The 117,075-nt window shown below is 42.8% G+C and overlaps 1 protein-coding gene across 1 annotated transcript; it reads right to left on the bottom strand.

The window, feature by feature from the left end:
• Positions 1-33,640: 33,640 nt before the first annotated feature.
• Positions 33,641-96,677, bottom strand: NATD1 (N-acetyltransferase domain containing 1). The gene is made up of 3 exons (XM_021008454.2): positions 96,285-96,677; positions 56,334-56,452; positions 33,641-40,492 (listed from the first exon to the last, which is right to left on the bottom strand). The coding sequence occupies exons 1-3, from the start codon at positions 96,379-96,381 to the stop codon at positions 40,376-40,378; spliced, it is 333 nt and encodes a 110-aa protein (XP_020864113.1). The 5' UTR covers positions 96,382-96,677; the 3' UTR covers positions 33,641-40,375.
• Between the last annotated feature and the right edge of the window lie 20,398 nt (positions 96,678-117,075).

The following is a 117,075-nucleotide window of genomic DNA, read 5'->3' as shown; positions in this document are numbered from 1 at the left end:
GGTCCAAAAAGCCAATGAGGAGAAGAATGCCCTAAAAAGCAAAATTGGCCAAATGGAAAAGAAGTCCAAAAGATTACTGAAGAAAATACTTCCTTAAAAATTAGAATAGAGCAATTGGAAGCTAGTGACTTTATGAGAAATCAAGACACTGTAAAACAAATCCAAAAGAATGGAAAAAATAGAAGACAATGTGAAATATCTCATTGGAAAAACAACTGACCTGGAAAATTATTGGACTATCTGAAAGCCATGATCAAAAAAAGAACCTAGACATCATCTTTCAAGAAATTATCAAGGAAAACTGCCCTGATATTTTAGAACCAGAGGGCAAAATAGAAATTGAAAGAATCCACGATCTCCTCCTGAAAGAGATCCCCAAAGGAAAACTCCTAGGAATATTGTAGCCAAATTCCAGAGTTCCCAGGTCAAGGAGAAAATATTACAAGCTGCCAGAAAGAAACAATTCAAGTACTGTGGAAACACAATCAGGATAACACAAGATTTAGCAGCTTCTACATTAAAGGACCGCAGGGCATGGAATATAATATTCTGGAGGGCAAAGGAGATAGGATTACAACCAAGAATCACCTACCCTGCAAAACTGAGTATAATCCTTGAGGGGAAAAAATGGTCATTCAGTGAAATAGAGGACTTTCAAGCATTTTTGATGAAAAGACCAAAGCTGAATAGAAAATTTGACTTTCAAAATACAAGACTCAAGTGGAACATGAAGAGGTAAACAGGAAAGAGAAATCATAAGAGACTTATTAAGTTGAACTGTTTACATTCCTGCATGGAAAGATGATATTTATAACTCATGAGACCTTTGTCAATGTTAGGGTAGTTGGAGGAAAAAAATTATATGTATGTATGTATGTATATATAGGTAGATAGATAGATAGAGGGCACAGGGTGAGTTGAAGATTAAGGGGTCATGTCTGGAGAATAAAATTAAGGGATGAGAGAGGATTATACTTAGAGAGAAAGGGAGAGGTAGAATGGGGTAAATTATCTCAAAAAAAAAACAGAAAAGAAAAGCTCTTACAGTGGAGGGGAAACGGGGAAGGTGAGAGGGAATGAGTGAATCTTATTCTCATAGGATTTGGCTTAAGGAGGGAATAATATACACATTCAATTGGGTATGGAAATCTGTCTTACCCTACAGGAAAATAGGGGGAGAAGGGGACAAGAGAGCGGGGGATGATAGAGAAAAGGGCAGATTGAGAAAGAGGGTAGTCAGAAGCAAATACTTCTGAGGAGGAACAGGGTCAAAAGAAAGATTAGAATAAATGGGAGGGCAGGATAGGATTAAGGGAAATAGAGTTAGTTTTTCACAACATGTCTACTATGGAAGTGTTTTGCATAACTGCACATGTATAACCTATATTGAGTTGCTTGCCTTTTCAATGAGGGTGGGTGGGGAGGGAGGAAGGGAGAAAATTTGAAACCTAGTTTTAAAAACATATGTTTAAAAAAATGTTTTCACATGCAACTGGGAAATAAGAAATACAGGAAATGGGGTACAGAAGTCTATCCTGCCCTACAGGAAAATAGAAGGGGAAGGGGATAAGAGAAGAGGGGGAGAGATAGAAGAGAGGACAGACTAGGGGAAGGGATATTCAGAATGCATGCCATCTTGGGGTGGGGGGAGGGGTGAGATGGTGAAAATTTGGAAATCAAAATCTTGTGGAAATCAAAATCTTGTAAAAAAAGCTAAAAATAAATTTATATTTAAAAAAATAAAAAATAAAATACTCGTAAAAAAAAATAAAAGGAGAAGACAGTATACAAAAGGAAGCCAAATGTGGGGGATGGGGGGTGTTGGGGATTATGACACCAGCTGGAAAATCAAGTAGAGTCATTGATGGAAAATGGAGAGTTTCCTGGAGAGTTCTAAATCTTCTATAAAGGACAGCTTTGGGAAGAGTTTATTGCTCTATTTTCTAGCCCTTCAATCAAAGGGGAGAGGCAACTGAGGGAGTTGAGGTGTTATATATTAAAAGTCGGAAAAAAATTTAAAAAACACTTTTAAAAAATCCTCTTAAAAATGTAAGTCTTACATTTCCTCACCATGCTCAAAAAATATTCAGTGGCTTAGGTAATGTATGCACTTTGTCATAAAGGAAACTATTCTTCCAGTCTCCCTTCTTAAATTGTCATGTATCGATTTGTATTTTATGTGTTATATCCACTAAAAGAATGTAAGCTCTTAGAGACTGGAGTATGGGAACTGTTTTTCACTTTTGTCTTTTTTATCTCTAGCCTCTAGCACAGGATCTTGCATATAGTATGTATTTAATAAATGCTTATTGAATTAAATTTAATAAACATTTTTGAGCTATCACAAAAAAAACCATTTAACAGGTATAAAACTGTACTATCATTTTTATTAGGTTCCTACCTCTTTAAGGTATCACAAAGTTTTTAGGTGCTGTCCCCCAACCCTAAGGCAGCTGGTGGTTCAGTGGATAAAGCACTCAGCCTGAAGTCAGGAAAACCTGAATTTAAATCCAGCTTCAGACACTTTCTAGCTGTGTGACCCTGGGTGAGTCACTTAACCTCTGATTGCCTGACAAATAAGATCCACCAGAAAAGGAAATGGAAAACCACTCTAGTATCTTTGCCAGGAAAACCCCATGGACTGTTGGTCCACAGGGTCACCAAGAGTCGGACATGACTGAAGGAGTGAACAACAAAGCCCTCCCACCCCATTTTTGACATAAGCCCTGTGAGATTGTAAACTCTTTGAGGGCTGAGACTATCTTCGGCCTCTTTTGTATCCTGGGTGCTTAGCACAGTGTCGGGCAGATAGTAGGCATTTAATAAATGTTTATTAATTGATTCGTTTTTATTGCATCTGTAATCCTTGGCTCACAGGACCTTTGCATAAGACTGCCCTCATTGGTGGAGACTGATTACTCAGCATTCCAGACTGTGTGAAAGGTGGAGTTGGTGAGAGCCCAGAAGAGGCCAGATCCTGGTCTCCTGGCTTCCAGCTTTGAGAAAGATGACATGCAATTCTAGATTTTGCCCAGATTCCCTAAAGAAAGACTTGTGATAAAAATCTGCAATAAAGAGAAACTGAGTCACAAATTTCCGAGCATGATCAATCAATTAGCAAGGCTAGCAATTGCCAATAAAAGGCTCCTCAGTAGCTAAAGATCCATCTGATAATCAAGACAGTTATTTTATGGTCATACAGAGGAAAATACAGTGACATCAGTCTGGTGCAACAGAGGCAGATCTCACTTCTGACTGGCTAGTGCTAAAGTCACTAAACCACAGTTTATGTCAGTTTTTCACCAGGTAGACTAACATCGCCTGGGATCTCTGTGGTTGGCAATTTCTGAGGTAGAACAGGACACTTGTGGTTTATGTTCTAGCAGATTCTAACAGATTAGGAAAAAACTGAGGATATTGTGGCTGGAAACTCATGAGAAAGGAAGCTTAGTGGGTGGAGAGTGATGGGGTACAGGCCCAAGGTGGGGGCCAAAAAACCCTTCTTTGAACTTTCCTTGAACTCTCTGGCATTGCCTTATCTCCTAAACCCAATCTCCCAATTCTTTGTTACCCTAATTGAGCCTAATCTCCTATTGTCTTACCTCTGGATGCCCCCCCCATCCTATCCTTGATCTTATCTAGACCCCATTCAACCTCCTAGTCACTCCCATCAAGATCCTCCCCAGACCCTCCTCCAGTCACCCCAGCTTACTTATCAAGATACCATCAAGATACCCCTTCTCCTAGATCCCTCGTCTAGTCACCCCACACTACTTGGCCACTCCTAGATCCTTCCTGTAGTCTTTCTGTATAATCCATCCTGGCCTCTAGTTATTCCTCCTCATACCTGCTTCTCTTTATGAGCATCACAGATGTTCAGATGCCTTAAGAGTCTGGCCAATATGGATGATCTTTAATAAACCTTATCTTTGTTTTTTTTTTTGTATTAATTTATTTTGATTTATCAACAATCACTTCCATAAGCTTTTGAGTTTTAAATTTTTCTCCCCCTTCCTCCCCAAGATGGCATGCAATCTGATATAGGCTATACATATACATTCCTATTAAACATGTTTTCACATTAGTCATGTTGTAAGGAAGAATTAGGACCAATAAAAGGAACCACAAGAAAGAGGAAACAAAACAAAACAGAGGGAAAAAAAAGAGCAAATAGTATGCCAATGATGAGGATAGGATCTAGATCCCAAAAAGGAAAAACCCTGGACTTTTCCACATGGCCAAATCTCTGGAGTTCGCCTGAGGCTATAATCCCATCAACTGGCCTATCTTCCTGGCTACACCCAATCTCCCAATTCTCTATTATGCTTAACCTAGCCTAGACCTCCCTATGTACACCCCCCCCACACACACACACACTTCCCACCCTTAATCCTATCTAGGCTCCATTCTACCTTGGCCACAAGGTCCAGGTCCCTGGCTTTCTATTACCTCATAGTCCCCCGCCTCCCCCACTACTTGGCCACTGCTAGATCCCTCCCACAGTCTTTCTGTATATATAAGGTCCATCTTGTCTTCGTTAAGAGGCTCTGATTCTTATAATCTAGCCACTGCTGAGGTTTTTACAGTCTGGCCACTAGCTCACAAGTGCTCAGATTCCTTAAGAGTCTGGCTAATATGGTGGATCTTTAATAAAACTTGTCTTTGGCCAAAAGAAGGCTTGGGTCTAATTCTTTGAGGCAGGACCTGCGTGTAGTGATGTTGGGATTCCAGCACCCCTAAACCTCTAGACCTTATCTGCATTCAAACTCCATAGTTCTTTCTCCGGATGTGGATAGCATTTTCTATCATGAGACTTTTGGAGATGTCTTAGATCCTTGTATTGCTGGGAAAGGTTAAGTCTATCAATATTAGTCATTGTACAATGTGGCTGTTGTGTACAACGTTCTCCTGGTTCTGCTCACTTCACTTAGCATCAGTCCATACAAGTCCCGCTAGGATAAACCTTGTCTTTGGCTGAAAGAAGGCTCGGGTTGAATTCATTTAGGCAAGGCCTATGTGTTGTGATTTTGGGGTCCCAGCACCCCTAAACCTCTAAATCTCAACAGAGAGTAGCTTGTGTTGCGAAATAGGTGATTAATTGCATTGGCTTATGGAATTCAGAGGGAGTTCAAGTTAACATATTGAGAGAATTACTAATACATAGCAACTTGATTACTAATGCAGAACAAATCGACTAAACTTAATAAAATAATACCAAATAAATGGGATATCAATTTTCATTTCTACCTACTGGGAAGAATGTAGAGAAGCCAGTACTTCAACCAAGTCCATTTTCCAGCTTAGTACACTGGACTTCAGGGAATGTCCCCTTGGTGATGCAGTACAGGCCCAAGCTGGGACCTTTGCCCCTTACCCCAAAAAGAATTTGGGTCCCATTTGTCTATAGGATTCTCCTTAAATTCTCCCATTTGATCAAGGAAGTCTCTGACATTCCCTTGAGGCTATAACCCTATGACTGGTCTTTCATTATCACCTAAACTCAATTCTCTGTTCCCCTTAACCTAGTCCCGCCCTCCATTGTCTATTATCTCCTGAAGGCCCCTGGCTACTTTCCACCCTTGATCCTATCTAGACCCCATTCTCTGACCTCCTAGTCACTCCTGTCAAGATCCTTCCTAGATCCCGCCCACAGTCTTTCTGTATATAAGGTCCATCTTGTCTCCATTAAGGTGCTCAGATTATATGGTGGATCTTTAATAAATTTTGTCTTTGGCTAATCTTTTAGCCTTTTAGCCTTCTTAGGCTTGGGTCGAATTCATTTGGAGAGGACTCACGTATTGTGATTTTGGGGTCCCAGCACCCCTAAAACTCTAGACCTCAACATTGTGTCAGATCTGAGACTCTTGATTGAGCAATTCTCTTGCTCCCAGTGGGAGACCTCATTTCCTCTGTGTATTACTTGGCATGTATTCTCATATGTTTTTGCTATTCACTAGGTATAGTCATTGAAGTTCTGGCATTTGGTGGGAAGGGGGGGATATATAGCTTAGGCGCTCCTTTCCCATTAAGGGATAGCAATCAGGAGCATGGTTTGAACCTAAAAATTATTTCCTCTAGACCAACAATATTTAAAGGAGTAGTTTGCTATAATTCTAGTCTTTCTTTGAAGAGAGCAGAGAGGCCAGCCATTGTCCCCAACTTCCTGCTTCCCCTCCTGGCAGGAATTAAAATCTCCCCTGAAAGGCGAGGAAAGGAGATTCTAGATGTATCTATTGCCTGCGGGTGAGCTCCATCTAGGCAGACCCATGTAGACATAATGGGCAAAACACAGCAATACTCACACATCCCTGCACACAATTTTACATAACATAGCATGAATGCATATGTCATCTTATAACAGAACTGACTGTCATTCCAAATATTTGGACCAGTTCCCAGCTCCACCAATGTTTTAATGTATCTCAACACATTTATTTATTAAGTGCTGTTTATTAAATGTGCTAGGGACAAAAAAGACAAAGAAATTAAGCAGTCTCTGTCTACACAGACAAATGTTTTAGAACAAGGTAGTTTGAGGAAGGCGAGGGTGCTAATGCCTGGAGGAACCAGGAAAGGACTCTGCAGAGGAGGTAGAACCTCAGCTGAGTCTTGAAAGAAGTTGAGAATTCCAAAAGATAGAAATAAGGAGGGAGAGCATTCCAAGCATGAAAGGAGAGTAATACTAAATAGCTAGAAAGCTAAATAGATGTGAATCGGATTGTGGATAACCTTAAATACCAAGCTGAGATTTGCATTTTATGTTATCCTAGAGACAGTAGGGAGGCACTGAAGATTTTTGAACGGGGAGAGATATGATCAAACTGGAATTTTAGGAATATTAATTTGGCAGCTCTGTATACAGGAAAACCAAGCAGCTGTTACAATAGTTAGGGCAGAGGTGATAAGGTCCTGACTGAGAGTGGTTGGTATTATTAGAAAAATGTGAAACAAAAAACTACTACAGGACTGAGTGAAGGAAAGCCTTTATTACTCTTCCCGCTTCTCGTGAGAGAAGCGGGCACACCTCGCTATAGTCGCACATGGGTGCTGGTTCAGCCGCAGAATCAACTTTTAAATAATAAGATCCATATTCCACTCACCTGAGCTGTGATTGGACCAGCTCACCTGCTTTACACTTCCTAAAATGCCCATCCCATGTTTAAAAATGGTGGCTATCTCCACCCTCAGGGTGTGTCAGTCAGTGTTCAATAAGCTTATTAAGCAAGCACAATGGAGAAAAGCCTTTGCCCTGTCAAGGCCCTGTTCTGCAACCAGTAGGGGTTCTTTCCTAAGGAACTAGTTGTTTGCAGAATGTTTGGGGCACTTTCTGATTGGTTGATTGACTATCCTCAAGACCTTGGAAGTCCTCAGAATCCCTTTGATCTGTTGTGGAAGCCTAACTCCTAATCCTTTCTCACAGTCTCACCAGTGGAGAGAAGGGAGAAGAATCATAGCATCTCAGAGCTGAAAGGGTCCTCAGAATCTAAGGGGTGTGTTTGAGGGTGGCATTCCTCACATCTGGTTATCTAGGTTCAGCTGGTAGCCCACCCATAATAGATAAATCCACCAGCTTTTGGGGTAGCCTATTCCATATTTGATTGTTCTAATCATTAGGATATTTTCTCTTATAATGAGTAGAAACTTTTGTAAATGGTATTTTATTTTTTTCTGATTACATGTAAAGATAGTTTTCAACATTCATTTTTTTATAAAATTTCAAGTTCCAAATTTTTCTCCCTCCCTCCCTTCTCTCCTCCCCAAGAAGGCAAGCAATCTGATATAGGTTATATGTGTGCCATCATGTTATTTCCACATTAGTCATGTTGTGAAAGAAGAAATAGAACAAAAGGGGAAAACCACAAAAACAAAAAACAAAAAAAGTAAAAATAGTATGCTTTTGATGAGGTCTAGACTCTTGGAGTTCTGGGACCCTAAAAAGGTACAATGGGTCCTGCCTGAAAGAATTTGAATCTTCTTTAAGTCAGAGACAGACTTTATTAGAGATAAACCAAGGCCAGACTCTTAAGGAATTTGAACATTAGTGACGCTGTAAGGATAAGCGGCCATGAGAAAATCTCAGTGTTTAAATGGGGGCCAGGGTGGATTTATATAACCTCAGATAATTTTGGGTGTTTGGAGAAGGGGCTGAGAGAAAGATCCTGAAGCTGGGGTGAGTTCGGGGAGAAATCTGAGATCTGGGAGGTTGAAGAAACAACGGGAATAGATAATGAAGGGAACTGGAAGGAAGAGGTTTGAATGGAGTCTGGATAAGATCAAAGGTGGGAAATATACTAGGGCTTCATTAGGTTTTCAAAGGGATATAGGGAGAGTGGATACAGAAAAGCCATTGAATAGAGTATAGCCTCAGGTAACTGTTTGAGACCAGAGTGAGTTTAAGGGTTTTCTGAGGGCTAGAGACAAATGGGACCCAAATTCTTTTTGGGGCAAGGGGCAAAGGTCTTGGCTTGGGCCTATACCCCATCGCTCTGAGTATTCAAATTCCATAGTTCTTTCTCTGGATGTGGATAGTATTTTCCATCATGAGTCTTTTGGAATTGTCTTGAATCATTATATTGCTGAAAAGAGCCAAGTCTATTAAAGTTAATCTTCATTCAATGTTGCTGTTATTATGTACAGTGTTCTCCTGATTCTGCTCACTTCACTCAGCATCAATTCATGTAAATCTTTCTTTCCAGGTTTTTCTGAAATTCATCTGCTCGCCATTTCTTCTTTCTTTCTTTCTTTCTTTCTTTCTTTCTTTCTTTCTTTCTTTCTTTCTTTCTTTCTTTCTTTTTTAAAGATTAATTAATTTGTTTTTAGTTTTCAACATTCGCTTTTATCAGATTTTGAGTTCTAAATTTTTCCCCCTCTCCCCCCCCTCCCCAAAATGACATGCAATATGATATAGGCTATATATATATATAATCGTATTAAACACATTTCCACATTAATCATGTTGCAAAACAAGAATCAGAACAAAATGGAAAAACTACAAGAAAGAAAAAACAAACAAACAAAAAGAGAAAATAGTATGCTTTGATCTGCATTCATACTCCATAGTTCTTTCTCTGGATGCTGCTCACCATTTCATGGCACAATAGTATTCCATTACATTCATATACCACAACTTGCTCAGCCATTCCCCAGTTGATGGGCATCCTCTCAATTTCCAATTCTTTGCCACCACAAAAAAGAGCTGCTATGAATATTTTTGCACAGATAGGTCCTTTCCCCTTTTTTATGATCTTTTTAGGATACAGACCTAGTAGTGGTATTGCACAGTTTGATTGCCGGGCTTAGTTCCAAATTGCTCCCCAGAATGATTGGATCAGTTCACAACTCCACCAACAATAATGAGCAGAAGCTATGACAAGCTGGAATAATGGGTCAAAGTACATAAGATGTAGCTGTATGACCCTGGGCAAGTCATTTAACCCTGATTGTCTCACCAAAAAAACAAACAAAAAACAAAGTACATAAGATGAAATTTAATTGAGATCAATGTAAAGTCTTTCATTTTCATTAAAAAATCAACTTGGAGAAGGCACAGGTAGAAGATAGTCCATGTGAAAATGTTCTGTATGGTTTAGAGGGTTGACAGCTCAAGACTTTGTCAGTGTGGCAGAGTGAATCAAATGCTGGACTTGGAGTCAGGAAGCCCTGGGTTCAAAATCTACTTCTAACAATAACTAGCTATGTGACCTTGGGCAAGTCACTTAACTTTTGTTTAAGTTTCCTCATCTAGAAAATAAAGAGTTGGACTGCATGTTTCTAAGGTCCCTTCCAACCCCAAAGCTATGATTCTTTGTTCATATCTGTCCACAGTTATGACATGGCAGTCAAAAAACCTTGATGTAATCATAGGACACATTAAGAAAAGCACAAATGTAGGCAGAAGGAGATCTTATTTCAGAACAGTTCATTAGCTCATATGTGGTATTTTGGTAAATGTTTAACAACTGACTCTCAGGGACGGGGAAAGTATACATGCCACACTTTTAAGTTTAATCTGCATTATTAATCAAAAAAGGTCATCTAGTCCAATCTGCCTTTTACAGATAAGGAAACCAAGACCCAAACTGGTTAATGGACATGCCTAAGGTAGTAAGAATCAGAGATAGGATTTAACCCAGGTCCTCTGACACCAGAGGTACTGCTCTTACCAGTTAGTCAGCCAGCAAGCATTTATTAATCACTTACTGTGTACCAGGCACTGTGCTATAAGCTCTGGGGATATAAAGAAGGGCAAGAAATTGTACCATATGTACACTTCCGTGGGCAGACTGTATCTTAAATTCAGGTGAATTTCAGAAAAACCTGGAAAGAAAGACTTACATGAACTGATGCTAAGTGCAGTGAGCAGAATCAGGAGAACATTGTACACAGTTCTATATTGTGTTCTATTCTGGGTAAAGCTTATCAGGAAGGACAATCAGGATGGCAAGGAAACCAGAGAAAAGATGATATAGGGGAAGATACAATAGCTACCTTCAAGTATCTGAAAGGCAGAACTCTGAAGAATGGGGGATAGTTGCAGACAGACAGAATCCTGTTTGACATTAGGAAAACCTATGAATGAGAGCTATCCAAAAGGAGAAAGGTTTGACTACAGAGGTAGCAATCCTTTCCCCATGGAAGGAAGAAAGGAAGGAAGGAAGGAAACAACTACTTATTAAGTGCCTACGATGTGCCAGGCACTGTGCCAAGCACTTTGGATCCTCACAACAATCCTGTGAGGTAGATGCTATTATGATCCCCATTTTACAGGTTAGGAAACTGAGGGAGGCAAAGTTTAAGGGACTTACCCAGGGTTCCACCTCTAGTCAGTGTCTGAGGCTTTATCTGAACTCTGGTCCTCTTGACTGCAGGTCTGGAGATCTGGCCATGGCATCACCTAGCTGTTTGTGGAGTGGGCAACCATCTGTTACGGATATAGACAGGCTCCTGTTCAAGGACGGTATTCAAATTGTATTAGATGACCTTAAAGGTCTCTTCCAATTGTGAGGTGCTGCGAATCAGTGAAAACTGCCTCTCAGCAACTTGCATTCAGGGCTCATTTCTACTTTTGGGGGCAAAGTAGAACAAATCAAGTCCCTTTTCCATTGGATAACTCTTCAGCAGTCTAAGATGGCTTTTTTGTCTCCTAAGTCTTCTCTTCTCCAGATTACATACTTCTAGTTTATAATTGGGAAAAATAAAATATTAAATTTAAGCACAAAAAAAATGACACCCCCCCAATACTCCTAGTCCTTTCAATCCACATGGCATGGTTTACAGATTCTTCCTGTCTTCTGAATGGGCCTTGTCCTTCCTAAAACATGTGGCATCCAGCCTGAACACAATACTCCAGATAATAGTCTGGACAGGGTCATTATGGATACTCTGGTCCCATTAACCTAGCCTAAGTTCATTGTGGCCTTTTAGGCTGACATGTCACATTGTGACTCACATCAAGCTTCAGTCTTTTGAAACTCCCAGGTCTTTTTCTTATGAACTGTTTGTTGTCTAGCCCAACCAATGCTATCCTCAATCTGGACAGTTGCTTTTTTTTTTTTTAATGAATGAATGAAAAAAACATTGATTAAGTACTTACTATGTTTCAGACACTGCTAAACACTGGGGTTACAAATACAAGCAAGCAAGATAGTTCCTGCCCTCAAAGAGTTTACATTCTAGTGGGGAAGGCAGCATTTAAAGGAGAACTGGAAAGGGGAGCGGGAAGCATCACAGAGGTGGCATTGAGCTTGATTTCCTGCAATATAAGTGAAAGCTCATTTGATCAGGTTAGGGTATCCAGAGGCAGAGTCCAAGGTGTAGAGAGAGGAGAGTGATGGCTAAGTATAGTCAACATGATGAAGAGATGGTCCAGAAGAGGTGTAATCACTCAGTTGTAATGTGGAATGATGTTATGGCCCTCTTTCCTTGAGCATGCTGCTACATCTGTCTCTCAGGGTCACAGGGGGTAACCTTGAGGGGTTGAGGTGTCTCTTGAGCCCCCATGAGCTACAGCTCCCCTCCTGTTAGAGACCAGTAACTAGCACCTCAGTTCCATTTAACCTTTTAACATGCAAAGGAATGTTCTCCAAAGATATAGCAAGAACAAACTTGATATATTCCCACCCACCCCTAATACCGCAGGGGGCATACTCTCCCTAGCTGCTTCAATCTCTGGGGAAGCAGGCTCAAAACTTCTTTCAATTTGTTTGTGGCACTGGTCCCACCAACTTCATATCCAGACAGGGCATGACTGCTAGATAAATCTCCACCTTGGCTTCTGCTGGCTTGGAGCCAGAAAGGTCACTCTTTGCTCCTTAGGGCATCACTGCTGAGTTGGCTGAAACTCCTATCCTAGAACCTAGGCTCTATCATGACAGGTTGGTGCACAATGACCTTTCAACCTCATTAAGTTGTGAAACTCTACTCTTTTCATGTAGAATGGAACAGAATATATGAAAAGGTCAAGGACCAAAGCTTATTTCTCAGGGTCACATGGCCTCAGAGGAGAGAAGGCCCTAAAGCCTATTCCTTGACTACATGGTTAATTTTCTCCCACCTGGCTGTAAAGAAACAGGTACATTATAAATTATCCAGCTGGTAGAGCCATAAATTTTGTTGCAATGTTTTTTTTGGAAAACTAAGCAGCAATGGGTAAGAGGTATGAAGGCATTTGTAGCCTTCGATCCAATAAGGCTACATCTGAAGTCAGGTTTGAACTCAGGTCCTCCTGATTTCAGGGCCAGTGTTCTATCCACTGTGCCACCTAGCTGCCCCTGAAAATATTCTCAATAACATATTTGTAATAGCAAAAAATTCTGTTGGGATGACAAAACAGGAAAATGATAAATGTTGGAGATGTGGGAAAATTGGAACACTAATACATTGTTGGTGGAGTTGTGAAATGATCCAACCATTCTGGAGAACAATTTGGAACTATGCCCAAAGGGCTACAAAAATGTGCATACCTTCTAGGGCTATATCCCAAAGAGATCAAACAAATGGGAAAAGGACCCACATGTACAAAAATATTCATAGCAGCTCTTTTTGTGGTGGCAAAGAATTGGAAATTGAGAGGATGCCCATCAATTGGGGAATGGCTGAGCAAGTTGTGGTATATGAATGTAATGGAATACTATTGTGCTACAAGAAATGATGAACAGGTTGACTTCAGAAAAACCCGGAAAGACTTGTATGGTCTGATGCTGAGTGAAGTGAGCAGAACCAAGAGGATTTTGTATACAATAACAGCCACATTATGAGATGACTAATATTGTTAAACTGAACCCTTCTCAGCATTACAAGGATCTAACACATTTCCAGGGGCCTCGGGATGGAAAATGCTGTCCATATCCGAAGAAAGAACTATGGAAGTCAAATCGCTATCACTTATTATTACCTTCTGTTGAGTTTTGTTTCCTCTTTCTGATGGTTCCTCCTATTGGTTTTAATTTTTGCTTACAACTTCACTAATGTGAAAATATGTTTAATGGGAATATAAATGTAAAGCCTATATCAGATTGTGCACCATCTTGGGGAGGGTAGGGGGAAGGAAGAGGGAGAAAAACTTTCAACTCAAAAGCATATGGAAGTGATTGTTGATAAATCAAAATAAATTAATAAAATTAAAAAAAAATTCTTTTGGGGCAGCTAGGTCTGGCCCCATACCAAACACTTGACACTTACTAGCTGTGTGACCCTGGACAAGTCACTTAACCCCAATTGCCTAAGAAAAAAAATTCTGTTAAATAGGGATACTTCCTATTTGGGGATTATAATGGAATATTTGAAGAGTAGCTAAACCACCTGAGGCATATGATAATAAAGGGATGTGAGTTTGCCCTAAAAATGGAAACTGTGAAAGATACAAATACATTAACATTAAACAAATAAATGTGTTAAGACATATATAAAATGACAGAGTGAAGGAAGAAGAATCAATCTGTGTCCTGTCTGTAGACATATATTCAAAAGGATAACAGCAGAGAATATGTACCTTCCCCTCTTCTTTGAGGACTCACTGAGGAATATTGTGTTTATATCATTATGTTGGTTGGATTTGCTGAACTCTCTTTTCTTTTCTATTACAAGGGATAGCTCAATAGGTAGAGAAGGGAGGGAGGATGGATTTGGAAAGGAAGATGATGTAAAAACAAGAGATTCATAAAATGTCTAAAATAAAAGAACAATAGCAACAAAATCAGAAAAAAATACACAAAAGGAAAAAAGTCTGTTGCCTTTTTCTCTTTCTTTTTAAATCTTTGTTAGAAGGGCTAGCTCATTGGGAAGCTCAGGAACTTAATTAGAAATCAATGTGTCAACAAAAAGCATCAGTAGTAGGGGCAGCCAGGTGGTGCAGTGGATAGAGCACCGGCCCTGGATTCAGGAGGACCTGAGTTCAAATATGGCCTCAGACACATAACACTTACTAGCTGTGTGACCCTGGGCAAGTCACTTAACCCCATTGCCTAGCAAAAAACCCCCAAAAAACAAAAAGCATCAATAGAAATAAAAACAACCCAAAAAAAAACCTCCAAAAAGGAATTTTAAAAAATTAAATAGGACCTTGTTTGTTATCATCTTATTAAAGTTGTGTGTGTGTGTGTGTGTGTGTATTTGGGTGTGGTATCATGGCATAGGTTTAAATTCTGCCTTTGATACATACTGGCTTCATGGCCATGAGCATAACACTTAACCTTTCACTGAGTGTCTTAGGTGACTCTCTAAGACTAAATTACAGATGAGTTGCCACTCTGCATTGTAGAGGGACTTTCCACACAGGGAATTCCCTACCCTGATGACACAATAGGTCTAAACTGGGAAAAAAAATACTATTTTAAAATAAATAGTAAATAATGGAGGGTTTTGATTTAATTTCTGACCCTTTTTGTTTTTCTGCATTGTTGGAGTATTCAAATATTTGTTGATGTTCACAAAAAATAAAATAAAATGATACAATAATTTGATTTCCTCATGAGCAAACTGGCCTTACTCATAATTTAGGCTCCTTTGTGTGGGCAGACTATTCTTACCTAGGCTAATCCCAAGGGCTCTGGTGCCGTTTGTACGATGGTTCCATTCATTCTTATATATCCTGGTACAAACCAGAGTAGGGATAAGACACACTCAGTGGAGAGATGAATTCCAATTTGATGACATCGGTCAAATACTTCCCCTCTGGGCTTCAGTCTTAGCCCTCGGAAAATAGGGAGAAAAGAGCAGACAGCTCCTCAGGTTCCTTTCTGTCTTTGAAGATCTCTTGTCTCTACTAGGTCTTATATAAATGTTGATCAAGAAGATTGCATGCTTTGTCCATCTACTGAATCTCTCCATTTTACAGACAAGGAAACCGAGGCACTGGGAAGCTGACCCTGGGTCACACCTGTAGTAAGGCATCAGAGGTGGTATTTGAACCCAGGGCCTTTAACTCCAGAGTCAATGTGAGTCCCATTTTACCAATTACTGGAAGGTAAGGGAAGGAGGAGGGGAGAGATGAATTTCCAGTAACTACTTGGTTTTGTCCCTTAGGCTACAGGATTGTAAACACAATCCTCAGTGGGAAACTTACTGCTTTTGGGAATCATCTGGCTGTTCCAGGCCATTTACATGAAGGGGACCCCTTTGGGGCCCAGAAATGCTATGCATCCTGCTTATTTCATCCCCCCAAAGCAGGCTCTGTTTCTAAGGGAGATCTTGGGGGGTGGGGGGGCTTGGTTGGACGGACAGTTCTGCTGTTATGTTGGTTTAACTTGGTCTAGTGACTTTATTTGCTTGAGCTCCACCCCAAAAGCACACAAGACTTGGCTACCATCCTGAATGGTTCTGTATTCTCTCTGAAGCCAGACAGAAGTCTGCAACACCTGGGTTGTTTTTTTTTTTCTTTTTCTGGCAGCAGCTCATGGAGAAAGTAGTAGCTCAGGCCCAGACTGGTTTGGGATGCTGTTGACTGCCAGGAGCACAGTTGACTATTCACACCGCACTCTCGCTCCCTAGCGGCTGACTAGCACAAAGGAAACTTTGTTGCTTGAACTTGGGTGGATGGGGGGGGGGGAGAATAGCAGGTGTGGCTATTAGTGTATCCTCTTTTACCAAATGTATGATACAAATATGTGAATGGCTGATTGGGAAGGACTGCAAATATTGAAAAAAAAAAGTTTCCATGGAAACATTCTAACCTCACATTATAAACCCTAGAGACCATTGGGTCTGAGAATCCCAATATCAGTCAATTAACCATCCAGCAAGCATTTATTTAGCACCTACTATGTACCAGGCTTTGTGGTAGGTGTTAGGAATACAAATACAAGGTATGAACCAATCTTTAGTAGCAAGAAGCTCACATTCCAAGTGTAGTCAAATGTAAGTTCCTTAAGGGCAGGGTTTTTGTCAAATCCTTTCTAACTGGGCCATCTTGCTGTTGTCCTGTTTTTTTTCCACTTAGAATATCAATCTAGAGGAGACCTCCAGTCACCATGCTGAGGAAGGGGTGCAGGAGGTGGGGGTGGGGATGAATTAATTTAGTTTGGGAACTGTAGTCCTGGCATTAAGCTTTTTAAATTGGTGAATGAATAATGTGTGACCACAAATTCACTATTATATCTGGTCAGATTCAGACCAGACCATGCTTCACATGGCTCTACTGTACTGTGTAGTGTTCCGAGTTCCCCTTCACCTCTTGTTTTGGGCACAAATCAAATCAATATTACTATTGATTCTGGAAAGATTGTGTCAATCAACTGTCACATGACTTCTCATACCAAAACTCCATTCACCAGCCACTACTTCCTTCTCTCTGAATGTAAGCTCCTTCTTCCAGGTCCCAAGGCATATTCTTTGTTCCCTATACTCGCTACCTGTGTCTGGGCATTTGTATTTTTATGTGTATGCATATATGTGCATGTCTCTGTGTATATTTCAACAGAATTCAGGACCTATTCAGAAGAAAAGAGGATTTCTTTCTTTTTTTTTAAAATTTTTTTTGTTTAGGCAGTTGGGGTTAAGTGACTTGCCCAGGGTCACACAGCTAGTAAGCATCCTCCTGACTTCAGGGCCAGTGCTCTATCCACTGTGCCACTTAGTTGCCCCTGAGGATTTATTTCTGGTGCTTCAATTCAATTCAGTAAACATGTATTAAGCATCTATATGTGCTAGGCACTGGGCTGAATGCTAAAGACACAAAAAGAGGCAAAAGACAGCCCCTACCCACAAGGAGCTTGTAATCTAATCGGGGAAACAACATAACAGCAAATACATATAAAGCAAGCTATATACAGGATAAACAGGTGCTTCTTTCTCAAACAATCTCATAGACATGTACTAAATGTGAATTTTTTGTTTACTAAAACAATGTAGTCAAGCAAATGTTATGGTCTGAAAGTTGAGAAAGCAAGATCATCACCTTTGTTGCAGCTGTGTGGGACAGTGACCCTAACCCAAATTAAACTCAGAGACTTCTCAAGGTGGAAAGCAAAGGTTACCTTTATTACAATCTTGCAAGAAGGCTGTCTGCTCCTTCAATGCACATAGGACAGAGAGTCAGGCATGCAAAAGGAGATGCCTTATGAACCCTAACGCAAACAAGTCCCCACCCACCACTATCCCTTATTCCTCTTAACTGGGGGGTGGGCTTATATTCTAAGCTCGGAACTTCAAAGACAAGGAAACAGGGTATAGCCAATCCAAGCACACATATTCCCATTCAGTAAACCTGATGCTGACTTATCAAGAGGGGCAAGAGGGTTTAGAGCCGAATTCCCAAGAGCTAGGCAATCCCTAGGAAACCAAAACCCTCCCCAACCCCCCTTTCTCCCCTATCCCAGAGATGAGAAAAGAGGCGGGAAGCCAAGGGCAAACGGTTCAGGTTGGGGGGGCAGGGCTTAAAAACAGGGTGGGGGGGATTTTGAAAGTAATAATCAAGAATTATCGACCTTTTGAGGAGGCTTCACTTCTGAGAGTTCATCTCTCACACAGCTGATTAGAATCAGTGAATACTTGGAACATTTATCTCAAAATAAATGATTGACCATATTTTAAAGAGGATGTAAGCTACTTTCAGGCAGGAACTGTCTTGATTTTATATTTTTATTGCCAATGCTTAGCAGAAATGTCTGGCACAGAATAAGGGGTTTTTGTTTTGTTTTGTTTTTTCGAGGCAATTGGGGTTAAGTGACTTGCCTAGGGTCACACAGCTAGTAAGTGTCGTGTATCTGAGACTGGATTTGAACTCATGTCCTTCTGACTTCAAGCCCAGAGTTCTATCCACTGTACCACCTAGCTACGCGTCAGAATAAGTCTTAAACCGTCATTTGTTCATTTATTTACTCACTGTCTTTGTGTATTCCAGCTTCCACAGTGTTGCTAATAATAATGAATAGCTAACATTTATATAGTACCTACTGTGTACCAGGTACTGTGCTAAAGTGCTTTACAAATATTATCTCATTTTTATCCTCACAATAATCCTGAGAGGTAGGTGCTATTTTAAACATTTAATAAATGTTTGTTGAATTCATCTGCTTTTAGGGGCTGAAAACCCTAGATTCATGAAGAAATCAATTCTCCCCTGCTAGATTGAGGTTCCTAGAGAGGTCAGAGAGATAATCAAAGGAGAGAAACTACTAATATTAAGGGGTATGAGGAAAGGTTTCCTGTAGAAGATGGAATTTTAGCTGAGACTTGAAGAAAGCCAGGGAAGCCGAGAGATGGGGATGAGGAGGGAGAGCACTGTAGGCATGGGGGACGGCCAGGGAACATGCCTTGAGGACAGAAATGCAGTGGCTTGTGAGAGGAACAAGGAGACCAGTGTCACTAGATTTTAGAGGGAAGTAAGATACCACAGGAGTGGAAGACGAGGAGGAGTGAAGGACTTCAAAAGCCAATCAGAGCATTTGATACCTGATCCAATCCTAGAGGTAATAAGAGAGCCACTGGAGTTTACCAAATAGGTCTAGAAGACATGGTCAGACCTGACCCATAGGAAGATCAAATTGGTAGCAGAGTGGAAGATAGATTGGAGTGGTGAAAGACTTGAAATGAGCTGACCGACTAGCAGGCCATTGTGAGGTGATAAGGATCTTCACCATGAGGTGAGAGTGTCAGAGGAAAGAAGATGTAAATGAGAGATATTTTGAAGACTGAATGGAGAGGACTTGGCAACAGGTTGGTTATGGAGGATATGTGAGAGTTAGGAGTAGAGGATGACACCTGGGTTGTGAGCCTGAATAACTGGAAAGATGGGGGTGCCCCAAGAGTAATAGTAAAGTAATAGCGGGGAGCCTTTCAACAGAAGTAAACAACGTATCAACCAACTCTGAGAGTGTCCACAACATTCCCCACTCATTGTCCTTCCTCTTTTCCATCAAAGAAGGCACCTCTCTCTGACCCAGGACAAATCTAAGGCTATAAATTACAAAACAGCTGTCCCTCTTCATCAGTCGAGGGAGTTTCCTTTCCTCAAGTTCTCTGCATCAATGAAATCACAGGTCAAGACAAAAACCAACAAATCCAAAGGGGTTAGTTCATTGAGACTAAGAGGCTAAGGGTACTTCCCCAGGGTCACACAGTTAATAAGTGTCAGAAATGGTATTTGAACCCATGTCTTCCTGACTCCAAGTTCAATATTCTGTAGCAACTACATCCACACTACTCTTGCAACTAATAATAAATACCGGTCAGTGAGGATTATTCCTCTCTGTCCTCTTGGTTTAGCCACCTAGCACCATTCCTTCAGAAAGCTATCAAAGACGATCAAATATTTGCAGCTGGATTACGAGTGTGTCAGTTCAAACCTATGCTTGCTAACTTCAACTTTTGAAGCCCTTTTAACTTGAGTGACTAATAGGAAAGGTGTCAATGATTCCCAACTCCTCTTCTTCCCCATGTCTAGCCATAAGATTCCTATCACTATTTCTTCACTCTCCACTTCACTTCATGTGTGCAATAGTTTGGCTTCTCCTGCACATAGCATAATACTTCCTTGCAGAATTTGTCTGTGCAGTGACGTTGGTAGAGTTTGCCACTTTTAAGATGTTTTTCATATTCATCTCTTTTTATTCATTTTCACTGCCATTATTCTGGTCCAGATCTTCTTCATGTCATACCTAGATCCCTTTGATCTACTCTAGACTTTTCTTCCTGCATTCCATTATATGTGATGCAACCGAATTATTTTTCTCTTTTTTTTCTTCTTTCCGTGTGTGCAAGGCTTGGGTTAATTCCCCTGAGAAATAAAGGAGTACCATTTGTGCCTCTGGTGAAGTTTAGACTCCTTGGCTTTTGCAGAACAGCCACACATGTGGGCAGGTCTGACATTAGGTGTTTCAGTGTAGACAGTAATACTTGGCCCAAGACAGGAATGTTCTTTTTTTTTTTTAAATTTTTAAATTTATTTTTAGCTTTCAACATTTACTTCCACAAGATTTTGAGTTCCAAATTTTCACCCCATCTCACCCCTCCTCCCACCCCAAGATGGCATGCATTCTGAATACCCCTTCCCCTAGTCTGCCCTCTCTTCTATCCCCCCCCTTCTCTTATCCCCTTCCCCTTCTATTTTCCTGTAGGGCAGGATAGACTTCTGTACCCCATTTCCTGTATTTCTTATTTCCTAGTTGCATGTGAAAACTTTTTTTTAAACATGTGTTTTTAAAACTTTGGGTTCCAAATTTTCTCCCTTCCTCCCTCCCCACCCACCCTCATTGAAAAGGCAAGCAACTCAATATAGGTTATACATGTGCAGTTATGCAAAACACTTCCATAGTAGATGTTGTGAAAAACTAACTCTATTTCCCTTAATCCTATCCTGCCCTCCCATTTATTCTATTCTTTCTTTTGACCCTGTCCCTCCTCAGAAGTATTTGCTTCTGATTACCCCCTTTCCCAATCTGCCCTCCTCTCTATCATCCCCCTGCTCTCTTGTCCCCTTCCCTCCCCCCCCCATTTTCCTGTAGGGTAAGACAGATTTCCATACCCAATTGAATGTGTATGTTATTCCCTCCTTAAGCCAAATCCTATGAGAATAAGATTCATTCATTCCCTCTCACCTTCTCCCATTTCCCCTCCACTGTAAAAGCCTTTTCTTTTCTGTTTTTTTGTGAGATAATTTACCCTGTTCTACCTCTCTCTTTCTTCTTCTCCTAGTATAATCTCTCATCCCTTAATTTTATTCTTCTGATATGACCCCTTAATCTTCAATTCACCCCATGCCCTCTGCCTACCTACCTACCTATCTATCTATCTATCTATCTATCTATCTATCTATCTATCTATCCATCTATCTACATACATATAATTTCCCCCCCATCAACTACCCTAATACTGACAAAGGTCTCATGAGTTATAAATATCATCTTTCCATGCAGGAATGTGAACAGTTCAACATTAATAAGTCTCTTATGATTTCTCTTTCCTGTTTACCTCTTCATGTTCCACTTGAGTCTTGTGTTTGAAAGTCAAATTTTCTATTCAGCTCTGGTCTTTTCATCAGGAATGCTTGAAAGTCCTCTATTTCACTCCATGACCATTTTTTCCCCTGAAGGGTTATACTCAGTTTTGCTGGGTAGGTGATTCTTGGTTGTAATCCTATCTCATTTGCCCTCCGGAATATTATATTCCATGCCCTGCGGTCCTGTAATGTAGATGCTGCTAAATCTTGTGTTATCTTGATTGTGTTCAGGAATGTTCTTATTAAAGACCATTTGTCCTCCTGGGAAAGACTCAGTCAAAGTCTGACTCAAATGAACAGAACAGACCAGATCAGGTATGGCAGACACCTGAAAGGGACAAGATGAATTGTCTGATGGAAAGTGCCAGAGACCCTGCGTTTGAGTACCTGTAGGCTCTAAGGAAAAGAAACCTGGACTCAAATATAGGACTGTATAAAAGCTTGAGTGGTTCTATAGCCCTTGCCTAACAGGTGTTTACTGAGTTTGGGAGAACTAATAGGTATTGCCAAAGAGAAATTGCTTCCCAAATTCATGTTGTGGTTGGACAACCACCTATGAAGACAGTATGAGAGGAATGGTACCCCCTGAAAGAGCAGAAATGACCATGTTGATCCAAGTTGCCAAAAGACTATGGGGATAGTTTGACTTGTGGATATCCCTAAAGATCCACCTATAACAACTTGATAGACAAAGTGAAAGCGTTTGAGCAATTGGGAAGGGGCCAACAAGACAGTTTTTGCTGCTGTTGGGTCATTTCAGTCATGTCTGACTCCATGTGACCCCATTTGGGGTTTTCTTGACAAAGATATGGGAGTGGCTTGCCATTTACTTTTCTAGCTCATTTTACAGATGAGGAACTGAGGCAAATAGAGTTAAGCAACTTGCCCAGGGTCATACAATTAGTAAGTGTCTGAAGCTGGATTTGAACTCAAGTTCTCCTGATTCCATGGCTAGTGCTCTATCTACTATACCACCTCACTGCCCTAACAAGACAGCCTACATTACAAAAACTCTGTAATAACTATCTCAGGGATGTCTTCTAGTGTATAAGTCATGAAAAACAACAAGACAGATACATAGTTGAGCAAAGACACAAAGAAAATCTGATGAAAGGTAAACCCAAGGACAAAACTGTCCTTGGAAAGATGAAGAGAAATGGGAATTGTAACAATGATAGGATTGCCTTTGATGTGTCCCCAATACTGGAAGGAAGAATAGAAGAGGTTGAAGCAAAAGCTTAGCAAGAGGGCATGCTCGGGATGTGGGCAGTACCCGAGGACCAACACATTAGATTCAAATCACTGATGCCCAAGAGTTCCCACAGTGATCTAGGAAAACTCCTTTTTCTGTGATGGATGGAAACCATTTAAAGCACCTGCTGATCAATGGAGGCTTCAGCATGCAGCACTTCATATGCATCTCTCCTACTGGTGGTATAGAACAAAGGAAAGATGTACACGCACAAAAACTGTGAGCTTTGAACAAGAGGAACCAAAAGGCAGCCAATACACCATGACAAGAGTTCATGAGGCCCTGCATTGTCTGTTAAGAAGCCATTGCTTCTCAGGATTGGCCTTGGGCAATGGAGTCTACCAGGTTCCTATGGCAGAGGAAGACAAAGAGAAAACTACTTTCATTTGCCCACCTGGATTTTTACCACTCTTGAGCAGATGCTCCAAGTAATTTCAGAGTTGCTTTCCACATTCCAAAGACTGATGGAAAGGGCAGTTAGAGACATAAACTTCCTTCAAATGTTGGTGTACTTTGAGGACTTCATGGTCTTTGGCAGGACCCCTGGAGAACGTGAGGAGAAACTGATAGTGTTGGATTGGCTAGAGGAAAATGCTTTTAATCCACAAGTGACAGTTTTATAGAGCCTCTGTAAAGTATGTGGGTCACAAACAATCTCAACAAGGTTTGGGAAATGATGCGAAGGAGATTGATTTGTCCATGTCCATGGAACCTTTGTGATCTCAAAACTTTTCTAGGATTTAGTGAGTTGTTATCATGAATTTGTTAAACACTTTACTGCTTCTGGTAAAGCAATGAATGAGCTCACTTATATGTATATGGTCAAAGGGACCCAGGAAAAAAAAAAGCTAGAAATGCAAAGTTGTCTGAAATCCTCTGAAGCCCTTTAGAAACCAGATAGACAAATGTGAATAAGCTTTCAAAGACTCGGTCAACTGCCACACACATGCACGTATCTGTTGCTTATGCAGATCCAAGCAATCCTTTTGTCCCAAATATAGATCTCAGCTTGGAGGGCTTGGGATTGGCCCAGTGCTAAGAGAGTGGTGGGCCCTAGAAATAAGGTACATTTGCCAGCAGAAGCCTTAATGACAGTAAAGCTCCATAAGCCATGCACAGGCTGGAGTTCTTGGCTTTGAAGAGCATTGCCACTGAGATCTTTTTTTTTTAAATGCTAAATAAACATTTATTGAATTGAATCATCATATGTGTAATTAGAAAAATGATGGCATCTTCCACAGTGGGTATGACAATGCACGTGGCAAAATGTAGTGATTCTATTACATAAAAATTCTATGATGTCAACTAACCTGATTGACAAGAAATATATGGAGTCTTGTAAAGCCTGAGGTATTAGTGCCTAAATGAATAGGGAAAAGTAGCCCCTCCAAATCATCTAAAACATTTTGCTAATATATGCATTGCTATCTTGATCTCTGTGGTTTTTAATTTTTTTTTAAATTTGATGAATCTTTTTTATTAATTTATTTTGATTTATCAACAATCATTTCCATAAGCTTTTGAGTTTAAAATTTTTCTCTCCCTCCCTCCCTCCCCAAGATGGCAAGCAATCTAATATAGGCTATACCTATTAAACATATTTTCACATTAGTCATGTTGTAAGGAAGAATTAGAACCAATAGAAGGAACTACAAGAAAGAGGAAACAAAACAGAAGGAAAAAAAATAGCAAATAGTATGCTTCAATCTGCATTCAAACTCCATAGTTCTTTCTTTGGATGTGGATGGCATTTTCCATCATGAGACTTTTGGAGATGTCTTAGATCCTTGCATTGCTGAGAAAGGCTAAGTCTATCGATGTTAGTCATCACACTACATGGCTGTTATTGTGTACAATGTTCTCCTGGTTCTGCTCACTTCACTCAGCATCAGACCATACAAGTCTTTCCAGGTTTTTCTGAAGTCAGCCTGCTCATCATTTTTTTTTCTCATCATTTCTTATAGTACAATAGTGTTCCATTACATTCATATACCATAACTTGCTCAGCCATTCCCCAATGGATGGGCATCCTCTCAATTTCCAATTCTTTGCCACCACAAAAAGAGGTGCTATAAATATTTTTGTACATGTAGGTCCTTTTCCCGTTTGTATGATCTCTTTGGGATACAGCCCTAGAAGTGATATGACTGGGTCTCTCTTTTGTTTGATAAGTGGCTCTGTGCAGGTTGAAAACCTCTTCTCTAAACTGAATATAAATAGAATGCTACATTTAACAAGCACCAACCAGTGAAGAAAGAAGCATCAAGTCAGACTCTGCTTGTCAGGGATAGGCAGCAGCACCAGCCAGCTAAGAATGCAACATTTGCTACTGGTCAAGGAAGACTTGTGGTTGTAGATGCCCTGTCCCAGAGACAAGTGATACTGAAGCTCTCATTTACCCAAAGGAGGGAAAGTTCTATATAATCCCCAGGGAAATTGGTTACAAACAAATAGTAGAACAGATAAAGATTTGGGACTTCTATCAGATAGTGTGTAAGAAGCATATGTGGCCTTCATTTCACAGAATTAACTTTTTTACATCGAACTTCAGCCAGAAAAAACCCTGTAAGATAGAGTATAGTAACCCTGCTAGCCATCCTGGGCCCTCCACAAGTGACCGTAATTCCAGTGAGGATTTTGACCACCCCATGCTAGTAGATATGTCAGCAGGTCACAGGACAGTTAGGTGGATTCAACCAGTGATCAAATTAACTTACTATGTTTAAAGGGGAAACTGGAGAAATTCTGACACATGTAGCCAGATGACAATGCTAATGGTTACCCATGCTCTTTTGTCTTGAATGTAATTGTTATTTGTTCATTGATACATGTTAATTATTGGCTATTTTAAGTATGCCTCTGTTGTACTGTTTTCTTGTATTTTTTCTTTGCTTTTGTGTTACGATCATGAATGTATTGCAAATACATTAATGATTAGTCTGTTAACTATCTTTAACTATTGGGATGCTGGGTTAATCATTCTTATTCTGTCAGGTATTGATGTTATTTTCATGCCCTAATGTGCAATTGCATGTATCATGTGTATCACAGTTAAGGGATTATGAAATTCTTGACCCCACAGAGGAATAGAGCACCCTCTTATTGAAGAAATTGGAATATAACTGAGATGAGTGCCTGCAAGGATGGGACAGAAATCTTGATGTAGTCTAATCCCAAGGACTCAGGGCTATGACTGAGAAAATTTCATTCCGCCCTATGTGGAGGTGGGAAAGGAAAGGGACTTGGGGGAAGGTATGCAACATGACCAGGGAAAGAATGAGAATCTGGACCAGGAGGACACACAGGATCACACAGTTATCACTGGGGCTTCTATCCATCCCAACCAGCGGTGAGATATTGGGAAAGGCTGTAGCTGTTCCTGTTTGCCAAAAATAACCATATGACATTTTTTACTTCCCTGTCCTTTGTATCACTCTGACTCCTGTGCTGAGCCTATACGCCAATCTTTGTTTCTTTAAGGATCTGTTTGCTTTCTGTATTTGCCATGTATTTTCAAGAAAAATTGGTGTCTCTAAGATATTCAATATGTGTGCATGTGCATATGTATCTCTATGTGTGTCCTTAAAAGGATTAAAAGCAACAGAATGAAGGGGACTATGGGGGAGGAGGAGGCGGAGGGAGGGAGGGGGAGAGGTACAGGGAGAGAGAGAGAGAGAGAGAGAGAGAGAGAGAGAGAGAGAGAGAGAGAGAGAGAGAGAGAGAATTTTCTAATTACTGGGCTTCTTTCCCCAGATGAGCTTGGGTTGAAAAAAAGAGTTTTTATTGACACATATTATTATAGCTTCCTCAAAACAGAGAAAAGATTAAGTGATTCCAGAAATGGACAGTGAGCTGGTAGTGTGCTGGGAAGCCTGCTAAAGAGAAGTGGGAGAAAGTCCTCAGAAGCAGTGGCCTCAGGCAATTTTTCCTATATTATCTCTTGCAGGTTTAACCCCAAACGTCCCAGGGGAGAGGAGCATTTTGACTAGGGGAAAAGTCAGATCCTCCCACAGGACACCTGAAGGAAAGAGCTGGGAAAGAGTACTTCTAACAAAAGGGTGCGGGCAAGAGAAAGAGAATGGCTAGTTCTCATCCAGACACCTCCAACTCCCAACTGCTGTTAGGTATATAATATGGAATACCTAAAATATTCATGCCAGGCATGTATGTGGATAGTTTAAATATATATACATGGCTCATGGATGGTATGGGTAGATAGGATCTGAGGTCTGACCCATCTTTGCAGAGAGTAGAAGGGCCAGCATGTTAGCTGTGGAAAAGGAAGGCAACCTCTGGGGACAGCTGAGGCTGGGCAATCTCTCCTCTAATCTCAAGGTAGCTGTTGGATTAGAATTAGAGCTATCCAAATCTTCCTCAAATATCTCTGGTCTAGGGAGATAAGTCTGGGTTCAGAAGGAAAGCGACAGGGTAACCCTTAGCTAACGTTCACCAGCTTAGCCTCTCTAAAGATACAAACGACTATTACAGACAGGGAATAGCAAATAAACCCATTTATCCAAGGAAAACAACAGACAGGTATTGGAGAAATTTTACAGATTAGGTCATACTAAGAAAACATGCCCTTGACAGGCAGAGATCTATGAGGGTGTGGACATATTAATAAGGAGGTGGGATTGTCTTGATTATGAGACTTAGCCTCTAGCACTCTGGACAAAGAAATCCATCTCTACCCAGGCCACTTAAGTTGAACAATGAGGGTAGGGGGGAAGGGGAGGGTTGCTTCTAGTATAAATGTGATCTTCTGCTGGACGTATGATCTCAGCTCAGACCAGGAGCCAAAAAAATGATCTCAACCTGGGGAAGTCTTCTCTCAACAGTCTTTAGAATTGTAGGCATTAAAGGTCAGAAATATTATGGGGTCAATTTCTATACTTGCCCAAGACATTTTTCTCTTCACCACCTCCCAGGAGGCCTTTTTCCCATGTGTCTCTCCCAAGAGTGGTGGAAACTAAAGCTTCTCTTATGAGAGGTACACTGCATTGTACTCAGCATTCTCTTAGCCAACCAGGAATCAAATCTCCTTCTACAGCACCACACAAAGCCACCTCAGACTTGGGTAGAAACAAGGTTACAATCTATTTTTTCCCCAGAATGGCGAACCATTTTGGAAACTGCCTTTACCATCTAGAACCCTTCTACGTGGTCCAGGTCCCTGGCATTCGCTTGGGGCACCCAGCCCTTCCATGTCCTCTGTTACCTCCCAGTCACCCCATACTACTTGGCCACTCCTAGATTCTTCCCATAGTCTTACTATATCCATCTTGCCCACCATTAAATCACTCAAGCTCCTTAAGAGTCTGGCCCATTTGTTAATACAAGCATCACAAATTCGAGGACTCTTAAAATCTCGCCTACCCCAACCGGTGTTTTAATAAACCTTGTCTCTGACTGTAAGAAGGCTTGAGTCAAATTCATTCTAGGCAGGACCTGCATCTTCTGCCCTTGAATTTCGGGATGCCTAGCACGCCTAGACTTTAGCATATGGTTTAGCACCCCTAGACCTCAACAGGGGGAGTTTCCACACTGGAAATTCCCTATATGGATGAAATCATAGGTCTAAGGGAGGGGAGAAAAGGGTAGGTTGATGAAGTGTACTTCCCAACTCTAGATATTTGGTCTAAATAGTCAGGACTTATCTACAATCAGACCATTCTGTCTCTTAAACAGTGACTGGTAGGCAGCAAAGTAGAAACACTGAAAAAATTTTACTCCCCTAATCTCCTTTTTCTAGATTCCATGTTGACCCACATCTTCTAATTTCCATTGTTTATACCTCAATCCCTGAAATGACTGAACAACATTGGGCAGCAGCTGGTGCAATGCATAGAGTGCCAGGCCTGGAGTCAGGAAGACTCATCTTCTTGAGTTCTAATCCTCTAATGCCTCAGACACTATCTGTGTGAACCTGGGCAAGTCACTTAGCTCTGTTTGCCTCAGTTTCCTCATCTGTAAAATGAGCTGGAGAAGGAAATGGAAAATCACTGTAATGGCCTATGGACCCTGAGAAACCCCCCCCACCCCAACTCTCCTTGACTTTTCTCCCACATAGTCAAGTCTTTGGCATTTGTCTGAGGCATCATCCCAGTAATCCTCTCAACTGGCCTTTCATTATGGCTACTTTCCCAATTCTGGATCTCTAATCCAGCCCAACCTTCATTGTCTTGCAACCTCCCTGTTACCTGCCCTGGGTCACTTCCCATCCTTAATCCTATTCAGACCCCATTCTACCTCCCAGTCACCCCAAACTACTTGGCCACTCCTAGATCCCTCCCACAGTCTTTGTGTATATAAGGTCCATCTTGTCTCCCTTAAGGTGCTCAGATTCTTAAAATCTGGCCCTCTTGCATTAGTGATACAAATGCTTAGATTCCTTAAGAGTCTGACCAATATGGTGGATTCTTCAACTCTCACCTGTCCCTGACTGATGTTCTAATAAACCTTGTATTTGGCTGAAAGAAAACTTGGGTCGAATTCATTCAGGCAGGACCTGCATGTCATGATTTCAGGGTCCCAGAACCTCTAAAATCTCAACATGGTTCCCTGAACCTCAACAACTTCAGTATCTTTGCCAAGAAAACTCCAAATGGACCCATGAAGATTAAGACAAGACTGACAAACAACGAAGACCCCTCAATCAGCGCCCTTCTATCAGTCATTTGTAATTTCAATGCCTGATTTTCCAATAACAGTGGACAGTTTGTGGAACACCTTGAATCCTGTAACAGGCCCATCTCAACCATGGAGTGGATCTTTACAAACCATAAAAAATGCTGCTTCAATTCTTATCTGAGTCAACCTTTCCCTACTTTCATAGAATCTTATGACTCATAAAGGTTCTTAGAGTTCAGTCTCTGAGGCAATGACTTTCAGGGAGAGGCATTCTCTTTCAGTTGTTTTTCAGTTGTGTCTAACTCTTTGTGACCCCATTTGGGTTTTTCTTGGCTGAAAGTGCTTTGCCATTTCCTTTTCCAGTTCATTTTACAGATGAGGAAACTGAGATAAACCAGATGAAGTGACTTGCCTAGGGTCACTCAGATAATAAGTGTCTGAAATCAGATTTGAACTCTGGAAGATGAATCTTCCTGACTCCAGGCCTGGCATTCTATCTTCTGCCTCACCTAACTGCCCAAGGGACTCGCTACTTTGCAAAATAGTTTCTCCTCCCATTGTTAGATAGCTGTAATTGCTAGAAAAGTCAAATTCATACTGAGTAGAATTTTTTTTTATCATAATATGAAGCCTGAAAGTTTTCATCCCTTCACTTGAGATTTATGCATGCTTTGGACATAGCAGAGTATAGAGGATAGTTTGAGGCTGGGACCCAGGAAGACCTGGGTTTATATTCTGCTTCAGACAATAGTAGCTACCTGACCCTGGCCTGGTCACTTAGGTGCCTCAGGGAACTCCTTACCCCTTATTTGCTGATTGTGATCAGCCTTGGTGGAGGGAGATCCCCCAAGTCCCCCAAGATGTTGTCTGTCACATTTCCAAGTTCCTTAAAGGGGCAGCATTTTGCTCATTGCAGGCACAGCTTGAGGGTGCATTTTAAATTCCATGAAAAACCTTTCTTCCTTAATTATAAAAGAGAGGTGCTTCTTTCGGGTTAGAATGTACACTAGTATGGTGTCAATGCCTCTCTTTGTCTCCCATCATGTGGGTGGGGTTATGAAAATATCACTTGCTTGTTTTCTTAAGCCACTTGTCATCTAGAATGGGCAAGTGTAATCATATGTAATCATAAGCTTTGAGCTTATTAAGTTTAAACTGTACTCAACTTTTGGGACACCCTGTTTAAAGAAACAAATTAGAAATAATGGACTGTTCCACCCTCGATAAAGTTTAAAACTGTGTTAAGACTAGTGGGATACCCAGCACATGTGTATGCATGTGTAACCATTTGCATAAGAGTTTAAGAGCCAGCATCTCAATTCAGAAATCAGTCATCTTTACTCAGTTTGGAGGGATTGGTGCAAAGAACATGGGATGCTTTTGGAGAAATAGGGTTGGTAGTGAGTGTATTCTACTGATAAGGAAATGGTTGAGTCAAAACAATATGTCATACTTTTTTCAAAAGGCCCTGGTACAGTGAAGAAATCCAAATTAATATCTTATACCTACATGGACTTGTCCTATAAATTCTCTTCCTGTTAAGTAATTTTCCATAATTTCAGAATTAATGAGGTAGGGCACCGGTTCCATCTGAGAAAACTGGAAGCTGCTAAACGAGGGATTTTTGAAGATCCAATACAGAAGGCACTAGATGGCGCCATCTATCGGTGAAATGTGATAGTCTCCTATTAGGCATTTTGAAAGCTCATACACAAAAAGGGAGAAAACTATGGTCCAGAAACCAGGACTGTGAGGACCAAAAATTTTTACAGAGGAGAAATTCTCGTGGTCCGCGGGCTTCTTGTGCCCAATGGTAGAGTGGAAAGCTTAAGTTGGGAAAGGTCTACAGAGCAATCAATATACACCAAGTAAGCCATGTGGGTGGCAACCATCTAAGTCTCTTTCTTGACACTTTTGACTCTTATTTTTAGAAAAAAAATAAGGTTCCCAAAGGAACCTAGCTCTGATATTTTTAAATGGACACCAATAGGAGATAGGCATAGAGCAGATTTTGGATCCTAAATTGGCTGGCATGAAAGAGGTAGCTGGAAAGAACTAGATTCAAAAAAATTATATGTATGTATATATATATATAGATAGATAGATAGATAGATAGATAGATAGATAGATAGATAGATAGACAGACAGAGGGCACAGGGTGAGTTGAAGATTAAGGGCTCATATCTGGAGAATAAAATTAAGGGATGAGAGAGGATGATTCTCGGAGAAGAAGAAAGGGAGAGGTAGAATGGGGTAAATTATCTCACAAAAAAAACAGAAAAGTCTCTTACAGTGGAGGGGAAACAGGGAAGGTGAGAGGGAATGAGTGAATCTTATTCTCATAGGATTTGGCTTAAGGAGGGAATAACATACACATTCAATTGGGTATGGAAATCTGTCTTACCCTACAGGAAAATAGGGGGAGAAGGGGACAAGAGAGCAGAGGGATGATAGAGAGGAGGGCAGATTGGGAAAGGGGGTAATCAGAAGGAAATACTTCTGAAGAGGGACAGGGTCAAAAGAAAGAACAGAATAAATGGGAGGGCAGGATAGGACTAAAGGAAATCGAGTTAGCTTTTCACAACATGTCTACTATGGAAGTGTTTTGCACAACTGCACATATATAACCTATATTGAGTTGTTTGACTTTTCAATGAGGGTGGGTGGGGAGGGAGGAAGAAAGAAAATTTGAAACCTAAAGTTTTAAAAACATGTTTAAAAAAAATGTTTTCACATGCTACTTACTGGGAAATAAGAAATACAGGAGATAGGGTATAGAAGCCTATCCTGCCCTACAGGAAAATAGAAGGGGAAGGGGATAAGAGAAGGGGGGAGAGATAGAAGAGAGGGCAGACTAGGGGAAGGGGTATTCAGAATGCATGCCATCTTGGGGTGGGGGGAGGGGTGAGATGGGGTGAAAATTTGGAACTCAAATTTGTGGAAGTGAATATTGAAAACTAAAAATAAATAAATTTATATTTAAAAAAAAAGGAAGAACTTAGATTCAAATCTCACCTTTGACATTCACTGGCTTCACAAATGAACTAGTCATTTACACAACTTGGCAACTATTTATGCAGGGGTCTATAGCCCCTACCTCCTCAGCATCTAGCTATTAAAGTTCTGAAAAAGAAAGTCCTCACCACCAAAGTCCTTGGCACTGTCAAATGGCTTGACATCAGAAGTAATTTTATCAGTGGAAATGATTTAAAGAGGCATCAAAATCTGCATTGCTGCTGCACGTTAAGGTCCATGGGACCTTTCCATCTGACTTGCAGTTGAAAGCTCCCATGTGTGCTGTCTCCCCCCATTAGAATGTGAATTCCTTGAGAACAGGGATTGTCTTACTATTCTATTTGTAACATCTGTGCTTAGCAGACAGTCAATAAACATTTATTAAATGCCTACTATGCACCAGGCACTACTCTAAGCAAAGGAGATACAAAGAAAAGCAAAAGACAGGCACTGCCTCTGAGGAGCTCACAATCTGATGGGGAGACAATATGCAAACAACTTTGTGGAAACAAGTTATATACAGGATAAATTGGAAATACTCATCAGAGGGGAGGCCTTAGAATTAAGACGGATCAGGAAAGGCTTCCTGTAGAAGGTGGGATTTTAGCTGGGACTTGAAAAAAGCCAGGAGGCAAAGATAAGGAGGGAGAATGTTCCAAACAAGGAGAAGTGCCAATAAGAATGCTTCAGTAGACAAGGAGGCCAGTGTCACTCAATCTTGGAGGAAAGTAAGGTTAAGAAGACTAGGGGAGTAGGTTTGGGGTGGTCGGGTTATAAAGGCCTTTAAAAATCAATTTTATATTTGATCCTGGAATGACAGGAAGTCACTACTGTTTAGTGAATTGTTGTAGGGTGGGAGTAGGAGTTCCACAGGGTCAGACCTTCGCTTTAGGAAGATCGCTTTGACAGTCGGCGGAGGGGGGGGAAATAGGTTGGAGTGGAAAGAGACTTGTGGCAAACAGATTAACCAGGCTATTGCAGTAATATGGGGATGAGGTGAGACCTCCTATACCTGTGGTGTCCCTCATCAGAGGGCAGGAAAAAAGTCTCTTTTTTATTTGTGTTATGGCACTTAGCACCAGCTTTGCCTACGGTCAGCACTTAATAAATGTTTTTACATCTTATTCATCCAATTTCTCTGAGCCTCAGGCAACTCTTTAAGAATGTAAATTATAGACGGGGACATTACAGATCCCTTGATTCTCAGAGTTCACATAAAGGATAACTGGGTCTTGCGTCCCCAAGGGACCTTCTGGCATCAATAGATGAAATAGTATTTTCCTTGAAGTTATCACCAGAACTGCAGACAATTAAATCACACCTTTTTATTAAACTGTATTCCATGCAATAACGCTCATAACTTTTAATAATGACAAAAGGGGAGGGCAAAAGACCAATCGTAGCCAAAAGGTCATAGGTCACAGGTCCTGAGTAGGAAAGGCACATGATTGACCACTTAAATCAACAGAACAAAAGAAACCAGGGCACAAAGGGAAATACACCAGGTCGAGACACTGAAAAAAGAAAATTTCAAGTGAGTTTGACTTGGAAAAAGATTTAGGGGGTAATACTTGTTTCCCCCCCCTATAATTTTCCCCTTTCATCTCATTCTGAGCTGAATCAGTTTTGATCCTTGACATACAAGGGAGTCTGACCTTACCTGACCTTCCACTTAAGACCAATGAAGAATGTTTACAAGTATTTTGGGAGCTCAACTCCAAACCTCTTCCCCCACCCCCCTCACCCCAGGACTCCTTAAGTCTACCAAAGGTTCATGTACAAGACTCCTTAGGGATAAGTCAAGAAGGGTAAATGCTGGGAGTGAAAAAGGCAGAGAATAATTCAGCACCAAAGATTTGCAAGCTTTAGCCAGAGTCCCAAGGGGATGGGGTGGTGAGGATTTTCAGCATTAGTCACTAACTAGGGTTTGTGAGGTGAGGTAGGTTCACCTACATTGGGCTTCCAAGTGGACGAAGGGGAAGGAAGTGTTCTAGGGGCAGCAACCAGAAAGGCCTGAGGAGGTCCAAGTATCCCATTAACCTTGGGAACATGACATTCTTCCATGAAGTCTTTTGTGCGTATTCCTTGCCTAGAAAACATTTCTTTCCCCACTTTCACTTTCTATGTGTTGACCTAAATATAGTGTGGGGTAGGGACTCAGACAGGAAGATTCTCAGGTGTGTGTTTGGGTGCCCTTTTCATAGGAACCACCCTCTCCTTTTGGAAACTTCTGTGCTTAGGGAAGAGTTAGTGCTAGACTCTGGCCCTGAAAGGTGAGAAAGATTTCAGCAAAAAGAAATTCTATGTCAAGAAAGAGATTCGGTGCCCTGGAAGCCGTTCATACCTTTCTAGAGGCCAAGAAGACAAGGGAGCACTGGAGCTTTTGTTTAGATGGAATCATCTTTCTATTCTCACTGGTTTGGGGAGAGTGAAGTGGTCCATGGCTACTCCTAGAAGGTGAGACAAGCTGGGGGCCAGGGAGCCCTTACTAAGATCTTTAGACTATAATATTCCAGCCCTGGGCAGAGAGAGACCACTTCTCCCAGAACCAGGGAAGAGGAGCATTATGTCCTCAGACAATTCTGAGGCCTGCTGGTAACCAGTTGGGGGCGGGCTGGGTAAGTGGTCAGTTAGTGAAATACCCCAGGTCTTCATCTGCCTTCATCTACACCTAGTGCTTAGCAAATAGTTTCTGGACTTCTTCTTATTACCCATTCCAATGGAGGATGGAGAGGAGTGGGGCAGGAAAAGCACCCCTCCCTGTTGCAGACTAAACTGCATTTAGAGTTATCTCTTTAAGTGGTACTTTAAAAAAAAACTGTGCACTTCAAAGTGTATTAAAATCTGCTAGTCGGGGCAGCTAGGTGATGCAGTGGATAGAACACCGGCCCTGGAGTTAGGAGGAACCGAGTTTAAATCCAGCCTCAGACACTAACTAGCTAGCTGTGTGACCCTGGGAAAGTCACTTAACCTCCATTGCCTCCAAAATAATTTTTAAAAATATGAAAAAAAAGAACCCTGTTTGTTGTCAAATGTTAACTCTACTTATTAAAATGCATGGTGGGAAGCTGGAAGGAAGGGAGACAAACCCAGAAGATATTTAAATCATGGAAGTTTTATCACCTCAATTTGGATTTTGCCAGTAGAGTGACTGGAGGTTTGTAGCTACACATTTATTAGACATGAGTTTATTTGAGGAGAAAATAATCCTTGGGAAAATACTCTTAAAAATAAACATGATCTGGTAGCCACAGAGATGAATGTGAGCTGATGTGGGCAGCCATTCCCCTCTCCATCTTTCCACTTCAAGGCAGTCACACCATTTTGAAAGGAAAGCCACACCCCAGAAGGGAGTGAGATACCATGGAAGATCTCTCTACATGAAGAGACAAGAATTCAAACCCTAGGCTCAGGGGTGATTTGACCATTCAGTCTTCTTTGTTCCCCAGCTCTCCCTTTGGTGTTGTAGAAATCTGATCAAATTTGTGAATTCTTCGTACCTGACTGTTAAGGGGAGCTCTGAAGCAGCATAATTAACATGCAGACATTCATAAAATCAGCTGCAACTCTTAAGAGCTAAATTTGGGAAGAACCCACCGCTTGAAAGGTTGCAGCCCTCAGCTTTGGGCACCAGCCCATTTTAGACTCTCTCGGCACCAGAAGCACACCAATGCTGGGTAGCCGCTGCCACTCCAGGAATAGTCCACAGGGGCTTGAAGGTAGGGGGCCCTCCTTGAACTTGAGCAGTAGGAAAGCTGAAGGCTTCATCAGCAGGATTTCAAGGCAAAAGACAAAACCTTGGAAGTGCCTTCCAGCATCCTGCAGGGTGGGAACCAGAGTGACTCAAGAAGATTTAGCCCTTCTGGGTATGAGACAAGATGCTCCCATGTTATTCAAGTACTAAGGGTTTTTTTTTAAAGTTGTGTTTAAATTTTTAAAAAAAGCACAGAGTCACTGTTCACATGCAGGGTTGTCAGGTTAGATTCAAGTTATCAAAGAACAGGGATTAAATGCATGGATTCATGGCCTTCTACCATTTCCTCCATCATGCCATATCAACTAATCTCATCTGTCCTGGGACTCCTGACCAACTTGCAGGGGTAGTGGATGCTCAGGGCAAGGCCCTGCAAGTAGCATATGTCAATATTCTATGCTAGTCCATAGCCTCCTGACTCCCTGAGATGGGTGAATGGTCATTTCTCCCTTTGATTTGTCACAGGGAGAAAAAACGGTTCTCATGACGCTGCCCATCATCACAAGACAAAATTGGAGGGTGATGGGGTGGGGAAGAGGCTCGGGGAGCATGTTCTAGGAAGCTATGGAAGAAAGGGAAGAGAGAAGTAGCATGTATCTGCTGGACCATCCTCTCACTCTAGATCTTGCTGCCAGGGAGATTCCCAGAGCAGCTGCTTCCTACTTAACCTGGCTTAACATCTCTGAGGTGCCTGCTTGAGTGGAGGAAATGAAGAGTCCTGACCTTGCCACTCCCTCCCACCCTGAGCCTGGAAAGCACCGTTTCTTTAAACTGTACGAAGGTAATCTGTGTGTGTATGTGTGTGTTTGCATAGTGGGGGAAAAGGAAGGTATCCCAGCATACAGCTCCACTTTCAATTGGTCAGTCCTTATCCACACCACTCTTTCCTCCCTAATTAACTCAAAGCTTTTAAACCCAACTTAAAATTCCAGGGGCTTTCCTGTTTTCCCTGACTGGCTCTACCGTGTGCAGGCCTTACTTTCTGACTGGAAGGACACCCCGCTGGTGGTACCCAGTCTGTCCCACGAAAGGCAGTGCCATGTCATGACCTGCAGAGGTATGTGGAGGGCAGAACCAGGTAAGAGAGGGGTAGGGTGTCACTGTGGCCTCATCCTTTGCAACCTCCTAGCAGGCAGGGGACAAGGAGGAGAACGTGTCCTGGAAGGAGCTCTTCCACGGAAGGGCGTAGAACAAGGGGCAGCAGTTAGGAGTATGGCACCTTGCCACAAGGCCTGCAAAGGCAATCTATCACAACCAGCTGCAGCATGATAGATCTACCTTGGGGAAACCTCAATTTACATCACCAGTCCAGCAGCACTGATGAACCTCCCTTCAGGGGCCCTGGAGAATGGGGGCAGGGGCTGGTTTCTGTACGGAAGACTAGCTATGAGTGGCTTGGAGCACAGGGTTGAGAGGGAGGTGGCCCCGCTGTGCCAGGACTAGTGAAAGAAGTGTCTTGGCAAATGGAAAATACGACTCTACAGTCCTGCCTTTTATCTAAACAGAGCCCAAACAAAGGAAGCACTAATGCTGAAACCTGAAGCCCTGTCTGTGCGTTCCCTCCACCCCACCCTGGCACCAACTCTCCTGATCCGTCCTGGAACAGCAAGGGTGAGAGACTTGTTAAAACAAAAATCACCAGGCACCCTCTCCATGTCCCCTTCTTCTCCCCTCCCCCACTTCCTAGCACTCTGGATTAGGGCAACAAAGTTCCCACCAACCCCTAATATATACACACACCGAAGCCAGCCTTGGCCCACTTGGCACCAGGCTGCTTTCCTTGAACACTATCGATGCAACACCCCCGAGGAGTCTCAATTTGATAGCATTTAGTACTGGGGAGCTTCTCATCCAGTCCCACAGAGGAATTCAGGCCCTTCATCCCCGTAATCTTGGGGAGTCAAGAGTCTGATCTCAGTTATCATGAGGAAGAATAAGTCACTTAGCTAGGGCTCTTAGCCTTCAAGAGCCTTCCTCTGGGAGATGCTCACGAATAGGTCCCCAGAGGACACTGCAGGGGGAAAGGATCTCTCATAGGTAAGCACCATCCCCCCCCATTCCATCCTTATCAGTATTTCTTCTAAGGTAGTTGCCTCTTCTGCCAAAGACTAGGAGAAAGGCAAAGATATAATACTGAGCCAGTGAATGAAAGACATGTGAGAGGAGGAAGAAGAGTTTAAAGTGGGAAGATTTGATCTCTGTGAGTGCTACTGGTGACCAGGGATGGGGAACGGAACGAGTTGGCTATTCCTTTCTGATAGGAAATACTGTTAAATGAAGAACCCACCCGGGCTGTGGAGGGACAGACAGAAGCACAGCTCTATCCATTAACAGATTATTGACGTCTCATAACACAGAGGAAATGTCCTTTGGGAATAAGATTCCAGCATGGGGGTTGGGATGCCAAGACTCTGACACTGTTCCCCTCTCCCCTCAACTACTTCCAAGTCATCAGCATGATGTCCTGTCCCAAAACCCATCTTTCAAGCAGGTAAGATGTTTTGTGGAAGGCAGAGGTCACAGAGATGCTAAGCTTGGTCCCTCAGCAAGAAATGGCTGCTTAGTCCCAGGTTGGGTGATACCAACAGTCTGCTGCCAGCTAGCTTGGGTGAGGCTGTAGCAAACAGCTAGATGTCAACTGCTCAACAGCTGCACATTTAATAGGGGAATGGGTGGGGAGCATGGCATATTTTAGGACTGGATGGAAGCAAGGTGTACAAAAAGGAGCTAAAGTCTGGCACCAAGATCAACCACACTGAACAGAAATTGTCTCCATCCAGAGAATCCCACGGGAGCCATAGTAGGACCCTTGCCTATACAAGTGATGCTCCTCTGAAACATTTACCCAATCTGCTTATACAGGGTAGGTGCGTACTTATGTGCATGTGTTTGTTTGACAATTCAGGATAGAGTCTTAAACTTTAGCTGACAAATCTTTTTTTTCTTTTTTCTTTTTTTTTTAAATCAAATAGGCCCCAGGCATCATCCTGAAAAGAGAAATGGCCTCTTGTGCTTCCCCCACCTTTGGTCTCTGAGATGGCTAGAAAAGGGAAGTGCAAAGGGAGTGGTGGGGGGATGAGGGTGGCATCTGGGATTTGGCGCACCAAGGCCAATGGAGAAGAGCCCTCCAATCACCAGTGATGCTTATTGCTCCTAGATTCAAGCCACCATATGCAAAGGGAGAGGGGAAAAAAAAAGATGGGGACTCAAATGTGGAAGAGAGTGGATCAAGAATGGTCCTTCCATCTGAAGACACAGTCAAGTTAACTTCCTGCCCCAAGACTCTCTCTCCCAGGAGGAAGAAAACCCAAAAAACACTGGGAGAAGTGCATTACTCCTAGAGGGCCAGGTTGGCTCTAAAGATGGCCACAGATAAATTCCCTTCCTCTTCTCCTTGTACCCCCTCACCACCCTCCTCAATCTCATCCATGTCGGGCTTGAGCTCATCAAAACACAGCAGTATAAGGTGGAGCCCAGGGTCTTTGCTTATTGCAGGCAGGGAGGCAGGTGTGCACCTAATTCCCATGGCTCATGGTGTAAGCCAGTAAGATAGCCATGTCTCCTCCCACTTGAACAAGATGTGGGCTAGAACCTGCTCTGATGGATCCACTCCTGGTGTACCCCCTTGACAACTGGCGGTCTTTATTCCTGAGGGATGGGAAGGAAGAGCACTGTCTCTCCCCCTCTGACCCTGCCTTTCCCATCTTCTGCCCTGTTTCCCTTAGCAACAACAAAGGGAAGGTAGATCGAGGAAGGCTAAACTGTCCTCCCTTGCTCTGGTAAAAATCCAGTGGTTGACAAACATTTTGCTTGCAGACCTAAAAAGGGAGGGTCCCTTAAGTAAAGCTCAGGAGGCGATGAAGGATGGGAGGGGGAAAAACCCAAACCAAACCAAAGAACTGCCCCAAGTCCTTTCTCCAGGTACCTCCCTGGGTAGCACAAGGAGGCAATAAGATTCAAACAGGAACACTACCTCCTCTCCCTAGTTTCTGCGGCCTCTCTTGAGGACGTGGCAGAGAGACGAGAGGGGTACAAAAGAGGGACATAGGAGAGAGCCCCACGGCGGCCACAGTTGGTCCCCAGAGCACAAGGAGGGGCAGCTTCCCTATGAGGTGTTCAAGCGTCCTTAGAAAAATAATTCTGAGTCTGTTCCCTGGCAGGGAAGATGTTTCCTGAGACCATACGGAAGCAAAGGCCGCATTGAACAGTCAGGAACAGAGTGTGCTGGTGAGGCAAAGAGAGAGAGAGGGAGCTGAAGAAAAGAGCCACCCAGGCTCTGTCGGGGCTGGGATTAAGGCTGCAAACGTTCCAGGTACTGGGGCAATGGGTTTTCCTTGACATACTTCTGAATGTACCAGCAGGTCAGGTGGGCCTTCAGATCCTCCTCCACTACAAAGTCCAGGGCGGCCTTGGAATCCGAGGGGAGAGAAAAACAAAACAAAACGGAAGATACATCATCAGCATCCCAAAATATTAATAATCAAGCATTATTTTATTGAATATATTGAATATGATTAATAACGGGTAAGAATAGCACTTATAACGATTGCTGGCATTTCACATAGCACTTTAAGGACGGCAAAGTACTCTGCAAATATTCACTCCTTTTATCCAATGGTGGAGACAGTTTTGGGCAAGTGGAACTTCTTCCTACACTACCCTGTGAACTACTCAAGGTCAGTAGTTGCCTGTAGTTGTCTGTTTTTTACGCAATTGGGGCTAAGTGACTTGCCCAGAGTCACACAGTTAATTAGTAAGTGTCAAAGTGTTTGGTCAGAGGCCAGATTTGAACTTGGGTCCTCCTGACTGCAGAGCTGGTGCTCTATCCACTGTACCACCTAGCTGCCCCTATAGCTGTCTCAGAGATATTTTGAACCTATCTTTCCCCACACTTAACCCCACTTTCCCACACTGACCCCAGGTCTCCAGGCATCACACAAAGTAGGAAGGACCAAATCATTCAGGGTAGAACTACTGTCATTGAAGTAGTAGGTCAAACACAGGTTTTTAAACTTTGATTCTTATTTGCATTACACCCTGATTTCCCTTCACTGAGACCCTCTTATTCTTTGGCAGGACCCAGACTGTAGGGCAGGATCTGAGATATGCTATCTCCCAACGTCAGTAAATCCACCCCTCCTTCCAAAAGGGCTCCTCCTGTTTGGTCTGGACTCTCTCCAGAATCCTCCTCTTTTTCCTCTCCCACCTCACTGCCACCCTGAGACCCTTCTTTCCTCATTGGTGACTATCTCCTCAGCATCACCATTTTAGGAAGGACATCAGCCACACTCTACCTCACTTGTGTCTGGCTTCTTTGTCCACTGGCCTCAATGCCCCTTCACAAGTACATTCCTCATGCCCATCCTGCTGCTTTTTGTTGTTGTTGTTGTATTTTGTTTTTTACTAGGCAATAAGGTTAAGTGACTTGCCCAGGGTCACACAGCTAGTAAGTGTCAAATGTCTGAGGGCAGATCTGAACTCAGGTCATCCTGACTCCAGGGCCAGTGCTCTATCCACTGCATCACAGCCTCCTGCTTCTTCATGTGTCATCTCCCCACCCTCCCACTCCCCTGCCAATTAGAATGTAAGCTCCTTCAGAGTAGGGTTCTCATGTTCGATTGTATCTGGATCCCAAGTCCTTAGTACAGTTCTTGCAACACCATAAGCACTTAATAAATACACTAACTTTAAAAACAAAAAGAGTGGTTAAAAACAAATGGTTAAAGGGGCATCTAGGTGGCACAGAGGATAGAGCACCGGCCCTGACGTCAGGAGGACCTGAGTTCAAATCCGGCCTCAGACCAAACACTTGACACTTACTAGCTGTGTGACCCTGGGCAAGTCACTTAACCCCAATTGCCTAAAAGCAAAACAAAACAAAAAACAAATGGTTAAAAAACAAAAGAAAAAAAGGGTTAAAAACAAAAGAAGCTGGGTGTTCTGGTCCACCATCTGGAGACCCAGTTGACACTTAGGTTTGACCATCATAGACTCATCAATTTAGAGTTAGAGTATAGCACAACTCCCTCATTTTACAGTTAGGGAAACTGAGGGATGGAGAACCTGGATCATAAACAGAGCTATGACCGGGATCCCCCGTTACAGCAGAAATAACTATTATATGCTAAAAGGAAACCAAACTCTTAGCAATTGTAATGACTGGTGTCATCTGAGAAAACACATAAGGAAACACACTTTCCTCTTCTTGTCTTTTTTTTTTTTTAATTAGGCAATTGGGGTTAAGTGACTTGCCCACGGTCACACAGCTAGTAAGTGTGAAGTGTTTGGTCTGAGGCCAGATTTGAACTCAGGTCCTTCTGATTTCAGGGCTGGTGCTCTATCCACTGCGCCACCTAGCTGCCCGTCACTTTCCTCTTCTTTACTGAGAGGTGGGGGAATATGGGGACAGAATATTGTATACATTCAAACATAGTCATGGATGGTATCAGTTTTGTTTTTCGTTATAAGGAAATCTTCATTGATGGAGCTGGTAGGTCAGCTTTTTATCTGGAAATGGCTATGATATTTTAAAAAACAGTTAAGTTCTAACTTTTAAAAAATATCATAGCCATTTCCAGATAAAACTCCAGATTAAAGAGGATTAAACATTCATATAGTGCCAGACCCCATGCTAAGCACTTTTACAAACATGATCTCATTTGATCCTCACGACGGCCCGGTAAGGGAGGTGCTATTATCACCTCCATTTTACAGTTGAGGTTTTCTTGGCAAAGACACTGGAGTAGAGGCACAGTCCCTCAGCTAGTATGTATATAGATCTGCAAAGCACTTCACATATTTGACCCTCACAGCAACCTTGGGAGGGAGGTGCTACTATTATACTCTCATTTTACAGATGACGAAGCTAGCATGAGTCTGAAGACAGATTTGAACTTGGGCCTTCTCGATTCGAGGCCCAGCCCTCTAACCGCTGTGCCACCAGTGCCTCTAGGAACCTGTCACGCCTGGGCAATCTGTGGCTCCACTACAAGCCATAGCCCAGCACGGAAAACAATCGGGGCATCTCTGCATGGCACAATTTATCATCGAGTACGGGAGCAATGTTGGGAATAAGCAAATCATTATATATAGTCAAACCTCAATTAAACCTAACTAATCAGAACTTACTGGAGTGTGTGTGTGTGTGTGTGTGTGTGTGTGTGTGTGTGTAGAGAGAGAGAGAGAGAGAGAGAGAGAGAGAGAGTGTATGAGAGACACACATATACACAAAGTGGGGGAGGGAGAAAGAAGAGAGAGAATGACACAGCTTTGCAGGAAAATTACACATCATAAGAAAAATGAACTGACACCAATAATTTTCAAAAAGCAACTTCTGGTGATATCTTGGGGTCAGAATACATGCAATCCTAACTTACATCTTCAATTAAATTAAACCACCACCAGATCCAGTGCTGGGTGCAGGAGAGAAGAAATAAAAGCACTCCCTGCCCTCAAGGGGCTTACATTTACCAAGACAAAACAATATGTGCACAAATAAAATATAAAATACAAAGTAATGGGAGGGGAGTAATTGCTAAGGGGGGAAGGGGATATTTGAGCTAAACTTTGAATGGAGGGATTCCAAGAGGCCACAGTGAGGAAGGAGAACATTCTAGGTATAAGGGACACAGACCGTGAAAAGGCAAGAACACCTGTAGACTTAGAAGGCAGGGACTGCATTATCTGTTGCTGTTGTCTATCCAGCACCTAGCAACAGCACCTGCACGTAGTGCCTAATAAATGCTTGCTGAACTGAATGCATTTTACCAAACTGTTTACTATTTTGATATATTTATATACAAAAAAACCATACACCTTGTTTGTAATGCTCTCCATGATGATGTGATGGCCTTAAGGCAATCCAAGATCCCACTCCATCCCCCTCATTAAAAAAAAAAAATTCGATGGCGTTCCACATACTCTAATTACTAAGGCAGGGAAGCATTAGAAATAAACATTCTTGATGAAGGTTGAAACAAATGAAAGATGTTCTAGTTAAATCTCCCCTTAGCTCCCTGCCCCCCACTCCCCCAATCATTCTAGGTAAACAAGATATTACTGTTTCTAAGTTCCAGCTGAAATATCCATGACTTTCTCTGAGGTGAGGCTGATTCTGTTTCCAGATGCTAGAAATCCCTTTCCACTTTTTACCTTCCCTTCCTCCAAAGTGGTTGCCATTCTCTCTCTCTTCCCCATCCCTGTACCTTCCACCTCCACTTCTCCCCTTTAAGACCAAGTGAACTTGGAGTTGCTTTTATTCAACCCTGGTCCAGCAAAGATGCCTGTTTTGTAGAAGGGGGAAAAGAAAGGAAAATAGAGGAAAAACAGAAATATGAAATGGGACGCTGTGGCCTGTTGCCAATATAAGGCAGAGTCTAATGCTACAGACAAAAGGCACAGTATATTCAAAGAAAAGTTAATGCACATGCATGTACTTTATAAGCTGTAAACTGGTGTTTATATAGTGGGAAGAATAGATGCTTTAGGGCATAAGTTAGAGGGAATGAAAAGGAAGTCTAGGAACAAGATGAAGAAAGAAAAGTATAATCTTGGGCCCAGAAAACAGAAAAGGCTTGGTCTCCTCTCAGTCAAGAGGTGGGGGACAGCAGGTGCAATAATGTACTCTGTTGGGAGTTATTTTGGTGGCAGCTTGGTATGACTTTTTCTCCATTACAAGGAAGAGTCCATTGGATAAGAAATCAAATTGGGAAATGATTGCTGCTTAAGAAAAATGGCATAAAAAAACTTTAAAAGAAGAAAAGGGAGGTCAATGGGTTGGACTGAGGTTTCCATTTACATCGAGTATCAAGTCAAGCGGCAGTAGATACATGGGCACAGGACTGCTGAGAAGGAATAATACAAGGAGTGTAGCAGAAGACCTTGTCCATCTTCATTCCATCTTGCTTCATTGTCCAGGCTTTAGAAGAGAACTGAGGATCACACTCTATGTTTCCATTTCATCCAGACAAATGGACCACCTTTGTTCTCATGGGATGCGAGCACTCTGTAACCTAGATGGTTGACCTCTTGCCCATTATCCTTGTTAGGTAACCCGACTAGCATCTCTTTGCAAGATCTGTCTCCGATGCTCCTGCCACAAAGAACTTCCTGTTCTTTTCATTTATCACTAGAATATAGAAAGATTCTGCTAGGTTCTTTCAACCCTGCGCTTAGGATCAAAGGACCACAGATTTCAAGCTGGGAGGGACATTAGAAGCTGCTGAATCCAACTCGCTCATTTTACAGGAAATTGAGGCAGAGAGAAGTTAAGCCAACTTGCCTAGGTTACATAGCTATTATATATGACAGGATTTGAACTCGGGTCTTCCTGTCTCCTAACGTGGGCCTCTTATCGCCTAGGTGACCATATACTTCTGATCTTTGTTCTTCTTTGTAAACCAATATGTATGCATACAGTTATCCCTTCCACATCAAAGGGGGGGTTTAGGGGTGTGGATTCCCTGTGATCTGGAAAATGCATATAAAATTTTTTGGCCCTCCCTGCCTACTAGAGAGGAAATTGAATTATTATGACGTTAAAAGATAAAATATGTTAATATTATACAATACTATACATATACAAAATATATTTCTGAGCTTCTAAACTTTTTCTGCGTTGTCTGCTGGCCTTTGCGTGTCAAATGCAGCTTCTGTGAAACTCCCCCAAAATTTCCATTATTACGCCAAGCCATGATATATCACAAGGGGGAAAGCTGTGATATAGAAGGGATAACTATGTCATTGCAGGCAGTACTCTGGAGCGAGCCCTTTCTTGAGTCACTGAGACCCACAGTGAGTGTGATCTTCATGGGTACCTTACTGTCAGTAAGTCTTTGTGTTACTGTGGCTAGAATGAATCCAGGCCATTTTACATTTCTGGCCCACTCACCAAAAATACCGTCATCCTGCTGGGGCCGATGTCCCAGGAATGATCCAGGGACACTGGCTTTCATGCTCTTCCTGGTACATGACAACCTATTTCTACCTCTGTTCCTTTTCACCAGTTGTCCACCATGGCTGGAATGTTCTTCTTTCCTCACCTCTGTCTCCTGGCTTTGCTTAAGACTGAGCTCACCGCTGAATCTGGCATCAGTTGGGTTCTGAAGTCTGACCTCTTGAATGGGACCCACAGAGGCAGGGACGGCTCTACGCTCCTTGCCAGCAGGAACCAGTTTCAGAAGCCGAGACCTTAGCCCCCTGCCCTGAAAGAATTTGGGTCCTATTTGTTTGAGGGGGGAATGATGGGGTATGGGCCCAAGCGGAGACACCCTTGCCCCAAAGGCAATCTGGCCCCATCAAGGGAAAACTAAGGCTTTCAAAGGGAGATAAGGCCCTAGCTCCTTATCTCCCCTTGAAAGCCCTAGCCCCACCTTTTGATCTTATTCAGATGCCTTTCAAACTTCTTCCTTCCAGTTCCTCTCCTTATCTATTCCCACTGTCTATTCAATCTCTTAGACATTCCAATCAGGACTCTCACCCAGACCCTTTTCCCAGGCCCTTCTCTGGCCACCCAAAGTTACTTTAGTGTATACAAGATCCACCCTGGCCCCCATTTAAAGGCTGAGACTTTCTCATGCCTACTTGTCCCTATGGGCATTACTAATATTCAGATTCCTTAAGAGTCTGGCCTGAATGGTTTATCTCTAATAAACATTTTTTCTGGCAAAAAAAAAAGACTGAACTCAGCTCTGACATTCTGCAAGAGGCTTCTCCCAGTCCCCTTCATACTACATACATATATGTGCAATATGCGTGCTATGCTGGCATGTATGTGTGTGTGTGTGTGTGTGTGTGTGTGTGTTATATATATATACACATATATATATGTGTGTGTATATATTTATACACACACACACGCATATGCATATACATTTGTGCATGCATGTATATCTATTGTGTATATGTATCTTGTATGTATATAGTATATATGTATATTTTGCCTTTCTTTGTATCCACAGCACTTAGCCTACTCCCTGGCATACAGACAGCACTTAATAAATGCTTGCTGACTGACTGACTGACCAATACCACCTTGACCTCCAAAGCCATCTCCCTGGACCATGCCTTGTGGGGATGCTGCACATTTAGTTCCTTTTAGCAAGTTTCATTTCTAAGTCAAGAGATTTAGAGTTGCAAGGCTATTTTTACTAATCATCTAAATCCAATTCTCTCACTTACAGGTAAGGAAACTGAGGCCTAGATAGATGAAATGACATATAGGAGTTACCTAGCTCGTAAGTGGCAGAGTCCAGGATTTGACTTGGTTGCCTCCAAATTCACTATACTACCCTGTCAACATTTTGAGTCTTTGGAGAAATTAATTACATATACACAGAAGTCATTATCTCTAACATTAAAGGAAATGGTCTTTATAGCAGTCATGCTAGCTCTGCTATGTCACTGGGGGTTTGGGGAGAGGATCTGTGTAAGGAGTCTACTTTCTTTTCAATTACTTGTTTTTTTCCCAAACTCACTTCAATGGAATTTCCTTTAGTAGCTCCAGACAAAGGCATAGAAATTTAATTACAGAGAATGACACTTCTTCCTTCTCCCTTCTCCCAGGGTCTTGGTTCACCAGATTCTTATTCCCGCTCTCCCCTTTCTAGGGGCTGGCAGCTGGATACTTATCAATCAATTAATCTTGCATTTATCAAGCATCCTCTATGTGTCAGGCTCGAGGGACACAAAGACAAAATCTCCACCTTTCAAGGAGCAAACACTCTTATCAGGAGAGACAACACGTATGTGTGCGCATGTATGTGTGTACAGATTTAAAAATGGATATAAGGTGATTTTGTGGGAAAGGCCGTAGCAGCTGGGGGAGGCGAGAGGGGAAACTCAGGAAAGGATTTGTGTAGAAGGTGGTGCTTGAGCTAAGCCTTGAAGGAAATTATCAGCAGCAGCAGCACCACAAATGCAAAGGAACCCATCTATCCAAGTGAATAGGAAAAAAACAAACAAACCCAGAAACTGGAGAAAGTATACTTAGGAGAATATGTATCAGACAATGCAGGGGGAAGGAAAGCTCCCACTGAGAGTGAAGGAAATTAAAGATTCTAAGAGATGGATATGAATAGCGGGTACATTCCAGACATTTGGGACTAGTGCAATTGTCTGGAGTTGAAGATTGGAGTGTCTTGTATGAGTAACAGCAAGAAAGCCATTTTGGCCAGACCATAGCATTCAGGCAGCTGGGTGGAGCAACAAAGTGCTAGGCCTGAAAAGTCAGGAAGACTCAACTTCCTGTGTTCAAATCCGGTCTCAGACACTTTGTATGACCCTGGACAAGTCACGGAACCCTGTCTGCCTCAGTTTCCTCATCTGTCAAATGAGCTGGAGAAGGAAATGGCAAACCACTCCAGTATCTTTGCCAAGAAAACCCCAAATGGGGCCACAAAAAGTGGGACACAACTAAAACGACTTAACAACAAACACAGTACGCAGGAAAAATAAAATGAAATGGGCAAGAAAGGTATGTTGAGGGTTGGATGTGAAAGGTAGATGAAATATTACACTGTTATCACCATTGAAGGGACTACTCACAATGGAGAGGAAGGAAGGCACTCACTAGGAGACTGTCAGCTCTTAAACATGATTACAGAAGGCCGCCCAATTAAGCCAGACAGCGGTCCTGCTGGTCCCAGGAACCTGCTGAACCACTGAACACTCCATCGGCTGAGAGATTCCCGGCAGGAGCTTTTTCTGGAGTGTTAGGTCGGTCAGTATTGGCTTTTAAGATGCTACCAACTAAAAAGCCTCATGTGAGGCATTCACTGCACATCTCCATGCTATTTTTCCAATCAAGACCACTGCCTAGCTCCCAGATCAATGTCTCCAGGGTAGCCAGAGATGGTTCAGGTAAGCTGGCATCCCTTGGCCCAATTCCTTTCCAGATGATGGTCTGCTATGGTTCTGCTAATATTTAATATTTAATGAAATTTTTATAATGAAAAGATAATGAATATTTAATAAAAGAAATAAAAATAATTTTAAAAAGGAAAAAAAAAAGAGGACCAGAGTTCAAATCTAGCCTCAGAGGCACTTACTTAGCTGTGTGACCTTGGGCAAGTCACTTAACCCTGTTTGCCTCAGTTTCCTCATCTGTAAAATGAGCTGAAGGAGGAAATGGCAACTTACAGTGTATCTTTGCCAAGAAAATCCCAAATGGGGTCATGAAGAGTCTGCTAATAGTTTTATTTCAGTGCTGTGGATTGACTTCACTGTGGTGTGATGGTTTCAACACTTGCCATTCCTTTGTAAAATGCCTTTTAATAGTCTATAAATGCATAGAATACCAAGTTCTCCACGAGCTGGATGAGAAGTCATCACAAACACTCTCTTCCTCACAGCTGGTGGAGTCCTCATGAGTCCCTCTCAGAAGGGGAGAGGATGAGTCCAGCCAACCAGGGGGAAATTCTGACATTGTGCACTGTCCAGGAGAGATGGAGAAAAGAGAGAAAGAGAGGGAGGGGGTAAAGGGGGAGGGGAGAGAGAGAGGTGGGGTAGAAAAGAAGCCCTGTTTCAGCAGCAGCCTAGCTACAAGGCTCAGAGATTCTCTGGCTGAACCTCCCTGGGAAGGCTGCTCTTCCCTAGTTCTAGCCCAGTTAGTCACTCACCAGTTAATGGCCTGAGTGTGAAGTGATTGAATAAATATGCCCCAGGAACCAGAAAAGGGGCCAGAGAATGGGTAATGGTGGCAGAAAGGAGGGGAGAGAAATGGAAAAGAGACTGGGAATGATAAAGAAGATGGTTTTGCAGGTTCCTATCCTTCAAGAACATTGCCAGATATGATGCCAAAGCCCCCGAGGCAATGGCTCAGTGGAGAAAATGAGGAGGCCAGAGAAAAGAGGGGGTAGCTAGGTGGCACAGGGAATAGAGTGCTTCAATCAAGAGGATCAGAGTTCAAATCCAGCCTGAGGCACTTAGCTGTGCAACCTTGGGGAAGTCACTTAACCCTGTTTGCCTCAGTTTCCTCATCTGGAGAAGGAAATGGCAACTTACTCCAGTGTATCTTTGCCAAGAAAACCTCAAATGGGGTCACATGAAGAGTCAGACACTGAAATGACTGAAAAGACTGAAAAGACTGCAGACTTTACATTTCCACAGCTCCCTGCAACTAAGGTTCTTGGAGTCTTTACCACCAGAATCACAGGCTCATTCCAACTAATGGCAGACTGAGGCAGGACAGAAATAGACAAATCCTCTCTCTGCCCCCTCTGGGAGTCAGGAGAGTTGAGTTCACACAGTTAGTAGAAGGTCTGTCAGTCTCAGTGTCTGAGGCCAGATTTGAACTTGGATCATCCTGATTCCAGGTCCTGAGCTCAATCTACTGCACCACCCAGCTGCCCCAACCAGCCCCTTAGCTGCACTAAGACTTTTGAGACACCCTGTATTATAACAACAACAGCATTTATATAGTGCTTTAAGGTGTGCAAAGCACTTATACAAGCATTACTTCATCTGTTCCTCACAGCAAACCTAGGAAGTGTAGGTGCTGTTTTTATTGCCATTTTACAGATGAGAAAACTGAGGCCAATGGAGGTAAAGTGACCTGCCCAGAGCTACACGTCTAGTAGAGGCTGTCTTTTGCTTCTTTTGGTATCCCAAGCATTTAGCACAGTGCCTGGCACATAGGTGCTTAATAAATGTTGATTGATTGATTGAAGCCAGATTGGAACTCGGGGTAGAAACAGGAAGGAGGCCAGCTTAGCAGGAAAACAGAGTTTGTGATGAGGAGTACAGTAATGTGTAAGAAGCCTAGAAGACAGGCTGGAGCCTGGTCTGGAAGGGCTTTAAACATCAGAGGATTGGATTGGATTTGATCATACAAGAATGAGCAAGCCAGGGAGGCTTTCCTGGCAAAGGAGGCCTATACTCAGGCCTGTCTTTTGGGCATGGCAGTTGGGCATCTGGGTGGAGCATGGATTGGACAGGGAAGAGACTGGGAGCAGGAAGCCAGTCCAGGCTGCTCCCCGTGCCTGGAATAATGCCCTCCCTGCATCCTCTTCTGAACCCCCACTTCCTCCAGAGTTCCACCCTAGTGCCACCTCCTCCCACCCATGGCCTTTTGGGACCACCCTCAATTGCCGGGGCATCCCCCAAGTTACCTTGTATTTACTAATCCACATCTATGTTGTTTTCTTCTAATAGAATGTAAACTCCTTGAGGCACCTAACTGGCAGGGTTGTCAGGGTCAACTGAGATAATACTGTTTTGTTAGGCAATGGGGTTAAGTGACTGGCCCAGGGTCACACAGCTAGTAAGTGTCATGTGTCTGAGGCTGCATTTGAACTCAGGTCCTCCTGAATCCAGGGCCGGTGCTCTATCCACTGCACCACCTAGCAGCCCCCACTTGGTTTTTTTTTGTGAGATAGTATTTTTAAAAGTGGGTGGCACAGTATCATATAAGTGTTAGCAATTATTATTATTATTATTATTATTAGTGAAGTTTTAAGCTTTAATGGTTTAACACTGCACTCAGACTTTTTTTAACCTCCTGGACATGGAGAGTTGGAAGGGACCATAGAGGTCATCTAATACAATCCCTTCATTTTACAGATGAGGAAACTGAGACCCAAGGAGGTGCAGTGAGGGTGAATTCAAACTCGGTAATAATAACCGACACATTCTGCATTCAAATTTGAGCTCCACAATTACTCTGTGTGCTACAGATATTATTATCCCATTTCGCCTATGAAGAAACTGAGGCCAAAAAGCTAAGTGATTTGCTTGAGTGTCAAAGTCAGGACTTGAACACAGGGTCTTCCTGACTCTGGCCATCATGGCTCTCCAAGGAGCAACTCACCTTGAAGGCTTCAGTAAAAATTCTTTATAAGCTAAAGAAAAGTTGAATCCTCTTCCTTTAGAGAGAGAAGAGCCATCAGGTGTATGTGTCTGTCTCCTCTCATGGCAGGAGTCAAAGGGCTGCACCTGTGATGTCCTCCAGCACAGCTACAGTAATGAAGCAAATCAACCCAGATCCAAGAGGCCCGTTCCCACCAGGAGGAGACAGAAAGAAAGAGGGGACAGTACCAGTAACACCACCAGTCAGTCAGTCAAACATGTATCAAACACCTATTATATGCCCGGCACTACGCTAAGCACACCCCAAGTACATAGTTACTGCTTTTTGGCTGAAAGCACCCCAGTGAGGTGGGTTATCTCCTTTTAAAAAGGAGTCAACATTTCTCTTGCGCTTTAAAGTTTGCATTATCTCATGAGGCTCAATTAAGTGACTTACCCACAGTCACACGATTCAGTTTGTGATCGCGTTAGATTTTGAACCCAGGTCTCATGACTTCAAATCCAGCGTCCTCTCCATGTACACCATGTCTCAGGTGTTTGGTGGAGAACGATGACAAACAGCCCCATGAAGATAAGATTACACACAAGGCCTCTGGTAGTTGCTGGGATGAGGTCAGACTTAGCTCATACATATACTCAGCTGGGCATGCGTCACCCAAGTCAATGCCTGATCCTTCTCACCCCTGCCCACCTGCAATTCAGTCTGATATCTGAAATAGAAAACTCTGACTCCTTATCCCATAAATCAGAGTTGATGCTTCATTCATTTCACTTACATTTAGAGAGAAGATATCCACTCCCCTCCCTAGCCATCTTCTCAACAATATCTCCAACTGCATCGCCACTTCAGAGCACAGACCATGCCCTGAAGGTTTTAAACTTTTCATCTCTGAAACCTCCTCAATGGTGACTGCCTTCTGCAGCCCACTATTTCAAGCAGGCTCCAAATATGCTTCATTTTTCCCTCTGATCCCCAGCTATCTTTGACAATCTCACTGAACACCTTTGTCTTCAAACACCCTTCTTCCTGCCAGGGTCAAATGAATTCTACCATTGTTCCTGTAAGGGATGTGCCAATCTACTCCCCTATGACCCCATGCCCCAACCCTGCCCCTAGTAAATTTCCAAAAGTGACCCTTCCTGGACACCCACTTTCCCATGGGTGTTTTCTCTTCCTATTAGAATGTACATTCCTATGTCTAAAGGGCTATAAAACTGTGCATACCCCTTGACCCAGCTATAGTACTCCTAGGGCTGTATCCCAGAGATTGTAAAAAAGGGAAAAGGACCCACATGTACAAAAATATTCATAGCAGCTCTTTTTGTGGTGGCAAAGAATTGGAAATTGAGAGGATGCCCATCCATTGGGGAATGGCTGAGCAAGTTGTGGTATATGAATGTAATGGAGTACTATTGTGCTGTAAGAAATGATGAGCAGGCAGATTTCAGAAAAACCTGGGAAGACTTACATGAACCAATGATGAGTGGAGTAAGCAGAACCAGGAGAACACTGTACATAGTAACAGTCACACTGTGTGATGACTACCTTTGACAGACTTAGCTCTTCTCAGCAAAGATCTAAGACATCTCTAAAAGTCTCATGATGGAAAATGCGATCCACATCCAAAGAAAGAACTATGGAGTATGAATGCAGATCGAAGCATACTGTTTGCTCTTTTTTTAATTCTCTTCTGTTTTGTTGTTTCTTCTTTCCTGTGGTCCCTTCTATTGGTTCTAATCCTTCCTTACAACATGACTAATGTGAAATATATGTTTAATAGGAATGTATATGTAGAGCCTATATCAGATTGCATGTCATCTTGGGGAGGGAGGTGGGAAGAGGGGGGAGGAAAATTTAAAACTCAAAAGCTCATGGAAGTGATTGTTGATAACTCAAAATAAATTAATGTGAGATAAATAAAAAAATAAAATAAAATGACAAAGGGAAAAAAGAAGTTCCTTGAGACAGGAACCGTTTTTTTTTAATCTGTATCACCAGGATTTTGCAAATGTTTCTTGACTGACTGCTTAGTACAGAGTAAATGTTTAATAAATGCATTTTCATGCATGTATCCATCCCTTCATTCCCTATCTTGGTGTTTTCTTTTGTTTTGGTGAGGGAATTGAGGTTAAGTGACTTGCTCAGGGTCACATAGCTAGTCAGTGTTACATGTCTGAGGCTGGATTTGAACTCAGGTCCTCCTGACTCCAGGGCCGCTGCTCTATCCACTGCGCCACCTAGCAGCCCCTAGTCCCTTCTATCTTGAGAGAGAAAAGGGAGAATGGAAAAATTATGTAAAGAGGAAAAAGATGGGAGGCGGGGCAGGGGAGGAGAAGAGCCACTCAAGAAAGAAAGTTGAATGATTTGCAAATATCTCACCTAAAGGGAGATAAGAAACAGTAGAGAAAGCAGAAGGATCTGGGGAAGAGAAGTCAAATGTTTCATACATTCTTATCCCTTTTTAGCAACTCACAGACAGAAGAGAATACACCTGCCAGGATCTGGTTACCACCACCAACACCACCACCACACCACCACACCATTTCACCTCCCCTAAATATAGTTAGGGCTAACCTCCAAGGTATTCACTCTAAAAGTTATGCCTCTAAGACTGATTTCCCTCTAATTTGTCATGAAGCTTGGGTTTCCAAAGTAGGACCCAAGCTTTGTTTTGGACACAGAGGGCAGCAGGCCAGCTAGTCACTGTGGAAAGTTCTACTTCTCCAATTGGCAGCTCTGTATGTGCCAAATGCTTCTCCAAAATGGAGCAATGATGCCCTCAAGGTGGGCAGGTTGGCTCTATTCTGGATAGGTCAGTTTGGGCCACTGCCTTTATTAACTGGTTTGCTCTTCATGCAAAGGCCTGCTGGCAGAGCTATTTGGCGTCCACAGCTCTGCTGCCTGATTCAGAGGGGACTTTGGGGCGAGGTTCTGGCTTCATTTGCTGTCACCCATAATCTGTCAAAGAAAGCCCATCACCTACGTGAACCCTACGTCCTAATGAGCTGGGCTGACTCAGACTGATTTCCCCAGCTAAATCCTTCAGGGGGCGGCTAGGTGGCACAGCAGATAGAGCACTGGCCCTGGAGTCAGGAGGACCTGAGTTCAAATCCAGCCTCACTAGCTGTGTGACCCTGGTCAAGCCACTTAATCCTGATTGCCTCCAAAATATGAAAATAAAAATAAACCCTTCAGGTCATGACATTTGGTTCCAAGACTAGTTAAGGCGATCCATCCCTCACAACTTCAGGATAGTCCTGGGGACTAGTCACTCTTCCTCTTAGGTGCCTCACAGTACTTCAACACAAGTAGAGCAAATGCCCTGGGTAACATTTGTTGCAAAGATTTTTTAAAAATTAAATTTTATTTTTTTTCTCTTAAGTACTTTTAGGGGTGGGATCTCTCAAGCTTTAGCATCCTAAATTGCTCAACTGCCTATAACACTTCACCTTGGCCAGGGGCTGAGGCCTGAACGGCAACAGACAATCAACCAATAAGCATTTATGAAGCCTCTACTCTGGGCCGGGCACTGTGCTACGTGCTGGGAATACAAAGCAAAAAATAACACTGTCCTTCACCTCTAAAAGCTTACAATTTAACTTCAAACCTTTTTTCCACCTTGACCCTTGCCTATAGGACTTCTCAACCTAGTCTGAAAAGGAAATAGAAGAAACCACATAGAAACTATTATAGTTATTCTAAAACACCCACCTAGCAGTAACATAAAATTACTGCCCACGCTCATCAATTATTTCTGATGGAGGATTTTAAAAGTGGCCATTTCAGTCTGAACATTAACCTTCATGAAATACAAAAGGATGAATTAAAAGAAAAATCACTGTTTTATACCCTAAGAAGATTGATTCTGTTAAAGATATGACAAAAATGTCTCTTCCTTTCTTTTCTGGAAAGGTGGGGGACTAAGGGTGTGGAATAGTGTATATATAGATAGATGGATAGATATACCTCTATGTATATAGACAAACACAATCAGACTCAGTTATGTATTTGGTTGGTTTTGTTGAATTACTTGTCTTCCTCTTTTTTTTTGAAACAAAATATATAATTTTAGTCACTATTTTTAAAAATAGGAATTAAGAGTAGACCTGGGCCAGAAAAAAAAAAGAGAGAAGTAGGTTCTGAATAACAAAGAACACTTGTAAGTGAGGTGTAATCTAGCATGGAAAAAAAAAGTCAGATTACCAAGAGCTCTGGGCTTAGAATAAAAAAAGAAAAATCAGAGTTTGAATCCTTGCTCTGCCACTTGCTAGCCTGGGCAAATTACTTTATCTCTCGGGAGCTCAGTTTCCTCATCTGCAAAACCTCCTGGGATTCTATCGTATCGCCCCCTCTCCTGAGCCACCTCCAAATTCTCCCCTCCAAAAAAAGATGACCTTGCCAATATCACTCCCCAGGGAAGTCTAGAAGGCAGAGCTGGTGGTACCTTAGCTAAGTGTTTGGCTATTCCCCTCCCTCGATAGGCATCAGGGACTTCTGTGTGCTGTAGATCCACAATTCTCTTGCCTACATACTCGTATAGCAGGACAGCCCGGTCGTGACAACCTGGGGAGAGACAGAAAGAGATTGAGATCAGTGGAGAGGGGTCAACTTTTGACAGGGCCCTGGCCCTTCACCTAACCACATGTGACAGCAGAGATTTTAAAATCCAGAGGAGTAAACACATACACACTTATTGCCCTTGGACCACGCTCAGAACTACACAGGGCCAGGGTGGGGGAATTTCTACAGTGTTTCTCCAGCACCCGAAGCATCTGTCTTCATTGCAGAAACAACAAAAGCAGATTTAGAATTAGAACGGAGCTTGGAGATGATCTGTCCGGTCCTCACTTTACAGATGAGGAAACTGAGGGCAAGAGAAGTTAAGTGATTTGTCCAACATCAATCAGGCGTAGTAGTACTGCTAGGATCGGAACCAAGGCACTAATACTCTAAATCCAGCATTCTTTAGGCAATGGGGTTAAGCGACTTGCCCAGGGCCACACAGCTAGTAAGTGTTATGTGTCTGAAGCCACATTCGAACTCAGGTCCTCCTGAATCCAGGGCCAGTGCTCTATCCACGGTGCCACCTAACTGCCCCAAAAGATAAAGCTTCTTTTTTTTTCTTTTAGGCAATTGGGGTTAAGTGACTTGCCCAGGGTCACACAGCTAGTACCGTGTCAATTGTTTGGTCTGAGGCCACATTTGAACTCAGGTTCTGCAGACTTTAGGGTCGGCGCTCTATCCACTGCACCACCTAGCTGCCCCTTAAATCCAGCATTCTTTCCACTGTGCCAGGCTTCGGAACAGTGAGGTTGAACCAGAGAAATTTAAATCAACAAGCATCTGCTATGGATCTGGCACTGGGGATACAAAGACAAAAAACAGAAGAGTCCCTGCCCTCAAGGAGCTTACAGTCTATTGGGATAAAACAACACAGATAATAAAAAAAAAAAAGTAAAGCAAATACAAAGTGCGTTTTTTTTGCTAAGTGTCTGAACCAACCTTCCTTTTCCCCTCCCTCACTTCCTCTTTCCCACATTCTTCCCCCCTCCGTCTCTCTTTCCTTCTTCCCGCCTTCCTTCCTTCTTTCTATAGCATTCCTAAATTTTTAGGACCCTGAATTCTTTAATTCCTTTAATTCTTGGCATTCATGATGGCAAGAGGTTGAGGTCATAATGTCAACAGACAATCACTTGACAAGCATTTATTAAACACCCGCTAAACCAGTTAGACACCTGTGCCATTCCTGGGGCACAATGACACAGTCCCTGCCCCACAAGGAGATTACCTTAGTACCTTTGGGGCTCGGCTAGATTAACTGTAAGTTAGGGCTAGGAGCACCAATAACTTGGGGGGAGTAGTACCCAATCTAAAGCAAGGAAGATGCCTAGAATTGTGGCAATGATGGGGAACAGGTGGAGAAGGGGGGAGAAGAGCCGGGTTTTCATCTTTATTGTAGGCCATCTATTAAACTGCACAGATTCAGCTGGCTCCTTGACAAATCCACAGACTGTCTCCTGGCCCTCAAGCCTGCCTCCCCAGCCCTGGGTGAGCACAAGCGAGTAAGAGGCTGTTTGTGTGAGAAGCACTTCCAAGTTCCCCAGAGAATGGCTCCACAAATACCCAAGGAGGTATTTCCATGATAATTAAACTAAAACAAAACAAAACACTCTGCAAGAAAGTCATTATCTCCCATCACTGGGAAGGCAACAGCTCTCCGCAGGGGGGGCACTGAGCCCTTCCCCTGGGGTGACATCTGGGAGGGTAGGGTGATGCTAAATGGTACACGGAGGGGTGAGCAGAGGGCAATCTTGCTCCTCGAGTGGTTTAATACAGTACATACGATGCAGAGAGATCAGAGAACTCTCTGTGTCTTCTCTGACAAAGCGCCTTTGTGAAGGAGATGGTACATCCCAGGCGGGAGGGATGGTGGGTCACATCTTCAAGTACATGAGAAAAGTAAAAGTGAAGACTGGATTGCGCTGTGTTACGGGGGAAGCATGAAGCAGTGTACAAAGCTCCGGTGGAGAAACAAGCTAAGAGAATGGGGAGTCTCCCCCAAGTCATTCCATCCTTCCCAAAGAGAAGAGCTAAGATGAATGCAGATTTTTTAGGGGGGCAGGGAGAGAAAGACAGGAGGGAGGGAGGCAGTCAGTTAACTGTAAGTATTAAAGGGAGTGTGGTAGCGTAGAAAGAACACTGTGTTTGGGACGGGAGGCCCTCAATTCCAATCCAAGCTCAGTTCCTTAGCTGGCATTTATACAGACTTGCAAAGCTCTCCACAAATTTGATCCTCACAACCACCTCGGGAGGGAGGGGGCTGTTATTATTATTCCCATTTTACAGATGAGGAAACTGAGGCAGACAGTGGTTACACGAGTTTGCCTACAGTCACACAGCTAGCTAATAAGGGTCTGAGGTGGGATTGGAACTCAGGACTGCAGGTCCAGTGCTCTGTGCACTATGCCTCTTAGCTGCTGGTGTGACCTTAGTTAGGCAAGTTGCTTGACCTCTCTGGGTCTCTCTTTCCTCATCTTCAAAATGAAAAGGGTTGGATTAGATGATCTACAAAGCCCCCTTTCCACTCTAACATGTGATGGCACACCATCATAAACATAGGAATTAATCAGTCAACATTCATTATGTGGCTATGTGTGCCAGGAGGCAGCTAGGTGGCTCAGTGGATAGAGTGCTGGGCCTGGCGTCAAGAAGACTTCAGTTCAAATATGACCTCAGATACTCACTAGCTGTGTAACCCTGGGCAAATCACTTAACCTTTGTTTGCCTTAATCCACTGGAGAAGGAAATGGCAAACCATACCAGTATCTTTGCCAAGAACACCACACACAGGGTCACAAAGAGTTGGACATGACTGAACAACAACTCTGTACCCAAGGCACCATGCTAAATGCTGGGGATTGATTAAGAGGCAACAGACAGTGCCTGCCCTCTAGGAGCTTACAATCCAAGGTGGGGAGGGGACACACAATATGTAAACAAATATATACAAAGCAAGCTACATACAGGGTAAATAGGAAATAATTAAGAGAGGGAAGACACTAGACTTTATAGGGTTTGGGGAAGGCTTCCAGTAAAAGACAGGATTTTAGTTGGCACACAAAGGAAGCCAGGGAGGAGGGAGGGAGAAAAAGAGAGGAGGGAGAGAGGAAAAGACAGGAGGGAGAGAGGAAAAGGAAGGAGGGAGGGAGGAAGGAAGTAGAAGGAGGGAGGAAGAGGGAGGAGGAAGGGAGAAAAAGAGAGGAGGGAGAGAGGAAAAGGGAGGAGGGAGGGAGGAAGGAAGAGGGAGGAACATTCTAGGCATGGGGGACAGCTGGAGACAATGCCTGGAGCTGAGAGATGGACTGTCTTGTTCATGGAACTGCCAAAAGGCCAGTGTCACTGAATTAAAGAGCACATATCCAAGGCCCAATGTCAACTTATTCAGCGTGCCTTGGTTTTTCTCCATCTATAACCCAGACCTAACACCACTCCCACCCCAAAACAAAGGTAACAAAATGTTTACTAAAAATTCATATGCCCTCAAATTGTCAAACCTCTTTATACACATTCCCTTTCTGGAACTAAGGGGTCTGAAGGCTAATACAAACTGTATGGCAGCAATCTGCCAGTATCATTGGCTGGTGGCTCATTGTGATGGCTATAGAAGTCAGGCAGCAAAGACTCTGGGAAGAAGATTAGCCAGGACGAAGTCAAGACAAGGACAGCGAGTGGGGAAAGGGCCCCCGAGAGACCCTGCAGATAGAGCAAGCCTGAGATCTGGAGGACCAGAATACTGGCAGAGGGTCAAATGTCCATCGACAAGCATTTTAATGTCTACTATGTGCCAGGTTTGGGGCTGAGGATATACAGACAAAAATGAAGCTGTCTGCCCTCAGAGAGTTCATATTCGGTCTAATGCTTCCCAACAGGACACCAAACAGAAGTGGTGAGTCAGCGGTTAAAAGTGAGCAGGGGAAAACCTGCAATGAAACCACCTCAAAAATCAGGTATACCCTACATTCACCATAGATCAGAGGGTTCTTAACTTTGTGTCATAGACAGTCTGGTGAAGCCTATGGATCTTTTCTCAGAATAATGTTTTGTTTTGTTTTTTAAAAGATTAGGTCTCTTAAAACTCTGCTAGGTTTAAAAGTGAGTCACTGCCCTCATCCCACACTGATTGTCACTAGAGCTTAGACCCGCTCTGTTTCCCACCTGCACCACTTTGACCCTCCTTAGCCAATCTGGTAGCCTCCTACTTCTGGGGGTTCAACAAATTAATGTTGAACTTAGTGGGATGCCCAACTGGTCCAGACCACTGCATCTCAGAACTCCTGAGCTCAAGAGAACCACTGGCCTCAGTCTCCCTTGCATCAGGAATTACAGGCCCATGGCCATGATGCCTAGATGTTTTTAAATGTGTAAGATAAAAACTGGTTACATAGGAAACAAATTATATTGAAGTACAATTACTAAAATAATTTTAAAAAACAAGTACAAACTTTACATATATCATCAATGTCATATTGCTTGACTTCTCAATGGGTGGGGAAAGGGCTGGAGGGAATTTGGAACTGAAAATTTTAAAAAATGAATGTTAAAAGTTTTCTTGATTTGTAATTGTGGGAAAAAATAAAATACTATTTAAAGAAATAAAAAAAACTGCCTCCAAAAAAAAACAATGTTAAAGATTTTTTTGAAATGTAATTGGTAAATATTTAATGAAGTAAATGAAAACATATTTAAAAAACAAACCAAACAAGCAAAAAACCAAGTTCAGACCCCAGGCTACAGACCCTTGGCCATAGGGCCTTCCTTGTGGGTTGCAAAGCAAACCTCATTTTAAGTCAATCCGTATTTATGGGAGATTGGAGGACTGTTTTGCAGGAAGTTTCTTTGTCTTACTTGAGGATTCCTTCAATAGTTAATTCTTTGAATAGATTTCAAATCTTACTCTAAAAAGCCTCACTGTGGTATGGTGCTGACTCTGGCCACCTAAGGGCTCTATAAGCAGAGTGCCTGCCAGGATGGAAAGGTTTCTAATCCAGGCCAGGTGACTGTAGGTCATACCTACCACCTGAGGGCCTGCACAGAGCCGTTCAACTCAGGCTGGGTGCAGAATGATGAATTTTCTCTCCAGTTCAACTTTGAAAACCATTCTACTAAGTCACAGAGAGGTTGTAATCTGTGCTGGTGGAGGGTATACCTACACTGACAAAATCATGGGAGTTCTGAAGGAAATATTTAAAATTTGATTTTATATAGGTATTCCTCTCCCCCATAACTAAAGTCTATGGATTTAAATCCTCTTTTCCTAATCAGAGGATTATAGGATCATGATTTTAGAACTCCAAGGGACCTAAATTAGCACTGAGCTTAATGCCTCTGTTTCACAGATGAGAAAAATTGAGGCCCAGAAAGGCTAAATGGCTTAAGAAAGTCAAGGTCAAACAAAGTCATATTGTTAAATTTTCCATGTCAGCATTTACACCTTGGAAATCAGCAAATACTACAGATATCTAGACTTAAGGAAGCATGGAGAAACGTTAATAGTCAAGGGATCTGGACTGCCAACTTGATTCTGCTTCTTGCTCTTTATGTGACATTGGGCAAATCTCTTATCCCTCCCCTGGGTGTTAGTTTCCTTCTCTGTAAAACAAGAAGGTGGCAGGAGATGACCTCCAAGGTCCCTCCCAGTTCTAAATCTATGACCCTGAAGGTCATGGGGGGGGTAAAGGGCATCTAGTTCATCTGCCCTGCAAAGATAATTAAAGAAACTGGAGATGTTTCACCTGGAGAAGAGAAGATTGAAGGCAAGGGTGGGGAATGACAGGTATTTTCAAGTATAGGAAAGGCTGCCATATTGACATGAAAGGGCAGTGCTGACAGACTCAAGAGCCACTAAGGAGGAAGAATTAACATTTTTTTTTGCTTTTTTTTGGCTAGGCAACTGGGGTTAAGTGACTTGCCCAGGGTCACACAGCTAGTAGGTGTCAAGTGCCTGAGGCTGGATCTGAACTCAGGTACTTCTGACTCCAAGGCCACAACTCTATTCACTGCACCACCTAGCTGCCCCAGAATTAACATTAATTGATCTGGCTATGGGGATCAAGATAGAGGAAAGAGTCACAGAAGAATCCAGGGACACTAGAACCAGAAGGATGGATGGTGGTGACCTGAAGAGAAATAGGGAAGTATGAATGAGGGGAAAGTCTGAGCTGAGTGGGGGGTTGGGAGGTGTAGGTGGACATGGGGAAAAAGAGATGATGAATTCCATTCTGGACATGCTGAAGGGAATATTAGAGATGAAAGCAGTTTGATGGTATTCCTGAGAAGGATTAAGCCTAAATATAAGAAATAATAACAGCTAGAATTTATACAGCACCTACTATAGCATTGGAGGCCTTATTTGAACTTGGGTCTTTGTGACTCCAGGCTACCCACCCTCTATCCACTGAACCACCTAGCTGCTATGTACACTATTATCTACCTACACATATACATACAAACATACAGTTAAGTCTTTCTGAGCTGCCATATTTTCCAGACAGAGTATGTAGGAGGCCCTGAATGCATCCAGGATGTAGCAACCACGCTCCACAGCTGACATAATTTGTTGTCTGCATCCCAAACCGGACTCCCCCAGTATCCTTGGGAGTTAAGACAGGTGATATCCACCCTGTGCCAGGCTGGGAAATTTGCTTGTGCAGCTGGGACCCTGTAGACATGCAGACCACCCTATCTTCACAGTCTAGCAGCTCTGGAGGGAAAAGAATGCAGCTTTTGCCATTGCCTCGCTCCTCCCTTTCAGAAGTGGGGGTCACCTTTACCTACCTTTTCCCTTCCCATGCCATACCTCTTCCTGATATCTCCTCCTTCCTTTGTTTCTGCTGTTATAAATATGCAAACTTCTACAGGGATTGTGAACTCTTTGGGTTCCATATGCACGTTCATTTCTCTTGTAATAAACCTGGTTTTCACATAAGTCATAAGTCTCAAGACACTGTGATTGCCTATTTGACAATATACATGTATGCATATATATGACCTCATTGCCAGCTCTAAGTGTATACACACACACACACACACACACACACACACACATACACCCCCATATATACATATGTATGTACAGATATCTGCTTAGATTCATGGAAACTAGACATATTAACGAGAGAGAAACTCTAAGGAGAAGAAAGGGTCCAGAATCGAGACTTGGGAAACATGTTCAGTTAGTGGGTGGAAGACAGATGATGATCCTAAGAGACTAAGAGGGACTGGTCAGACACGAGACCAGGAGAGAGGTTTAGGCCATGAAAGGTTTGAAGCCCTGGCAGGAGAAAGAATCCAGCAGGGGCTGTATTACAGCATCAAAAGTTGTAGAGAGATTAAGTAAGAAGGAACTGGAAAAAAGGCCACTGGACTTAGCAGTCAAGATACTTTTGGTAACCTGGGTGAGAATAGGTTGGAAGCCTAATTGTAAGGGGTGATGAATTGAGTAGAGAGAGAAGAAAATGTTGGAAGTAACAAGTGTAGCAGACTACTCTAGGGGATGGACTGAAAAAAGGTGAAAAGGCATAGGATGGTAACCTGAGGGGATGGAAGAAGGCAAAGGTTGGGGAAGCCCCAAGATGTACATAATGGGAGATCTGCGTCTTGTGTATAATCCTTTCTCTGTTTTACTACGTTAATGCAAATGCCCATTCTATTTGTTGTTTGCTAGGTTCAGAATAAAATATCAATTCATCTAAAAAAAAATGGGGGAGGACCTTTACATGTCTATAGGAAGCAGGGACGAAATAAAGACATCAGAAGAGAGTGAAGATGGGGAAGAGAGCAGAATGAGCATATGTTAGCTCGCTGATCAGGCCAGCCACACAGTCAAGTCTCTCAAAGAAGGAAGTGAAGCAGTACAAAGGGATTTCAACTTGGCAAGTCCATAAAACTCTGGAGTTTGATGTGAACCAAGGCAAAATATAATTGGGAAATATTTAACAAAATGGATAAAAATACAAGTCAAATAATGTGAAGTTGTAGTTTTTTAAGTCACCATGCAGCCCATGGGGGATCCATCTCTATCTGAGTCTGATACCAGTTGACCACAACAGGTGTGATTGGATCACACACCAAACATAGAGTCAGGAAGATACCAGACGTCAAATCTCACCCTAAATCTTTACTAGCCATGTGAGTCTGGGCAAGTCACTAGACTTCTTGGTATTTGCTTCCACTTGAAGTCAATAAATAACAAGCATTTATTAAGTACTTATAAGGTGCTGGGCATTGTGCTAAGCACTGGGAATATAAATACAAGCTGAAAGGACAGGAGCTTATATTCTAATGGAGGAAGACAACACATAAAAAGGGGAGGTAAAGGAGAAGGTGGGCAGCTAGGTGGAGCAATGGACGGAGCTCTAGGCTTGGAATCAGGAAGACTCATCTTCCTTCCCGAGTTCAAATCTGGCCTTTGACACTAAGAACTCTGGAATTGACTTGTAACATGGGAGACACTGGCTCAGAACTGCCCTAATCCAAGAAGATGCTGATGAGCAAAGCACAATTAAAGTAGACCAGAGAAAAAAAAAGGTGCCATGCACCAATTTAGAAAATCCACTCCAAATGTTCACATGGGCTACTTGTGCCTGACCTGTGGTAGAACATTCCAAGCTCAGATCCATCTGATCAGCCACAGTCAGACACGTTATAACTTGACTAACATAGTGATGTCATTTCGGTCCTCTTAGAGAATAAAGGACTACAACCAGCTCTGTGACCCTGGGCAAGTCACTTACTCTTGTTTGCCTCAGTTTCCTCATCTGTAAAATGAGCTGGAAAAGGAAATGGCAAACCACTCCAACGGTTTGAATCCCCTGAAGTGGTTACGAATTTAAATTCACACTATTTGAATTTTTAATTATATAAAATGTGGTCATTGATTCTAGTCCAATGGAAATATACAGTGTGAATTACAATAATGGGACCATTTCAGAGGATTCATTATTCACAGTAATCAGGATCTAGTTACATTGAAGTTCTAGAGCATCGAGGCAGAAGATACTGAACTTCTGTCAGTGGGAGGAAGAGTAACCTAGAACCTGGAAATTTGACTGGGATAGCTGAATTGGACAGGGTGACATAAATAGATGGAATGAACCTCAGAGCAGGAGATATTGCTGAATAAGGATGGCAAAGGGACAGTCTGGATATGGCAAAGAAGAGCAAGAAGTCGGCTTCTTCTTCCTCTTCATCCTCCAGTCTTAGCTGTGTTGGGTGGAATGAGAAAAGAAACAGTTTTGGAGAAGGTAGCCAAGAGTTCAGGGTCTCCTAGAGGGAGCCAGGTTTCCATAAGTGAAAGATGGAAAGAATGGGAGAAAACGAGGTCTAGCATGAAGGGAAGGTCCAGGGAGCACCATGGAAGGGGTGAGCAGAGAAGTACATGGATTGGGGAGGTGTAAGGATGAAGCGGGTGGGCAGGAAACAACAGGAGAGTGTCGGTGTTTTTGTGGTTCAGCACATGGTGACTAAATTACAGGGATCAGAAGAAGACTCAGGAACTTGCTAGCCACTGGATTAGTGAAGTACTAACTGACTCGGACTCTCAGACTCTAGGGTTCTGTTACAACAGATTTCTGTTATTTAGTCCTTTTTCAGTCATGTCTGACCCTTTGTGACCCCTTCTGGGGTTTTCTTGGCAAAGATGCTGGAGTGGTTTGCCATTTCCTTCTCCAGCTCATTTTACAGATGAGAAAACTGAGGCAAACAGGGTGAAGTGACTTGCCCAGGGTCACACAGCTAGGAAGCGTCTGAGGTCACATTTGAACTTAGGAAGATGAGTCTTCCTGACTCCAGGCCCAGCGCTCTACCCACTGCACCACCCAGCTGTCCCTATGTTATTAAACCCAAATATTAAGGAGGAGAGCAGAGACAGCTAACAGCACTGGGATGCTGCCTTGTAAATGGCAAAGTCCGTCTGCCTCCTGATCGGTGCTGATGCCAGAGGACCTGGTCCTGGACTCTCATCCCTGGGAAATCTCGAGTCTGAGCCCTGGATGGCTCCAGAGGGCTGATTGCTTAGTTCAGCTGGAACAAAGGGGCAGGGTGAGGGAAGGAGCCTTTATTAAGCACTTACAACCTTGAGCCAAGTGCTTTCCAAACTATTATCTCATTTGATCATCAGAACAGCTCTGGGAGACAGGTGCATTATTATCATCCCCATCTCATGACTGAGGAAATTGAGGCTGAGCAAGTAGGCCTCCATTTTCCGTCTGGGAGAAGGGTCTGGGCTAAAGCCCTGGGGCAAGCCACTCAGGGGTGATAAAACACTGACTGAAGAGACAAGAGGCTGGATTTGAGGTCCGCTACCAGGAGTTGGGGCCGCTAGGTGGCGCTATAGTGCACAGAGCGCCAGGCCTGGAGTCAGGAAGACTCATCTTCCTGAGTTCAAGTCTGGCCTCAGACACTTACTAGCTGAGCGACCCTGGGCAAGTCACTTCACCCTATTTGCCTCAGTTTCCTCCTCTGTAAAATGAGCTAGAGAAGGAAATGGCAAACCACTCTAATATCTTTGTCAGGAAAACTCCAAAAGGGGTCAACCAGGAATTGACAACTCAATGATTAGGTGCTACTCCCTAACGTGGAGCAACTCTGAAGCTATATTTTCACAAATAACCAATACTCTCTCCAGAGACCCTGTGTTTTTATACTGGCTTTTCCCTCATATCTGCAATGCACTTTCTCCCATCTTTTGGAATCCCTAGTTCCCTTCAGAATGCAGCTCAAAAGAAACCTCCTTGTAGAAGGCTCTTCCTGTTCCAGTGCCAACCAGCCCCCAGCTGTTTAGTATACTCTTCCCCACTTGAAAATTATCTTGTTTTCATCCGGTACATGTTTATACATGTTGTCTCCTGTCACAGCAGGAGGGCCCTTTGTCTCTGTCTCTCTGGCACGTAGTAATCAACACTGACCCTCGAGTAACACTGCCCTGACCAACCATTTCATCACAACCTTCTTCAGTCACTAGAATAATTTATTTTATTTTTTTAAAAGAGGCAATTGGAGGTAAGTGACTTGCTCAGGGTCACGCAGCTAGTAAGTGAATGAAGTTAAATCTGAACTCAAGTCCTTCTGACTCCAGGACTACCCCCAGTCACCAGAATCAAAAACCCCCCCTGAACAATGGGAAACCTCAATGTCCCATCATTTGGCCAAATGCCCGCTGATAACTCTTCCTATCAAATTCTTGCTGCCTGTTACACCATTTTATCTAACATCTTATTTTTGTGGAACCAATTAATGATGTTAGGTGAGCTATTCATGTTTATGCAATAATAATAAAACCTCAGATTTCTATAATGCTTTAAGGCTTATCAAGCACTTTCTTTTTTTTGGAATAATATATATTTTTCCAATTACATTTAAAAACAAGTTTTAATATTCTCTTTTTAAACACTGAGTCCCAAATTCTCTCCCTCTCTCCTCCCTGAGATGGCAATTTGATATAGGTTATACGTGTGGAGTCATGCAAAACACATTTCTATTGGTCCTGTTATGAAAGAAAATACAGACTGCTCCCCCCTCCCCCAAAAAAAAGGCAGAAAAAAAGTATGCTTTGACCTGCATTCAGACTCCACTGGTTCTGTCTCTGGAGGTGGACAGCATTTTTCATCATAAGTCCTTATAAAGCACTTTCTTTACAACAATCCTGTGAGGTAGGGAATATAATAAGTATTACTGCCGCCACTTTATGAGGAAACTGAGGTGGAGAGAGATAGTGATTTGTCCAGGGTCATGCAGCCAGTAAGTGTTTACAGCTAATCTTTAGTCTAAGAGGCGGACTCTTCCTTAGCTATGCGGTGATGTTCTTTCCTCCTGCCTGCTAACCTCCCTTCCCACCTCTTCACGTCTGAAGCCCAGACCCTTCCCTGGTACCTGGAATGCTTCTCCACCCTCATCCCCACCCCCAACCCTAGCCACGTCAGGAACTCCTATACCTGGATCACTCTCAGGTAGAAATGTCCAGTTGTTAGGGCAGCTAGGTGGCACTGTGGATAGAGCACCGGCCCTGGAGTCAGGAGGACCTGAGTTCAAATTCAGCCTCAGACACATAACACTTACTAGCTATGTGACCCTGGGCAGGTCACTTAACCCCATCGCCTAACCAAAAAAAAAAAAAAAGAAATGTCCAGTTGTCCAGCCAATTAATGTCTCCCTGGCCTGTGATCCCTTCCTATAAAAGACCTTAATGGCTTTAATGGGAAAAATAAATTAGCCAAGACTCCAGAAGCCATGACCCCCAAACTCACTCAGGTGCTCTAAAACATAAATCCAGGAGTCCTAAAACCACTGTGGCCTCTTCTCTTTCTGGTATGGCCTTAATACAACTGTCCCACAGGCCTCCTGGTAACACCTCCGATTTCATCCCTCTCAGATCTCCTTCGGGGGTGTTAGTCTAGGCCCCGGCATGAAGGAAGAAGTCAGTGCTAGTCTAGAATGATGGGCTCGCTGGAGTGCCCGGTGGTCATCTTCTCTAGTCCTTTGTGTCTCCCACTCTCTGGGATGTCTCCATATCACCTTCCCTTTAAATATGCCAAGCAAAAGGATTTAACTGCTTTTGGCATTGACTGGCTCTTTATAATCTTCTCTGAAGCCCCATTTTGTCTCAGCAACAAACTTTGACAATGATGGAGGCAAGAGCTGAACCCAGGCCTTACCTATGTCCAACACCCTTTCTCCTACACCACACAGCCTCTGTCTGTTTGGTGGGTTCTACTTGCCAATTGTAAACTGGTTTGTTTCTGTATCTAAATCTGGATATGGATTGACCATGACACCAGGAGGCTGTTGGGAAAACATGCACTTTGAGTGGTTCTCCTGGTTAAGAAGGATGATTTTCTTTTTCTTTTTCTTTTTCTTTTTTTTTTTTTGGCAAGGCAATTGGGGTTAAGTGACTTGCCCAGAGTCACACAGCTAGTAAGTATCAAGTGTCTGAAGCTGGATTTGAACTCACGTCCTCCTGACTCCAGGCTAGGCATTCTCTCCACTGAGCCACCTAGCTGCCCCAGGAGGATGATTTTCTATCAGGACATCTAGACACAATTTCAAGGAGGAGGCCTTGGAATACCAGGGATACCAGGGCATGAAATTCTCCCCTTTGGTTTGAAACTAGCCAGAGTCTGGCTGAATCCAAACTTCCCAGAACAAATTCCCTTAATAAAAGGATTTGTTCTGTAAAATCTGGATTCAGTCAAATGGCTGTGCCCAAGGACCTAGAAGGTTACATGTGACCTCTAGGCTGTAGGTTCTCCACCCTTGAGCCAGACCATGAAAAAATCAAGCCCAAGACTTCTGCTCACCTAACCCACCTAGGTAAGCATCATGGCACCACCACAGCCTGTAGCATGGCATGGCGGATAGAACACCGGACTTGCGCATCAGAAAGACCTCATTTCAAAACCCACTTTACTAGCTGTGTGACCCTGGGCAAGTCATTAAGCTCTCAGCCTGTTCCTTCATCTGTAAAATAGAGAAAATAACAGTACCCACTCTCACAGCATTGTTGTGAGGATCAAATGAAATACTTCACGATAATGAAATAACATTAAGATTATAGGAGAGTAAAAGAGGGAGGGAACGAGCATTTATTAAGCACCTACTATGTGCTAAGCACTGGGCTATTATTGTCATACACATTATATATTACTCATAATGCTCTCACTCGACTGATTTGATAGGAACCTGGATCCAGGGCTGGAAGAGATGACGGAGGCCAACCCCTGAATGGAGATTGAAGGACACTACTTTCTCTCTTTTTTTGTTTCTTCTTTTTCATGTTTCTTCCCTTTGGTTCTAATTCTTCTTTATACCGTGACTAATGTGGAAATATGTTTAATATGATTGTATATGTATGGCCTATATCAGAGTGCATGCTATCTTGGGGAGGGAGAGAAAATTTAAAACTCAAAATCTTACAAAAGTGGATGTTGAAAATTAAAAACAAATATTTTTAAAAATTAAAGAGGCAAGCTCCCCAAAACTAGACCCTAAATGCTGACTCACAGGCTTTTGTGTTGAAAGGCATCTCTGAGGTAGGTCACCTAGCTCAAACCCTTTCTTGTTGTTCAGTCTTTTTTTTTCCTTCCTGTTGTCCGACTCTTCCTGACCCCACTTGGAGTTTTCTTAGCAAAGATATTGGAGTGGTTTGTGATTTCCTTCTCCAGCTCATTTTACAGGTGAGGAAACTGAGGCAAACAGGGCAAAGTGACTTGCCCAGGGTCACACAGCTATTAAGTGTCTGAGAGCAGATTCGAACTCAGGAAGATGACTCTAGGGCTGGCGCTCTATCCACTGCACCACCTAACTGCTCCAAGCTCAAACCCTACCCAATGTATAATTTCCATCCCACATCTTGGACAAGTAGTCCATCAGTCTCTGCTTGAAAGGCTGGCTCTAGCCACAAGGACTCACATATGGAGACACAGTTGCCCTCACTCTTGGATTCCTCTCATTGTTAGGAAATTCTTCCTTAGGCTGAGCCGAAATCCACTCCTACATCTTGCATGCATGCAAGGTCCTGGTTCTGCCCATCAGGGCCAGGTAGAAGTCTACTCTGTCTTGTATCTAACATAACCATCCTAGGGGCTTCTCTTTGGCAAGAGACATCTCATAACTGCTTCAACCACTCCTCACAGGACATCGTCTCCAGTCTCCTCAGCATGCAGGTTGCCCTCCTAACCTCCTAAGTGAGGACCCTTCCTTTCTGAATGCGTTTCCTGAAATGTGGCCCCAGAACTAAACACAATACTCCAGATTATGGCCTGGGAACATTGGGAATATCAGCTCTCTTATTGTGATCTTGACTCTCTGCACTACCTTTAATGCAGCCTAATATCCCATTGTTTTTTTTTCCCCTAATATCCTATAGTTAAGAGGCACTGGGGGGAGACAAAGCCCAGACGGCAACGTAAAAGCAGGCACCTGCCTGAGCTCTCCCCGAAACCCCTCCAAATAACTTTAAAAAATGACTCAACCAATTCTAGAGCAGCAGAACCCATAAAAAGACAAGAATGAAACAAATTTCCAGCCCCAGACGACTTGGAAGGTCAGCAGGAACGGTCCATAGCACCCAAGTGAGAGTGGAGTGCAGTCCAGCACACGCTGAGCCACCACCATAGACCCAGCACACCGGGAGCAGATCTTGGGAGTGACCGAATCAGCAGCAGCAGCTTCCACAACTCTCAGCCCACAGATGGAACAGGGGTCAAACAACTGGTGAGAAGGAGATTACCAGAGTCTTTTTGCAGGATCATGTGGCTTTGCCCATCCTCAGACCCGGGGCAAACAGGAGCACTAGCACAGCAGAGCTTGTGTCAAGCGGTGCAGGGGGAACCCTCCTCACAGTTCCAGGGTAGCAAAGAGTACTTGTGGTCACTCATAGACCGGGGCACAGACCACGAAAGGAGTAAACAGCTCTCCTTACATGACACCATTGGAAGAACCAAAAACTTACAGGTCCCTAGAGGTATCTCTGAAAATAGCTGCACAAAACCCTTGAAGCTTGGGACAGTACATCCTCCACACTGGAAGCAGAGCCCTAGCTTAACAAAGAGTTAGAAGTCAAGTAACAGGCTGGGAAAAAGAGGCATTGAGGTATGGTAGATGGAGGATGGGGCATGAACCCAGGAAGACCTGTGTTCAAGTCATAATTTTGACTCAAAACTGGCTGAATGATCCTGCACAACTCACTTAACCTCTCTGTTTGCTCATCTGCAAAATGGGGATAATAATAGCACCCACCTCCCCGCATTGTTGTGAGGATCAAATGAAAGAATAATTGTGAAGCACTACATGCGGCAGCTATGTGGCACGGTGCACTGGGCCTGGAATCAGGAAGACTCATCTCCCTGAGTTCAAATCTGGCCTCAGACACTTACTAGCCGTGTGACCCTGGGCCAGTCACTTCACCCCATTTGCCTCAGTTTCCTCATCTGTAAAATGAGCTGGAGAAGGAAATGGAAAACCATTCCAGTATCTCTGCCAAGAAAACTCCAAAATGGGGTCATGAAGAGTTAGACACAACTTAAACAACTCAACAACAACAAAAACTACATAAATATTGTTGACGTTGCATCTGCCTTACTCGATTATAAATTGCTAGAGAGTAGGGACTGTGTCATCTTCCCCTAGCTCCTAGCATGAGCTAATGCTTATGTTTAATGGGCATGCTGAACTAAATAATGAATTAATGGAGACAGGTTTGTCTTTGGCACCCATCTCCTCTTTTCCCTTTCCTGGCATCTTCCTATTTTTGGCTGACCTTTTTAAGCTGAAGTCAAACTGATCCCCACCAGACTTTTAAGATGTGTGACCTGGGGCAGTTCATTTCAATTCTCTGAACATCAAGGTAGGGGAGGACTAGATTAGATGATCCCGAAAGGTCCCTTCCAACTTGGACAGCCTGCGATGGGCGATGACAAGTGATTCTTGGCTAGGGGCCTGCCTACCTGTGGCCTTTCTGGTTCGACTGAGTAGGAAGACACACACTCATTTGCAAGGGCAGACCCCAGTCCAGACTGATATGGGAGCAGTGGGTGGAGACCAAAGAAGTGGAGGAACTCGTCCTTAGAGGAAGGTGTTTGGTAGCTGGGACTGGGCAAGGAAAACATTGCAGCAGTTCAAATTGGGGAGAAAAAGACTGGAGGCTTTTAGTGATAGCAAGCTTAACATGACTCAGGACTATTACATAAAAGCCAAAAAGTTAATGAGAGTACAGGGACATGACTTAAATAACACAGAGAAATGACTAAGACTAGGCCTGTGATTTCATGGGGATAGGGAATTCCCAGGTGAGGACTTGCAGTCCCAGAGAGCTGCCTAGAACACTGAGAGAGGATTAAGTGATTCACCTGGTGTCATATGGTCAGTTCGTATCACAGGTAGGATTTGAACATAGGGCTAACTTACGGTTAGCAAGTATCTATGACAGGATTTGAACCCAGGATTTTATGACTCTAAGTCCAGCACTATCCACTATACCATAATGTCCTCCTGAAGATAAGACTTTCCAACAACTTTCTATCCAAATTGTCCTATTCCCTCACTCACACTAAGTCTACTCTATCCTTCCTGATGACCTTTGAGTCCCCCAACTCATCCCTATTCTCCATCTTTCCCATCTTGTCTTCACTGCCTCCATATCCATCCTTAACCTCCATGATCAAGGCCTCATTGTCCACTAACCACTACCCTAGAATCAATCCCATGACCCTACCAACTTCCTCCATTTCTGCCATTCAAATCCTCATCCCTAAGCACTTCAAAGTCAACACGCCCCATCCTCCATCTACCATACCTCAATGCCTCTTTTTCCCAGCCTATTACTTGACTTCTAACTCTTTGTTAAGGTAGGGTTCTGCTTCCAGAGGAGGATGTACTGTCCCAAGCTTCAAGGGTTTTGTGCAGCTATTTTCAGAGATACTTCTAGGGACCTGTAAGTTTTTCTCCCTAAACCTGTTCTTCCTTTAGACTTCACTATTCTGTTGGTCACATCAACATTCACTAGCTTATTCATATTTGTAAACCTGGGGCCATAGTAAACCTATTCTTCTCCTTCACCTACCATATTCAATCATTCCCACCTTTCAATGTCCGCTGGACCTTCTTCACCCCCAAATACAGTGCTTCATTACCACCCATCTGGACCAGAATGTAACAGGCATTCCACTCATCCATGACTTCACATGAATTAGGATTCAAATTACAGATGGTCACTTGCTTTATCTGGCTCATTTGCCTGAACCCAGTTTGAGACTGGGGCCTTCTAAATCACACTGATGTAGCTACTCAGTTGTGTACTGTAATAGAGGTGCCCTGGGTAAAGACACCATTGAATAAGTAAAACATTTAATCAGGACAAATGATAAAATAGTAAGGAGACAATCATTGCGCGCTCTGTCTCTCTCTCTCTCTCTCTCTCTCACTCTCTCTCTCACACACACACACACACACACACACACACACACACACACACACACACACTCTCATACTCTCTTAAATGAGCACAATCTCATTTTCCCCTTGAGAAAAGCTCCTTCAACACTCACCGTTCCAAAATGGTCACAGTGCTAGGTATATGGATAGGTTGCACAATACAGATAAACCTTGCTGTTCTGTTCAAAAACCGATCCTATCAGTATCCCTCATTCACTTGGTTTTCATCTTTACACAGTTTTCAGTTTGGCTGACCTCAGGTACTTTTCAGGACCGTGATCAGCTCTGATCTGTCTCTCTCTGGTCATAAACTGCTGTCTTCCCCCAACCCCTTCTCTTCTCCTCCCTTCCTACCTCCTATCCCCTTCTCCCACCCCAGCAAAGACCACCATGACCCCTCTGCCTCATCCCTGCTATTATCCTATCATGACACAATGTATGACCCTGGGCAAGTCACTTAACCTCTGTTCATCTCAGTTTCCCTACCTGTAGAATGAGGATAATAGCTCTTACCTCCCAGGGTTGTTGTGAGGATCAAATAAGATAATAATTGTAAAGCACTCAGCACAGTGCCTTGACACATAGCAGGCACTATATAAATGTTAGTTACTATTATTCCCACCTCTACTCTCTCCTAATCCATCTTTCTTACAGAGGCCAGAATAATCTTTGTTATGTGTAGACCTGACCTTTTCATTTCCTCTGTATAAAAATCTCGAGCAGTTCTCTAATACCTCCTGAATAAAGTTCAAACTCATCTTCCCTGGTATTCCAAGCCCTCTGCACACCAGATGTAATGCTACCTTTCCAGTCTTCCTTTAACAGGCAAGGTGGAGTTGCTGAAAGCAGGCTGGACCTGGAAGTCAGAGCGATGGGTTGCAGTCTCAGCCCTTGACACATACTAGTTCTATCACCTTAGGCATCTCTCTGAGCCTCAATTTCCTCATTTGTAAAGTGAGAAGAATTAATTTTTAATTGTATTATTTGATATTTAGTTAATTATTATTTGCAAAAGCTACCTTACAGGGTTGTTCTGAGAAAAAAAATGTTTTGCAAACTTTAAAACACTATATGCTATTATTATTATTATTACTAGCATATCACTATATGTTATACATATGTGCTATTATATACAAAAGAATATATAACATAATTATATATAAATATATAATGTGAAATTATAAAATACATTATATAGCTATATTATAGCATGTAGCTATATCACGATATGCTACTATTATTGCTGTTGTTATTTTTATACCCCAACAAATATGGACAACATACCACCCTCCTCTGTTTGTTCATTCACAAGCTCTCAGGTTTCTGCCTTTGTTCACCCTACTCCTTATTTTGGGAATGCTCACCTCCCTACCCACACACCTCTATTCATTTTTTTTTTTAAATTTTTAGGCAATTGGGGTTAAGTGACTTGCCCAGGGTCACACAGCTATTAAGTGTCAAGTGTTTGGTCTGAGGCCAGATTTGACTTCAGGGCCAGTGCTCTATCCATTGCACCACCTAGCTGCCCTCCTCCATTCATTCTTTAAACCCCATCTTAAATGCCACCTCTTTCAGGAAGCCTTCCCTGATTCCCCTCAGTTGGCAACAATCTTTAACCTAAGATTTCATTCTGTTTTCTGCTGCCTAATGCATCATTGTCAAGTATGTGACAGCTCTCTCTTATCCTTCTACTCAAGTGTAAACTCCTAGAAGATAGATAACATGTCTTATCTAAGCTTTATACTTCATCTTGGCTCTAGCACACACTAGGAGCTTAATAAATGCTTTTTGTTAAGATGTACAAAAGATAACTTAACTTCTGTTTGATTACAACTGAATGCCTCAGAAATTAGTGACGCAGCTGTGCCCCATTGGTCTACTACAAAATTTGGGTTACCTGACTTGCATTTGGGCCCTCACTGCTGCACAGAAATCTGGGTATTCTTCCCTGACTGGCTATCATACTCCTCAAAGCGTCCGTCTCCAGTCTTCTCTTCTGTCCTCAAGCCTCACCTGTCACCTCTCTGTCCTCTCCTCTCAGCAGACAGGCCCCAACCCTGGCTTGATTTCAAATGCTGAAGCCAGCTATTGTGAGCTCTCTCCTCTCCCACTCCACACCTCAATTCCTTCTAAATCTCTGCCCCTCCTGTCCCCTCCTTCTTTGATCCATTCTCTGAAGAGGAGGTAAGATCAGCCCTTCTACCTATTCAAACCAGCCCTTCCCACTGCTTCTAGGATTGGGTTCCATATAGAACACCCCCCTCCCCAATCTTTAATCTCTCTTTTTTTATATCAGCCCCTACCCCGTTGCCTAATATTTGTGGTTGTAGCTGTTCAGTCATTTTCAGTTGTGTCTGACTCTTCATGACCCCGCTTGGGGTTTTCTTGGCAAAGATACTAGAGTGGTTTGCCATTTCCTTCTCCAGCTTATTTTGCAAGTGAGGAAACTGAGGCAAACAGGGTGAAGTGATTTGCCCAGGGTCACACCAATAGTAAGTGTGTGAGGCTGGATTTGAACTCAAGTCTTCCCGACTGCAGACCTGGCAATCTATCTATTTCACCATTGCCTAACATGCCCATCCCTTACAATACCTCCACTTGATTCTGATGTTCCAGCAGGCTATCATCCTATGTCCCTCTTCCCCTTCACCGCCATGGTTCCTACAAAGAGCTGCGTACCTTTCTTGTCTCTGCTCATTTTTCAACACCTTTCAGCGGTTACCCAACTACCAGGCTACTGCAAATGTTCTCCCCTAGGATACCAAAGATCTCATAAATGCTAAATAAAGTGACTTTTTTCCCCCTCATTCCTCACCCTCATCCACCTCGGCAAATTCTGCTGCTGCTCACTCTTACCTCTTAGACACTTATTCCTTTCAACGGGTAATGCAGAACAATTGGAAGCATGCTGGACTTGAAATCAGGAGAGCCCTGGGTTCACATCCCAACTCTGACATTTAACTGGCTGTGTCACCTTGGGCACCTCTCTCAGGCTCAGTTTCCTCACCTGTAAAGTGAGGATGATAACATTTGCTCGACTACACATATTGATTGGAATAATTTAGTTTTTCTTTTTTTTTCTTCTGTTGGAGTAGGTTAGAGAGAGAGGGATATAGTTAGAGGGTAACGAAAAAAGAAAGAAAGAAAAGAGGGTCACTGAAAAAAGGCACAGAAAAGAAAGACAGCCAAAAAGAATCATAAACAATTAAGCTTTCAAATCTACATGTTGAATTCATTATACATCCAAAGAGAAAAGCAAGCTGTACCTAAGAGACTCATAGATTCATTTGACATTTCCTTTCCAATCTACTGTGTCATGCCTGTAGTAAGTTCAGAATAAAATAAACTTAAAAGAACAAGTTTGGACACTGTTCATTAATCAGTTAGGATTCCAGACTGGGGGGCAGAAAGTAGAAGTTTCATTTCATCCCACTTCCCCCATGCACCCCAACTCACTAATTCTCTTTGATGTATTTTCTTTGTCTCTCTGGTCCTCAGTCTTCCCCATCTGCAAAATGGGCTAACTTCAACCCATGACATTCAGGCACACTAGATGAGAAACTGAGTTCCTTGGAGGAAAGGTAGAGAAGAAATCCAAGATGTCTGACTGTGTCACTGGCTGACAAGGGTCTCTTTCAGAATCAATGTGGGGCATACGTCACCACCTACCCAGACAGGGTAACCTCCTCACAGCCAGCACCGCCCAAGGTTAAGGCAGAGAGTGAGACAGGCTGGCAGTCAGCAAGGGTCTCCTTATCTCTTTCATCAGCCAATTCCTGTACTAAGAGATGACTAATCTCTTAGGGAAAGGTTTGGAAAAACACAAGAGAGGAGAGGAGGAAGATCTAGGCTGGGTTTTTCCTTGGATGATCATAGCTGTTCAAGAGCTTGCGGTAAAGGAAGACAGTATGAGGTTTGTGGAAGGGAGCTGATAAATCACGAAAATTTTCTACAGAAAATGCTGGAGAGTTAGACAACCAACACTGTTAAGCTATTTGCTGCTGGTGTTTTTAAAGCTAAACTCTACAAGAAATATTCTTATCTCCCATTCTCCACTCCCCACCTCCCCTTACTCCCAACTCAGCCGCCACAGATCTTACTTTTTTTTTTTAAGGCAGTTGGGGTTAAGTGACTTGCCCAGGGTCACACAGCTAGTAAGTGTCAAGTGTTTGGTCTGAGGCTGGATTTGAACTCAGGTCCTCCTGACTTCAGAGCCAGTACTCTATCCACTGTGCCACCTAGCTGCCCCCAGAGATCTTACTTGACTTATGCTCATTCATCTCAAAGGGCTGAGCCACCCTTTGCCTCTACCACAGCTAATGCAGGGAAGATATTGCTATGAGTAGATTAACTGCCTATATTTCACATATTTTCCCAGAAAGATGCTAGAGGAAGGATTCTTAACCTGGGGTCTGTGAAACTTTTTTTTTCTTTTTTTCTTTTTTTTTGGGGGGGGTCCATGAACTTTTTTTCTTTTTTCTTTTTTTTTGGGGGGGTCCATGAACTTTTTTAAGAAATATTTTGATATGATTTCATGTGTATAGTTAATATCAGATCTCTTGCCTTCTCAAGGAGGAAGAAGACAGGGAGACAATTTGGAACTCAAAATTTTAACAAATGACTGTAAACATTTTTTACTTGTAACCGGGAGATATTTAATGAAATAAAACTAATTTTAAAAACATAAAAGAAATATTTTGATAGCTCTATTTTGATATAATTGGTTTCCTGTGCATTTTAAAATGTTATTCTGAGGGATCCGTGGGCTTCCCTATTCAAACTAAAGTGATCCATGGTACAAAGAAGGTTAGGAACCTTTGTCTGTCCAAGAGGAGCTTATCTCTCTGAGAAAATGTTAGGGTCAGGAATGATGTTTTTGTTTTTTAATCTGACAGACTGCACCCGGCACTGGGGTATTTTCATTCATAAATTCAACTTCCTGCTAATTCAGTTCTTATAAACAACTTGACTCTTTTCCCAGGTGATCCGGAATGGCTGTGGTTCAATGGCACTGAATGAAAAGGAAAGAAATAATACTACCACCAACAGGATGGCTTTAGAGAGTGTGTTCCTTCCCCCCCCCCAAGTATTTCTGCACATGTGAACTCTTTTACTTCCCCAATCCTCCTGTGAACTATTGAAGGTGATTGTCCTTCCTCTGTTCTGCAAATGAGGAAACTGAGGCCCAGAGCAGATCAGTATGTAAACATAGGCGTTAAGCACTGGGGATACAAAAAGGAGCAAAAAGACAAACCCTGCCCTCCAGGACCTTACAGTCTACCTACTGGTCTCACTCGTAGGCCAGTACACTCCTGCGGACCTGACTTTATCCCATAGATAGATTCCTGAAAAAACCCCACATACGTCAAGACTACAGGAAAGGAAGCTTGTGATTTAAAAGAACCCTGTGGAAAAATTTTTCATCAAAGCAAAGAATCCTAATGCTAAAATATCACTCTCATCAGAATTCTTTTTTAGCATCACTATTGCTACCTTTCCTCCAATTAAAAAAAAAAGAGAGAGAGAAAGAAAAAGGAAAAAAACAAAAACTGTAATAAATAATCAAAGTCAAAGAATTTTTTTTGGTCTAAAAAATAAATCTTAAAGCAAGAATCAAAGAAAGGCCAATGGCCTGGTGAGCACAGCAGACTACAGTAGCCTCTAGGTGGGAAAAACAGACTGATTCGGAAGTCAGAGGATCTACCTGGGTTCAAATCCTAATTCTGACATTTGCTATCTTGGGCAAGTTCAGGGTCCCAGTTTCTTCCTTTTTAAAAGCAGAGGGTTAGAGCGAATGGCCTCTAAAGTGTAGTTCAGCTCAGATCCTATGATCGTAAGTGATGTAGGTGGGACATCGGGAAATAAAAAGGAATAAAATCCCTTAAAAATATAATTTGAAGGGGCAGCTAGGTGGCACAGTGGATAGAACTCCAGCCTTGGAGTCAGGAGGACCTGAGTTCAAATCTGACCTCAGACACTTGACACTTACTAGCTGTGTGACCCTGGGCAAGTCACTTAACCTCGATTGCCTCACCTCCCCCCAAAAATATACACATACATATATACATATACATACATACACACACACACACACACACACATATGTAAAATTCTATCTTTTTTGGTCAGGATTTATTTTTCTCTGAGGAGACCTCCTGCACCAGATGAAAGTAACTTTGCTTGTATCTCTTGGAACCGCTCAGATGATGGATGGATTTTTTCCTGTCTTGACTTTGGAAAGTGGGGGCAGGATGGAAGGGGGAGAGAGGAAGACGAGGCCCCATGTGAGGGAAGATACAATGTTAGAAAATTTCGAAGGGGGAGGGGACTTCTTGCCAAACCCTAAAGTTCATGCCAGACTAAATAATGATCAAGAAATCTAATGTAAATCTAAAGTGTGTTACTTCTTCCACCCCGGAACTGCACAAAACATCAGCTAAAAGTCCAAAGGCCAGAGGGCTCTTCTAACAAAGCAAGCACCAGAGACAGGACATGTATGCAGCCTGGATAGTTCTAAGTACCAAAAGCAAAGAACTCCCAGGTGGGGAAAAGCCCCGGGGCATGGACTTTGAAGTGCCAAGAAACAAGAGCAAGAAGGACCAGTGACCAGCAGAGCTGAGGGCTGACCACTCTGGCTCAGCGCCATTGTGCTCTGACCAGGACAGCTTCAGGTACCCAGACCTCCAAAGTCTTGAGCATTCTGTCCTGAGACCTCAGAGAGGGACCCGAAGTTTCCAGTCCTATGAACCTCAAAGACCCAGCAGGGCTTAATCTCAAATAAGAAAATAATTTCACGACAGCTGCAAGCAGAGAGAGTCAAAGGAAAAAACGCATTTTCCACGAGGACTACATGAATACCTAGAAGAAATGAAGCAAGATATGAAAAGTGAAATAAATGCTCCAGAGGGAAGGATTGGAAGGAGAATAAGTAGCTTAGAAGATAAACCTTACCAAGAAATGGACTCCATATAAATTATAAAAGGCCAATCAATGACTCTATGAGACAGCAAGAAATATTAGAACAAAAATCAAAAGATTGGGGAGGGGAAGAACCCAAAAGAATGTTATGTAAGATATCTGACATAAAAAAACAAATGACCTGGAAAACAGGTCAAGGAGAGATAACTTAAGAGTCATTGAACTAAAAAACAAGATTTTTTTTTAAAAGCCTGGGTACTATATTCAAGAAATCAGAAACGAAAATTGTCCAAATCAATGAGAACTAGAGGACAAATATAGAATCCACAAATCATCTCCTGAAAGGAACTCCAAAAAGAAAAGTCAAAGGAATTATTACGGCCAAAATCTAGAGTTTTCACAGAAAAAGAATATTACAAATTACAAAGAAGCAACTCAAGTATCACAGAACTACAGTGAGAATCATGCAAGACTTAGCAACTTCTACGATACACTTGGTCTTGGAATACAATATTCCAAAAGGCAAAAGATATACGCATATAACCAAGAATAACCTATACTATAAAGTTGAGAATCCTCTAGAGGGGAAAAAATAGACCTCTAATATAATTAAGAGGATTTTTTTTCTTTTTTGGTGAGGCAATCGGAGTTAAGTGACTTGCCCAGGGTCACACAGCTTGTAAATGTCAAGTGTCTGAAGTCACATTTGAACTCAGGTCCTCCTGACTCCAAGGCCAGAGCTCTATCCACTGCATCACAACCACCCAGCTGCCCAAAAGAGGATTTTCAAACATTTCCTTCAAAAAGACCAGAACTTGGGGCAGCTAGGTGGCGCAGTGGATAGGGCACCGGCCTTGGATTCAGGAGGACCTGAGTTCAAATCCAGCCTCAGACACATGACACCAGCTGTGTGACCTTGGGCAAGTCACTTAACCCCACTGCCTAACCAAATAATAAAAAGACCAGAACTAATTAGGAACTTTAAAATACAAACACAAGAGTCCAGAGAAACCTAGGAAGGCAAATTTATTTTAACTGGGAGGAGCTGTATAATTGCTCATAATTGGGGTTCATAAAAGAGAATTCAAACATCGAAGAGGTAGGGGGAGTGGACATCAGATGAACCTTACTCTTATCTGAAATGGGCAAAGGATGGTTGAACGTACAGAATTTGGTGTAGAAACATATCACACTCAAATCAGACATAAATAGGGGGAGGTGAGTTAAGAGGTCGGATAATACCAGGGACAGAACAGTCACAATTAAAATGAAACTTCATGATCCTAAAGTGTGGATTACAAGAGTGAAGGCGGGAAGAAAGAAAAGCAAACAAGCAGAAAGGGGTACCTTAGGTCGATTCTTAGACAATTAGGGAATGGCTGAACCGGTGGCATCTATAACATATAAGGAAATATTTTGTCATAAGAATTACTAAGAAATTATTTCAGAGGATCCCGATTAGTGTGAACTGATGCATAATAAAGTGAGCAGAGCCAAGAGAACAATTTTTACAAGGATAGCCATTCCGTAGAGAAAAACGATTTTGAAAGATCTGAAAACTCTGATCAATGCCATGACCAATCATGCCCTCCTGGGGCCCTATGATGAAGCGTGCTACCCTTTCTCCTGACAGAGAGGTGATGGATTCAAGATACAGAAAGAGACATACAGTTCTGGACATGGCAACTGTGTAGATTTGTTTGTGTCTGACTTGATTATTTATTACAGTTTTTGTTTTTTTCCTTTTTCTTTTTCTCTCTCTTTTTTTTAATTGGAGCAAAGGTAGCAATAGTGATGCTAAAAAAAAGCTATTGTAACATTTTAAAAAATGACATTATAGAACAGAAAGTTTAGAAAGAAGCACGGACCAGCTGGACAGTTTTGAAAGTAATGTATAGAATTTATCACATACTATCTTTGCCAAGAAAATCCCAAATGGGGTCACAAAGTGTCAAGACACAATTGAACAGTAACAACAAAGTGGGGGTAATGAAAATACCTCTCTCGCAAGATTGTTGTGAGGATTAAGAGAGATGACATAAGCAAAGAGCTTTGCAAACCTTTAAGTGATATATATATATATATATATATATATATAAAATATATGAGCTATTATATATGTGTATATATATATATATGAGCTATTATTATTACTATTAATGGCTCACACACACAGAATTTTTTTTTAGGCTGCACCATCTCATCTGATGCTCACAACATTTCTCTGTGTTACACAGTACAAGCGCCTTTTTTTTTTCTTACAGTTGAGAAAACTGAGGCTCAGAGTTCTGTCAAGTGGATTACTCACCCACAATCAGAAGGCTGGTAAACATCAAAGGTGAATCTAGGTCCTGTAACTCCAAATCGAGGGTTCTTCCCATCATACCATTACGCTCCCTGAATACACAGATTCACACACCCCAGTGTAGCACTTCTCTTCTGCCCAAGGGTAGTGAGGAAAGCCAGGGCTTTAACACACACCTAGGATGTCTCCATACTCCGGATGGTAAGCAGCAGCACACAAACTTATGTATAAATGGGAGGCAGAGGTCAGGCTTTGAGGGAACGGCCCAAGGGGAGAAAGGGACCGATACTTCCCAGGCAAAGAGCTGCTGGGCATTAGCATGGGTTATCAAGAACGTGGAACTCTTCCACTAATAACCTAAAAGAAAATGCATTGCTACTTAGAGATTTTTTTCTAATAATCACAATAGCTAGCATTTAGAGAAGATTTTAAGGTATATAGGGTTTACAAAGCACTTTACATGCAATATATTAATTCCTTTGATCCTAATAACAACCTTGTGAGAATGGGAAGGAAACATTTATGAAGCACCTACTAAGCAGCAGGCATTGCACTTTACAAATATCTCATTTGATCCTCACAACAATCTTACGGGACAGGTGCTTTCATTACTCCCATTTTCAAGGTGATGAAACAGTTTTCAGTGACTTCCCCAAGATACGATTTGTCGTTCAGTCGTTTTTTGTTTTTTTCAGTCATGTCTGAATCTTCATGACCCCATTTCTTGGCAGAGATACTGGAGGGATTTGCCATTTCCTTCTCCAGCTCATTTTACAGATGAGGAAACTGAGGCAAACAGGGCAAAGTGACTTGACCAGGGTCACACAGCCAGGAAGTGTCTGAGGCCAGATTTGAACTCAGGAAGATGAATCTTCCTAATTTCGTTTGGAATCAAGTGTCTTGCCTGGGGTCACACTGCTAGTAAATATGTGAAGGCTCATTTGAACTCAGGAAGGTGAGTCTTCCTGATTCCAAACCCAGTGCTCTATCCATTGCAAGACCTAGATGCCTATTTGTAAAGTACTTCAGATCAACTGTCTCACAACTCCAAAATCTCAGTACTTCAAGTCTTATCGTCCTCATTTTACAGATAAGGAAACTAATTTCAGAGGAGTGAAATGACTTGTCCACGGTCATACTGCTAGTTAAGCATCAGAGGTAGGCCTGGCCCGAACATTTTTCTGATTCCAGGTCCAGCAGTCAATTACAGAGAAGCCTCCCTCTGGTTCAGCCCTTCTCTCCATCCCTTGGGAGAGAGCACAGTGCTGGCTGAGTCTCAATTACCAGCCAGCCACCTGTTAGGGGTTTAATTAGGTGCATACACTTTGTGCTGGGAAAGGGCACAGGAGGCTATTTCAGGGCCCTCACCAAGCAGCCTGGCCCAGACCTCTGCAGCTTCTAGCTCCACATGAGGCGAAGCTGGCCATAAAATTCCTACACAGCCAAGTCATCAGGCAGAGTTTACAGGGTCTCAGGCTGCTGCTGCTCCTTGCTCTTTTGGAACAAAATGCAATAGAACCTGGGCTCCCCCAATATCTTACGTTGCTAATTTCTCTTTTTGTCTTTGCCATGTTCCCCACCCCCCATTAGACTGTAAACTCTGGGAGGGCAAGGACCACACCTTAAAGCAGGGGCGTGCTGGTAAGCACTTAACAATCAGATCTCCTGAAGGGAAAAAAATGTACAAATGACAAGCTTGTCATTTGAATCTGCACTGCTAACAGTTTCTCCATCAATTTCCTAAGTCTAGACAACTAACAAAACACATCAAGCTCTGAAACACTCTGATTTCCAAGGTGTTAATGCTCATGCTAAAAATTTAACAATCAGTTCTCTTGGAGGTGGTTCCAACACACCCCTGGCCTTAAAGCTCTAAATAAAATCAGCTCAGATTTCTATAGAAGTTACAATTTTCAGACACAGATATTCATTTTGTCAGTCACAACACTCACAATGGCCATCTACTAAGGTGAAGTAGAGTTGTGATCTGTACTGGTAGAGGGACTACCTATACCCAGTCCTTAAAATACTGAAACATGACAATTTACAAAATGCTTTCTTTACATCAGCCCTGTTGAGGTAAGCAGTGAAAGCAGTATTATAATCCCTTTTTCAAATAAGCAAACTGAGGCCTAAAGAAATAAAGGGACTTCCCCAAGGTCACAACGCCAGTAAAAGTACAGAGCCGGGACTAGAATCCAGGTGTCCTGATCCTAAATTCATCGCTCTTTCTCCTAGACCATGCTATACTTCTGCATTCCCCTCTCCCCTATCACCTTGTGATACATTCACATGGGTGTAGACCTGCAAGTGTCCCCTGGACACTGGCTAATAGAACCTCTTCTTTTTACAGATTCCTAAAGCACCTCCTTACTTCACTGGACTGTAAAGAGTACATTCAGGCACATCTCACAGCCCCCTAGAGCTGGGCCATCTCCAGTCGTCCGGATCTATGTCTCGCCACAGGACCTAGATGGCTTCAGAGGAGAAAGTGAGGCCAGTGACTTTGCACAACCCTGCCTCACTTAAATCCAATTCACTTGCATGTCATGGCATCATGGCTTTCTTTGAGAAGGAAGGACAAAACCACATAGCTCCCCAGAAATGTTCTCTGTGGGTGCGGAATGACTTTGCCCACAAAGACCCTGAGGCTGTCCGTGCTCTGGAGGATTCTCTTCTCTATTCCCCCAACATATTAATATTCTTCTCTCCAAGGAAAAGGGCTCAGGGAGGTAGGAAGCAAGCCTCTATTAACCCTACTATGTGGGAGGCATTGTGTTAAGCACTTTACAACTTTATTGTCATTTGAGCTTCACAACAATCCTGGGAGGGAGGTGCTATTATTATCCCCATTTTACAGGTGAGGAAACTGAGGCAGAGGCTAAATGACTTGCCCAGAGTCACACAGCTAGGAAGTGTCTAAGGCTGCATTTGAATTCAGGTCTTTCTGACTCTAGGCCCAGGACAGCCTAGCTGCTTCAGGAAAGTTGGTCCTTTCCCAACTGAGAAGAAATCTCGATGACCCCCTGGCCACTATAAATACAGAATAGAACAAAAACGGGCTGGTGCTTAAAAAGTGGTTAAATGGAACCACCAGATGGGGTCTGACCAAAAACTAGTACTGTGCAAGATCATTCTAGACTCACACATCAGTCAGAATGCATTCTATCAAGGCCCTCTCCGCTCCCTTCAGGCTGCCTCCTTCACAAAGGCAGGGTCTTTCCTGGACCTCTCAAACCCAGCTTGATCAGCCATCCCCACTCACTCCTCCTCCCACCCAGCGGCCAGAGTCACACAGCTGGCTTGGTCTGGCAGGGGGATCACTTTAAACATCAATCTGAAGTTACCAGGACAGGTGGGTGGGTGTGCAGAAAGGCAAAACAAACAAAAAATAAAATAAAAAACAACAACCCAGCATAAGTATAATTTCTACTGCCTCTCTGACTGATGATCATTGGATTCTCTATTGGAACACTCCCAGGGATGGGGAGCTCACTACCTTTTCTGAGAAAAACTGGTCAGAAAGTACACACGTTTCTCAGGATGTGGCTATCCGGGACTGTACGTGCAGGGTGCACACTTTGCAAAGCAGCTACGGCAAAGAGAGATGAGGCCAAACAGGGCAGGGGGTAAGGCCTAGACCCATCACTGAATAGACTCCCTCTGTTTCTGAATGCCTCACACAGAGGCAGGAGAGCAACAGAGGCAGCTGTGCCCTTCTGATAGAGCTATCACACCCTCCCATCTTTGTGGGCACAACCCACAAGTTTTGGTGTGTCCTCAACAGAATTGGTGGCACCACAGCACAGCTCCACTCTCTCTCCAGCTGACACCGTGGTGTGTGGGCAGCCAGTCACAGCTCCTCTGACTGGGTAGAAGTCATTGGAACAAACGGTTATCTCAGCTTGGCCACAGCAAAGCAGGAGGGTCTGGTGGGACAGGCCCAGAGATGGCATTTCTGGTTCTGAACTAGCCCATCTGTAAAATGGCCAGAATAATTCCCACCCTACCTATCTCTCAGGGTTGTTATGATGCTTACATGCATATAAAAGGACTGAAAACTTACTTAAAAGTAATGTTATTATTACTATTATCTTCATAGTATTGTTACTATGTATTACCAGTATTATTACTATGATAGGTTTGCTAAGGTTTTAGGTATTATTATTATTATTATTTTATTATAATTATTATTATTTAGGTATCAGGTATATGCTCAGGTATTAAGGTTTGCTAAGCCCCTTACAAATGTTATATCAGTTAATTCTCACAACAATCCCGGGAGGTAGGTGCTGGTATTATTGTTATTTTTGGTAGGTGCTATTATTAACCTTGTTTGGCAAAGAGAAAGCTATGGCTGCAAAACAGGTTAATTGACTTGCCTGGAGTCACACAGCTGGTAAGTGTCTGAGGCAGGATTTGAACTCAGGTCTTCTCCATTCTCTACCAGAACACTTGGCTGCTTCAATACGTCACCTCATTTGATCCTCACTTAACCCTACGAGTTAAGTATTCCAGCCATTTTATCACCCGAAGTTTTAGATGCGGACCAGTGATCTCATTGAGGTAAGGAATCACTTCTGCCAATTAAACCTGGAGAATTGCCTGGGGACCCTGAGAGGATAAGGACCAGCTCAGAGGCAGCCAGCTGGTATGGATGCATCAGAGGCAGGACATGACCCTAGCTCTACCTGGCTTTGAGGTCAGCTCTCTGACAGATGAGGAAACAGGTTAAGGAAGTCCTCCTGGATACACAGCTAGTAGGTGTCTAGGTGACGACTGGAGCCCACTTGCTCCTGACTCCAGCTCACTATCCGCTCCCCCCAGGCTGCCTCCTTCACAAAGGCAGGGTCTTTCCCTGGACCTCTCAAACCCAGCTTGATCAGCCATCCCCACTCCTTCCTCCTTCCACCCAGCGGCCAGAGTCACACAGCTGGCTTGGTCTGGCAGGGTGATCACTTGAAAAGTCACTTTAAAGTTACTGGGGCAGGTGGGTGTGCAGAAAGGTAAAACAGACAAACAAATTAAAAAAAAAAAAAAGAAAACAACAAAACAGGTTCTGGCAATGAAGGGAACCAGAGTTTCTGGAGAAGTGCCCACATGAGTGGGCCTGCTGTGGGGTGGGGTTGGGAGGGGATGGAAAAGGTAGAAACTCTATGCATAAATGATTCTCTCCCTCCCTGTGCTGATGCTCCTGGGCAGCTGAATGTTACTATGGGGAGAAAATAAAACGTATTTAGAAGACACACCAGCAGATGCAATACAAACATCCTAGGAAGGGGATTTTTAGCTCCAGGCATAGGAGAGAGACAGGAAACAGAAGAGGGGTTCACTTGTTCTATATGGCTACCTGTGTCCAGACGGCCTAGCCATGGAGGCTATTCACAGCCTGGACATCAGTTCCACACCTGAAGAACCATCTTCACGCAAGTCTTAGCTCTGCTGCTAAGTAGCCATACCAAGTCAACTCTCTTAGATTTTGGATTGACAATAGCTCACACTTCTGTAGCCCTTTAGGTTTACAAAACAATCTCCCTGCAACCACCTTGTTATAGGTAATGCAGGTATTAGAGTTTCCATTTAAAAAGTGAAGAAATAGAATTTAAGGGACTTGCTCATGGTCATATATCTAGTAACTGTGATCGCCTGAACTCAAACCCGGACCAAGGCTTTCTCCATTATCCCAACTTATTGTAGCTCTAACGTTCTAGAATTCTGTCTCTATGCCCTCTTGGCCAATCAATAGGACAGGAAAATGTAAGTGCCTTGCTTTGCTTTTGGCTGTTTCTATCCCTAGCACCTCACACAGTACTGTGCATGTAGTAGGTGCTTAATAAATTTTTGTTGCATTGACCTTGCTCGGCTATTCCAAAGATCATGAGTTGTTAACAACCTCTCTGCTCCAGTAGGGTATCTCCCGGCTTGACTCTGGGTTTAACTTCAACAGGACCCTCCTTCCATCCCTGAAGTTCTGTTGGGAACTCAAGAGTCTGTGATAGCCCAAAAGGTTGGATTCTCACCTAGGACAAGCAAATATTTTTGCCTTCCCAGGCTACCCCCAAAACAGGGTATCAACCAAAAACGGGCTCTTGCTTGAGTTCAAAATGTTTACTCACTTAGCACCTAACTAACCATTTATTGCCTTGTGACAGGGGTGGCAATGAGCTGTGGTGGGGAGCATCCTAGTCTAAAGGGTAGGAGACCTGGGTTCTATTCATCCATAGGCATTTTTTTCCCCCTCCCTCTTCCATGGTGTTTAATAGGCTCAAACCACACTTGCCACCCCAGATCAATTTCCAAACACAAGTATTTCTTAAGCACCTTCTATGTGCCCAGCACTGCACTCCCAGCTGGTATTACAAAAACAACAATACAATTGTCCCTGCCCTCAAGGAGCTTATATTCCAGGCCTGTAGCTCTGCCACTGGGTGACGGAGGACACCAATTTATATGGTACCCACTATGTACCAGGGACTGTACTAGGCATTTTTTACAAATATCTCATTTGACAGTCACAATAACCCTGGGAGCTATGTGCTATTATTATCAGTCTCCTCATTTCACAGTTGAAGAAACTGAGGCAAACAATGGTTAAGTGACTTGCCCAGAGAGTCATACAGCTAGTATATGTCTGGGGCTGGATGGGAACTTAGGTTTTCCTGATTCCAGGCCCAGTGCTCTCTCCAGCTGCTTCTAACTTAGCACACATGTGACCTTAGAAAAGTCGATTATCTTTTCTGGGTCTCAGTTACTTAAGTCTGTAACATGAGGGTGGCTGGCTAGAGGATCTCAGGTTCCTTCAGGGGCTGACACTATGACTCTTAGGCCTTTGCCAAAGAGCAGGCAGATTACATGAAGGCATCAATCACTCCCTAGCTACTGACATCAAGTCTAAATCATTTCTAGTTGGCATCATCACTATTTGTCCCAATCTTTGTCCTGGCTCAGCTTCCAGTCAATATTCCAAGAACATCCAAATTCAATTCAACTCAACAAACACATTTCACAAACACTGACAGCCATACCCTCTACCCATAAGATCTTTACCAGTCATAAGTGCCAGCAGAGAGTACAGGGTATCCCCAAAGTCTTAGCTTCGTCTTGAGCTTTTGGGATTAAGACCCTCTGTAAATCAAACCCCAAGGCACTTGTTCTGTGCTCACTGGCACCATTTTCAGTATTAAGCATTGTGCCGAGGCTAAAAAAGGAACACGACTCAAAGCTTGTCCTCTAGGTTCTTGCAAATCTAAGGCAGAGATGTCAAACTCAAACAGAAGAGGGGTGGGGGCGGCACTAACCCACACATAAGGACCACTTCGAGCCACATAATTGACTTAGAAAAACACATATATTAACATCACCTAGGTTCTATTGGGAGTGTGGCCAGCTGCATGGGCTGACACCTCTGATCTAAGGCAAGCCAGTATGACTGCCTAAATCATTACTGGCCCCTAAATCATATGGGAGTGTCCGCTTTGCCCCCTTGCTCACATTATTTCCCCTGCCTAGAAGGTCCTCCCCCCCATCTCTTCTGGGCTTATTCAGCCCACTCTTCAAGGCTCCGCCCAAGTTCCACTTCTTCTAGGAAGTCTTCCTTGACTTTTTTTTTTTGTGAGGCAACCAGGGTTAAGTGACTTGCCCAGGGTCACACAGCTAGTAAGTGTCAAGTGTCTGAGGCCGGAACCTTCTTTGACTATTACATTCCTCACTGACCTATAACAAGATCAGAGCTTTAAAGACAAAAGGGACCTTCAAGTCCACTTAGTCCAACCCATTCAGCAGGGAACAGAACCAGGATCTGAACCCAGGTCCTCTTACTCCAAATCCATTTTCTTTGCACTGTGGCACCATCTCCATCCTTTCCTCTGATCTTCTAGGGGAGGGAGTGCCTCATGGGCACTTATGACAAGCTCCCATCTACTTGTGATGCTAGGTTATCTTTTTTACTTTGGTTTTTTTTTGGCTAGGCAATGCGGTTAAGTGACTTGCCTAGGGTCACACAGCTAGTAAATGTTATATGTCTGACATCGGATTTGAACTCAGGTCCTCCTGACTCCAAGGGCCGGTACTCCATCCCCTGTGCCACCTAGCTGCCCTTTTTCTTTTTTTTTTTTTTTTTGGCGAGGCAACTGGGGTTAAGTGACTTGCCTAAGGTCACAGAGCTAGTACGTGCCACGTGTCTGGTCTCATAGGTTATCTTTTTAAATGTACACATAACAGACTTATCTCCTCAGTTACATTACAAGCTCTTTGGTGTTATCAACTACGTCCTATACTTCTCTCCTATCTCCCTCACGTGGTGCTCTGTGCACAGCAGGCAGGAAATACAACTTTGGCAATTAAATATACACATATCCTTCTACCGGTCAGCTCGGAAGACCCACAGAGCATTCGCAACCACTTACTTGCCCAGCACAAATCTTGACTCACCCTAGTAAGTAACCATAGAGTACAGCTGGTCACATCAGAGGAAGAAGCACTCTGAGCCATGCCCCCACATACATCATAAAATGTCAGACCTGAGAGGGCCTTGATTCTCAATTAATGAGTGAAGAAACCAAGGCCCAGACATGAGAATATTCAGATTTGCAGGAAAGAAAGAACCAAAGAAACCAGGAAACCAGGCCGCAGAGAAGGGATCCAAGAATTATTAATGCTTTTCCCAGGAGGGCCTCTGGCAAGATAATGCCATTCTGTGAGTTAGGTCTCCCTTGGTGATTATAGTCACAGCTAATATATATCAGTCTTAGCTTTAAGATTCACAAAGCACTTTTATATCCATTATCTTGTTAGAAATTGTGGAGTTAATGCTTTTATTATCATTTTCATTTTACAGTCGAGGAAACTGAGGCTGAAAGAGGTTAAATAATTTACCTAAGATTACACTTACTGACTGATAGATATCTAGTGTCTGAGGCAGGAATCAAAACTGTGTCTTCCTGACCCCAAGCCCAGCTATCTATCCATTATGCCTAGATGCCTTTTCAGGATAAAGTAATGATGAGAGAATTTCTACATCATAATCAATGTGAGTCAGAGGGAGAGTCAGGCTTCCTAGAAAACCACTCACTCTTAACTACAGAAATTTCTCCAGATCTCTCCCGTTGGACAAAGGCCTCCAATCTAAGGACCAATTTTACTCATACTTGTAGAGTTAATGAATGCTGAATAATAGCAAAAAAAAAAAAAAACAAAAACCAACAACAACCAGCCTATTAGCTCTTGGGTTTGTTTTTTTTTAATTACCTAGTGAAAATCGAGAACCCTGGGCTGGGAGACTGGATTCTATTCTTGGATCTGACAAGAATTCACTGTTACCTTGGGGAAGTCACCTCCCTACCCTAGGCCTGTTTCCTTCATGACTACCTTGTTAAATTATTACGGGTATTCTAAAAGACTTAGTGCAGTGTTAACCTTAAGTAGTTTAAAACTGTGCTAAGATGTTTGCGGGCACATGCACGGGCATGCGTGTATGTATATGTGTGTGTGTGTGTCTGTCTTAAACACCTGTCTATAACAGAACTTTACAGTTTCATAGACAACTGCCTTTCTTGTTTGTCTTTGTATATGGAAATATTCGTTGATGATTAAGTTTGCAATAAAAAAAAAAATTTCAGATAAAATAACTCCACAGCCTGATTGGCTCCCATTCCCACAGGGAGCCAGAAGCCAGGGAAGGCAGCACGGGACACCCCCACGTGAGGCAGACTTCCTTGGTTCCTCCCCAAAAGAGTAAACAAGGACATCGGCCCGGCCTGGAGTACTGGCTCATGGAATTTTTGGTGATTGAAATTATTTAGGTAGACAACGGATCCCCCTCCTCTGCCCTGAGTATTTCAGGGATAATGCTGCTTTAGGGTCTACAAAGTGCTTGGCTCACAGCAAGCTATTCATTCACTCAACAACCAGACTGTAAGGCCAATAGGAGCCTTGTATTTGACAGGCATTTCAGCTGCATACAATCCCTTCTACCATTTTCTTTCCCCTTGGCAGCTGGGATAATCAAGGCCCAGGAAGGTGGAGGCTCTTACCCAGTGCTAGCCAGGGTTTGAACGGTCCTAGAGGACAGAGGCTGGCCCTTGGGTAGGTTTTGGACAGTGACTGGCACATGGTGGTATGCCAATCAATCTGAAATCACTACCTAAGGGCAGTAAAAGAGTCACATGTGGGCCAAAGAGAATTTGGTGTCTTTCTGTTCTGGACTCAAGCCAGGCTAGCTCTTTCTGTTTGATTTCTTGCCTTTTATTCACAGTCTTTAATCACTCTTTCAACAACCCCTCATCTGGCCCCCTGGATTTGTCCTGCTTTCTCTTCACCCAGGGCTGACTTAGGGAGTACACTTTATAATTAGTGGTCTGGAGTGGGGGAAGGGAAAGAAAGGGAGGGGAAAGTTTAGAAATATCCCTGTGAACTAGTCTGGCTCTCTGATTGAAGCTGTCTCCAGGGGATGACTCCAGGGCCGAATCAATTTAAAAACAAAACAAAACTTTTTTTCCCCTCTCTTTCCTTTCTTTTTTTGCATCCCTGCCTACAATTTCTGTGGGTCTAAAAATGGACTACTGTTTCTACCCGAAAAGTTCTGAACCAGATGCAGCAAGCAGACTGCCATCTCTGTATATGTTTAGAACAAACAATTAGGGTGCTCACCGAGAAACTGTGGTTCTTCCAACTGCAAAAAACAAACAAACAAAACAAAACACAAGAAACCACCAGAATCATAGGGTTGTCTCTGATCTCCAGGGGGCTCGTTGGCTGTGTTTCTCCCTCACCTTGGTTCTTTCCTGTCAGTGACCCCATAATTAGGCTTAGAAAAACCTGATTTGGGCTTTTTTTTTTGTAAGAAAAAGAAAAACAGGACGTTCACTTCAACCAAGGACCATCTGTTGTACAGTAAAGGGCAGCTATGGTGTAAAGGACAGTGGACTGGAGTTCAGAAGTGTTGGGTTCAAATTTCACCTCTGCCACTCACTATACCTTAATGACTTTGGAAAAAATCATTTTTCTCTGGGCCCTCATAAATGGGGGTGGGGGAGACTGGGCAGGATTTGGTCTAAGTCAGGGGTGGGGAGCCTCACATGGCCTTCTAGGTTCTCAAGTGCTGCCCTGTGACCAAATCTAAACTTCACAGAACAAATCCCCTTAATAAAAGTTTGGATTCAGTCAAAGGGCTGCACTTGAGGACCTAGACGGCTACGTGGGGCCTCCAGGTCGAAGGCTCCCCATCCCTAGGCTAGGTCATCTCTGAGGACCCTTCCAGTTCAAAATTCTATGATCCTTTCTCTCTCCAACATGGGTGTAGCATATAGTGAAGGAATTCTAAGAGAAGAGTGAGGCCATAAGTTTGTGGGGAAGAGGCAGCCCCAAATCTCAGACTTCAAAGAGAAAAAGAGAGAGGGTGGATCTATAAGTGGTGAGCATTTTATAGACAAAAGAAACGTTAATAGTAGCTTTAAGTTCAGAAAAAGTCATCAGAGTCTTAATTCAATTCAATAAGCATTTATTGAAGACCTATTTGTGAGCAAGGAAGGCCCTGCCTCTGCTGGACACCCTCTCTCTCTACCGTCTCTCCCACTCTGCTCTCCTGCCCCTTATAAAGTCACACTTGGTAGCTCGAATTTCTATCCCGAGCCTTTTCCTGGGCTCCCCTCAGGCCTTTCCATTCAGCACTCTCAGAGTTAAACATAAGCACAAGGTTTCCCACCCGGAGTTCAAAAGCTACTCAGCTTGGTATGTACCCATGAAATGCTCCTATTGACCTGAACCTGAAGAGACAATGCACTAGCGATAATCTTTCCTGCCTGGGTGTAAACTGTAGAAAGAAAACTTTGCACACTCAGTGACTTTCCACCAGTAGCCCCAGGGCTGAAAGAGGAAAGGAATGCAATTCGGACCCTACAACCTGTCAGGATTCAGGCTGAAGCACATGGGAAGTAGGAGGTAGGGGTTTGGGAATGGGGGGAGAGGGAGCGAAAGCCTTTCAAAGGACCTGTCCAAGAGTCTGGGACCCTGTTTCATAATTTTTAAAAATGGTCTGGAGGATCTCTCATACCGTAAAACTCGGAACTGAAAATAAACCCACGACCCTCAGAACAAGTACAGCCTCAACCACTTTGTAAACCACTGGTTTACAAACACAAGTTGTGTGGGCAGGTGCTCTCCCACCCACTTTCAGCACACTGAGGCACCAACCAAGCTTCTGGTTGGCACAGGAGGGCAGAGAGGTAGAAACAAAGCACAGATCTCTGAGACAGGGGGATGGTAACAGGAGATCAGCTGGGAGCACTCATTACTTGTTCTTCCAGCAGGGATGAGACTCCAATACATTTCACAGATTCTCCCTACCATTCCCCTCCCTCCCTCCCTCCCAACCCTTTTGGGGTTTCCAGTTGCTCTGTTGACACTGTAATTCCATTGCATAACCAGCCTCACCGCCGCTGCAAAATAAAATAAAAGAAAATAATAATAAAAAGAAAAGGAGAAAGAGGAGAGAGAACTCGGTTCTAAGAAAAAAAAATCAATCCCGGTTTAGCTAGAGGGCACTCTTTGCATTAGCTCGCTAGCTTCTTGCTTTCCGTGCAAACAAAAGATAGAAAAGGAGGGGAGGGGGGTGGTGATGACTGGGGGGGAGAGGAAAGGGGATGGGGGGGTAGAAGAGAGAAAAGTGAGACTTGGCTGGCGCTACATTACCATTCAGTTTGACCGTGAACTGCCTCCGCTTCCGATCGTGCTCCACCTGGATGGGGCAGTTTTGCTCCAAGATGTTCAGCTGGGCAGAGTGTGCCATGATGGGGGTCGGGTTTGGGGAGGTGGGTTCTGGTTCCTCGAGGGTCGTCGGTCCGAGCGGGAGGGGAAGAAGCCCCTGCGGCTGGGGGCGGTGCTGGCAGCGTGCTGCCCCCCTCTCCGGCGTCTCCAGTGAAGCGGGAGCAGGGACACGCGAGGGTCGCTCTGGGAGCCGCGGGCTGGAGAAGCGAGGTTTGAAACTGACACACAGCAGCGAGCAGCGGGGCAGCTGCGGCTGCGGCGACGGCGACGGCGGCGGCGGCGGCTGCGGCTGCTGCAGCAGCAGCGGCAGCAGCAGCAGCAACAAAAAGCCAGGAAATCAGCTGTGAATTCACGTGCTGGTCGTCTGACCAATGGGCGCGTGGCTTTTTTGTTTTGATACATTCCATTTGACTCTTAAAGGGACACCGCACCTATTCGTAAGCTTTCTCGCCTTCTGGGCTACGACCCCTCCCCCTCCCCCAACCCACTATTTATTTTTTATTTATTTTTTATTTTTTGGTGTGTGTTGTTCTCCCTCCCTCCCCCTTTGGGTCCAGCGTTGGACACACAGCTTCTTTGCTATTAAAAACGCTCTCCTTAGAAAAGGCCATTGTAATCTACAGGAGTGTTGAATGAAAAGGGGATCATTATCATATTGCTTGCCTCCTCAATGGGTGGGGGAGGGGCTGGAGGTGGGGGAAAATTTGGAACTCAACATTTAAAAAATGAATGCTATAAATGAATGAATGAATGAAAAAAGAAACATGATTTTTTTTTAAAGAAAGATGATCGTTCTCTTTTCTCTCCTCACTGCCCCCCTCCTCTTTCCCAGGTAAATCGATCCTCTTCTTACCTACCAGTAAGGGCTTAAATCCTCAGAAGACTCTAATCAAGAGCCTTGGACTTTTTTTTTTCCTGGAGAAGTTTAGGGACCGCCAACATCATTCTTTAAACTGTTATTCATCTAAGCAATCCAATGATGCTTTCTCCCCCTGCTGAACACCTGAGGGAGAAATCAGTTCATATCAGTGCATATCAATTAATTTCAATTCTCGTGTGGAAAGAACCTTGTTCCTGCGATTAGCACAGTGCCTGGCACATAGTAGATGCTTAATTATTGTTTATTGGATTGATTGATTCTAGGTGACGGGGGAAATAAAAGTTTGGATAAAACAACCTGCCCCCATCGAGCTCCCCACTGTAGTAAAGAGTAAAAGAATATAAGAGGGAATTAGGTGGCACAGTCAATAGCGCACTACACCTGAAGTCTAGACAGACCTGAGTTCAAATTCAGCATGAGATGCTTCCTGGCTTTTTCTTTTTTCTTTTCTCTCTCTGTCGCTGTCTCTATCTCTCTCTGTCTCTCTGTCTCTGTCTGTATCTGTCTTTCTGTCTGTCTGTCTCACTTCCCCTCCCCTCCCCTGGTTTTGTCACCTGACAAGGTTTATCAGGAAAAGCTTCTTGGGAGAGATGGTATAGGAGTTGAGCTTTAAAAGATGAGCAGAAATTAGAGACAAGAAAGTGATAGACTATATTAGGATATGTAATCTGTGAAGCAAATACCTGCTCCCATTAAAGTGAAATTGTAGGTGTTCTCTGAATAGAAAAGGCCAAGCTCTCTCAAAGACATACTATGCTGACCTAGCCTGACTGCCCAGGTCTAGAGCAAGCACTATGCTATGACCTTAAAAGACAGGGTCTGCCTATATAAATGTTCTATATTTAGTTCATGATACTTAATTGCATTATAAACAAATCCTGGAGCCTGAAGCACAAACATATAATAGTTTCCTGTATCATTACTGTAGAGAAAAATAAAAAAAACATGGCCGGCAAGAGGAAGTGCCATTTCTTGGAGATAAAACAGGAGTTTAGATGGTTAAAAGGATTAGTTTCATTTGCTGTTCTACCACCGATTTACAATGTGCTTGCCAGCTTGCCTCCACAGCTCACACTTCCCACCTTTACGTCAGTCTCTGGGTATCCAGGGAATAGTATAAGGTGTCATGGAAGAACCACTTCAGCTCCTAGTGCCTTTCTCTCCCCTCCCCCCAACAAAGCTCTTGGATTTGTATTGTATTTCTTTTTAATCTAATTACATATGTACTGTTGAGGTTTCTTCTAGAAAGAATACAAACTCCTTTAGGGCAGGAATGGTCTTTGTAAACCCATTGTCTAGTACAATGTCTGATACTTGGTACATGCTTAATAAAAGCTCATTGGATCAAATGTTGGCTCCATCACTGCCACTATGGTTGGTTCACTTCTTTTTTTTCCCCCTAGAGAAGCTTAGAGTAGGAGAAGACCTTACAGTACAACTTGTCCGTGTTTCTCATTTCACAGAGAAGGAAAATGAGGGTCTAAATAGTGATTTGTTCAAGATCATGATCCTTGAACAAGAGAGACCTGGGTCTTAAATCCAGTCCTTCTCAGTAGAAGATTTCTTATGGTTAGGTGGCTTTTTTGTTTTGATAACATTCCATTCAACTCTTTTTTAAAAAATTTATTTATTTATTTTGATTTATCAACAATCACTTCCATATGCTTTTGAATTTAAAATATTTCTCCCCCTTCCTCCCCACCACTCTCCCCAAGACAGCGCACAATCTGATATAGGCTATACATTTACATTCCTATTAAACATAGTTTCACATTAGTGATGTTGTAAGTAAAAATTAAAACCAATAGGAGGAACCATTGGAAAGAGGAAACAAAATTCAACAGAAGGAGGAAAAAAAAAGATAGCAATTCAACTTCCATAGTTCTTTCTTTGGCTGTGGATAGCATTTTCCATCCCGAGGCCTCTGGAGATGTCTTAGATCCTTATAAGGCTGAGAAGGGTTCAGTTTAACAATCTTAGTCATTGCATAACGTGGCTGTTATTGTGTACAGTGTTCTCTTGGTTCTTCTCACTTCACTCAGCATCAGACCATATAAGTCTTTTCAGGTTTTTCTGAAGTCAGGCTGTCCATCATTTCTTATAGCACAATAGTATTCCATTACATTCATATACTACAACTTGCTCAGCCATTCCCCAATTGATGGGCATCCTCTCAATTTCCAATTCTTTGCCACCACAAAAAGAGCTGCTATGAATATTTTTGTACATGTGGGTCCTTTTCCCATTTGTATGATCTCTTTGGGATATAGCCCTAGAAGTGTTATTGCTGAGTATGCACATTTTTATAGCCCTTTGGGCATAGTTCTAAATTGTTCTCCAAAATGGTTGGATCATTTCATAACTCCACCAACAATGTATTAGTGTTCCAATTTTTCCCACATCTTCTCCAACATTTATCATTTTCCTGTTTTGTCATGTTAGCCAATCTGATAGGTGTGATGAGATACCTCAGAGTTGTTTTGATTTGCATTTCTCTAATCAATAATGATTTAGAGTATTTTTTCATATGACTATAGATGGCTTTATCTTCTTCATCTGAGAACTGTCTGTTCATATCCTTTGACCATTTATCAATTGGGGAATGGCTTGTATTCTTATAAATTTGTCTTAATTCTCTATATATTTTAGAAATGAGGCCCTTATCAGAGAGACTGGTTCTAAAAATTCTTTCCCAATTTTCTACCATTCCATTCAACTCTTAAGACCACATCTATTTGGAGGCTTTCTCATCTTTTTAGCTATGACCTCTTCCTCCCTGCTACTAAATGAGGCTTTGGGAGATGCTCAGTTGTAGTCTCTAAAATGAGAATGAAACCTGGGATGAGGGCCTACTTAATTCAATTCAGTAGACAATGTTCCAGGCACTGGGCAAGGTGGTAAAGTATAAATGATATGGTCCTTGTTCTTTTTTTTTTTTAATTAATTTATTTTGATTTATCAACAATCACTTCCATATGCTTTTGAGTTGAAAATTTTTCTCCCCCTTCCTCCCACCCACCCTCCCCAGGACAGTGCACAATCTGATATAGGCTTCACATTTACATACCCATTAAACATATTTTCACATTAATGAAGTTGTAAGTAAAAATTAAAACCAATAGGAGGAACCATCAGAAAGATGAAACAAAACTCAACAGAAGGTAAAAATAAGTGATAGCGATTCGACTTCCACAGTTCTTTCATTGGATGTGGACAGCATTTTCCATCCCCAGGCCTCTGGAGATATCTTAGATCCTTGTAATGCTGAGAAGGGTTCAGTTTAACAATCTTAGTCATTGCATAATGTGGCTGTTATTGTGTACAAAGTCCTCTTGGTTCTGCTCATTTCACTCAGCATCAGACCATAAAAGTCTTTGTAGGGTTTTCTGAAGTCAGGCTGTCCATCATTTCTTATAGCACACTAGTATTCCATTACATTCATATACTACAACTTGCTCAGCCATTCCCCAATTGGTGGGTATCCTCTCAATTTCCAATTCTTTGCCATATGGTCCTTGTTCTTAACGGCCTTGCAAGCAGAATAAGATCAATGGAGCACATGAGAGCATGATAAATAAATATGTTTAAAAAACTGTTTTTTGATTTTTTTTTTTTTGCTTTTTTGGTGAGGCAATCGGGGTTAAGTGACTTGCCCAGGGTCACACAGCTACTTAAGTGTCAAGTGTCTGAGACAAGAGGCCAGAGCTCTATGCACTGCCACAAAAACCATATTTGTTGAAGACATGAGGAGCTACAGGTACGGGATGTTATATGTGCCATCAGACTTGGCCAATCAATGTGTCTTTTGGTTTGCGGCACCAAATATTCTTCTTGTGGTTGTTATCTTTCTTACCTTTGGGAAGTTAGGGACTCCCCATGTGAAGAAACATGAAGACTGCCCTGTGTTGAGGTTTAGGGGTGCTGGGACCCTGAAATTTGACCCAAGCCTTTTTTCAGCCAAAGCCAAGGTTTATTAAAAACACCGATAGAGAGTGGGCATGATTCTAAAAATCTGCCAGACTGGCCAGACTCTTCAAAAATCTAAGCATTTGTATCGCTAACGCAAGCTGGCCAGATTGCATCTGAGCACCTTAACGTTGGCCAAGATGGATCTTATATACAGAAAGACTGTGGGAGGGATCTAGGAGTGGCCAAGCAGTCCGAGGTGACTGTGAGGTAACAGAGAATGCCAGGGACCTGAACCACTTGGTCAAGGGAGAATGGAATCTAGAGAGGATTAAAGGTGGGAAGTGGCCCAAGGTAATCCAGAGGTAACAGACAATGGGAGGTAACAGAATTGGGAGACTGGGGATTACTGGGAAGGTTAGTGAACACTTGACCATGTGGGAAAAAGGAGAAAACTCAAGGAAAGTTGGGGGGGGGGGTTGGTGTTGTTACAGGACCTGTACCCTGTCACCCCCAAGGAATGGGATTTGTTCCAATGGCCATGAAGGTGCCTGAAGCACGCGCTGAAGGGCATGTAGAGCCTGGTCAGACATCGAAGATGCCAAGGTTATTCACTGCAACCCAGTGACATTTCCAGTTGTCTTGACTTTCTTCTTTGAATTTTGACTCTGCAAGAAGAGAGTGAGGCTGACGACTTTGTGAGGCTCTGACTTACTTAAATCTAATTCCTAAGCAAGTCAAGACATCACCCAATCATGATGTCATTAGTCTTCTTATGGGGGGGAGGAAGACGACGATGATGGATGAACAGCATCTACTCCTTGGGTTAGAGAGTAGAGTCAAGAATTTCTCAAACTCCATTTAAGGAGAGACAGGTAAGATATCTCATTCTCCCACTCATTTTCCTTCTTCTTTCCTACCCAGATGCACACATTTAGAATTTCTTTGACCTCTCCACCACAGTCTCCAGGCCGAGTATTTTCCTTTCCTACCCTTGACCCCTCCCTCATCCTTACCCCTACCCTGCTTTTTAGTACTTCTTTTGTATACTGTCTTTCCTCATTAGATTGTAAGCTTCCTATAAGAAGAAATCTTTCTTTTTTGTATTTGTACCCCTAGTGCTTAGCACCTACGCGATGCATATAGCAGGCACTTAAAAATGTTTTATTTATTTATTTTTTAATTTTTTAAAATTCTATTTTTAGGCAATTGGGGTTAAGTGACTTGCCCAAGGTCACACAGCTAGTAAGTGTCAAGTGTTTGGTCTGAGGCCGGGTTTGAACTCAAGTCCTCCTGACTTCAGGGTCAGTGCTCTATCCACTGTGTTAAAAATGTTTATTGATTATTGTGGCCCAGGCATGGAGTCTGGAAGACCTGAATTCAAATTTGGCCTCAGACATTTACTAGCTGTGTGACCCCTCAGGGCAAATCACTTCATCCTGTTTGCCTCAGTTTCCTCAACTGTAAAATGAGTTGGAGAAGAAATGGCAGACCACTCTAGTATCTCCGCCAAGAAAACCCCAAACAGGGCCACGAAGAGTTGAACACAACTGAAACAACTGAACAACAACGATTTACTTACTGAGTTTCCATTCTATGTGAAATCTTGTGCAATGTGGTATAGTGGAAAGTACACTGGATACGGAGTCAGGACAGACCTGAGTTCCAGTTTCACCTTGGACATTTAACTGTGTGACCCTGGGCAAGTCATTTAGTCTCTCTGAGGTACATTTTCCTCCCTCAAAAGGGCAACAATAAATTCACCTATTTCACTGGATGGTTTTGAGACTCCTGTGCCACAATGTATATAAAGAACTTTGGAGACCATAATAACTGACATTTTCATAGTGATTTACAGTTTCCAAGTAAGTTAGTTTTTCCTTAAAAGATATTGAAACTGTCCTTCAGGTTTGATTGTCTTAAAAGACTTACCTCCTGGTCCCCTGAGTACAAGGCAGCCAGCCGCAGGAGCTTCAGCCTCTCTTTCAAGCTTGGCTGGTAGACAGACACATGCAATTCACAGGCAAGGGAGCTTTGCTTAGCTGAATCAACTCAAAGCATCCGACCTTCCCCTGATATGGCTAATTAGATGTCCTTTTGCTAACTATTGAGTGACTTACATGTGTCTCATTTCATTGTGGTATTGAACATAAACTACCTGGGGACTGGCTTGAGTCAGGCCTAATCTAGAAAACCAATTAATCAATGAGCATGTATTAGTTCTTACTATGCTCCAGGGCACCTAAGTATGGAAGTGGATAGAGTTGGGGGCCCTGGAGTCAGGAAGACTTCTCTTCCTGAGTTCAAATCTGTCCTCATCCACTTCCAGAGCAAGAACTGATAAATAGAAATATGTATAGTGTGGTTTTACTATATGGTATTTGTGTGTATGTGTATGTATGTATATATATATATATATATATATATATATATATATATATATACACACACACACACATATATGTAAGAGAAAGAACTGATAAATGGAAGTATGGTTTTACTATAAGGTATATGTGTGTGTATGTACATGTATATACACATATATGTATATGTAAGAGAAAGAACTGAAAAGTAGAAGTATGTATAGTATGGCTTTACTATATGGTATATGTATATATGTATATGTATACATACATATATGTATATATGAGAAAGAACTGATAAGCAGAAGAATGTGTAGTATAGTTTCACTATATGGTATATATGTGTATGTATATGTATGTGTGTATGTGTATGTATGTGTATGTATGTGTATGTATATGTATGCATATGTATATGTATACACACATATATGTATATGTAAGAGAAAGAACTGATAAATAGAAGTATGTATAGTATGGCTTTACTATATGGTATATGTATGTATGTGTATGTGTATGTATATGTATACATATATATGTATATATGAGAAAGAACTGATAAGCAGAAGAATGTGTAGTATAGTTTTACTATATGGTATATATGTGTATATATGTGTATGTGTATGTATATGTATACACACATATGTATATGTAGTAGAAAGAACTGACAAATAGAAGTATGTATAGTATGGTTTTACTGTATGGTATATGTGTGTATGTATATGTATCCATACATATATGTATACATAAGAGAAAGAACTGATAAGCAGAAGTATGTATAGTGTGGTTTTACTATATGGTATATATATATGTATGTGTATATGTGTATGTATACACACATATATGTATATGTAAGAGAAAGAACTGATAAATAGAAGTATGTATAGTATGGTTTTACTATAAGGTATGTGTCTGTATATTTATGTATATACACGTATATGTGTATGTAAGAGAAATGACTGATAAATAGAAGTATGTATAGCATGGTTTTACTATATGGCATGTGTGTATGTGTATGTATATGTATGTATGCACACATATATGTATATATACATACGTGCAAATATATGCATATCTGTGTCTAATGGTGTCCTCTAGTGTGGGGTGGGGAGGGAGGGAGGAAAAAAATTAAAAGTGCACAACTGAGAACAAAAGAAAACTCAGAAGGAAGGGCAGAAAAGCAGGGTAGATTTGAAAAGGATGTGTGGTATTTGTTACATGATTTTTTTAGAAAAGTAAAAAAAAATAAAACAGCATGAAATGGAGAGTCATGATTTCATACTGAATCCTCTTTTTGTGCTGTGTACAGGAAAATGTTTTTTTTTGTCTTTTTGAAATTCAAAATGAATTTAAAGATTAAAAAAAAACTGTCCTCAGGCATTTATTAGCTTTGTGACCCTGGACAAGTCACTTAATCCTGTTTGCCTCAGTTTCCTCACCTGTAAAATGAGCTGGAAAAGGAAATAGAAAAGCACTCCAGTATCTTTGTCAAGCAAACCCCAAATGGGGTCAAGAAGAGTCTGACGCTATGAGATAACAGCAATGTTCCGGGGGTTTCAAAGACAGACATTCTGGTAAGGAGGGAAAAAGGAGGCAGATGATCGGGGCAAACATGTACAGGTAAATAAATACAAAACACATGCAAATACAAATAAAGATAAGGTCATTTTTGGTGTGTTGTGGGGAGGCATTAGCAGCTAGGCAGGGAGGTAGATCAGAAAAGGCCTCTTGTGGGAGGCTGTGCTTCAGCTAAGGTTCCAAGGGAAGAAAGAATTCTAAGAGGCGGAGGTGAGGGAAAGCTTATTTTCCAGGCATTGGGGATGATGGAGATGGGAGATGGGAGGTCGTGGGTGAGGAACAGTAAGCAGGCCAGTTTGGTCTAAGCACAGGAAGCATAAGAAAGAGTGATGTCTAATAAGGAAAACTAGTAGAGTTATCTAGAGCGTCAAAGGCTTCATATGCCAGAGAGAAGACTTTTAATTTTATTCTAGAGGCAATAGGGAGCCAGTGAGGGTTTCTGAGTAGGTTAGCAATGTTGTCAAACCATTGCTTTAATAATATCAAGTTGACAGGTATATGGAGAGAGGATAGACCGACATGAAAAGAGATTATTTAGGAGGCCGTTGCAATAGTCTAGGCAGAGGTGGTGAGGGTCTGCTCTAGGAAGGTTGGAGTGTGAGTGGAGAGAAGATAACTGGGAGAGATGTACAGACACAATTGATATGACTTGGCAACTCCTTGGCTAGGGGTGGTGGCTGATGGGGAGAGAGATGGAAGAGATGAGGAAGTGGAATATAGGAATTAAAAGAAATCAAGTGGATTTACTAAGTGCCTGGTGAGAGGGGCAGTGAGTTCTAGATGAGTTGGAAATGAGGAAGAAGTGATTATTGCCGGTTAGGGTGGTCATGGAAGTCTTCATGGGAGCAGACAGGACTTATTGTTGTTGTTATTCAGTTGTTTCTGACGCTTCATGATCCCTTGGACTATACTATCCATAAGGTTTTCTTGGCAAAGACACTTGAATGGTTTTCCATCCTTCTCCAGTGGATTAGGCAAACAGAGGTTAAGTGACTTGCCCAGGGTCATACAACTAGTAATTGTCTGAAACCTGATTTGAACTCAGATCTTCCTGACTCCAGGCCCAGCACTCTAGCTATCCAGCAAGATATGAGCTGGGCCTTAATAGATGAGTAGGATCATAGGTTAATGGAGCTGGAAGGGACTTAGAGGTCACCTCATCCTACATTTCCATTTATTAAAATGAGGACTGGGGGAGGCATTTGATCATATGACCTCTAAGATTTTTTTCCAGCTCTAAATCTGTGACCCTATGAAATTGAGGCCCCTTGGGTCCAGAGACCTACCCAAGGTCCCACAGAGTAGCAAAGCTGGGGCTCAGAATCAGGTCCTCTGACTCCAAATTTGAGTCCAGAGAAGTGAAGAAGAACGCAGAGAACACACAGACTCATGGAATGTCAGAGCTGGAAAGAAGATCATGCGGTCCACCACTGAGGAAACTGAGGCCCGGAGTTGTAAAGGGCCATACTCAATATCTCAGAGCTCCGTCCCTTGTCTCCCGACTGCCAGCATTAGTGTTCTTCCCATTCCAGCAAGGAAGGGGAATGGTGGTGAATTGGGGAAGCGGTCCAACTCAAACACACGCAGAGCCAGCTTACCTGCACTAATGGAGGATGAAAAGCATGAAAAGTGGCCCAGAGCTGAAGAAAAGCTTCTGTTTGGCCTTGGGTGAGTAATTAAATGTTGCTGATGCAGGTAGGTTCCCAATGACTTTGGCCAACACGAAAACAGATCACTGTCTCCTGAGCACACAGAGCCCCGAGTGTGCTGGTTGGGACTTGGGACCTGGTCGGGGAAAAGGAAATAACTCTGGATCATTCACCTAAGGAGAGTCCAGAAAAGGAATATAGAATGAAGTCTAAAAAAAGGACAAGAGTCTGTCCAGATGGTTGGGGAAGCAAAACAAAATATGCTGTTCTAATAGAAAATGGAGGTAGTTATGAGGGAATGAATCACTCTGGGCAAGGACACAGAGAAAGAGTCAGGGGTCATAGTAAACCATGAGCAAAGCATGAGTCAGCCACGTGATGATGTAACTGAAAAGCAGATATGTCTCTATGGTGGATAAGCAGGATCAGTCATCTAGGAACCAGTCTATCTAGTGCCAGATGACAAACACTAAAATAGAAGCTGAGGGTCTTGGGTTCTAGTCTCAGCTTTGTCACTAACTCATTGTATGATTTTGGACAATCCTTTTTTTTTTTTTTTGGTGAGGCAATTGGGGTTAAGTGACTTGCCCAGGGTCACACAGTTAGTCAGTGTCAAGTGTCTGAGGCTAGATTTGAACTCAGGTCCTCTTGACTCCAAGGCCAGAGCTCTATCCACTGTTCCACCTAGCTGCCCCCTTGGGCCATTCTTCATTCCCCTCTGTCATCCTCAGTTTCCCCATCTGTAAAATGAGGGTATTAGACTAGATAATCTCTAAATTCCTTTCTGGTTGAGACTTTCCTGGTTCTGTGAAACTATAATTTACATCTATTAGGAGCAGCTAGGTGGTCTAGCCTAGCGCATAGAAGGCTCTATTTGGAGTCAGGGAGACCTGAGTTTTAATCATGCCTCTGATACTTACTAGCTGTGTGACCCTGGCCGAGTCACTTAACCTCCGTCTTCCTCAGTGTCCTCATCTGTAAATTAGGGATAATAATAGCTCCTAACTCAGAGGATTGTTGTGAAGGCCAAGTAAGAAAGGATTTTATGTCAACTATTAATATTACTATCTCATTTGAAACCTCAACTTATGAAGAACTTGCAAGGTCTGAGAGCACTGTTAAAATAATTCACAATCTACAAAAGAGAACTTAATCCCAATTGGTTAAAAGAACTGGTGTTATGCAACTGTGATTTGAAGACTGACCAGTGTCTTTATAAGCCTCTTTAGCAGAGGCCTGTGTAGCGCATTGAACAGAGCACTGGATTTGGAGTCCAAGGTCCTGGGTTCAGATTTGAGCTTTCCTTTTTTTCCTGGTCAATTCAATAAGTGTGACTTTAGGCAAAAGTGATAATAACCTCTCTCGGCCTTGTCTTCTTCACTTGCAAAAGGAGGCCGTTGAATTAGGTCATTTCTAGCCCTCATTCAGTCTCTAAATCCCCTGACCCTATACATATGGGTATAGCCCCAGCTGGTTCTTTGACCTTATCTTCCCCTCTTCCTTCCTCTCTGTGTATTCTTTGTTCCAACCTGGTTGGTTTGCTTACTACCTCCTAAACATACTTTGCCCAGTCCTTCTTCTCAGCCTTTGTCTACTTTATTTTCCCCTCCTTGAAGGCCTTCATTTAATTCATGTGGTTATCTAAATTTGTAAAACTTTGTCTAATCTGCTCACAGACTTACTTTCTGTGGCCCTTACTATCTGTATTTGGAAGTGTCTTATCCTCTGCTCAGATTGTAAACTCCCTGAAGGCAGGCACCATGTCTTATTTAAATTTCAAATCTTCCCCTAGCACCTTCTATCTAACACAGAGTTCTGAACACAGCAGATGTTTAATAAATGTTTTTTATATTATATTGTGGGCAGCTAGGTGGTACAGTGGATAGAGTCCTGGGCCTGGAATCAGGAAGACTCATCTTCTTGAGTTCAAATCAAACCTCAGACACCTATTAGCTATGTGACCCTGGGCAAGTCACTTCAACCTATTTGCCTCAGTTTCCTCATCTGTAAATTGAGGTGGAGAAGGTAATGGCAAACCATTCCAGTATCTTTGCCAAGCAGCCCTCACATGGGGTCGCAGAGAGTCAGACAGAACTGAAAAGACGACTGAACAACAACAACAACAAATATTTTGTTGTATTCTAGGTAACGTGATATAGTAGAAGGAACAGTAGTATTTGGAGTCAGGAGTCCTGGACTTCTGGAGTCAAACAGTGAGGTGTCAACAGTGCTGGGCCTGGAGTCAGGGAGACCTGAGTTCTAATCCTGCCTCTGATACTTACTAGTTTTGTGACTCTGGCCTAGAGTTTAACCTTTATCTGCCTCAGTTTCCTCAGTTGTCAAATGAAGATAATACCTACCTATCAGGGTCGTTGTGAGGATCAAATGAGATAACATTGGTAAAGAGCCTAGAACAGTGCCTGGCACACAGTGGACGCTTAATAGATATTTGTTTTTTTCTTCCCTTCCTGGGTTTGAATCTCAGTTTGGACACTCTAGGCAAGTCATTTCACCTTTTCTCAGCGTCCTCATTTGTAAAATGGTGGTAATACCTGGGAAAGTCATTTAACTGTTCCTCATCTGTAAATGAGAGTTTGGACTCAACACCATCCAAAAGTCTCTTCTAGCTTTGATCCAATGAAAAACAGTGAACACTCCCTCCATTCATTCATCCAGGTCTGCACCTCCTCTGGAATTTAGAAATGTTGAGAGTTGCCTGGGACACTGTGAGATCCAGGACCTTACACAGGGTCAGACCTCTGATATGTGTCAGAGGTAGGATCTGAACCCAGGATCTGAGCCTTTTAACTTGAACTGCTTGAAATGTTTGTTGAATTTTTTAAATAGTGGTGCAGTGGATAGAGTGTCGGGACTGAAGTCAGGAAGACTCGTCTTTGTGAGTTCAAATCTGGCCTTAGATACTCCTACCTGTTTGACCCTGGGCAAGTCACTTCACCCGGTTTGCTTCAGTTTCCTCATCTGTAAAATGAACTAGAGAAGGAAATGGCAAACTACTAAATAGCTTTACCAAAAAAGCTCCAAATAGGGTCGTGAAGAGTTGGACATGACTGCAAAACGACTAACAAAGAACATAGGCAATAGCATTAATAGTACTTAGCCCACAAGGAATTTTGAGGGTCAAGAGATGATGTGTGTGGGGAAAATCACACTTTGTAGACTTTAAAGTGAGTCGTGAGTTTGAGCAGCAGAGGCTGGGACTGGGAAAAGGGGGAGTTAAGGAAGGAGGAAAAATTGTGCCTGAGTCTTAGAACTGAAAGGACCAGCTGGGGGTGAAGCCTGGGGTGGAAGCCAGGCTGCCGATAGAGAAGCAGGGACAACACCAGCCTTGAAGAGGACGCTGAGCACAGCCAAGTCCGGAAGAGCCACCTGTGAGAGGCTCAGCCATGAGGGTAGGGCGGAGTAGTGGGTGAATGTCAGGTGTGTGGGCTGAACAGAGAGAATTCCAGTTTACCTGACTTGCCCCTCTGCAGGCACGAGGGCGTAGGGAGTTCACTGGGCTGGGTCCTGCCCTGCAGCTTCCCTTATTTTCCCTCCTACGAGAAAGCTCCCAATGCCGATTCCTCATTATCTTCCTAGCAACTGTGAACTGTACTTGGCAGCTGACTCGAGGTGACCCGGTACAAGGTCCTTCAGCTTTCTGGACTGAAGTTTCCTGACCTCTAAAAGTCGGGGCCTGGACAAGATGACCCCTAAGGTTTCTTTTAAATTGAAATCCTATTATTCTACGAAAGGATAGCAAGAGAGGAAATAGGCATTTACACAGGGCCACTGTGCTAGTGCCTTTTTACAAATATTATCTCCCGTGAAGCAGGTACTATTATTATTCCCATTTTACAGATGAAGGGACTAAGGCAAACAGGTTAAGTGACTTGCCCCAGGTCACACTGAACTCAGGTCTTTCCTGACTCTATCCACTGTGTCATTTAACTGTCTCATCCGGAGCACAAAGTAGAAGGATTAGCCTGAGAGAGAAGAGTAGTTACCTCATCTTCTGCCTTTGGAAGGGAGGAGAATTCAGAGAGGTGTTGAGGTACGGAGGAGGGAAGAGCCTCCAGCTGCTCCTGGGACTGAACCTGTGATTTCATTAGGATGGGGAACTCCCAGATGAGAAAATTCTCTCTGTTAATAGAAGTTGATACCTCTGCAAATTATAGCCTAAGAGATTTGCTTAGAGCAGAGGTAGCACGGGCCTATAATACTCCCAAGGGCTCTGGGAATCAGATTAAAATATAATCGGAAAATACTTGATAAAATAAAAATACAATACAACATAGATAATATTACATTTTAACAGAGTCAGTATGTGGCCTACAGGTATCCTTATATGTGGATTAGTGGCCCCCTTTTTTATTTGAGTCTGATACCACTGGTTTAGAGCTGTGGTTGTTTTTGTGGCTGTAAATGGTATCATCAGTGAGAAGTTAAAATGACTTGCCCAGGGTCACACAGTCAGAGTCAAGATTTGGATCCTAGCTTTGAAGACAGCTCACTATCTAGCCTCTCGCAGGATCCTATCTATAGCTATCTCCATGTCTATATGTATGCTTATGTCTATGTCTATATCTATATCTATGTCTTTATATTGTAGCTATCTATCCATCTGTATCTCTCTTTCACTTTCTCTCAAAAAAAAAATATACTAAGTGATTGGTGCTGGGGTGGGAAATGAAACTAGTGTTAACTTCCTCAATTTTGCTCCAGATTCCCCAGTCTAGAGTGAAGGGAGAGTGCACGACATGAAGCCAGGAAGGCATGAGGTTCAAATACCACCTCTGATGCTGTTTAGCTGCGTGATTCTGGACAAGTCATTTAACCTCTCTCTGACTCAGTTTACTCACCTGTAAAATGAAGGTAATAGCACTGATCTCACAGGGTCATTGGGAGGATCAAATGAGTTCACATATGTAAAGTACTTTATAAACTTAAAGCACTATATAAATTCTAGCTATTATTATCATTGCTAGATAATCTATTTCAAGTTCAGGAGTATTCTGAGTCTAAATAAGCCTGGGAAATGCTTTAGAGACTGGAAGATATCTAAGGTGACTTCTAGCTCCTAATATGCAGAGAGACTAGATTTGAGAGATGAGCAGTTTCATGGACAATCATCTTTTTTCTATTCTACTATGTTATGAAAATGCTTGTTTTATCTCTTAAATTCAAATAAAAAACCAAGGAAAATGAGAATAGTTTAGCAGGAAAAAAAAAGAAATTAGAGTATCTAGGTTTGGTATCTACCTTTGTCAGTTATTAGCTGTGTGACCTTGGGCAAGCCTGTAACTTCTCAAGGTCTTCTCAGCTTCCTTGTCTGTAAAACAAAGAGGTTGGACTAGATGGTCTCTAACATTCATCCTAGCTCTAGGTCTGGGATCCCATTTGATTCTGACTTGTTGATTCATTGTAGAAAAGACAGTGGTAAGCTGGAGAGCGTCCAAAGGAGAGAGGGTTAAGGGGCAGCTAGGTAGTGCAGTGGATAGAGCACTGGCCCTGAAGTCAAGAGGACCTGAGTTCAAATCCAGCCTCAGACCAAACACTTGACACTTACTAGCTATGTGGCCTTGGGCAAGTCACTTAACCCCAATTGCCTAAAAAAAAAATGAACAAAACAAAGGAGAGAGGGTTGGATGTCACAGGGACTGGAAACTTGGCCTTTGTGAGGTTCAGCTGGAAATTGGAAATATTTTGCCTGATGAAAGGATAACACTCACTTAACTTTGTGTGTGTATGTGTGTGTGCATGTGTGGTATATGTGTGTATGGTTATGTGTGTACAGAGTATGTGTATGTGTGGTTTATGTGTGTGTGATATCTGTGTGGTACGTGTGTGTGTGGGGGTGATATGTGTGTGGTATATGTGTGTGCATGATGCATGTGTGTGTATGGTACATGTGTATAGGCACAATCATTGCCTTCAAGCATTTAAAAGGAAAGGAGAAGTAGACTCCTTCTGCTTGGCCCCAGAAGAGAAGACCTTCCTAACCACTTCCTAACAATTAGAGCTGTTCCAACTTGGATGGTAATGAGTCTTCTTTGCATTTCTAGAGGTAATGCAGAGCCAGGCTGGCCACTGGTTGCAGGTATTGTAAAAGGGATTCCTGAGTTGTACTAGAAGACCTCTGAGGTCCCTTTGAAGGGTACTAGGGACAATTAGAAGGGACAATTAGAGCTTTCTGGTTTGGGTTTTTTTTTTGAGGCAATTGGAGTTGAGTGACTTGCCCAAAGTCACACAGCTAGTAAGTGTGTGAGGCTGGATTTGAACTTGGGTCCTCCTGATTTCAGGGCCAGTGCTCTATCCCCAAGCCATCTAGCTGCCCCAACCATTCTATACAATGAGGAAACAGAGACTCAGACAATTAAAGTTGAATTCAACAAGCATTTATTTAGTTTGTACCATGGGCAGATGCTTTCAAATTGTGATACTGGAGAATTTGAGAGTTCCCTGGACAGAAAGGAGATTAAATCAGTCAATACTTAAAGAAATTAATTCAAGCTATTCACCTGAAGGGCAAATACTGAAGCTGAAGCTTAAATACTTTGGCCACATAATAAACAGACAAGACTCATCGGAAAAGACCCTGATGTTGGGAAAGACTAAAGGCAAAAGGAGAAGGGTTCGGCAGAGGATGAGATGGGTAGATAGTGTCATGGAAGTGATGGGCACGAGCTTGCACAGACTTTGGGAAATAATGGAGGACAGAAGGGTCTGGCATGCTATGGTCCGTGGGGTCACAAAGAGTCAGACACAACTGAATGACTGAGGTGGTGCAGTAGATGGAGCACTGACCCTGGAGTCAAGAGGACCTGAGTTCAAATCTGGCTTCAGGTACTTGACGCTGTGTGACCCTGGGCAAGTCACTTAATCCCGATTGCCTCACCAAAAAACAAACAAACAAAAAACCATCTGAATGACTGAAAAACAACAATGTGCAGACACTTAGCAGCTGTCCTACTCTGGGCAAATCATTTAACTTCTCTGGACCTCAGTTTCCCCATCTGTAAAATCAGAGGGTTGCCCCGTAAGGTCCCTTTCAGCTCTAAATCCATGATAACATGAAAGCACTGTGCTCTATACTGAGGGAGATCCCCCATTTAGCTAAAACTCAGTTCCTGCTTCCTCATGAAGCTTATAGAAGAGTAGGGAGACATAACACCACTATTACCCAGGTAGCAAATAGCAAAATCCAAGTGTTCTGACTCAGGGACCGGAATTCTATTAGACGCTACCTTGTGCTAGACTTCTGTAGTACAGGGAAGGAGAAAGGATAAGAATCTGAGGGAATAAGAAGATCAAAGAAAGGTCAAGTCTTGTTTGTGGGTTTGCTGAGGGGTTTTTCCTTTTAGAAATTGGGGACCTATGGAGAGACGTGCTCGTTTATGGGCAGTGGTGGAGGGGCCAGCAGGGAGGGAGGGACTGAAGATAGAACGGAGGGAATGATGAAGCAAGGTTCTGGAGGAAGGAGTGAATGCAATGGGGAACTGAGATCCTGGAAGACAGGAAGGTAACAAAGATTTATTAGTTTCCTACTATGTGCCAGGTACTATACTAATAGTACTTTATAAATATATTTCAATGGATCTTCCCAACAACCCTGAGAGATGGGTTTAAAGTGCAAAACACCTTAAATGTAGAGTATCTCATATAAACCTCACAACAGACCTTGTGAAGTAGGTGCTACGATTATTCTTATCCTCATTTTATGGGTGAGAAGACTGAGGTTTTCTCTAAAAGGTTAGGTGATTTGTCCACAGTCATATAGCTAGTAGGTGTCCGAGGTAGAATTTGAATCCAAGTCTTCCTGACTCTGGGTCAGAACAGCTATCATACCATACTGCCACCCTATGAGATGGGAGAGCTCACAGAAAATGCCCTCAGGCTTATACAATCTTCTGTTTCTTGATAACCATCCAGAAGAGTTTTGGAGAAGGCACATCACAGACGCTCAATACCTTTGGGGTGACTGAATGATGCACGTTGAGGCCAGGAGACGGAGCTTGGCGCACGACCATGGAACAAGGAGAAGACCCAGGCCTACTCACTTCTTTCTGGTCTGCTAGATTCTCCCTTGATTACACATATCCTTGGAGAAAATCTTGCCTCCACTCTCATTTTGCAAACATTCTTCAGAGATCCCTTTCTCTGCCCTAGACTGAGACAAAAGAATTTGTGGAATTGAGGTGGGTGGGAAAGAATATAAAATCTCTCTGGATGTGGGTGATTGGGTGCATATCTTACTCAACCAGATTTTTCTGCTGGCCCGTTAATGAGGGGTTTTGCCATGACATCACAATTCCCAACATTCTTTCCTGTGAGAGCCCCTGGTTACCATTAATAACTTGTGGGGAGGGAGGGAAAGTGGGTGGAGTCAGGGAGTAGATGGACTTTCTCCACTTGGGGCATTCTGGTTATTTCTTTCAAGTTAATGAAGACCAGATTCATCAGCTGCAACCCCTTACCCCAAGATAAATCCTTTTAAGGAGACTTTACTGAGCTTAAAGGTCATTTGGAAATTGGCCAGTCATTGCTGTCTTCTCCTTTCTTATCCTGAAGGCTTGGTCAGCCTGCTTTCAGTTACCACATCCCTGGTAGCTGCTGGCTTTCCAGCACTTTCCGGCACCTTCCCAGGACTGTAGCGTGGCCACCTTCAACAGCATTCATTCAACAAACATTTTGGAGATGCAGTAATAAAGAGAACAACCCCTCTAAGGAGTTTGCAGGCTTGTAGGGAAAGGTGAAGCATATGCAGATAAATATAATTCTCTTATGTTTAAAACTGGAAGGTACTTTAGAGGTTCCTCTCCCCTGACTGGTCCAACTTCCTTTATTTTAACAGTGCAGGGGAACTGAGATCCTGAAAGGGATAATAGATTTAGAGCTGGAAGTTCAATTCTAACCCCTCATTTTACAGATCAGGAAATTGAGGCACAGAGAAGTGGTTTGTTTGCCTATTGTCAGCATCATAATTACTAAGTGTCTGAGGTAGGATTTGAACCCAGATCTTCCAGATAGGGTCCTATGCCCTATCTACTATATCATGTGGCCTTTCATATTGTTCCTCAATTAGAAGTTGCTGTTCAGTTGTGTTCCATTCTTCATGACCCCATGGACCGCACTGTTCAGGAGGTTTTCTTGGAAAAGATACTGGAGTGGTTTGCCATTTCCTTCTCCAGTGGGTTAAGACAGAGGTTAGAGTACTTGCCCAGGGTCACACAGTAAGTGTCTGAGGCTGGATTTGAACTCTGGTCTTCCCGACTCCGGGGCTGGGGCTTGATCCACTGCACCGCCTGGCTATCCCAGGAGTGGACTTTGAAGTATGACTGGGACATTCTAAGAGGATAGGGAGGACATTCCAGACTTAGTGACCTGTTTGAGCAAAGGTGTGAGGCAAGAGAGACAGAAGATGTATTTGGAGTGGTGGTGTGCAACAGGGAGTCCTCCAGTCCGGCTGGAGCATAGAGTACAGTCATGTCCATTCAACTATCATGTCCATTCAACTAGCAGTTATTAAGCGTCTGCTATTAAATGAGAGGCATTGGACAGAGAACTACAAGAAAGAAAGAAAAAACTTGGTTCAACCTGCCTTGATCACCTACTGGCCATATGACCTTGGGTAAATCCCTATACTTCTCAGTGAACTCTCCCAGATTAGAAATTGTTAAGTAAGTATCAATCATTCTTCACTGATCATGGGAGTTTCCCCCTTTCTCATTTTTTGTACCAATGAAATCAAAGGTTTAGTCTGAAAAAAGAAAGTCACTGTGCTGGTCAATGAGATACAAAGCTCTCAAAGAGTTAGAACATGAAGGGTGTGGCCTCAGACAAACTGAGACCTGGGAAAGACCCAGAAAGGCCGAGGTCACCCACTGCATCCTGGGCTACACCAGTCATCTTGACCTTTGTCTTGACTCTAGACTTTGATGACTCCGGAGGAGAGAGTGAGGCTGGTAACTCTGGCCAGCTCTGCCTCACTTAAATCCAATTCAGGCCCAAGTAAAGACAACCACCTCATGATATCATTGGCCCTCTTTGAGAAAGCGAAGGACATGAACAACAACATGAAGGGAATTCATGTGAGATAAGATTTGGAAGGATGAAGGGTCACAACATGGAGGGCTTTCGGTGACAGCCCAGGATGTTTGGGTGTTATTTGGTGGACAGTGGGGAGCTATGGAAAGATTTTGAGCAGGAGCATGGTGAGCTCACCTCTCTGCATTAGGAAGATTGAATTCAGGAAGAGACTTGAGGGAGGGAGGCTTACTAGGTGATCCTACAAAAGTTTAAAGGAACTATTAAGAGCCTGGGCTAGCCTAATGTCAGAGGGAATG

The sequence above is a fragment of the Phascolarctos cinereus genome, unplaced genomic scaffold, assembly GCF_003287225.1.
Source record: "Phascolarctos cinereus isolate Bilbo 61053 unplaced genomic scaffold, phaCin_HiC Scaffold_4;HRSCAF=312, whole genome shotgun sequence".
In the NCBI taxonomy this organism is placed as follows: Eukaryota; Metazoa; Chordata; class Mammalia; order Diprotodontia; family Phascolarctidae; genus Phascolarctos; species Phascolarctos cinereus.
Note: the sequence above shows the minus strand (reverse complement) of the source record. Positions and strands in the feature narration are given on the sequence as shown.

Excerpts from the sequence above, each read along its gene's own strand:
- NATD1 (XM_021008454.2), bottom strand. The coding sequence starts at position 96,381 with ATGGCACACTCTGCCCAGCTGAACATCTTGGAGCAAAACTGCCCCATC. Across the intron at positions 56,453-96,284 it reads GTTCACGGTCAAACTGAATG|GTTGTCACGACCGGGCTGTC; the intron begins GTAATGTAGCGC and ends GTCTCTCCCCAG. Across the intron at positions 40,493-56,333 it reads TAGCCAAACACTTAGCTAAG|GCCGCCCTGGACTTTGTAGT; the intron begins GTACCACCAGCT and ends TCGGATTCCAAG.